This window comes from Myotis yumanensis, unplaced genomic scaffold (genome assembly GCF_028538775.1).
Source record: "Myotis yumanensis isolate MYYU_CA2020_CCGP unplaced genomic scaffold, mMyoYum1.0.hap1 SCAF_6, whole genome shotgun sequence".
NCBI lineage: Eukaryota > Metazoa > Chordata > Mammalia > Chiroptera > Vespertilionidae > Myotis > Myotis yumanensis.
In genome coordinates, this window is record NW_027223757.1 from 3,707,049 (window position 1) to 3,847,423 (window position 140,375).

Here is a 140,375-nt window from a genome sequence, read left to right on the forward strand (position 1 = left end):
CCTCCTGGGGGAGCAGCTCCGGGAGCCCAGTCCCCTCCGTGACTCAGGAGCTAAGTTCCGATCGTGAAGATTCACGTCAAGCAAAGCAGGTTACAACAGCCTGCATGGCACCCAGCATTCTCACGGGGGAGGGTGCCACGAGCAACCCCTCAAACGGTGGCCGAAAGGGTTTTTTTTGTTGTTTTTTTATCCTCATCAGAGGACATTTTTCCATTATTATTAGAGAGAGTGGAAGGGAGGGGGAAAGGCAGAGAGAGAGAAACATTGATGTGAGAGAGACACATCCATTGGTTGCCCCCTGGTCAGGCCCGGGGCCGGAGATCAAGCCTGCAACCGAGGTATGTGCCCTGGACCAGAATCAAACCCGGGACCCGCCAGTCCACGGGCCGATGCCCCATCCACTGAACCAAACCGGCCAGGGCTGGCCAGCAGTTTTGTTCGTGACCTGAAATGCTGCCGTAACGCATGGCGGCGTGGGTCCTGTGACCGACACCTGGGGGCATTGTCGATAGCAATCCTGCGCCCTGGGAAGCTCTCACACCGCCGCCGGCAGGAAGAAGACCTTCGTGAATCTACACTCAACATCTGAAAACATGTTACAGTACTGGTACATGATAGAGCCACGCGTGTGCTGCACAGAACAGAGGCGTGAGTGTCTTCTTCCCCTGAAAGCGGTGAGGGGAGGCTGACATTTATGAGCATGACCGTGAGCAGAGGCTTTGCACACCAGTCTCCCCATCTCTTCCTCTCCACAGCCCGGGGATACGGACGGTCACAGTCAAACATTTTATACCTGAGGCCGCAGGGCTGAGAGGGTAAGTCAGTGCTGAGGTCACACGGGCAGCAAATGACAGACTCCACCTCACTCCAAAACCCAGTTCTCCCCGCTCCGCCGCTCCATCCCCTCAAGTGCCAGCAAATCCTATGTTACCTTTTCCTGCACCCACCTGCACACCCCTGCACACCCCTGCACACCCCATACACACACCTACACACACCTGCACCCCCACACACACACCTCCACACACCTTCACACCCCTGCACACCCCTACACACACCTGCATACCCCTGCACACTCCTGTGCACTCCTGCACACCCCTGCACACCCCTACACACACCTGCACACCCCTGCACACCCCTACATACCCCTGCACACCCCTACACACCCCTGCACACACCTGCACACCCCTGCACACCCCTACACACCCCTGCACACACCTGCACACCCCTACACACCCCTGCACACACCTCCACACCCCTGCACACCCCTGCACACCCCTACACACCCCTACACACCCCTGCACACACCTCCACACCCCTGCACACCCCTACACACCCCTGCACACCCCTGCACACCCCTACACACCCCTGCACACACCTCCACACCCCTGCACACCCCTGCACACCCCTACACACACCTGCACACCCCTGCACACTCCTGTGCACTCCTGCACACCCCTGCACACCCCTACACACACCTGCACACCCCTGCACACCCCTACACACACCTGCACACCCCTGCACACCTCCTGCTGGAGTAACCTGCGTGGTTCTTGGGAAGAGAGGAGGAGGAACCGAAAGAGGGATTTTGATGGGGACGGAAGTGACTGAGGTTCGTGTGTAGGCGTTTCCAGAAGACACAGTCCAAGAGAACAGTCTCACGGTCAATTAGCATCTTGTGCCCGGGGGCGGGGTGTCTTCCGTATCATAGTCAGGAGCTACTTCCGTCGCACATCGAGCACAGAGACACACACCCTGCCCCCACCGCTTGGGCTCAGACGACTGTCTCGGTGGTGCTGAGATTGCCGCTGTCTCCCTGGCGCCTGGACTGCGTTTCGTCCTTGAAAGCCCTGGTCAGGACCACCTTTAAGGACTCCTTGAACCGCTTCTTCCGGCTACTGCCCACGAAGAAGTAAATGAAAGGGTTGGCGCTGCTGTTGATGGTGGAGAAGAGGAGGGAGACGTCGTGGAGGCTCCCGAACGTGGACCAGTACTCGTAGAACAGCAGGTAGAGGACTCTCATGGGCATGGCGAAGGTGAGGAAGATGGCGATGGTGACCGCGATGACCAGGTACAGCTTGGAGGAGTGGGACGCCCAGGTGTTCCTGCGGATCTTGACCACCAGGACGGCGCTGGACAGCACCATGAGGGGCGTGAAGACCAGGAAGCTCAGGATGGCGATGAAGATGATGACCGCCCTGCAGTGGCTTTGGGAGTAGCTCTGCCTCTCGCTGTCGATGCACAGGGCGTATTCCATGGCCGTCACCAGGCAGGACAGTGCCCACAGGAGCGCGCAGACGAGCGCCGACTGGTGCTTGGGGCGATGGCATCGGTACCAGATGGGGTACAGGACGGACAGGCACCGCTCCACGCTGATGGCCGTCAGCAGATAGAGGCCCGTGTTGTAGCCAAACAGGAACGTCACGGACAAGGTGACGATGGTGTAGTAGTAGCCCGACAAGAGCTCGTAACCTAAGGCGTAGTCGACGGTCAGGATGAAGATGCAGAACAGCAGGGAGATGTCCGCGATGGACAGGTGGGTGATGTAGACTGTGAAGGGGTTCCTTCGCATCCGGAAGCAGAGGAACCAGAGGAGAACCCCGTTTTCCACGAAGCCCAGCGGGGAGATGCTCATAATGACCCAGAGCACGGCGGGCAGTTCCTCCCGCACGGCCCTGGCGGAGGCGTTCCTGCCCGTCGAGGTCGAGGCATTCGTGGGGCCCTCGACAGCAAATGAGGTCACGTTGGACTCACCCATGGGGAGGCCTCACGGGGGGGCTCTTCCGGGAATTTTCTGTAAATAAGTTTAAAAAAAAGAAAAATAAAGGAAACTGATGCGTTGGGGTGAAAGGGAGAATTTCAGCACGGATCGGAGCCTTCGTGCTATAATCATACATATAACCTTCATACAAAACGTGTTGAATAGATGGTACAACTCTGTTTCTAAGGGTGATAAAATTAGACATTTCACCAGGAGGGAGAACTGATTTAGTAACTGTTTTCGAGCCCCCAATAGCCTTTACTTCTGCCTTGTTATGTGCTTGTGGCTCAGCGACAAAGGGCGCCGGCAAGCCAGAGGATGGGGCGCCTGGTGTCCACTTCCAGTCTGGCCCAAGCCTTCCAAATGGCGTTTGGAAAATTGTGTCATCTCCTGTGGCCCCATCTCCTGGCCTGGGGAACCAAGTCAATCGCATTAAAATTCGATGACAGCACACATGTTAGAGCAGTGTTGTTGTTGCCATTGTTTGAAGGCATGAAGTGCCACAAGCCATAGGCCAATGAGAGGAAACAGCTCGCTGAGTGATGGTCAGTAGTGCACCAATATGTTTAAGGTGCGAACAGTTAGAAGGCACCTGTTCATGCGGTCTCAGTTCTGTGATATAGGGGAGCACCGACTCAGGCGAGGGGAGCTGTTGCAAACCAACACTGCAGGGGTCAGGGCCCGAGGGCTCCCGGGGGTCCTCACTGCGGAGCCAGCCAGGCGCGAGTCCAGGTCCCCACTTCTCCCCGAGAGCTGATCTCATTGGACCACTGGTCTCATCGGACCCCTCACTGCACAGACCGTCAAATGGAGCCAGAGAGCCCTAACTGGTTTGGCTCAGTGGATAGAGCGTCAGCCTGCGGACTCAAAGGTCCCAGGTTCGATTCCAGTCAAGGGCATGTACCTTGGTTGCGGGCACATCCCCAGTAGGAGGTGTGCAGGAGGCAGCTGATCGATGTTTCTCTCTCATCGATGTTTCTGGCTCTCTATCCTTCTCCCTTCCTCTCTGTAAATAATCAATAAAATATATTAAAAAAAAAAAAAATGGAGCCAGAGAGCGTGTGAGAGAGGCCAGCATCCAGGACGAATGCGAGGAAGCCGCGTCGCTGGGACTCCTCGCTCCCAAGCCCTCACATTCTGTCCGGGTCCCGTTCTATTTTAAGAGCTTACCTTTTATAGCCTCTCTGTTACATGCTTTCCAATCTAGCTTCTGACGCTTCCTACTTAAGGGAGGGGGCATCATAGCCCCGATGTTATAGGGCCGTGGTCGGCAAACTGCGGCTCGCGAGCCACATGCGGCTCTTTGGCCCCTGGAGTGTGGCTCTTCCACAAAATACCACGTGCGGGCGCTCACGTACAGTGCGATTGAAACTTCGTGGCCCATGTGCAGAAGTTGGTATTTTGTGGAAGAGCCACACTCCAGGGGCCAAAGAGCCGCATGTGGCTCGCGAGCCGCAGTTTGCCGACCACTGTAATATAGGGGATTTCCCCAGCCAAAGACTTGTTTAATTTCTTTTTTTTTTTTACTATATTTTTATTGATTTCAGAGAGGAAGGGAGAGGGAGAGAGAGAGAAACATCAACGATGAGAGAGAATCAGTGATCGGCCGCCTCCTGCACGCTCCACACTGGGGATCGAGCCCACAGCCCGGGCATGTGCCCTGTCTGGGAATCGAACCGTGACCTCCTGGTTCATAGGTTGACGCTCAACCACTGAGCCATGCTGGCCGGGCACTCTCTCTCATCATTGATATTTCTCTCTCTCTCTCTCTCTCTCCCCCCGCCTCCTTTCTTCTCTGAAATCAGTAAAAATATAAGAATAAAGCGCTGGGTGTGAGAAGAGCCAGAGATGGAAAACACTTCACCAGTCGTCTCGTGGAAATGCCAAGCTGAGATACCGCACCAGCTCGCAGGCAAAGCAAGCACGGTGGTTTCTATGGGAGTGTAAGGATGTGAGCTTTGCGGAGCCCGAGTCTTGGCCAGCGTAGTGAAAAAGGCTGCTTGCTTTGACCTCTCACAAAAGTCAGAGGGACAGATGGGCCGTGGAGCTGATAGCAAAGCAAGGAGAGTGAAAGCAGGCAGGGATGGGGGAGGGGGTGGGGTTCCAGCTTTGCTGAGGTATAAAGCTTTATGCTGCTGAGTTTTCTTTTAGGGATCTAAGAAGCAGACATCTCTCTCTATGTTCCCATGCAGTTGGCCACCGTCTACGCATGGTCCTGGACTCCCAGTCCAACACATCACTCTAGGAAGAAGGAAGGAAGGATGGGAGGGAGGGAGGAGAGGAGGGAGGGTGGGAAGAAGGAAGGAAGGAAAGAAGAAATGAAGGGAGGAAAAAAAGAGAAAAGCCAACAACACTAAGTAAGGTTCCAGGTGGGCCATCTGAAACCGTCTTGTTCCTAGGCAACCAGAAAGAGAGACCTGACTAGGCTGGACCTCCAGGTGCACAGCTCCAGGGAAAGGGCAAATCCTCATGTTTGTGTGTGTGCGTGTGTGCGTGCGTGCTTGTGTGTGTGTGTGTGTGTGTGTGTGTGTAACTGAGCAAACAGAAACCCATGTGTGAGATGGAATTTCCATGGCAGGTAAGGGACCTGCCGGGAATGTGCAGGCAGGAACATCTGTCTGGTGTTGAACACCTCGCTCCCATCTTCCTTGCACTTGAGCCACCTGCATGGAGAAGTAGGGGCTTCCGCTCCCTTTCCCCCTCACAGCGCTCAGCTCACAGGCGGCTGTGATTTTGTCCCCGGGGGACGCTTGGTGCTGCTGGGGATTTGGGTTGTCACAACTGAGAAGAGGGGGCTACTGGCATCTAGTGGGGCAGGGGCCGGGGGCTGCCATGCACGGAATGGCCCCCACAAAAAGAGTGTCCGGGCAAGGCACTACCTACAGAGCCTCCGACAGCATCCTGCGCCTCCCCAACTCCCCCGCCCCCTGCCTGGGAAGTATTGCCAAGATACTCACACCAACGACCAAGACTGAGCAGATGCCTTTTCATGGCCCCGGCCCCCCGAGGGCGGCCCCCCGACTGTATAAGCCACAGAGGCTAGTGCCAACGCGGTGCCCACCACGGAGAGGAACGGAAGACAAGCCAGCTTGCCTCCCGCCGTGCCCCACTGCTTCTAAGCCAGTGGCTTCCCCAGAAAAATCAAAAAGTCCTTGCCAGCCCCAGCTTCCGTATTTATGCACGGATCCGAGTCAAAAAAAAGAAAAAGCTAACACAGAAGTTTCTACCCTGAAGTTGGAAAACTCTGTTTGGGGACAGTGAGCCCAGCAAAGAAGCACAAGTTTCCAAAACAAGGGCCGGAGGAGACCAAGGTCTCTGCCAACACACACAGACGCTAACGCGCCGGCCACGGCTCTTGGAAGAGCGAGGCTCTTACTCCGGGGGTCAGGGCCGCTGAACAACGGAAAAGTGGGGTTCGACTCACTAGCTCCATGGGCTCAGGGAGGTCAGAGGCGGCAGCCGGGGGGCTGTCCCTGGGCATCCCGGGGCACCCCTGCCCCGCCAGCCTGCAGGGTCTCCGGTCCCAGCATCTTCTCCAAGGACGGCTGCAGCCTCCCTTCGCTGAAGCATCAGAGCCGCTCCCGGCGGCTGAGATGTGCCAGGCAGATGGTCCCACGCGTACCAGCAGGAGCCGCGTTCAAATACACGCAATTGAAAGTCTTCATGCTGATCCAGAGCGGGAGCAAGCCGGCGATCACGGGAGGTGGTTGACCCCCTCGAACCACCAGGGCCAGACGGGGCCAAGGAGAGAGATGAGCCAGAGACAAGCCCTAGGGAAGGGCAGAGTCACAAAAGATCAGATTCCTGGCTCAGCCTGTGACTAGCCCTGGGATCCCTGCCAGGCTCTTTAAGCCTCAGTTTTGCCACCTGCAAAATGGAGCTAATCCTATTTACTACAGAAAGCAGCTGTGATTAAATGAGATGTATGTACACACCTGCACTGCGAGGGACACGCTGCTCAATAATTAAGCATTCGTTCCCTTTCTACAACCCATTTTCAGAGTTGTGGGTGTAAATACGAAGCAACGGAGGAGAGAGAAAGCCTGGGAGTGGGCTCCGAGGGGGAGGGACAGGGTGGGCAGCACCCGGGTGGCACGTCAGCCTGGCTGGGGGCCGTCCTGGGGGCTGCCTCTGGGAGCCGCAGCCTCTCACCCACGCCGTCCAGCTGCTCTCCCCCTGACCTGTCCCCCTTCTCCACAGGCCCCCAGCAGGAGAACCGGGATGTGTGACGGCTGAGCCGGCGGAGAGAGCCACCCGCCCTCATCCACGGCAGCACGTCCTCTTCTGCGAAAGCCTCCCTCACTGTGTCAAGGAGCGCCCGGCCCCTGGGACCCGTCAGATCCAAACAGGGTGAGAAGGCAACTTCGGATTCTGTGGGAAAGAGACTTGGGAACCCGAACATGCAGCTTTCCTCGGGCTGTTTCCTAAGCAGCGAGCCCCAGGGCCAGCAGACCGGGCCTGCGGGAGGAGGAGGGGAGGCAGGGCGTCCCCTAAAGGCCTCCCACAGGCAAGACAAGGTGAGAGTCGGGCACCTGCCCAACAGGCAGGGGCTAAGCAGCCAACCAAGAGGTCAGGTGGCCTCCGTCGGGGAAATGCAAAAGTGGTCGGTCGTTACCTGGTTCGGATGCTCCGAGGGAGGGAGAGGGAGCGGCCAGCTCCTGAGGGTTACGGCTCCCGGGAGAGAGTCAGACACGGAGCCGGAAGCCGGGACCATCTGCACACTGCAGGGCGGAGGGGAAGGAGCACGCGTGGCAAGGGGACCAGACACGCAGAAGGAAGGGTGACGAGGGAGAGGGAACGGGCTGGCAGACGGTTCCAAAGTCAGGCGGAGGGGGAGCCCCGAGGGACAGAGGAATGGAGGAGACGGGTGGGTGGCAGGCCTGCCGGGCTCCTCCGCTCACACGGGCTGCTTCTCCGCAGCCCAGGGACCGTCCAGATATTGTGAATGTTTCGCCCTGTCCTTCCGGGGGCCGTGACACCCTGAGCGGAGTGGCCGACGGGAAGCAAGACGCCAACGTCACTGTTTAAGTCAACAGGACCCGGGGCCTCACCGGTTTGCTTTTCCCAGCTCCGACCAGAACACAGAAGCCCGTGCGTCTGGCGGAGAACAAGCTGCCCTATTGGGAAACTGATAACGGCCCCCCCGCCCAGGTGAACGAGGAAGGAGCAGCGGGAGCCGGCGTGGCAGGTGGTGGGTGGTAGGGGCGTGCAGCCAGGTGGGTGGCGGTGAGGGTGAGTCGGGGCGCTCGCTCGGAAGGGACAGGCTCTCTTCCTCCAGAGAGAGCGGGTGGTAGGAGGCACCAATTGTTTTTCGACAAATTGGCACCAACTAACAAAAGCAGAAATTACTGCAGATGGAGCTGGAGCTTCATTTGTGGTCGATGATGATTTGCATTTAGAGAAAATACAGTAACTCCCTGTGAAAGTAAACCGCTTGCATTAAGCCACAAATAGGTTGTCTATTTCTGCGCCGGGCTTGTCTGTGAGCAGTGCCCTCCTTCGGGGAGGTGAGGAGGGTTGTGGGGGGAGGCACAGAGCCCGCGGAGCCTGGGGAAGTGATGTCTGTGAGCCCAAAGTCCAGTGTGGAAGGAAGCTCTAGCTTCACCTCCACAAGTCAAGTCACCCCTTTGCAGTTTCCGAGAGAAGCAGCATCCCTCTTCCTCCCCTCAAACAACAGGTGCACAGGGAGGAGGCCTGGGGAAGGACCTTACAGGGCAAGGAAGAAGGAAGTTTAGTAACCCAGAGGCCATGGCATGGGCTCATAAGTAGTACAGTCCATAGTGATGGAGCCCAACGTGATGGAGCCCACAGTGATGGAGCCCATAGTGGTAGAACCCATAGTGATGGAGCCCATCGTAGTGGAGCCCACAGTGGTAGAACCCATAGTGATGGAGCCCATAGTGGTAGAACCCATAGTGATGGAGCCCACAGTGGTGGAGCCCACAGTGGTAGAACCCATAGTGATGGAGCCCATAGTGGTGGAGCCCACAGTGGTAGAACCCACAGTGATGGAGCCCATAGTGGTAGAACCCATAGTGATGGAGCTCATAGTGATGGGCCCATAGTGGTGGAGCCCATAGTGGTAGAACCCATAGCGATGGAGCCCATAGCGGTGGAGCCCATAGTGATGGGGCCCATAGCGGTGGAGCCCATAGTGATGGGGCCCATAGCGATGGAGCCCACCGTGATGGAGCCCACAGTGATGGAGTCCACAGTGATGGAGCCCATAGTGATGGAGCCCACCGTGATGGAGCCCACAGTGATGGAGCCCATAGTGGTAGAACCCATAGTGGTGGAGCCCATAGCAGTGGAGCCCATAGTGGTGGAGCCCATAGCGGTGGAGCCCATAGTGGTGGAGCCCATAGCGGTGGAGCCCATAGTGATGGAGCTCATAGCGGTAGAGCCCATAGTGGTGGAGCTCATAGTGGTGGAGCCCATAGTGGTAGAGCCCATAGCGGTGGGGCCCATAGTGGTGGAGCCCATAGTGATGGGGCCCATAGTGATGGAGCCCATAGTGGTGGGGCCCATAGTGGTGAAGCCCATAGTGGTGGGGCCCATAGTGATGGGCCCATAGTGATGGGGGCCATAGTGATGGGCCCATAGTGATGGGGCCCATAGTGGTGGGGCCCATAGTGATGGGGCCCATAGTGATGGGGCCCATAGTGGTGGGGCCCATAGTGGTGGAGCCCACAGTGATGGGGCCCACAGTGATGGAGCCCACAGTGATGGAGCCCACAGTGATGGAGCCCACAGTGATGGGGCCCACAGTGGTGGGGCCCATAGTGGTGGGGCCCATAGTGGTGGGGCCCATAGTGGTGGAGCCCATAGTGATGGGGCCCATAGTGATGGGCCCATAGTGGTGGAGCCCATAGTGATGGGGCCCATAGTGATGGGGCCCATAGTGGTAGAGCCCATAGTGATGGGGCCCATAGTGATGGGGCCCGTAGTGATGGGGCCCATAGTGATGGGGCCCATAGTGATGGAGCCCATAGTGATGGGGCCCATAGTGATGGAGCCCATAGTGGTGGAGCCCATAGTGATGGGGCCCATAGTGGTGGGGCCCATAGTGATGGAGCCCATAGTGGTGGGGCCCATAGTGGTAGAGCCCATAGTGATGGGGCCCATAGTGATGGGGCCCATAGTGATGGAGCCCATAGTGATGGGGCCCATAGTGGTGGAGCCCATAGTGGTGGGGCCCATAGTGATGGAGCCCATAGTGATGGGGCCCATAGTGGTAGAGCCCATAGCAGTGGAGCCCATAGCGGTGGAGCCCATAGCGGTAGAGCCCATAGTGATGGAGCCCATAGTGATGGAGCCCATAGTGGTGGAGCCCATTAGTAGACTCACAAGTGGTAAAGTTTTTTCTTCCATCAAAATCTCTCTTGGGTTCCTAGTGAATTCCAGTCACAGCCTAGAATGCATTCCTAATCTTGAAGGGATTCTGCTTTCTCTACCATAGATGCTGAGCCTAAGGTTATGGGGAGAAAGCCACTGAGTGGTCCATAGAGCCCAGCCTGACCCTTGGTGTTAGAAAGTGAGAGTTAGAATAGCAAGGGGCTGGGCCACACCTACGAGAGATCAGCCTGGCCATGGGTGAGGCAGGTTGGGCCCATTTTCACAGCAAGCTGACAGGCTCCAGGTTCAGGACTGAGAAACAACAGGTTCCCACACAGGCAGACAACGGAGTGAGTACACAATGCCTTGATTCACCATTTGGAAGCAGAACAACTTCCGGCGTGCTAGAAATTTGGACTTGCAAATTTGACTGGAGTGATGAGTGATTCTTTAGCTCATCTGTTTGATTGACAGGGTCTCAGAGCAGGGCTGGCCCCGCCCTCTGCCCTCCAGTCCTGCCAGAGACTTCAGAGCTCACTGGTCAGATAAAGTCCGAGATAAAACCCTGAGAACAGAACTCTCCCAGGCTGATCGGAATCCCATCAGCCTTGGGGAGTCTTCTCCAGGCTTCTCATGCCCTGCTCGGTCCTGGGATTGCTTGGGTCTCTCCCCAGTCATGACCTTCACTTTCACTGCACTTTTCTTCAACAACAAATCTTGAAGACAAGTGGCACCCCCCCGCCCCCCCAATGTCCTTCTCCTCCAATGAGACAGGCCCACCTGGTGGGGCAGGAACCACAGCAGGTGGAGGGGGAGCGAGCCCATGAGAAAGTGAAGGGAGCAGACAGACTCCTGGATAAACCCTGGGAAGGGTCCAAGAGAGAGCGGACTGCAGATTAGAGCCAGCTGTGAGAGTCGTCCCCCACCCCCACCCCACCCCACCCAAATTTGGAATCTGTCCGAAAGGAGACTCCTCCCGGCTTTGCAGAGCGATGAGGAGATGTGAAGTGACCCCAAAAGAGGCCAGCAGTCCTCCATCAAAGCCCGCTCTCTGCGCGCGGGGCTGTGGGAGCGTGCGCGTGGCGGTCCTTACAGACACGGGTATTGGCAGGTCCCTTCATTTTAACAAATGCACGTCTCCTTGGGCTCTGAGTCAGCACCCCATCGGCTGCGCAGACACTGGCCCTCAGGTTCCTTCCCTAGACTGCAAGCACGTGTCCTCCTGTGTCCAAATGCCGTGAACACATCGGTTGTGAGAAAGAGTATTCGGAGCGCTGCCTTGGGGCGGGGAGTCTGTCCGCTCCTCCGAGTGTTCTCAGTACCACCCCGGTTCAGCCCGCGCCCTTGGCCAGCAGTGCCGGCCCTTCACAAGCTGAGCTTTCCAAAGCGTCCTTTGGAGAGAGGCATCAGCTCGAGTCAGGGGCTCTAACAAAGACATGAAAGATCAGAGCTGTGTTCCTGGGGGAACTGTCCCCCAGACTAGTACCTACAGAGCCCCTCCCGGCTCCCTGCTCAGAAGTGGGGCCGCCAGGGCGCTCCTGCGAAGGGAAGACCACAATGTGTGCGACGGTCGCTCTTGTTCTCTTTTCCTGCCCGGAAGCCTGAGACACAGATGTAACCCGCCTTTGGACATGGCCTCATGGCTGCTCACTGGGAAGAGGAGGATGTCTGCAATTACAGCGGGGGCGGGGGGCGGGGGGCGGAAGACGGCATAGCGGGGGTACATGGTGATGGAAAGAATAAAATAAAATATTTAAAAAAATGATATTATTAATTTAGTCAAAGGCCATGTATGGGCACCGTTAAACCTGTATTCACTGTCCTTTTTCTGCCAGTGACTGTGGATTTGGGGAAACAATGTTTTTTCACCTCGACATCCTCAAGGAGACTGGAAACAAGGTCATCTCCAAGTGACAGGAACTGACATGCGGGAACCACCATGACCCGCTGATGGCTCCGCCCTCCTGGGCCCCCGGTTCCCGCTCCCTCTGCCCTCCGAGAGCTCCGAGCCCTCACCCTACACCCAGCTGGTGCCTACTTCGGTCTGAGGCGCTCCGAGATGTGTTGGCGGCAACTCGTGGCAGCTCACCTGCCACTGCACTCGGTTCCTGTGTCTCGACTCTTTCTAGAGCAGTGGTTCTCAACCTGTGGGTCGCGACCCCTTTGGGGGTCAAACGACCCTTTCACAGGGGTCCCTAAGACCATCAGAAAACACATATATAATTACATATTGTTTGTGATTAATCACTATGCTTTAATTATGTTCAATTTGTAACAATGAAATTGGGGGTCACCACAACATGAGGAACTGTATTAAAGGGTCGCGGCATTAGGAAGGTTGAGAACCACTGCTCTAGAGAGATAGATGGGCAGCCTGAGTTCCTCCTCCGTCACCCGCATGACAGGTCTTGTGGCATCACTTCCAGAGCCACAGTGGACATGCGGACGCCCACGTCTCCTTTACAAGTTCAGTTAGACGTCCCCAGGTGAGGTCACCTGGGAGGGCTGGTGGATGGTTCTGGATTTCTGCTCCTCCCCAGCCCAGGTCGTGCCCTGTGCATCACCCCAACGTGAGGAGATTCTAGTGGGAGGCTCATGGGCTGAAATGCTAGAGTTCAGGCCCAGGGTGGACTCCACGTGTGTGTGTGTGTGTGTGTGTGGGCGGCCCGGGCAGGCACACCCATTGGGTGCCCCAGGCTCACCTCCTGAGCTCCTAGGACAAGGGTCCAGGCCCATGTCACGCTGCTTTGAAGAGTGGCCCCGAGTCACCCCTCCTCCGCTATATACCGCAGGCCTGCTCACACGCAGTCACCACATCCTGCCATCATGGGCCGAAAGCGTGCTCCTCAGAAGTCCACAGTCATCATACGATGCCTAGAACCACGGACACTTGTTTGCCCCCAACCTGGACGTGGCTCTGAAGAACCCGGTCAACGCCTGTTCCCTAGCTCCACAGCAAGATGGCGCGGCTCTTGGAGACAAAAGCTTTGCTCCCCTCCCTCCACACCCTCCCCCCACTGCCCCCCATTCCCTAATTCCTTCAGCTGAGACCGACTGCCTCCATCTTCCCCCATCGTCTGCCCAGTGCCCGGGTTTCTCGGTGTGGGTCCTCCTACTCCCAAAGCCTGCTTCTAAGGGCACGCCTCGCTCTCACAGACTCTGACACACAGAACCTGCTCTTTGGGGGACGTGTGTGTATAGTTTGTTTTGTTGTCAGTCCTCACCGAGGATGTTTTTCCATTCATTTTTACAGAGTGGAGGGAGGGGGAGAGACAGAGAGAGAGAAACATCCATGTGAGAGAGACACATCGATTGGTTGCCTCCCACACACAACGTGACCAGGGCCAGGGATGGAGCTGCAACTGAGGTACGTGCCCTTGACCGGAATCGAACCTGAGACCCTTCGATCCATGGGCCAATGCTCCAACTACTGAGCCAAACCAGCCAGGGCTTAAGTAATTTTTTATGTTAACACATTGCGTACCGCTCACGAGTTTTCTCGCCATCTGTTAAGACATACATGCCCTAAAATTTACAATTTTAATCATTTTTAAATGTGCAGGTCAGGGGCATTACGTGTGATCACAGTTTTGTGCAACAGCCACCACCATCCATCTCCACATTTCCATTATCCCAAATTGAACCCCCATACCCGTTCCACACCAGCTCTCTCCCCCACCCTGGGCCCCTCTACTCTGCAGTCTGCCTCTGTGAGTTGTGACTCCAGGGACCTCAGGTAAGCGAACTCGCACAAGCTGTGTCCCTCTGTCCAGCTCATTTCACTCAGCGAGGTATCTTCAGGGGTTCCCTGTGTCGCAGCAGTTGGCAGGATCCCCTTCCTTGTAAAGGCCGCATGACAGTCTATTGCAGGGAGTGGGATGTGAACGTCACACTTGGTCAGCCATGGTGGACACTGGGTTGTGAGAGGAGATCACTTGTAAGATGGGGCGCGAGGGGTCATGCTTATAGAGCGATGCCCAGAGCCCTTCCTCCCATCTAGTTTTCAGGACCGCTTTTGGTGCAAACAGTCTAATATTCTCCACCTAAGGCAGCACAGAAGGTACCTCGCACGTGTCCTCGCCCTACGTGAGCCAAGGGACCGTATCAGTTGAGGTTTTAACCGCGAACAACAGAAACATCCTGCAGCCGACGTGAGCAGAAAGGAGAGTTATTAAAAGGAAGCCAGCGAGCTCAGGACTCCCCAGGACAGAAAAATGCAGGCTACGTTAGGCTGCCAAAAACAACGGCAGATGCTAAAACTGTGCGGCAGAATTAGCTCCACCAAGATGCGGCGCCACCTCTGCCGAGCCAGGCCCCGGTGATGGAGCTGCTCCCTAGCTGCCTCCAGCCTCCAGCCCCCAGCGCCCTGCTGGGCCCTGCTGCCCTGGCGCTTGGGCTCCCTAAGCCCCACCAGAGGGCTCCAGGGGCCCCTCATCACCAGCAGCCCGGCAGAGTCAGGACCAGACAAACCTGCGTGGCTGCACCAGCGTCCGAGCCCACAGGAAGGGAGGCGGGGAGAGTGAGACTCTAAGGTGGGGAGTTCTCACCCCCACACACGTGGGAAGGTGTCCCTGAGCCCCACACTCGGAAGGTCCTCAGTGGCCCACCTCCCTCCTGTCCCAGCGCAGCCTGTGCCCTCCCCCTGGAGGTCATGCTCTGGGTGCCCAGGGCTCTGGGACTTCATGGCTATTTTGCTCTCCTGTGTCCCTGCTTTGTAGCAAGTTGCATTTTTCATCTCTTAAATTGTTATTTTAGGGGGATTTCCCCCCCCCCCCAAAAAAAAAAACAGGGAAGATTCCTTTCCTTGGCAAACCCCCAAATTAGTTGTGAAATGTCAGCGAGAAACTCAATCCCAGAGGCAGCGCTCAGAGGGATTCTCGATGAAGCCCTTAGATTTCTCCTGGAGATGACAGCCCCACCCACAGGCTCCCGCCCACAGGCCTCCCACGCCTGCCCGTGCATCCCCCCACGCCCACCCGCGCATCCACCCTGCTCCTTCAACTGTCCCAGAGGCCCACGCAGTACAGACACTGACCACCAGGGGGGGTTAAGGTGGACCCAGCCACTGCTCTTCCCCCAGGGAGCGACCTGGCTCCCTCTTTTACGCCCCAAGATGAGTGACGACAGTGACATCCAGCGACAACGTCCCTTTCTCCCTCTGGGACACAGAGAGGGCGGCTGATTCTATAGCCTCTCAGAGATCAGGCAAAAGGGGGAGCATGCTGAGGTTGTCCCGATGTAAGAAGCTCTAGACACGAAAGACCAGCTTGCACTCTTGTTCCGTGTCATCCTGTTTTGGGAGCTCCCGTGGAAGGTCTCTGGGGCAGGGCACAGCCGAGGCCTCGCTGCCCGCTCCCCGGGGGAGAGGACGACGGAGCAGGTCCTGCCCAGAGGCCCGGGAGGGCCAGCTTGCTTCCCGCAGGGTCTGCAGTACCGGGGTAACTGGACATTCAGAATGACCCTGGAGGCTGCCGGGGGTCCCAGGACTGGGGGTGCCAGCGGCAAACAAACGCTAGACAAACGCTGATTGTAATTTTCACACACACACAACCTTCTTCTGCTATCTGGACTGCGTGCAATGCATTTCTCAGGCAGAACACACAAAAGCAGGGTATCTGGTTTAAAAGTACAGCCTGACAATCCTGTGGTGGGACCACCCCCGTTTCTCCCAGGAGCGGGAGGTGGGCCTCAGAGCAAACAGGATGCTGCTGCGAGGGAGCCCAGGGCCCCTGGCTGTCCCCCTCCCTGCACCAGCTGTCCCGGACTCCCTTCTGCCCAGACCAGCAGGAATGTCAGCAGGAATAGGCAGATAGGCAGATGCAGTTGCAAGAACCATCCGCACAAGACATTTGAGATGGCGTAATGCTCAGGACACATGGCGTAGATGGAGCTACGACTTCACAGTCGGTGAGCTCACTGCATCAGACCTCAGCCCTGTGGTGGGGTCACTTCCCTGCTGTTCCTCAAGTGAATGTTAGAGGTTAGTTTAAGGCACCCGGCGCCCCGTCTCGGAGCTCTGCCGCCTCGAGGACCACTCTGACTTCCCACAAGCATCACCAGTGCGCGTGGATGTGGGCGCCACCTTCTTCCCTCAGCAGCCACTGGCCTTCATTTCTCTCCCAGAAACAGCACAGCCTCTCCCACACTTGGCGTCCGGCTCTGCACCGTCTGTGCAGGAGACGCCCGGGGACAGGAAGTTACCAGACGTGGCGGCTTCTCCCCAGTCATGGATGGAAGGAAGTTTTGGCCATAAAGGCACCAGATCCAAGAACTTCTCTTTCTTTCTCTCTTTCTCTCTCTCCCTCTCTCCCTCCCTCCCTTCCTTCCTTCCTTCGCTACATTGATGATGAAATGAATAAATGAATGCATTTATCTGACCAGCATTCTTAAATAGTACTACATCAAGATAGATCAGTATTTTAAAAAATATTTTTATTGGTTCTGAGAGAGGGAGGGAGGGGGGAGAGAGGGAGGGAGAGAGAGAGAGAGAGAGAGAGAGAGAGACATACATCAGTGTAAGAACGAAACATTGATTGGCTGCCTCCTACACGCCACCTACCGGGGATTGAACTTGCAAACCCGGCATGTGCCCTGACCAGGAATCAAACCAGCAACTTTTTTTTTATATATATTTTATTGATTTTTTACAGAGAGGAAGGGAGAGGGATAGAGAGTTAGAAACATCGATGAGAGAGAAACATCCATCAGCTGCCTCCTGCACACCCCCCACTGGATGTGCCACAACCAAGGTACATGCCCTTGACCGGAATCGAACCCGGGACCCTTGAGTCCACAGGCTGACGCTCTATCCACTGAGCCAAACCGGTCAGGGCAAACCAGCAACTTTTTGGTGCACAGGACGATGTCCAACCAACTGAGTCACCCGGCCAAGGCCCACCCCCCCTTTTTTTTAAATAAGAGAAAGCTTATTTAGAAAGTCACAGAGGTAGAAGAACTGAGCTATAGAAGAAACGGGCTGAGGAAACAAGTTACAGCAAAGAAGGCCCTGGGAGCTGAGGGGAGAGAAGGTAAAGGTGAGAGGCCTGGGAGGGGAGGGTGAGGGGAGGGGTGGGCACGCTCCCGGAGCGAGAGCCGCCCAAGGATGTCTGTATCATTGATAACATTTACAGAATTTCTCGCTCAAAACATAACGAAATCCCTCGCAATGACCAGGCAGGTCCATTGGCAAGTAGAATACGATTCACACGAACACAAACGGGCTGGCCTCCGGGAGAGGCGCGGACGGGAGCGGCAGGGCTCGGGCGGTGTCAGGGGCCAGGTCGCCCCAGGAGAAACGTGAGGAGGGCCCAGGCGGTGACTATGCCACAGACTCTACAAGACAAGGACACGCCAGGACACGGGTCAGCGGGTTAGCGGGTCCACGGCAGGGGCGAGGGCGTCTGTGTGTGGCCAGTCGGCAGGTCTGAAAGCTCTGACACAGGCTCGCCCTGTTCTCCCCGACTTTGTTGGCGAAAATGTTCTTTTTCCTCCCACCGCTGTCCACGCCCCAGCGCACTTGTCTCTGGGACACGGAGCACTCACTTTTCCTGCCGATTTACACCCGAGGCTGACACAGGAGAACGGAGCCCAGGCCCAATGTCCTGCTTCAACAGCATTTCTACAGATCTGGCTTGAACCAGCCGGCCAGAGTCCTTACAAAGCACATTAATGCATCTCCATCTCTCCAGATGCTCTAGACACAAGCTCTGGACTCGAACTTGCCTTTGCTCTGGTCTGTCCGTGCCCCACCCCCACTCGGCCACCGAGCAGTCCAAGCCACAGCCGGGTGACCGGGGTCCAGACTTCCTCCCCGGCCCGGGCCCCCAGTGTCTCCACAGACCCACGCAGCACACCTCTGCCCCAAACCCCCGCGAGCCAGTTTCTCCACAGCCCTCACCCGCGGCCCCGTGCAGTCTTGTCTCCTCACTTGTTCATTCCCAGCACTGTGGCCTCTGCCCAGCGCACCCCAGGCACGTCCCGCCAGAGGCCTCGCGCTGTGGCCCCTCTGCCCGGGGCACAGGGCCTCCATCCTCTCCTCCAACAGCACTCCCTCCACTGGCCCCCTGAACTGCTCTTGTCACTAACAGAAGGGGCAGTCCCCTCCTTTACTGATTACCTCCCGCTCAGCGTGAGCCCCATGAGAACAGGGGCCTGCGATGGTCCGCATACAGTGGACGCCCAATAAACACGCCAAAGGTTACAGAAGAGCCCTGGCCGGTTTGGTTCAGAGGATAGAGCATCAGCTTGAGGACCGAAGGGTCCTGGGTTCCATTCCGGTCAAGGGCACGTACCTCGGTTGCAGGCTTGATTCCTGGCCCTAGTCCGGGTGTGTGTGGGAGGCAACCAATCGATGTCTCTCTCCCACATCGATGTTTCTCTCTCTGTCTCTCCTTCCTTCCCCTCTCTCTAAAAATCATGGAAAACATCCTCGGGTGAGGATTAGCGAAAACAAACAAAAACAACGTTACAGAATGCCGTTCAGTTCACCACACTCGTCAGCCACGCCTTAGGACACCCCAGTACGGAGCTGTGCTCGCCCAGCCCAAGCGGGCGCACAGGACAGGCGGGCAGCGGGCAGGGGCACTTACTGCAGCAGGCAGTGGACGTCCGGGGAGTGCCTCCAGTACCGGTACAGCGACACCTGCAGCGTGGGGTGGCCCCGGTACTCCTTCAGGACGCTCCGGGCGCTGCGGGAGAGGGTGCTCGGTCAGGCAGGCCGCGCACCTGCGGCTCCGAGCGAGGAGAGGGGTGGCAGGAGGAGGAGAGGGGTGGCCGGGGAGACAGGACCAGCGCGGCCGAGACCCAGGGCACCTACTCTTTGAACTTGTTGGTCAAGAGCAGGAACTGGTTCCGCGTGAGTCGCCGGACGTCAAATTTGCAGAGACTCTGGAACTCACGATAGATCTGCTGCTCGGTGACCCCCGGCCACCTCCGGACGCTGAGGACGAGGATGGGGGGCCGGATACTGGGATAATCTGGGCCAGAGAAGTTCTGGAAGACAGGGAAAAGGACAGACGGAGACTCCCACCATCCCTCCTGACAACCCACCCAGTCTGGAAATCCTGAGAGAAACTGGGAAGGGCTCCTTCTGGGGCGGGGAGGGAGGGCGAGGACACAGCGGGTCCGACACCCGCCTCAACTCTGACTGTGGTTGTTGTCAGAGCCCCCCTCAGACGCCCAGGACCAGGCCGCCTCCCGGGGCAGCCTCTGACCAGGGAGGAGTGACGGGACCGTACTCACGATCTTGGGGACCCCGGCGCGGATCAGGTTCACCTGGTTGACGTAGGGGGCCAGCACGTCCAGGTACAGGGGGAAGGAGGGCTCCGGGGTGGGGCCGGCCCTGCATGGACAGAGCGCCCGGGCACTCAGCACCTGGCGCCATGCACATGCCTCGACCGAGGCTGCGGCTCGGGGACAACTCCCCTCTCCCCCCACAAGCCCTGGGCTCGGGTCGGTGCTCCCCCCGCCATGGCCCCCCACCAACCCCAGAAAGGTCCCTCAGGGCCCACGCCAGAGCTTCCAGGGGTCACCATCTGCTGGTGACAGTTTGCTGACGATCCCTCTGCTGACAAACATTAGCAAAAGGGCTTGGAGAATGAGAGAGAGGCCACTGGCCAGACGGTGACTTTATCATCCCTGGACGCGACATCACCCTCTACTCCACGTGGAGTCCCTCTTCCCACCACCTCATTCCGCCACCAGCCCCGCCTCTGTCCAGACCTGGCTATGCCCCCAAGCATAGGTCCCAGAGGCAGGACTGCGAAGCGGGCAGAGGGCCACTGCGGCCCTTCTCTGAGCCCCAGAGGGTTTAGGGCTTGAGGAGTAATAGGAATAAGGCTGTAAGGCCCAGGCGCCGGGCACTAGGGACGCCTCTGCAGTGGGCTGCCTCCGCCGCTGGCACACGAACCTCCCTGTGGGCACTCAGGCGCCATCAACACACAGGAAGGAGGTGGGGTGGCAGGTTTCTTGTTGAAGTTGTGAACCTCACAGCTATAGGCTGTAGACAATTTCTGTGCACAGTATCTGTTACCAAAATGGACAGACATAGGCCAAACCCAGCTGAACAGATGACTCCACAATTATTTCCAAGTCGGCCACAAAGAACATGTGACAATGGTGATTGGCTCCTTCAGTGGCTGCTGAGTCCCCATGAGCAAATGTAACACCACGGACGGACGGAGCGACGGGAAGTGAGTTTCAGGTGTGGGCTGGTGCCCGTGAGCTGGCGCCGCAGATCTCAGGGACGGTGCTGCCCAGGAAGTGCAGGCCTCCAGCCTGGGGATCAGGCATCTCCCCCTGTGCCCTTCGGTGGCCTGACTGTGTGACCCCAAGGATGTGTCCTTCACTGACCTGAACATCCGCCTCCTACCTCGCTGTGATCTGCATGGTTACGAGAAACGTAGTGACAGATACGCCAGCCCAGCCGCTGAGAGGCACGGGGGCAGGTGAGAACCTGAGCCGGACCCCACGGCCGTGGCTCCTGACACACGGGTCTTCTCAGCGCCCGACAGGAGGCCCGAGGGCCGGGACCAGCACGGGGGCGGGTGTGGCAAGGGACTGCTACCCGTCGGGGACTGCATCCGCAGTGACATTCCGTACGCGCCCTCCCTTCTTTGGGAGGTCCTGGCCCACAGCGAGGCTAACGCAGGAGGAAAGGCAGGGACACTCACCCGTGCACTCTCCACAGGAGCAAGTGCGCCACTTTCAGAAGAACTGGGGGGAAAGCAGAAATGGAAGACGTCAGGGCTCAACCTGACCACCTGGTCACACATTCGGACGCATGCCTTTTCCCCTTTATGTGCAACCACTGGGAATGCACGGGATGGCAGGGGTTAGCACGAATAAAGCATGGGTCTCCTTTACTTGTTTTTGCTAATCCTCACCAGAGCATGTTTTTTCCACTGATTGTTGAGAGACAGTGGACGGGAGGGAGGAGGAGAGAGAGAAACATTCATGTGAGGGAGACACAGTGGTTAGTTGCGTCCCACATACACCCAACCGGGGCCAGGGATTAAATCTGCAACCCAAGTACGTGCCCTGGACTGGGAATCGAACCACTGGGAATCTAACCACTGAGCCACAGCCAGGGTAACCAAGAGTAGTCTTTTATTTTTTTTAAAAATATTTGTATTGGTTTCAGAGAGAAAGGGAGAGGGAGAGAGACAGAAACATCAACAATGAGAGAGAATCACTGATCGGCCACCTCCTACACGCCCCCTACTGGGGATCAAGCCCACAACCCGAGCCTGTGCCCTGACCGGGAATGGAACCCTGACCTCCTGGTTCCTAGGCCAATGAGCCACACCAGTCAGGCCAGTCTCCCTTTAAAGGGACCTACCTGATCCGCAGAGGAAGGCGTCGTATGCTGCTTCATGGGGGTACTTTGTCTCAGCTGAGGCAAGTTCCGGAGGCAGGAGAGAGTCAAGCAACGATTAGAACCACCTGGAAGAGGAGGCTCCCCCCACCTAGCATCACACGCCCCAATTCCACACGGGCATTGGCCGTGCACACACAGCCTCCACCTCCTTCCTCCAGAGACCTGAGCACACTTCTCCCCCCACACTCACCTCCAGTCCTCACGGCGCCCCCCCCCCCCCACGGCCCATGAGCACCCACAGGAGGAGGCAGCAGAGGGCCAAGAGCCCCCCTACAGGCCACTCACCATGGCAAAGGGGAGCAGACGCCCCCACCCAGGGCCTCGGGTGCCGCCAGGATGGCTCCTTTCGAGGGAGGGGTTCTGGGGGCACAGCCCGGGACACCGTGGAGAACACCCCTGCCGCCGGGGCCCCACCTGAGCTCTAGCCCTCAGTGCTTTGCCAGCTGTGAGGAGCCCGCACCGCAGCACATACCGTATCTCTCGCACTTGCTGGCGTGAACGATCACTGGCCCAGAGTCCTTGGTGGGATTCAAGTCACTGTCAGGAGAAAAGGATAAAGACCATTCGCTAAGAACAGTCCCTCTGCTTCTCCTCTCGCCGCCCCAGGTTCATATGAATAAAACTGTCCTCAGCACCGAGACACCTCTAAGGGAACGAGAAAAAGGCAGGGGCCCAGGCCCGGGCAAATAAGGCCTTGGGAACGCGGCCACGGGACGGGTAGAGAACAGCGGGCTCAGCGGCCCCTTCACCTGAGCCCGGGCGCCCACATGAACTCCACACCGGCCCTGCCGGGGGCTGGCTGTCCCGGGGTCTTCAGGACAAACAGAGATGATCACACCTGCTTCCCGCACAGCCAGCAGCTGAGGCCTGACCAGGCACCCACAGGGGAGGCGCTGGCATCTCCCACTCATGCAGTGTTGAATGTGCACCTACTATGCCTGGCACTGCTTTAGGCCCGAGAGAAATGCCAGGTTCCCAAGAAACATCAAACCACCCTGTTCTCACACAGCTCATCACCCCGGCAACAGGACACAGATCAAAGGAGAAATGAAGCCCTGGCCCACAGGAAGCACCACATCGTCCAACAGCTGTACTGACGATGGGCCCCGGCCCCTCCCTCTAGAACAGAGTTCCTCGACCTCAGCACCAGGAACATCGGGTGGGAGGGCGCTAGGCTGGGGCCTCCTGTGCGTCCTGGCCTCGCTCCCAGGCGTCAGTGGCACCCCCAGTGGTAGGTGTCTCGGCATTGCCAACGTGTCCTGGGAGCCAAACCGCCCAGAAGCAGCTCCGGACGACGGCTCCGCACCTGTTCAGGACTTCGTACACCTCGGAGAGATTGGAAACCCTCGGGAAATTCAGGTCCTGCCGTCACGGAAAACAAACGAGGGGGAAGAAAGGGTTTGCTTTGGTTTATGATCTGCTTCAGGTGTTATCAAATGGTCATTGAAATGACCCGGAAAAAAATGTCAATTCCCATTCTTTCTCTTCAGACATCCCCTCCTTATTTCGGACGCCAGGGTTCCTATGGCCTGGGCCTGGGTCCCTCTGGGCCCCAATCACCTAAACGAGCAAAAGCTGCCACAGACACAGCTCATCCCATCTTCCTTCAAAGACAAGTGCTTAAGGGCTTCTAGAAACTCAGACTCCAAGGCATCAGACCCAGGCCAGGGCACACATGTGGGACCAGGCATGGCAAGGACCACGTCCCATGGAAAGGAGCACCGCTGGTTCCCTGAGATGAGCCCCACCCCCACCCTCTCACCCCTAGGACGACACAGTGACATGGAGACCAGCAGCATCACAGACACCGTCAGGGCTGAGATATGTGAGCTACAAAAAGCGTGCGTCTCCAGGCAAATATATATATATAAATATATATATTATATATACATATATATAAAATAATAAAAGCATAATATGCTAATTTAACCAGACGAGCTTCCAGACAAAGCCGGGACTGCCAGGGAAGCCCAGGTCCCGGGTGCCAGAGTGAAACTATTGCCAGCAGCCAGGGGAAGGAAGGCCTACTCTTGCATGAATTTCATGCATAGGGCCTCTAATATATATATATTTCCTCTATCTTTGTTACTCAGTTTAACTTTTATTTAAAAATATATTTTTAGCCCTGACCGGTTTGGCTCAGAGGACAGAGCATTGGCCTGCGGACTGAAGGGTCCCAGGTTCGATTCCAGTCAAGGGCATGTACCTTGGTTGTGGGCACATCTCCAGTGAGGGGTGTGCAGGAGGCAGCTGATCGATGTTTCTAACTCTCTATCCCCTCTCCCTTCCTCTCTGTAAAAAATCAATAAAATGTATTTAAAATATATATATATATATATTTTTTTTTATTGATTTCAGAAAGGAAGAGAGAGAGAGAGAGAGAGAGAGAGAAACATCAATGATGAGAGAGAATCATTGAGCAGCTGCCTCCTGCATGTCCCACACTGGGGATTGAGCCCGCAATCCAGGCACGTGCCCTGACCAGGAATTAAATCGTAACCTCATGGTTCATAGGTCAACACTCAACCACAGAGCCACGCCGCCTGGGCCTCAAAAAACTTAACTGCATTTAAACCAATTGGGCGCTTTCCTCCAAATGCCAACAGAAGTCACCTGAGAGCCTCAGAAATCCACCCCCCTCTCCCCCAAACAGAGGAACTGACGGTAGGGCCAGGTGTCAGGACTTAGCTCCAGGTGGTTCTAATGGGCTGTCGGGTTGAAAACCCAGGACCTTAAGGCTAAGGCTCAATAGAGATGTTTTCCTCAAGATTTTTCAAGAGGTGACCCTCCCCCTCCACAATACCCTTTCAGCATGGTGCAAATACTAGGCATGTGTCACTGCTGTTGTTGGATCTAAACAAGCACAGCAACTGGACACAAGTAAGTCAACACATGGGAGCGTGAGGGAGGGAGGCAAGGGTTACATGGAAGCTACTATGACCCAGAGGGGCTAGAGCCCGGAAGGAAAGCGATGCTGGTTGTAAACTATGAGGAAAGGGCTCAAGGAACAACTTTTGGAGAGAGGGAGAGGGCTGTGTTGCTGGGATAAAGCATCCCTTAGCCTGAGGCAGGTGCGTTCTTTACCTTCCATATGTCCTTGGTCACATTCTTGGTGTCAAGGAGGACGGGAAAGAGGCTGTGGATATTCTGCTTGAACTGGTGGTAGCTTTCTGAAGGAGAGACCCAGACGGGCAGAGGTGAGTTTGTTGGCAAAATGGGAAGGGGAGTTCTTCCACCTCGCTTGTCACCACTGGTTAATGAGTAAAACGAGAGAGACAGAGGAGACCCTCATTCCTGCTCGTGAAGGGTTTCTCAATCTCAAGCCCAGCGCCGCCACCGTTTGCAACAGCAAAAGCCAAACGGTTTCCCAGGAAGTTCTGCTCCATGGAGTTGGCAAAGTTCTAGCCACTGGAAAAAGGAGGAAGAGGTGTTGCTGGGAATCAGATAGGAAACCAGCATTTGCAAACGACTGTCCAGGGAAAAATCCACTAAAAAACATTATAATGAGGGTCGTGCCCTGATAACGATTTCTAACTTGGTATGCTCATTAAAATCACACCTGCATGGAGTTTAAACAGGTTTCCCACAAACACAAACAACACCCCCAGGCTCTCCTCCCCCCTTACATTTTCTGCTCCCCAAGGCAACTAACTGCGTTCCTTCTTTTCCTGTTGGTGCCATGCCCACCACTCTAACATCACATCTGCCTGACAGGTGGCTTTCCAGTGTTAGGCCCTTCACCACTGGCCTCCCTCCGTGAAGCCAGCGGTACCTCTCACCCACGGCAGCGCCTCATCACAGCCCCTGGTGAGGGGTTCGCGTGCGGGTGCTCCTAAGGGAGCAGGATTCTGGGCCAACGCCCCTCCAGGCGGCGAACTAGGATCAAGGGAAGGAAAGCGCCAGGCGGGCCCTACCTGGGAGGGGCCTGAAGAACTTCTCATGCAGATGCAGCAGGTCCATCATCATGTTATGTCCCACCAAGGGCTACTTGGAGGAAAGCGACAGGGAGGAAAAGGAAGCTTTACAAAGGAGAGAAACGGGCGCTGCTTGCAAAGGGTGCAGCTTCAGAACCCACTGCATCCGGACCACGTGGCCATCCCGTCGCCACCCTCCTCTCCCTCCCGGAAAAGGAGGAAAGCGGTGAGCAGGAGGGGCCTGAGGCCGGGCCACACTGGGACCCAAACTGAGAAGCAGAGCAGCACTCCTTCCCGGGAGTTTTAGGTCAATCAGAGCTGAAATGCCTACGGACAGTCTCTCCTCCAGTCTACCCACCATGCTCTGGTGCCAGTCAGATCGGCACAGCCAGTTCTCAATTCTCAACAGGGAGGAACCACTCATCTCAAGATCTCCCTACTGGAGCCCAGCAGGGCCACGGCCAGAGAGAGAGGCCGCTGCAGACCCAGAAGAGAGAGACTTTCTTTTTTTTAAAATATATTTTATTGGTCTTTTACAGAGAGGAAGGGAGAGGGATAGAGAGTCAGAAACATCGATCAGCTGCCTCCTGCACACCTCCTACTGGGGAAGTGCCCGCAACCAAGGTACATGCCCTTGACCGGAATCGAACCCGGGACCCTTCAGTCCGCAGGCCGACGCTCTATCCACTGAGCCAAACCGGCCAGGGCGAGAGAACCTTCCCTACCTTCTGGGCTTTCACCAGCATCTGGAAAAACACAGAGAAGCCCCTGGCGGAGAGCAGGATCTTCTCCTTCCAGCAGCTCTCTCGGTCGGAGGAGGTGTTCTGGAGGTACCAGCGGTGCTGCCTGCTCACTTTCTTCACTATCACCTGGGATGAAAGGAGACAGTCCCCAGTCCTGGGAGCGCTGCCAAAGACCTGGTCCTTCATCTCAAAGGGGAGGGGGAAGAGGCGGAGGGGGCGGGAGAGGGACAAAAAGAGACAGACAGACACATTTCACAGAGGCCTTTGGCCGAGGAGAGAGAGGATGGGTGGCTCAGGTGCCCACTCCAGGGGAGGACTCACCGCCTGGTCTCTCAGCACCGTCCAGATGTCCGGGAGGGCCTGCCTCAGCACCAGCTGGACCTCGAAGGCCTGGAAGCCTACAGCAAGGAGACACAGCTCACACAGAACCCCGCAGCCTGGACCAGCTCTCCGCCTCCCCTCGAGAGGGGCCGAGGGAATAGGAGCTGAGAGGCCCATCAGATGGGAAAGGGCACCCAAGCCCATGGCCCACACGCAGGGACCAGGGACAACGAGTTGCGCAGATCTTCCAAGGTTCTTTAAGAAAAAATAATATTCCATGAAAGAAAATAAAAAAGCTGCTAATTCGGCTCTCAACTCAAAACGTGCACAAGTTCTTTTCCTCGAGACAGGCCCTGCAGTGTTGTAGGCGACAGCAACATCTAATGCGTACCGACTTCTCGACATGTGCATTTGGACACACAGAATGTTTAAAAAGATGAGCAAAGATGGAGATTTAATAAAATTAAGAATTATTACTGCTTTGCCAAGGAGAGTAAGTAAAATTTGATTTTTTTAAAATCCTCACTTGAGGATATATTCATTGATTTTACAGAAAGGGAGGGAGGGAGGGGGAGGAAGAGAGAAAGAGAGAAAGAGAGAAAGAGAAAGAGAGAGAGAGAGAGAGAGAGAGAGAGAAAGAGAGAGACACATCAATCGGTTGCCTCTCGTACGCGCCCGAACTGGAGCCTGAACCCACCACCAAGGTATGTTCCCTGACCAGGACTCTAACCCGCGACCTTTCGATGTGCAGGACAACACTCCAACCAACCGAGCCACACTGGCCAGGGCAATATTGAATTTTTTAAAACTGAGGGTAGCCCTAACGGGTTTGGCTCAGTGGATAGAGCATCAGCCTGCCGACTGAAAGGTCCCAGGTTCGATTCCGGTCAAGGGCATGTACCTTGGTTGCGGGCACATCCCCAGTAGGGGGTGTTCAGGAGGCAGCTGATCGATGTTTCCAACTCTCTATCCCTCTCCCTTCCTCTCTGTAAAAAAAATCAATAAAATATATTTTTAAAAAATAAAATAATAAAACTGAGAGTAACTGGTGACAGAACCCACTGATGCCTGGCATGAGGACGGCACGCCTTCATCTGTGCCAGGTGCTGACAGGCCCACCCACCTGTGCTTCGATGCCATCAGTGCAGATGGCACCTGACGGCGGCAAGTGATAGCCGAGTGGTATTGTGACACTACTTTTGACCTCTTGGACCCCTTGGAAAGGGACTGAGACCCCTGGGGTCCACGGACCAGGGCATGTTCACTGTGATTGCACTCTCACCGTGGGGGAAACTCCCGGGTCAGAGGAAACACAGGGACACAGGACACTCAGGGCTGGGCTCCAGGGCGGAACTTCCCTTCCTCCACCTTAACATTCAGAAAGTCCAACAGCCTTCACCTTGGAACTGAGGGCAGAGCTTTCTCTCTCCACCAGGACCCGGAGCCAATGCCTGGCCGGGGAGAAGAGGGTGTGTGAGTGACCAACTGGACCGACGCCCCCTGCCTACCAGCGATCCCGGGGAGCGTCATCCAGTCGCCTTCCTCCGCCAGGTGCAGCCACCGCGTCACCTCATCGATCACCGCCTTCATTTGGTCTTTGTCCAGGGAACTGAAAATGGGCACAGGAAGGGGGGACGTTGGAGGAACCCTCCAGAACCGCGAGATGATGTGAACCAGGGAGCGGCTCCTGAGCCTCCAGTGTTAACACTGTGATCCTGGCAAGAAAATGCACCCAGAAAAGACCATTTGTTTTCCGAGCCGGCTCTGCAGCAGGACACAGGCGCTGGGCAGGCCCCGCCCACGCGTGCACAGGGGACTGCGCCATCCCTGCTGCCCGGCCCTGGGAGGAGGCCTGGCTGCCTAACTCAGCGCTCCGAGGTGAGAAAGCACCATCTGGTGGAGTGAGGAGAAGACAGGAACTGTGAGCACATCTCCTCCTGTCTTAGGGAAGAACATCATGTTATTTGAGGTACAGAAAGCCTTTTCATGAAAATAACAGAAGGCTCAAATTTCAAATGGTTTTTTTCCCCCCTTACAAAAAGCTACATTTTTATGTGAAAACCACAAAAAGAGTAAAATTTTTTAAAAAAGCAAGAAACTCCAACATCACATAAGACAATGACCTGGACCCAATGATGACTCCTCATTCTGCAGAGTTAACAGCTGTCAAAGGCATGAACCTGAAGCCCCAGGAGCTTAAACAGTTTTTTCAAAACCAGGGAACTGACACAGAGTCTGCCCGGGCCCGGGGGCTGCCCCTTCCGCCACACACGCTGCCACCCGCCCACCACGCCACCCCCAACCCCGCTCTGCAGGAGGGCAGGACCTCAAGGATGACAACTGGCACTGGGGGCCGAGGGGAAAAGGCAGAGGCCCTGCCCTCAGGGGACATGTCCATCCAAGTTGAGGCATGTGACCAGCTTGGTCAGGGTCCCCCTAAAAACTCCCAAGGTCACACTGAAGGCCAGCACACCATCCGCAGTGAGTCCCACAGAGCCGTGTCCACACAGCCCTGGGGGCAGGTCCTGCTCAGGCACCAAGTTAAGGCTCTTTGCCTTCTTCCTTCATTTGAAGCCCTGAACTCCCACTCGGGGCAGAGAGGCTGCCCCCTGGGCGTGGGGATGGGTTCAGCAGCACTAGGAGCAGTTATGTGCGACTCAGCGCAGGCCAGACGCCTCCCCAGCTTAGGGGACGCGCGGTCACCACACTCCGGAGGCCCACAAACCCAGCATCGGAGAAACCCACCAGGCACCTGAGCGTGGCTGTACCTGCGGACTCTCCAGTTCCCAGTCAGGATGTTGTGTTTGATTTGCTTCTCCTGCTCTTCGTTCATGTAGGGGATTCCATGTTTGAGAAACTAAAGACAGGAAGAGAAGCAGGAGGCTGGCCGGTGGAGCCACCCTCTGCGTGGGGAGCAGAGCGAATAAAACCCTCCCTCGTCCGGTTTCACGTGGACGTGAACGGGAAGGAAACGGGACCAGAGACCCTTCCGAACCCCGTCTCCCTCCCCCGTGGCGTCTCCCTCCCCCGTGGCGCACCTTGTTATAGTCGAAGCCATACTGATTCAGAAACTGTACGCTAGAGGCCTGGAAAGAGAATTCCGAGTCCAGAATCCCAAACGTCGTAGGGAAGAGAAAGAAGTTACAGGAATGGGCTACGTACCTACAAAAGAACGGGAGCATAAGGAGGAAAAGCCAAACCCATTTTCAAAACTCTGGCTCAGCCGAAACCGGTTTGGCTCAGTGGATAGAGTGTCGGCCTGCCGACTGAGAGGTCCCGGGTTCGATTCCGGTCAAGGGCATATACCTGGGTTGCGGGCACATCCCCAGTGGGAGATGTGCAGGAGGCAGCTGATCGATGATTCTCTCTCATCGATGTTTCTAACTCTCTATCTCTCTCCCTTCCTCTCTGTAAAAAATCAATAAAATATATTTTAAAAAAAAAAACAAAAAAAAACCTCTGGCTCAGAGCAGGCTTCCGAGTGGGCTCCTTTCCCTTGAGGAGCATCTTAATGTCGGCTGACCGCTGGTGCCTGAGCCAGCTCGCCCTCCCCTTGGGGTAACACTGTGTTCACTGCCACCCTGGAGGCCCATGTAGGACGCCATGGCAACAGGGAAAGGAGCGATGAAGGTGCAGGGCAGGTGTCAGGGAAGGCCCCCAGAAAAGGTGTTGCTTCCAGAGACCTGAAGGACAAGCCGAGTCTGCAGGGGGGAGAGCAGGTGCAGGGCACAGGAACAGGGGAGAGGATGGGGCGTCCGGGGCCAACGTGGCTGAGAGCCTGAAGCAGAATTTGGGGAGAGGAGGTGGAGACGGTCACTGGGCAAGAGCCAGGTGCCATGCAAAGGTCTTTATACGTACTTGTTCGACTCGCCTTCGACACTGGAAAACACAGACAGTCCTAGAAGAACAGCAGGGGGGTGAGTACCAAAGAGCCACCAGAAGTTAACTACCAAACAAAACGTTTGAACAGTGCTTTGAATCCAGAAATACTGCGTGGGCTGTAGAAGAGGATAAGCTCATAAAAAAAGGAGGAGGAGGAAGAGCAGGAGGAACAGGAGGAGCAGAAGGAGAGGAAGAAAAGACAGATCCAAAACACCAACCTGGTCAAACTGTAATTCACACTGAAATTACTCAAACGTAATTGTGAATGGTTCTTCAAACACAGAAGTAAAGTGAAAGCGACATTTTTATAGTTTTAAAACTAACCAGAGGGAACACCCCAAACCATGAAGATGTATGTATTTAATTGCCTTTAAATGTCTGCGTTGTTAAAAAGACCGTTCACAAAGTGAAAAGGACTGCCGAGTAGGGGGAAAACAATAGAAACCGATCTATTTCCCATACTTTTCAAGGAGGCCTTACCATCAAGTTAAACAACCACAACAGAATTAGCAAAGGACAAGGAGACAGCAACACACACACAAAGATGTTCACCATCATTCACAGGACAAGCAAAGGTCAGTAAAATCTGTCCAGGCCTGTTTTTATAAATAAAGTTTTATTGGAATACAGCCATGCTCATTCATTTATATACTGTCTGTGGTTGATTTCCATCAACAATGGCAAAACGGAGTAATGTAACAGACCACATGGCCTGTAAAAGCGAACGGATTTACTGTAGAGCCTTTACAGAAAAGTTTGCTGACCCTGTATTAGTAATGTCCATCAGAATAACGAGCACATCATTTCTCCTCCACTCGGTGAGCCACATCCATTTAAGAGCGACAACAGCCAGAGTAAGGGACGGGAGGGAGCAGGCACATTCACGTTGTCAGTGGGAGTCACTGTCATCTTGTGGATGGTTGGTAGGAGGAGGAACAGGTTGGCACCACACAAGACTTTAACACATCCTCTTTAACTCTGAAATTCCACTGCGGAAGTACCCCGCACACTTAGTATAACATATACTCACAAAAGTGATGCATAAATACTCAGCTAGTCAGTGCAACCTTGTTTTATCAGACACAAATGCTAACCAAAGCATGCATCAGTAGGCGATTGAGTCAATGGATACATTCGTAGTATGGAGTACAACTGTTAAACATGAACAAGAGGTCTGCGTGTGCTGATATAGACCGAGCTCTACACCCTTAAGTCAGTGGTTCTCAACCTTCTGGCCCTTTAAATACAGTTCCTCATGTTTTTACCCCCAACCATAAAATTATTTTCGTTGCTACTTTATAACTGTAATGTTGCTACTGTTATGAATCGTCATGTAAATATCTGATATGCAGGATGGTCTTAGGCGACCCCTGTGAAAGGGTCGTTCGACCGCCAAAGGGGTTGCGACCCACAGGTTGAGAACCGCTGCCCTAAATGAAAACAAAAAGATGCAGAACAAAATATGCCCAGTATGACCTTGTTTATGTAAGTTTTCTCTAAAGAAAAATCACACACATTTTTCCTTGAAAGAAGGTTCGGGTTCCTTAATGTTGATTTAGTTAGGCATGAAATAGTGCTGCTAAATTAACTTCCGCTTGTCCCAAAGTGTAAGGTCCGACAGGCATAACACGACCAAAACCAAACAAGCACAAAAGGTGATAGCCAGGCCCTTTGAAAGACGTCAAAGCCATCTGATCAGTAAGAACAGGAAGACAATAAAAGTAGCTCTCCTAGTAACTCATGATCACACTCACCAATCTGACAGATTGTAAATTGCTGAACACTCCGACGGGTCTTTAGGTACCACTCCGATGGCAAGTCAAAAAGACTGTGAAAAAACGGGCATCTCATTCCACAGGCTGTGAGATGGCATCAAGGCACCCAGCCTCACGCTGGGTCAGCACCTCTCAGCCACTTACGGGGAACGCTGCTAGCATTTAGTGGGCGGAGGCCAGGTCCCCAGAGCCCCACACAACACGTCATCCTGCCCGCCCAGCGCCAGTGGGTGCCAGCTGAGAAACCAGGCTGGTATGGCCAGGATGCCACCCGAGGGGCACAGGTGAGCACCTCTCTAGCTCGGCTCTAAGGCAGCTTTAGCTTTACCTGATCTGCTGGGACCCGGACAGGTTAGTGCGAAGGCCCGTGAACTCTATGTCCAGACCTGCCGGGAAGGCAAAAAAGACAAGAGTCCCATGCCCTAGCTCCGTGGTCGGCAAACTGCGGCTCGCGAGCCACATGCGGCTCTTTGGCCCCTTGAGTGTGGCTCTTCCTAAGCCTTAGGAGTACCCTAATTAAGTTAATAACAATGTACCTACCTATATAGTTTAAGTTTAAAAAATTTGGCTCTCAAAAGAAATTTCAATGGTTGTACTGTTGATATTGGGTTCTGTGGACTAATGAGTTTGCCGACCACTGAACTAGCTGGTTTGGCTCAGTGGATAGAGCATTGGCCTACGGACGGAAGGGTCCCAGGTTCGATTCCGACCAAGGGCACTATGCCTGGGTTGCGGACTCGGTCCAATGTGCAGGAGGCAGCCAATCAATGATTCCAGCTCATCATTGATGTTTCTACCTCTCTCTTCCTCTCCCTTCCTCTCTGAAATCAATAAAATATACATATATTAAAAAAAAAAGACAGGAGTCCCCAGGCGCAGACCAGTGCCACCGCTGTTCATGCTGGAAAATGACTAAATGCTGCAGGTGGCAAAGTGCTTGGCTCACCTTTGTGCTCAAGAGGCCAGGTGAGTCCAAAGGGAAAACGGAGGGAGCCGAAGCAAGGCCAGGCCAGGCCACCCGGGTCCCCGCGGCGTGGTTCCGCCCGGACCACTGTGGGCCAGGGGGTACCTGCGGCCGGACACCCCAGGCGGAGGAGGAACCTGTCCTTCGAAGGGGCCCTCCCTGAGCCTCCACGGCCTGGCCTAGCCTAGCGGCTGCCCCTGCCCAGCCTCACCTCCCCGCCCGCCCCCCCGCCCCCCCCCCACACCCCCTCCGTAGGCTCCCCAGCGGACCCGGCCCGGAACCGCCGGACCTCACCCAGGAAGTCCGCGCCCTGGACCAGCTCCTGCAGCAGAGGGAGGCTCTGCTCGAACTCATCCGCGCCCACGTCCATGGCCACGCTGCCTCGTAGCTCCGCGGGCACCCACTGCGGCCACGCGCCGCGCGCTGGCCTTAAAGGGCGCGCGCAGGGAAACGGGCCGCCCCGCGCCCGGGCGCCTCCCGATTGGGCTGAAGGCCCGCGCCTCCTGCTCGCTCTAAGGAGTTGGGTTTTAGCAACCAATGAATGGGCAGGTGCAGGTCAATGTTTCTGTCCCTAAAAACCAATTTGTTTATATAATAAATAAATAAATGTCTCCACTGGGGTATTTATTGATCAAACGGGGACTAAAGCATTGTATTCTGAAGGCCTCTCAGACTCAATTATACTTTAAAAAAATGTTGAATACATTTATCTTTAAAAAACCCAAAGAAAACAATATGCCTGTGAAAAGTAATAAACTGAAGCGCAACAACAAAAAAATAAAATAAAAAACATACTGAATACCCAGATTGACAGTAGTAATGTTTCCACTTCCAAATAAGAGTAAAATCGGCCACACATTTAATCATCCAGGGGGAAATGCTGAAGCCACCTAACTGTTCACAGGTTCTTCCTCTTCACACTCATGGTCAACACCTTGATTTAATCAACTCCTTTAGCGCTGCCACGACCCCATCTAGCCCGGCTTCAACTTCAGGTGAACTGGAAGCACGCCAAGCTCCGTCTCCCGTCTAACAATGTTCACTTCACGGCACATTCAGAATCACTGCCCCTGTCCATTTCCAGTTCCTCGTTGCAATCCTTTATCCTTTCAAATCTGGCTCTGCCCATTAGGGTCCAGGAGCCCAACTGGGGTTAGAATTTGTCCTTTATCCTCACATCACTAAGACGGCTTGTAACACACTGATACTGATGTTTCATATTTAAAAACCAACTCCACATCCTGAGCAGCAACAGCGATCATGTAGATCACCCCCCATGAGCCAGACATGATAACAAGTGCTTTGCATAAACCGCATATGTGTAGTCTTGCCAGAGTGAGCTGAAAACGTGAAGAAATTTAATATAATTAGAAATTTAAAGTTCACACTATGCCTTTATTCTTTAACTTATAAACCTTTAATTTGTCCTTCAAAAGTTAATTATAACTGGTGACAGCTTTTCTCAGATACTTCTCTCGCGTCCAAGAGGGAAGACTTTAGCCTTCCCCGCACACAAGGGGGGAAGGGGCTGTAACTGCTAACAACACTCTGCAGTTACATTACTGCGCACAGCTTCCAAGTCGGCTGTTCTTCCAGGGGCTCCCTTCTGAGGGATGTAATGGCTGACAGCTTAACACTGACAAGTTCCAAACAATGCTTGTCTCATTCATAAATTCTCCGAGGCTCCCGAAGCACCACACCACCTTCCGTCATAGCCCTCTGCAGCCGCTGCATCTGGTTTTAAGGACCAAGAAAGGGAAAAGGTTAAATCAGCACAAGTTAGCTGACAATAAACAGTCTACTTCCCAATAGAAAGAGAACAACTGATTTGCTCTTTGCTAACTTCCCACCTACGCTGGTTTTTCAGAAACTGACCTTTATAACGATCCAGATAAGAAAACAGAGACTGCAGAAACTTCAAGGATATCAAGCAGTGTTTTAAATATTATACAGACAGGGTGTTAATATATGAACAAGGAAGTAGAGTGGTCGACATCATGGCTGTAGAATTAGTCGCCGTGGGTTTGAAACCGCCCCCACCCAGACTTGCCAGTCTCCGGTGACTTATCTACAGAACCGGGAACACTAGTCCTGCCCCTTGGGCTGCTGTGAGGGTGAAACTAGGTAATGCACATCAGGATACCCACCGCAGAGTCTGACAGATGAAAAGAATTTGAAATATGGAACTATTATTATTATCTATCTAACATCAAGAATTAACACAATACTTTTAAAGTAAGTACATGAAAACCAAAATACCGATTCGGAGGCTGCCTCCCAAGGAGTTGGTTGGTAGACCATGAAGTTGATTCCTGCCTCTAGGCATCGTTCCGCCAGCACCCGTCCTATGTTCTCACAGGCCGCCACGTTTTTGGTGCTGTAAAGGTGCTTTTTAATAGCCCACTCCCGTGTGGATGCAGAAACCACAACCTGGCCGTTGCGATGCTCAACAAGTGCTTCTATATGGTGCTGAGTCCTTATAACTCGCAGCCTAAATGAGGAGAGAATAAAATCATAAAAGAATCCTAAAGATAAGTGACTTCAGGTGACTATGTGCCTAAATATTATGCTCATTTACTTCAATGTACTTCACCTCGATTTTACTTGGGAAAGGTATTTTTCCTTGCCTTTATGAGGACATCCTCAATAATAAACCAAGCACTTCCGCTCAACCTCTCATGTCAAAGAGAAACTTGGTATTTCTGAGTGGAGCTATATTTACCCATCATCTACTTTAGAAGAACCCTCTTCTAAAGTAGATAGAGCTAAGTTGCTGACTCCACACTGGGTAAAGATAAACTTATTCTATACTTGCATTTTCCAGCTCACACCAAAGTGTAAGATGGACCAAAGACCTGCAGCATAAAGCAACTAGCATAGTTCCGGGCAAATACAAAGTGTTCAGCAAATAACCATCTTTATACAAGACTCGGAACCATCTTCTCGCTTCTACCCTCGCCCCTTAAAAACGTCTTCTCCCGAAGGGAGCCAGAGTGACCTCTAACTCGGACTCCACCTGTACATCCCCTCACAGGTTCTCGCTGCAGCGGAAATACAGTCGAAAGTGCTCACTTCGCTTTACAAAGTTAACCATCGGTATCCCACCTGCTTCCCCGTCTTCATCTCGCACCCTTCACCCGTGTCCACTCCGCCGAGACCTCACACCGGGCTCCTGCTCGCCCTGCTGCTCCCTCCGCGGCAATGCTCTTCTTGGCAGATAACTGGGCGCCCCCCCGCCCCCCCCCCCCAACCAGCATCCTTTTTCAGTGTCCTCCGTGACACCTCTCGTTTGTTTCCGTGCCCCCACTTCCGCCGACCCCTGCTCTACCCACCCAGGCCCTGGCGCGTGGGAATGGCCCGGTGAGCGCCATCCGAGGCCCGTCCCTGCCGGCCGACCTACCTGTGCCAGAACTCCCGGGAGGGCCACACGGTGCCCCAGCCCCGCTCCTTCCGGGCCACGGCCAAGAGTTCCAGATTCCGGGGGTTCCGGTTGGTGAACTCGGGGGCCACAGCTTCGTTTCCCAGAGGGTCGGCTTCAGGCTGCACCTCCGGCTCGGGACGGGTGGACAGCGCCGCGGCCCCGCGCCCTGCAACAGAAACCAGCGCACGCGCCTTTAAAAGGGACCCCAGACAAGATCAGACCTTTCCCATCCGTCCCCCCACCTTCTGGCCCTGGACAGGGAACAAGAGCTGCACTTGGCCACAGGGCGCAGTGCCCTCAGACCCCCTCACGATGCTGTCGGCTCGTCCCCCTTCGATGGGGACGTGGAATATAAAACCCGACGGGCACGGGCACGTTACCCTGCAGGCCCCGGGGAGGAATCTCGGAGAAGGGGCGAGATTACCGGGGTTCCTGAGAGCCGACAACAACTCCCAGCACCTTGACCGAAGCGCCATCGTCGAGGGGACCGTGGGCAAAGCCGAAGGAACGCTTCGCCACTTTCCCTCACCCACGACCCCACGACCTGCCGGGCGCAGCCATGTTAACTCAGGGAAAAGCCTCAGAATCGCGTCGGCCGTCGACCCTCCACCCGGAACTAACAGTTTCCCGGCCGCTGAGTGGCCGAGAGGGCCACCTGTTACTTCCGCTCCTCCAATCATCGCTCACGCTGGGGTCACGCAGCCGCCGGAGCCGACCAACCACCTCACAGTAAAGCACTCGGGGGTGGGCGCGACCCCTTCGTTTCCGCGACGCCCTTTTGCAGATTTGCGCTGGAGCCCGGGAGGAAGCCGGGACTACGTGCTCCCTTATTTGGGCCCTCTGGTGGCAGAGCTCACCGACCATGACGCCACACACAGCGGTTGGGCACTGGGAGGAAGCGGGGCAGAGCAAGGCGCATAGCTTTCTCTGCAGAAACCATGTCCGGCATTTTACCGGGGAGCCCAGGAACAAAGCCTGCGACTTGCCCGCTGCTCTCCAAACACGTTCCTACGCGTAAGGAGAAGGAAGATATTTACTGTATAAACTACAATAGTTTTTAAAACACGCAATAGCTGACTCTTGTCGGGAGCACTGACCTCTTTTCTGAAGTCAAAAAAATAGCCACTACAATAGCTGTACAATGTGAATGAATCAAAATAGGCAAAAATATATTTCTTGGTGAGCTGCAGTTTTACTAGTTTGTGAAAAACAATTGCTGGTATAAACACGCGAGAGTAGCTCAGAGGCCCCGCTGTACCTTTAAGAAGTGCCCACCTTCCTCCCGTCACACTCCAGGCTCCACCCCACCGTGAACCCCCTTTTCTAGAAGGCACTAGAATGTGCAAACGCGCACGCGCACCCTGGAAATTTCCGCCCGCGGTGCAGGAGCCGGACTTCCGTTCTGCCTTCGCGCCCTTCCTATTCGCTCTCTAATTGGGCAAAAGTGATGAACCCGCCCTTCCGGCTCCTCACTTCCTACACATTCACGCTTCTCGTCCCCTCCCCTCCTCTCTTTCCCGCCCTGCCCCGCGGCGGCGCAGGGGCTGAGGGGCCGGGTGGGCGGGGGAAGAGGTGGAGCGGTGTTCCCAGCATCCCCTGCGGCATCGCCTGGGCCCGGTCCACGCCGCGCTGCCGCTGGTGCTGGTGTGGCCGCCGCTGGGCCTCGGAACCGACGCTAGCCGTCCGCGGTGTAAGTGAAGCGCGAGGTGTACCCTGCCGCGAAGATGGAGGGGCCTCTGTCCGTGTTCGGGGACCGCAGCACTGGGGAGACGATCCGCTCCCAGAACGGTAAGGACGGGCGAGGCCTCGGCTGGGTGACGCGGAGCGCTCCCCCCAGCCCTGCCCGCTGGGGCCGAAGTTCCCTTTTTTCCCCAAAATAGGGTCGGGGTGCGGTGCGTAACCTACCCCCGCGGGCCCGTGCCTTCTGGGCGGGGCGGCAGCGGCCCCTTCCCGTAGGAGAGCGCGGCCTGTTTGGAGACCCGCGCTGGACGGGAGTGACGGGCGGTGGGTCCCCGGTACCGACACGTGCCGGCCACGCCTGGCGTCCCTTCGGCACCTCTGAGCCCCTTGTGTTCCGGTTCTGACCACGCGGAGCATCCCTCAGCCTCGAGGCCTCGTTTGAGGACCCTGAGCCGGGAAAGGCCCGCGGCTGTCACCTGAGATGCGGTGCCCGGCGTCCGGAGCTCGGTCTGTCCTCGCCCGTCGCTGGCAGCTCGCTGAAATGAGAGTAGCCCGGGGACTTAGTTGGATGTTGTATAAGCGATAATCAATGAACTTATTCTAGTAAACGTTGGCCCGGACTAAAGCGCTTGTTGGTGAACCCTTTGGGGGAGCGCGTACGCTTCCAAGTCATGGATGCCTGTCCATCTTACCGTTGATTGATTACGAATTCTTGTCTTGGATGAATTTGCAGTAAAGTCAGAAGCTCTGGTTCCCACTTTTTTTTTTTAATTCGCAGATAAAGACTGTTGATTTTAATACGGTTTTTTAAAGAAAAAGTCGCTAGTTTTCCTTTTTCTATATGAGATGACAGAACCCAAATTATGACTAGTAGATGACCTTTTTATTTTAAGTGATTAGGACAGATTTGTAGATTGGGAAAATTCAGAGGCTGTTGGCTGTCATTTACTTTCTTGAGGCTGAAATTGTCCTTTGAAGCAGTGGGTTTTTCTGATTTCATTATTTCATTTCTGTAGTTATGGCTGCAGCTTCTATTGCCAATATTGTGAAGAGTTCTCTTGGACCAGTTGGCTTGGATAAAATGTTGGTGGATGATATTGGTGTAAGTACAGTTAGATATTTGTGTCTTTAAATTAATGAGATCTTAAATGTTTTGCTATGTAGATTCTTTGTTTTTAATCAGAGTGCTTGTATTGGAAGGGGTAGTAAGGGTGAAGGTATGTCATAATGTGGTTGTGTTAATGAGAGGATGTCCTGTTTCTGTACATAATTGTGGTTTTTTCCCCCTTCCCTGCAAATTCCTTAGGATATCACCATTACTAACGATGGTGCGACCATCCTGAAGTTACTGGAGGTAGAGCATCCTGCAGCTAAAGTTCTTTGTGAGCTAGCTGACCTGCAAGACAAAGAAGTGGGCGATGGAACCACCTCCGTGGTAGGTATTCCAGGGAGATGGCTAAAGACTCGCTTTCCTATGTCAGACAGTCAGAAAGTGAACCGTAGTCAGTTATTTGCTTCTGAGTTAAAAATATGTTAGTTAGGAGGGGGAAAAATGGGCAGTGATTCTGAAACTAAACTTGAAAAGGCTGATGGTTATAGCTAGTTTGTACACTCTAAGTAGAGAAGAAACTTAAGAGAGATTTCAGTGTGGTCCCCTCCTGACCTGAGACTTAGAAATTTCTAAAACCTTCCCTTTTTAATTAAATAAAATTTCACCGGTTTATAAAAACAAGATGCTTTTATATTTTACATGCTGGCGAGGCAATCTCATGAATTCAGAATGGGAGTGTGATCAGTATTATGAATGTGGAGAGCATCCAGCACATTGATATAGAAACAAGTAATTTGCTCTAAAGAAACAATGTATTATGTGGGGAAATGTTTGTATTTCTAAATTAAACTATAAGCCATGAAAGAATGGACTCTACCTCTTATAAAATAATAAAAATGGTCTTAAAATTAGAATTTTCCCCAAAAGCAGCATTTTTGAACTCTTTATTTCTTTTTATTAATATATTTTTACTGATTTTGGAGAGGGAGGGGGAGAGATAGAATGAATCGTCAATGATGAGAAAGAATCATGGATCGGCTGCCTCCTGCACACCCCACGCTGGGGATCGAGCCCCAACCCGGGCATGTTACCTGACCGGGAATCGAACCGTGACCTCCTGGTTCATAGGTCGGTCGAGGTTCAACCACGGATCCATGCCAGCTGGGCTGAAGTCTTTTTAATTAAAAAATATTTTTAGCCCTAGCTGGTTTGGCTCAATGGATAGAGTGTTGGCCTGCGGACTGAAGGGTCCCAGGTTCGATTGAGGTCAAGGGCACATGCCTGGGTTGTGGGGCTCGGTCCAACGTGCAGGAGGCAGCCAGTGATTCCCTCTCATCATGATATTTCTTTTTCTTTTTTTTTTTTTTTTAATGTCTTTTTTTTTTTAATATATATTTTATTGATTTTTTACAGAGAGGAAGGGAGAGAGATAGAGAGTTAGAAACATCGATGAGAGAGAAACATCGATCAGCTGCCTCCTGCACATCCCCCACTGGGGATGTGCCCGCAACCCAGGTACATGCCCTTGACCGGAATCGAACCCGGGACCTTTCAGTCCGCAGGCCGACGCTCTCTCCACTGAGCCAAACCAGTTTCGGCCATCATTGATATTTCTATCTCTCTCTCTTCCTCTCTGAAATAAACAAAAGAATAAAAATATTAAAAAAAATATTTTTAGTGTCCTTAAATGATTTTTATAATAAGCCAAATAATAACCTAAAATAGTAAAGGCCATTTGAGTAGTCAGACTCTTAGCATTTGTTGGACACTTAATCTTTAAAAGTAATGGATGGGCCCTAACTGGTTTGGCTCATTGGATAGAGCATCGGCCTGCGGACTAAAAGGTCCCAGGTTCGATTCCGGTCAAGGGCATGTACCTTGGTTGCGGGCACATCCCCAGTAGGGAGTGTGCAGGAGGCAGCTGATCGATGTTTCTCTCTCATGGATGTTTCTAGCTCTCTATCCCTCTCCTTTCCTCTCTGTAAAAAATCAATAAAATAGCCGAAACCGGTTTGGCTCGGTGGATGGAGTGTCGGCCTGCGGACTGAAGGGTCCCAGGTTCGATTCCAGTCAAGGGCATGTACCTGGGTTGTGGGCACATCCCCAGTAGGAGGTGTGCAGGAGGCAGCTGATCGATGTTTGTCTCTCATCGATGTTTCTGACTATCTCTCTCCCTTCCTCTCTGTAAAAAATCAATAAAATATATTTTTTTAAAAATCAATAAAATATATATTTTAAAAGTAATGGATAGGTAGTCTTTGACTATTGTACTACAGAACTAGTGTATTAGCCAGAACATTTTTCTGGCTTTTTCTTGGGTTTGGCCATTTGAATATGAAACACTGGGTAGAGTTATCTTTTTTTCAGGTTTCTGATCAGTTACTCATTTTACTGCCATCACAATTCTGGTTAATATCTGATAATTTTGCTGCTTTTACATACGCATTGCACGTAGAGTGCTAGACTAATATTACAGCCACGAATGTTTTCTCACCAGGTTATTATCGCAGCAGAACTTCTGAAAAACGCGGATGAACTAGTCAAACAGAAAATTCATCCCACGTCTGTTATTAGTGGCTATCGACTTGCTTGCAAGTAAGATTGTCTGTATTCAGAGAAAATTTTATATTATTTGATGTAATAATTGCAAACTGTGTTTAAATGTTTTCATTAATAACTACATCTTATTTTTTAAAAGTTACATTTTAGCATTTAAGTGATATTTGAAGAAGTAGGGCCAGTATCTTTTCTTCCCATTTGACTACCACATTTTCTCCTAATAGATTTTAGTGGCTATGCTTATGGGATAGATTAAAATTGCCATGATCTGAAGAGGGAGGATTTATTTGTGTCCTCCTCCTATATGAAATGGCTGAACAGAAAATTGGTGCCTACGACATTTTGACACTATGGTAAAACAGAAGTTTGAATAGTGAATTAATTTGTAATTGTTTTCTCCCCCATGCTTTAAACAGGGAAGCAGTGCGTTATATCAGTGAAAATCTAATTATTAACACAGATGAACTTGGAAGAGATTGCCTCACTAATGCTGCTAAAACATCAATGTCCTCCAAAATCATTGGAATGTATCCTTCTGGTGGTCCAATAAAGTTTGGGCTTTTTTTAAAAGAAAGAACTTGTGTTAGTTTTCATGCCAGGTGATGCCGTTTTGAAATTGCCTGTTTCCTTCCCTGCTTCTTTAGGGGGTGGTAATGTAAAGAGTAAAAGTAATATGAACTGCAGGTAGTGATAAGTAATCCTTGTTTTCTTGATGAGATTGCAAAAGGGAAGTGCCTTTGAATTACCCTTGATTTTCATGTTTCCCTGTTCTCCATTCCAAGTCTCTTGTTCCCCTTAACTATCGCCTTAGAGATGGTGATTTCTTCGCTAGTATGGTGGTGGATGCCGTACTTGCTATTAAATACACAGATGCAAGAGGCCAGCCTCGCTATCCAGTCAATTCCATTAATATTCTGAAAGCCCATGGGAGAAGTCAGATGGAGAGTGTGCTCATCAATGGCTATGCACTCAACTGTGTGGTGGGGTCTCAGGGTAAGGCGCGGGATGTGGTCACTAATGAGAGGACGAGGTTAAGATGAGCTTTCTGTGGCTGCTTCCTGTTCATCTTCAGGTGAACTATCCAAGCTGTGCACTTACTGCTCTTTAAGGAATGTACGTCACATTGTCAGTTTCTCTTTAGTAACTTAAGCACGTGACTTAGGAAAAATGCAAGTTAGAAGAAAGTACGTGTGTTTAATGCCATAAAAATGTGTAATGGTAAACAAATTGAAATTTGTGTTTACGTATGACATTAATCTCATGCTTTATGGTTGGGTGTATAAAATGTACTGTTATTAGTAGTTACTGTGAAAGGACTTAATATTTTAATATTATGTTCAATTATAGGCATGCCCAAGAGAATAGTTAATGCAAAAATTGCTTGCCTTGACTTCAGCCTGCAGAAAACAAAAATGAAGCTTGGTGTGCAGGTGCTAATTACAGACCCTGAGAACCTGGACCAGATTAGACAGAGGTATGCTGACAGAGATGTTCAAAGTAACTGCGTAACATCTCTTTCCTCCTTCCTGGCATAACTGTCCTTCCGTCAAAGGCCAGTCCCTCCCTCTACAATAAATGTTGTAGATTCTGTTGCATTCTGCCTTAGAGGGTTGCTTCATTTATAGTTCCTTCCCATCTGCATCTTTAACTACAAACTCTCCTGTTCATTCCTTTCTAGATTTCACTTGTAGCGCACACAATTTGCTCTAGTTCCTCCCTCTCCGTTCCCACTCTTTACAGCTGGACGTCTCAAGAGTGATTTACACAAAAACTGTTTTCTGGCACTTCATTTCTCATTCCTGTTACAGCTTTGTTCTCCAATCTCCGTCTTGCTAAGCTCACTGGTCACTGATACTCACTAGACATGTTCAACCTTCCTTCACTTGACCTTGATTGAGCCTTTGACTACTGCTTTCTTGAGACGGTTGGAGGGTGGAGTGGCTCTGTGCTACCGCCTCGTCCGTATTCCTGTGCCTGGCCAGCTACCGCCCCATGCTCTCTCCAGGATAACTCCTCATTCCGTGACCTGTTATTATGTAGAGACTCCCACATCTAGTTCTCTGAGCACCAAACACACATGTATTTGTCTGGTTGAATATTTTTTAAAACAACCTGTGATGATACACCTCAATCTACTCTTGATTACTGTGATGATGGGAACCCCTCTACTCAGGCAGAAAGCTAGAAAGTATCTTTACCTCTTTTTTTTTTTTAACCTAATAACTTCTCATACATTTTCACTAAGACCATTTGATTTCTATCTTCAAATTAAATCTCACATTCATCTATTTTCCATTTGCATTCTCTTGCTCAGACTATTGCAGAAACACCCACACTGGTCATCTCATTCCTTCCCTCCCAGGCTCCTTCCACATGGCAGCCAAGTCCATGTCATTACTTCCAAGACCAGAGCCTTTTTTTAAAATATATATATTTTATTTTTTTACAGAGAGGAAGGGAGAGGGATAGAGAGTTAGAAACATCGATGAGAGAGAGAGAAACATCGATCAGCTGCCTCCTGCTCACCCCCTACTGGGGATATGCCCGCAACCAAGGTACATGCCCTTGACCGGAATCGAACCTGGGACCCTTGAGTCCGCAGGCCGACGCTCTATCCACTGACCAAACCGGTTAGGGCCCAGAGCCTTTTTAATACCTTCCATATTCCTTACATTGTAGTCTAGCCACAACAGGGACTAGGATTCACAAACGTTCTCCACAGACTAGTATGCTTCTCCCTCTGCCTACTTGTTTTAATTATTTTAAATATAGTTTTATTGATTTTGGAGAAGGGAGGGAGAGAGAAACATTAAGGATGAATCATTGATCCCCCTAGTGGGGATTAAGCTCACAACCTGGGCATGTGCCCTTGGTCGGAATCGAACCTGGGACCCTTCAGTCTGTAGGCCGACGCTCTATCCACTGAGCCAGACCAGCTAGTACTGTTTTAATTTTTTACTTGCTCTTTAAGTGGTCAGTCTCTCAAAGAAGCTTCTCTTGACCCCTCAATCTAAATTACACTCTACTGTGCCTTTCTATGCCTGTCTTCCTGGGGCTTAGCACAGTTTGTGTTTGTATGACTTTGATTGTAGTTCTGAAGGTAGAGACTGAATGATTTCCTTGGCTTTGTAGCCTCCCATGTTTAGTAGTTTCTGGCATGCAGTCTTTGTTCAGTGTATACAAAGAGGTTTGTTTTGAGGTTAATATTCAATTCGTTTTACTTTAAGAATTCTTTGAATTCTCTTACCTACTATTCTTTGGGTGGTAGGTGTAATGGCTTCATTTACCTATATAGTGACTCCCAGAGCTTGATTTCCATGCATGTCTGACTGCCTCCTGGAAGCATCACCTGAATGACACAGCGACTTCAAACGCATGTTGTTGAAATCAACTCTGTCTTCTCATCTTGCCTGCAACCTGCTAGTGTGTGTCTTACTCTAGGGGTCGGAGGCTGACCCTCCGTTAGCTAAGCTATAGACTTTACTTGCTCCTCTGCTCATCTGTATCTCCAGTGATTGTCTCCTTGCCTCAGTCCTTCACCTTCCCAGTACGGTTTCCACATTGACATCAGGGGGTCCTTTTGAAAACAGATTTGATGATGCTATTCCTAATTTTAAAAGATGAAGCAGTCCAGACTCTAACACCCCTACAGGCTTCTTCATGTTCTGGTCCTACCTGCAGTTTCAGCTCTGGAACCCTCTTGACTTCAGACCTTCTTGTCCCATCTGCCAGGATGGATTACTGTCTCCCATGTGCTGGTGGTCTCCGTATTGTACTTGTGGTAGCATCGGCCACAAACTGTGGTTGACAGGCTGCCAGATCATTGAAGGCAGGGACACTTCCTAATCACAGTTCTTGGTTAGAGATGCAAATTGGGGTTGCTAAGTGGGATTTTTAATGCCTGAAACTTTCATGTGAATTGGACTGATTTAAATTCTGGTCGTAAAAGGGAAAGAGTCAAAAAAACTTAATCTGCAATTATTAGTGAAAAATACTTACGGAACTTAAAGCTTTGTTATATGAAAAACACGGAAGGTATCTTTGGCTTACTATGCAAATACTTTATCTGTAGAGAATCAGATATCAGCAAGGAACGAATCCAGAAGATCCTGGCAACTGGAGCCAACGTTATTCTCACCACTGGTGGCATTGACGACATGTGTCTGAAGTATTTTGTGGAGGCTGGCGCAATGGCAGTCAGAAGAGTTTTAAAAAAGGACCTTAAGCGCATTGCTAAAGCTTCTGGAGGTATGTCTTCTGCCAGCTCTCAGGTGTGACGTTTCATGTTCCTGTACGTGACCATGTCTCTTTACATGGGGGTGTCAGTATTAAGCAGCTTCAGAAAACAACCCTCTTTTCCTTTTACTCCTCCCTGTAATGATTGGGCCTACAAATGTATTTATAGGGCCATTTTTCATGTAATTGGAAAAGTTCTTTAGTTTGCTGAATTTCTTAACCTCAAAATGATAGTTCCATGTCTGGTGCCTAACTGTAAACCGTAAACTTGTATTTATGCATCGCTTTTTTATAAATGTTCCTGAATCTAAGACAGTGTAAAAATGTTTACAGACCTTTGTAATTACCTTAATAGCAATTGTTGTGTCAAGCCTGGCCAACTTGGAAGGTGAGGAAACCTTTGAGGCAGCAATGCTGGGGCAAGCAGAAGAGGTGGTACAGGAGAGAATTTGTGATGATGAACTGATCCTGGTCAAAAAGTAAGAGCTACTTTCTAAATTACAAAACTACATAGGTTTTATTAATGAGTAAAAAGACCCCTTCCCATTTATTTGCTGCTATAGTCTTTTCAATGGTATGAGCAGTTATACGCATGGGATAAAATAACATTAGACCATTGCCAATTGAGATGGAGTAACCATTTCATCTCTTCTGCATGCATGGTCTAGACAAATATTCTTATGGAAGCAGGATTTAATCAAAGTGCTTAAAATAAATGTCTATACAGATTTCTTTTATAAAAGTGTTGCTTTAAGAATTTCACTTCCTTTTTTCAATAGCACTAAGGCTCGCACGTCTGCATCAATTATCTTACGTGGGGCAAATGACTACATGTGTGATGAGATGGAGCGCTCTTTACATGATGCTATTTGTGTGGTGAAGAGAGTTTTGGAGTCAAAATCTGTGGTCCCGGGTGGGGGTGCTGTGGAAGCAGCCCTTTCCATATACCTCGAAAATTACGCAACCAGCATGGTAAGAACCTCTGGTGACCCGCTTTCTTTCCAAGCAGCGCTCGGGAGATTGCCTCAAGTGTTTTGTTAATCCCGCTCATGAAACTGAAACCCTAGCTGCCACTGCGTCTTTTGATTTTCTTCCTTTTTTGATGCTACCGCATTTTCTGTCTTCTAGGGATCTCGGGAACAGCTTGCTATTGCAGAATTTGCACGATCTCTTCTTGTTATTCCTAACACACTTGCAGTTAATGCTGCCCAAGACTCCACTGATCTGGTTGCAAAGTTAAGAGCTTTTCATAATGAGGCTCAAGTTAACCCAGAACGCAAGAATCTAAAATGGTAAGTATACAATTTCCCTGTCTTTTTCATTGTCATCTGTATATCAGATGTATTGGTCATGTTCTCTGGTGGTTTCATTAGCATTGATGTGTCTTGGGTTGTACTAACCCCTCCTGGCCTCTCTGGGTACTCACTTTACAGGATGATCCACTAGATAGTGGTTTTCAACCTTCCTAATGCTGCGACCCTTTAATACAGTTCCTCATGTTGTGGTGACCCCCAACCATAAAATTATTTTCATTGCTACTTTATAACTGTAATTTTGCTACTGTTATGAATCGTAATGTAAGTATCTGATATGCAGGATGTATTTTCATTGTTACAAATTGAACATAATTAAAGCATAGTGATTAATCACAAAAACAATATGTAATTATATATGTGTTTTCCGATGGTCCTAGGCGACCCCTGTAAAAGGGTCATTCAACCCCCAAAGGGTTGTGACCCACAGGTTGAGAACCACTGCACTAGAGGAACGCAGGATATTCTTTTGGGGTGATACATAACGATCTTTAAGCAACCTCTTTATGATACAGTAATGGTGTTTACAGCTTTACTACCATGTAGTGCCTTTCTACAACTCTTGTGTGCTAATTTTTGTTAATAGATTTTTCCCCCCCTAAATTGCAGGATTGGTCTTGACCTGGTTAATGGTAAACCTCGAGACAACAAACAAGCAGGGGTGTTTGAACCAACTGTAGTTAAAGTTAAAAGTTTGAAGTTTGCAACAGAAGCTGCAATTACCATTCTTCGAATTGATGATCTTATTAAATTGCATCCAGAAAGCAAAGATGATAAGCATGGAGGTTATGAAGATGCTGTTCACTCAGGAGCCCTTGATGACTGATCTGATTTCTTTTATTTATAACACTGTAAGATGCAGTTGTCTTGTACCTTGCGTATTATACATTAAAAGTACACGCGTCAAGCCCTGGGTTCTTGTGAAGTGGAAGATGGCTCCCACCCTCACATTGGTCCTGATTTCACATATTAGTGCCTTATTAGTAGAAAGAAATGACATTCGAGTTTAATTAAGCAGGTTCACCCTCTCTGAACACACATTGCTATCCCCATCCCACCCCCAATGCATAGGGCAGCAACACCACGACGCCCACCCTTTCGCTCCATTGTGTGTAACAGGGTAACGAGAATTCGACAGCCGGATGCCCCGAGAGGGTGGCCCAGGGCTATAGCCCCTCCTTGAATGTTGACCTGAAGGGAGAAAAGACTTGTCATTCTGTAGATAGAGGGCTAAAATCCTAAACTAATACCTTTTTCCTCTTAATGTTATACCAATAAGCTACCCTCTTTGATTTATACCCATATGATATCTATCCTATCTTCCCTAGTCCTTCATTTAAAAATTTTTTAGAGCCCTGTTATGTTTGAAGTCAACCAATGCAGTCTAGGGTTTTTGCCTTTGGAAGCAACAGGGTAAATGAACCTGCAGTCCCACCAATTACTACCATACGGCCAATACCTGGGACTTGATCAAACTATGCTATGTGTGTTTTGCTGTTTTGCAAGCTCTCAGGAAGGGCTGCTTACTCAAGTTTACCTTCTCCGGGTTCAATCCAAGTTCCTTAGTTATTGCAACTGAGAGGGCTGCAAAGGCTTCATTGATTTCAAATACGTCCACATCCTCCAGTGACCAGCCTGCTTTTGCAACCTAAAGGAAAGATTAATGGGAGAGGTCTATTCATTGTACATTAAAAAGAATATATACGATACTGAAGGATCTCAGAAAATGCCATTTGGGGCTGCTACATCAGCCTAGTGACTTCAGGATAAAATAGCCCTTGGAAATTCTAAACTAAAATTTTGAACCAGTAACATCTGTCATGTGTAGGAGAGGTGACAGAGCATCCGCTCCCCTTGATCCAAATGTTCTGGGCTGCCCTTTGTGTAGGGAAAATAGGAAAGGGGATGAATGGGCTCACTTAAGGCTAATTGGAAGACTCATAAAAGGGAAACAACAAATGAAACCTGATAGGAATAAACATGAAAACAAAGCTCGATCTTGACATTCTAGAGTGGAAACGTTCTGGACAAGTTAGGAAGGCAGACCTTACTATGCAATTGCAGGTTATTGGTCTAGTCTTTAGAGAAAGTAACAGCAAAGGACAGGTGGTGACATTCAGAAGTAAACTCACAGCTTGCTTTATTGCTGGAATTGGTCCTATTCCCATAATGGAAGGCTCCACTCCTGCTTGTGACCAGGAAACTATCTCTGCTAAAGGTGTCAGCCCACGGCTATCAGCCTCCGACTTCTTCATAAGAACCACGGCTGCAGCACCATCATTTATTCCTGCAAAACACAACTGTCTTGATTTCTAAAATAATGCTTATTACACAGTTGTGTACCTGTTTCTCTATTAACACATCTTGGCAAAAGCCATTTGCCATATTTTATTCAGACTTCACTGTGTAATTTGAAATGGTAAATTAGGCAATAAGACATGCAAAACATTCCAATGGGAAAGTGGAATGATTAAAACAGTGGGGAAGGGGAGGTTAATGAAAAAAATGGAAGAAATAGCCCCAACGTCACGGGAGAACACTGACAACAGATTCTGGTTTTGGAAAAGTACAATGATACTAAATAAATGGGTTCCCTAATTTACTTTTTCATTTGTGCATTTAGTTAGGATATTGGTAAAGCAAATCCATTCATTCAGTACATATAGGTTAAGCTTCTAATCAAGTATGGAAAAACTAATGACCAAATACTATACAGAACTACATTTCCCCTAAAGCTGCTAAAACAAGGTTTTAGAATAACGTGTATAAATAGATAATGAAATAAAAGGAAAAAGGTATTAATGTGGTAGAGTTACCAGAAGATGGGATTCCCCAACTGTCCTTCAGAAAATCTAACCTAGCCCTGCCTGGTAGGTCAGTTGGTTAGAGCAGCGGTCGCCAACCAGTGGTCCATGATCACTGGTGATCTGTGAGGTCCGAAAGGTTGGCAACCACTGGGTTAGAGCATCATCCCAATACATCAAGGTTTGGGGTTTGATCCCTGGTCAGGGCACATATAAGAAGCAACCAGTGAATGCATCAATAAGTGGAACAACTTGTCTTCCCCACTTCCTCTCTCTAAAATCAAGTAAAACATTTTTACCCTAACCTGAAGCATTGGCTGCAGTCACTGTTCCTGTCCCATCCGTAAGGAAGTAAGGCTTTAGTTTAGACATGGCTTCTATGTTGCTCCCATGGCGAGGAAACTCATCTGTTTTAACTTCAATAAGACCTGAAAAGGAAAACAAATCCTGAGGTCAGGTCAGCGATGGCAGTGGTGGGCTCCTCAGACCTGATTCATGAAGATTCGTATTTGAAGATGAGGTTTATTTAAAAAGAACTTTCATTCCAGTAAGAGAAAAGTACGCACACTAGTAACATTTATTGTTTGTATGTTAGGACATTTTATGAGCACTATGGTCATGAGGCATTCTGAGTGTTTTCCATGTCTGAGGAAGACAGAGTCTTCTGTGCAAGACGGCTATGGTCAGACACAGGACTTGGCTGCTTACAGAGGACTGGATCCTGGAGTGTGAAAGCCAACCTCACTAGAGCTGGACATAAGGGATGTCAGTTCATTGCTAAGAGAATTTGACTCAAGCACTCCATCTATATATATAAAAGCCTAAGGGACCACTACAACCAAACGGCCAGGACAACTGTTCGACACTCACTATGACACGCACTGACCACCGGGGGAAAAAGCTCAACCCTGGTGGTCAGTGCGCTCCCACAGCCAACCTCCCACGCCCCTCCCCCTGACCTTCCACTCCCAACCCCCTGGGGAACCTCCTACACCCCACTTCCCGCTGGTCAGCAGGCAAACCTTCCAGGGTCCCTCCCCACAGCTGCCTGGCCTCCCGATAAGCCTCGATCGCAAACAAGGCCAAGGGGCCCCACCCACGCACAAATCCGTGTACCGGGCCTCTAGTATTAGGTAAAAACAAAGGGACCCATAAAGATCCACCCAAGAAATAGGAGCTGCACACAGAAGAGGAAGTAATGGATGTTCACCTCTGAGATGAGCCTGTAACAGGCCAGCTGTGGCCTCACAACCTGTCAGTGCTCTAGTTTCTCCTGAAACTGGCCCCACCCACCTAGCAGTGTGGACACTGGGACCAGGTGTCTGGATGCTGGCCAGCTTCCCATGTTTCCTCGCTCCATAAACATTGCCCCACACCCCAAGCCTTATTTAGAGGCTTCCAGGGGATACCTCTCATAAAGAGCTATGTTGATGTTTAAATCATTATGATTTATGTACCCACCTTTTCTTTTTTAAATATTTTTACTGATTTCAGAGAGGAATGGACAAGGAGAGAGAGACAGAAACATCAATGATGAATCATTGACTGGCTGCCTCCTGCATGCCCCACGTTGGGGACTGAGCTAGCAACCCGGGCATGTGACCTGACCAGGAATTGAACTGTGACCTCCTGGTTCATAGGTTGACGCCGGCCAGGCCTGAACCCACCTTTTCTAGAAGGCACAAACACTGGTACAATCTCTTTGTCAAAGTGGCCAGCTTTCTGTGCGCTCTCCGTCCTGTTCTGGGACAGAACTGCCAACTTGTCCTGATCTTCTCTATTCACTTGCCATTTTTTGGCTACATTTTCAGCTGTGAAAAAAATAGACAAAGCAAAATATAAACATTTACAGGAACTGGTTTTTGGTAGCTCAAGTTTTTCACATTTAAATAAGCACTGAGAGCCCAACACCAGCAGGCTCGCTGGCAGGCTAAGGGATAGTGCTCTATTAGCAATCTTGCCTCCCACTGGCAATGAATATGAAAATCTTGCAGGGACCTAAGAAGCCATTTTCTTTCTTCCTTCCTTCTCTCTTTTCCATTAAATAATGTTAAACTTTCAGAAATTTCCTTTATGCAGATTTCCTAATTGTCTATTTTGCCCCAATTGCTTTATCATTTTCTTTCTGAACCATTTGAAAGTTCTAGATATCCTGCTCCTTTATCCCTAAATTTTCATTTCAATGTATATTTCCCCACAAACAAGGCCATTTTCTTATATAACCACAGCTTTCAAAATTAGGAAATATATCATCAATACAATATTATTATGTAATTCTTGGTCTATATTCACGTTTCACTTGTCCTAATTATGTCTTTTTTAAAAAAATACATTTTTATTGATTTTTAGAGGAAGGGAGAGGGAGAAACATCAATGTGAAAACGAAACACGGATTGGCTACCTCCTGCGTGCCCCCTACTCGGGATCGAGCCCCCAACCAAGCCCTGTGTCCTAACCAGGAATCAAACTATCAAGCTTTTGGTGCATGGAATAAAGCCCAACCAACTGAGCCACACCGGCAGGGCCCAGTGATGTTCCTTGTAGCTAATTTATTTGTTCAGTCCAGGATCCAGTCAGGATCATGCACTGCATTTCTCTGTCAATTTCTTCAGATCCTTTTAATTGGTAGAGTTCTTCAGACTATCTGTGTTTCTTAACCTTGATATTTTGGAGAGCAGGGGCCAGTTCTTTTGTCAAATGTCCCTGATCTGGACCTAAGTGGCCCACTTACGACATATGGTCTCATGAGGAAAGCCCCTGTGGAGTCACTCATTACATGCTTAACCTTTCTACAGTGAACGTTCTCCGCCACCCCCCGCCTTACCTGTAATGCCCATGTGGTAGTTGTGAAATGCATCTGTAAGCCCGTCATGGAGAATACTGTCAGTCAGTGGTGTTTCCCCAATCTTGACTCCTGTCCTCAAGTGAACCAGGTGAGGAGCCTGAAAACAAGAAATACCAATGAATTTAGGCTTGGTTATAACTAGTCCTCTGCCTAGGATACCACTCTTAACTATTCAGTAATCTCTAAGTCCTCATCTAGTCCCCCTGTGACCCACTCCCCAATTCCGGCCTCGTCTCCTCCTTACCCCGGATCCAGGGCCCACTCTGCCTACTCCTGGGAGCCTGTTACTTTCCTACCTACCCATTTCCATTTCCATCAAACCTCTCTCTTGGTAGAGTCTGAAGAACTCTACCAAATAAAAAGAATCTGAAGAAATTGACAGAGAAATGCAGTGCATGATCCTGACTGGATCCTGGACTGAACAAATAAATTAGCTACAAGGAACATCACTGGGCCCTGCCGGTGTGGCTCAGTTGGTTGGGCTTTATTCCATGCACCAAACCTCTCTCTTCTGTGTCCTATTTCCTTACGAACCTCATTCATTCTTTCCAGATGCAACTAGTTCTCTGTTAAATGAAGACCTCATCCAAGAGTTTAACTGATGCGAACAATGTGTTACTTATTCTGATGGGAGGCATAATGCCCGCAGTGATAATAACTAGGTTTCCTAATTAACTGAAGGGGAGGATTTCTGGGAGGGGCACCCTCTTAACTCTCACCAACTCAATAGCAGCTGTACTAGAATAGAAGAGCATGGGAGTCAGAAGATCTATATTTGAATCCTGGCTCTGGGCCTCAGTTTACTTACCTGTAAATTAACAATGACACCATCTACCCCCTAAGGGCTGCTGTGACTGCCTGTATAAAAGCACCTCGTATATGACTACACAGATATTAGTAGGGTCCCATCATAACCACTCTAATCCTATTTGCTGCCTTAGGCCTGCCTTCCCCTGGGCCTCAGCAATGGCTGTGCTGAACAGACCATATAAGGCCCCCAAAATCATTTGGTCTGGCCCTGCCAAGCATTAGAGATGAGTTAATTAAATGTTTGACCAAATATAGCAGGCTAATTTTTGTTTGTTAATCCTCACCTGAGGATATTTTTTCCATGGATTTTTTATTTATTTATTTTAAATATATTTTTTTTATTGATTTTTTTAGAGAGGAAGGGAGAGGAATAGAGAGTCAGAAACATCAATGAGAGAGAAACATCGATCAGCTGCCTCCTGCACACTCCCCACTGGGGACATGCCCCCAACCAAGGTACATGCCCTTGACTGGAATCGAACCGGGACCCTTCAGTCGGCAGGCCGACGCTCTATCCACTGAGCCAAACCGGTTGGGCTTCCATGGATTTTTTTAGAGAGTGGAAGAGAGTAGAAGGAAGGGGAAGAGATAGAGAAACAGAGATCTCAGAGAGACACACCGATTGGATACCTCATGCAGGGGGATGGAGCCCACAACCGAGGTACGTGCCCTTGACTGGGATCCTTAAGTCTGCAGGCCGATGTTCTATCCACTGAGCCAAACCAGCTAGGGCCTAGCAAGCTAGTTTTTAAGTTGATAATTTTGTATGGCCCTGCAAATCATTTGGCAGCTCCATGCTGGAATACCCAAATGGCCGTTGGTGGAAAAAACGGTTCCCCACCCCTGGCCTAGGGGCTCCTCAGATCACCTACTGACCTGCCTGTCGGAAGCAGGGGATATACTTTCTCCTTTTTCACTGCCAGTTGGAGGGATGGAACTTGGTGAAACAAATCCCTCCTGGCAAACTTCTTCGAGAAGGGCACCGCTCAGCCGTCCCCTCTCTCTGTTCTATAGCTCCCAAAGGTGAACAAAACTTGGCCCCTGGGTTCCTCTTTGTCACATGCAGGAAGGGAAGTGGCAACACTGACTTTTCCTCGTAATGAGAAAGGAATTGAAGGCCAAGGATATCTACCAACTAATGTTATAGGTTTAATTCAGAAAATATTGTTTCATTAATATTTTAGGAAAACCAATCTATTGTAATCACACTGGTTGACAAGCTTTTTCTTCAACCCCAATTTCCCATCTAATTTGAAAAGTAATTAACTTTCAGGTTGGGATCAAGGTTGAATCCATTTTTTGTTTATTTGTTTACTGCTTGGTTCCAGCTCTGGTAATGCAGCGATTTACCCTGCCGTGGCGTGGACAGGCGTTTACTGGCGAGAGGCCTGACAGCCATTTCCCCGGGGCCTTACCTTGCTCATATTTTCCATGCCTCCTGCAACCACAATGCTGGAGTCCCCTATCCGGATCGACTGGGCTGCAAGGCACACGGCCTTGAGGCCTGACCCACAGATCATTTGGCAGCTCCATGCTGGAACAGAGTAGGGGATCCCTGCTCCCACACTGGCTTGTCGAACCGGATTCTGCCCACAACCTGGAGGAAGGGAAATGGAGGCCTCTCAGCAATGAAAGAGAAAGAGAACACACTTGGGGGCGGCACTATGCAAAATCGGGAGATTGCAACTGTCTCCTGCCTGCCCAGGCAAGTGCTACCAGAGGCAACAAGGTCGGCCCTGGCTGGTTTGGCTCCGTGGATAGAGCGCCAGCCTGGAGACTGAAGGATCCCAGGTTCGATTCCCGTCAAGGGCACATGCCCAGGTTGCGGGCTCGATTCCCAGTAGTGGGTGTGCAGGAAGCAGCTGATCAATGATTCTCTCTCATCATTGATGTTTCTATCTCTCTCTCCCTCTCCCTTCCTCTCTGAAATCAATTTAAAAAATATATTAAAAGAAAAAAGACTCCTGTCCTCAAGTGATGAGAGAGAACCATTGATCAGCCACCTCCTGCACATCCTCCACTGGGGATTGAGCCCTCAGCCTGTGGGCATGTGCCTTTGACCAGAATCAAACCTGGGACCCTTCAGTCCGCAGGCCGGCGCTCTATCCACTGAGCCAAACCAGCTAGGGCTAAGATTCCTGCTTTTTAAGCAACATGAATTACAAATGCATTTAAGTAAATAACTTCTTTATAAATTTCTTATGTATTTATTTATAATCCTTATCTTCAGGTACTTAAGAGTTAAGAAATGAGTGTTGAACATAAGCAGTAGTCTGGCATTTAGCAGAAAATGAGCTCCATGAGAATGATGATTTCTATCTTATGGCAACATTTATTTTTTCTAGCTGATAGAGAACCACAGGTGCTCAGTATTTGTGATGTGATTGTGGACAGTACCTAGGCTTAGGGAGGACAGATGTGGGTAGAAGAGCTAGCTCGTCTTCAAACTGGATCCTGGAGAAGTTACTTAACCTCCCAAAATCTCACGTGCTCATTTGTAAAATGGAGATACCACGACCAATAGACTTACTTAGAGAACTAACTGAGGGGACGAAAGGAAAGCACTAACCATAGTGATTTAATGGCCCAGCAGCAAGCAGGCCCTCAATAAACACAGCTCTATTTTTATTATAACGTGTGGAGATACTGGAGGTGCGACGTGGAAAAGATAAGAAACCAGCCTGGCAGGTGTCACTCAGTGGGCTGAGCGTCAGCCCATGCACCTAGAGGTTGCTGGTTTGAGTCTGGTCAGGGCACACGCCCTAGCTGAGGGCTGGATCCCCAGTAGGGAGGCGTGCAGGAGGCAGCTGATGGATCTTTCTCATCAATGTTTCTATCTCTCTATCCTTCTCCCTTCCTCTCTCTAAAATCAATTAAAAACGTATTTAATTTAAAAAAAGAGAGATAAAGAGAAAAACCAGTAGTTGAGTACCCTATAGCAACTGAGTAAGTCTGAGTCACGAGTGTGGGAAGGAGGAAGGGGAGAGTGACTGAAGGTAGCCAGTCAGAGGCAGGGCTCAGATATTTAAAGCCTTGCAGTCATGAGAAATCAGTGTGCTTCGATCTGAAGGCCCATAGGGACAAGGGGAGAAAGGAGAATTGGGAAGAGTAACTACAAAACTACAAAGTAAATACACAGAAAAATGGATCAGGTCTAAGAAGGGGTAAGGACAAAAGTTGGTTGTTAGTGAGCATTACCAGTTATCACTATGAATAACTGGAGTTTATACTCAGCAGGAGACTATTATAGTTACTCACTAGGCCAGGGGTGGGCAAACTTTTTGACTCGAGGGCCACAATGGGTTCTTAAACTGGACCGGAGGGCCGGAACAAAAGCATGGATGGAGTGTTTGTGTGAACTAATATAAATTCAAAGTAAACATCATTACATAAAAGGGTACAGTCTTTTTTTTTTTTTCAGTTTTATTCATTTCAAACGGGCCGAATCCGCCCGCGGGCCGTAGTTTGCCCACGGCTGAGCTAGGCACTGGCAGGGATTGCTGGGTGGGAATCAGAAGAATGGAGCCCTCTGGTGACTACCTGTGCCCATCCCAGGAGTGACTCACCTGCCTGTGAGCAGTGTGAAGCCAACCTGTCCTCCCGGCTCAGCAGTGAGATCATGGGGGTGAGGACTTGCCTGCCTTGCTGGAGCCGTATCCCAGCACCCAGCACAGTGCAGCGCACCAAAGAGGAATTCGATGCATTTTTATTGAATGTGTGACACTGTAGGGAAATACGGAGGGTCGTGCATGCTCTCCCCTGTGCCAGGCTGGCCCTGCTTCTTCAGAATGAAAAGGCAGGGGAGGGTGGTGGTCTAGGCTCCTTCAGGGTTCAGGACAAATACACGCAGGAGAGAAGCTATTCCCGGGACGTGGCAGAGGGGAGGGGCGATGGAGGCCAGAACACAGGTTTGTGTGTGTGGGTGGGGTGGCTGATGGACTGCTTCTATAAGCATGACCCTCTTTGGGCGTCACCGAGAAGGTACCTGCTGCCAAAACGTGTCCAAAAACGACCTCCGACACCTCTTCGGGGGCCACAGCGGCCCGCTTCAGGACTTCCTTGATGACAGTTGAGCCCAGGTCATGGACGGGAACGGTGGACAAGGCGCCATTGAAGGAGCCTAGGACAGAAGGGAAGGCGAGGGGAGTGAAGGGGCCGCCCACGGGGGGTTTGGGGGGGGGCGCTGGCGGACCCCGGCTCTGCCCCTGCACAGGCGCCCACCGCAGCTCCTCTGGGCACAGGGCGGGGCGCGGGGGGCTCGCAGCAGCCGGGACCCGGGCAGGCGGCTCGCAGAGAGCGCGGGGGGGGGGGGGGGGGGGACCCTCAGACCCGCGGGACGCCTGCTGATCCATTCCCAGGCCAGAGGGGCCGGGCCACACTCCCCAACGAAACAGGTCGCCCTCCCGCGCGTCTAAGGCTTTGAAGCCTCCCCAGCACTAAGGAGGCCAAGGCAGCTGGCATTACCCCTCGGACACCAGCAAGAACCCTGCCCCGACCACCCAGCAGCCCCGCCCCTGAGACCACTGAGCTGAGACGGCCAATCGGGAGATCGCGAGAGAGCGCCTCTTCCTGCCAGCCAATGGGAGGGTCGGACGGCGCAGTGGCTCTACCTCGAGAGCCAATCAGAGCAGGCGGAAGGGACTCATCCTCCCCGGGCCGAGGGGGCGGGTCTGCCGGACAGGCCCGGGAGGTGTGAGGCTCCTTGTTCCGAGGGTCCCAGCGTCCCAGGGATCCCAGCGGCCCGCCGGGCCCGCATCTCCCACGCCGCGCCGGGCCTGCCAGCCACTCACCTATGCCGGTCCGCGCCGCCGAGACGATGACCACGGGGTCCGAGCCTGCACTCATCCTGCCTCTCCGCGCACAGCTGTGGACCCGATGCTGCGGCGAGCGAGGAGAAGACTCCCGGGCCGCCGGCCGATCACTCTGTGGGCGGGGCCGCAGGAAGCCCCGCCCACCGCCGCAGGCGCCGTGCGCAGGCGCGAGGTTGGGCGTCTTGGAGGGACCCCTGATCGGGAAACGCGCCGCCCACCACGCGTCAGACTCTGCATGCAGGTCTTAATGTAGCATTTCTTTTCTTTTTTAAAAAATATGAAACAAATCTTTTATCTTTTCAAGTGTTTCAAAAAAACAAGTTTATACTTAAGCCAGCCTTGAAAATACGCACAAAATTTACCAGTTTTATATTTTTTACCCACAATTCAAGCACCCACTCTGCATAGCACTATTCTAGGTGCAACAAAGGGGATGCTTCACCTTAGAAATGTGATTTCACTTTCTGAAGTTGTATGATCACCTTTCCCAGAGAGTAATAATGAATAAGATCACCATTCTTTACTACTGACCTGCCCCAAACCCACTTCTCGCTCACGGAAAAGCGAATTTCTTATGTTTCCAGGAACTCATTGCAGTTTCTGTCATGACGTTTTTGTTTGACGAGGGGTGTTGGTGTCCTTGAACTTAGTGTTTTCCGAGTCCGTGAACGGTTCTGCCGGCACTGGGATCCCTGGGCCACAGTATCAGTGGGAATCTGCAAGGACAGGCCTGCGCTGCGCTGCGTGCTTTTGCTTTCCTGGCTGCGAAAGTCCCCCCACGTTTGGCCCGAGTGCCCATAATCCTCATTCCCATAGGGGTTAACTTGGTTCTCCTCTCTGCAGGCCCCTGGGCGGACTCTGAGCCTGTGGGTTGACACCAGGTGCCTTTCTCACCCGGACCAGAGCTCCAGGTGAGGCTGGGTGTCTGAGTGTCCCACAGGTCAAGAGGGTTGCCTCGGGCTGACAGTGTGAACAACCTGGAGGAGAGGAGGTAAAACAAGTCGGGTCACTCTCCTGTCTAAAACCCTTTACAACTTTCTGTCCCCAACTGGGTGAAGTTTTAAATCTTCTAAAGCTCTATAGGAACCTGAACATCTCTGGCCCCGGCCCTCTTCCAGCCCCAGCTCTGCTGTCTTCCCCTGGACACACCTCACTGCCTAATCTCCCAGAGGCCTCGCTTTGTCTTATTCTCTCTAGCACCTAGGACAGTGTTGGATACGCAGTAGGGACTTAATTATGCTTATCGAGTCTTAATGAATTTTCATGATTATAATCTAAAAGCTTTAACAATCCCCAGCGCAGCATGAGGCCCTAGAGCAGTGGTTCTCCACCTTGGCTGCACATTGGAATCACCTGGGATTCTTTTTAAAATCCTGATTTCTGGGCCTTATCCTCCGGAAATTCTGTTTCTTTGTTATGGGGTGGGGCCACAACATTAGTAACAAAGAAACAGAATTTCCGGAGGATGAGGCCCAGAAATCAGGATTTTAAAGAGATTCCCAGGTGATTCTAATGTGCAGCGAAGGTGGAGAACCACTGCCCTAGATAGAGAGGTTGATTCAGCTAGCGATAGGGAGATTTTCAAGTACCAAATCTGACAAGCTCAGGGGAGGGCAGCAGGGCAGGCACAAACTCAGAGTCCAAAAGTAACTGCACAGGATGATCTGAGCATAAAAGTTCCCGACTAAAAGCAGGTCCTGGAGAGTTTTCACTTCTTTGACACAAGCCAGTCGTTACTGAAATGAGCTGCCTTGTTCTCATACATGTAAGATAACATACCTTGGGATATCGGAGTTAATCCTTTTCCAGGTGTCTCAAGTTACACCCACCACCCCAGGGCAGGAGGCCACACACCCCTCCTTGTTATCTCATTCCCTGCATACCATCTCTAAGTGCTGAAAACGTTGATTGTTAACTATCCTGTACCCACCAGTATAAAGGAAGTACTTGTCTGTTTTACTCTTTATTCACTCTCAGAGATTTCCCTGCTTTGCTTTCTCCTGCGTCCCTCATCTGCCAACCCCCTTTCATCTCCTTCTTTGATTGTAATGTATAAAATGAGCTGCAAAACTGCCATTCTCTGGAGCATTTTCTCAGTCCTTTGAGATTTTACTTCCTGGCAATTGTCAGTTTGGATCAAAGCAACCCTTGAAAATTCTCTACAGATCTGGACATTTCTTACCGCACAAGTATGTGAAGTTAATTAACATCAATCAGCCATCAATTGTCAATACTGGCAAGGTGTGTTTGAGTAAAGGGTAAGCACATGGGTGGGGTCATCAGGGACGGCTGGAATCTCACCTCTCCATGAATCCATATGGCGATTGATTTCCAATATCCATTTTACTCCATATAATTAGCCAATGGAAATGTGACCCAATGTTTACTCCCCAGATGGGAAGGTTGTGGAGGGTAGCTCTGGGAAAGCTATTCTCTCTTCTAAGAGATACAGAGAAGATAATCCTTTTCCCTTTGCACATTATGGTATCTGGGTGTGAGGCCTGGAAGTGCCGGACACACCTTTTGAGCATGAGTGGAGCCAGCATGACCGAGAGGCCAACAACTACAGCTTTAAGGATATCTTTGAAGCCAACCCTAGAATCCACTCAAACTCTGATCTTCCAACCATGAAACAAATTTTCCTTATTGTTTAAGCCAGCTTGAGGTCAGTAATTGAAAGCATCCTGCCTTAACTGGTTTGGCTCAGTGGCTAAAGCATCAGCATGCGGACTGAAGGGTCCCAGGTTCAATTCCAGTCAAGGGCATGTACCTTGGTGCTAGCACATCCCCAGTAGGGGGTGTGCAGGAGGCAGCTGATCAATGTTTCTTTTCTTTCTTTTTTAAAATATATTTTATTGATTTTTTACAGAGAGGAAGGGAGAGGGATAGAGAGTTAGAAACATCGATCAGCTGCCTCCTGCACATCTCCCACTGGGGATGTGCCTGCAACCAAGGTACATGCCCTTGACCGGAATCGAACCTGGGACCCTTCAGTCCGCAGGCCGACGCTCTATCCACTGAGACAAACCGGTTTCGGCCAATGTTTCTAACTCTATCCTCTCCCTTCCTCTCTGTAAAACAATCAATAAAATATATATATATTTTTTAAATTGAAAGCATTCTGATTTATCCAGGCTGACTTCTTGGTAGAAAGTTGAGATTTTTAGATGTTTGATAATTCAAGGAGAAACAACCTAATATGCTAGCAAGGAGTGTTTCCAGACACTGGAGCAAGAGACTTGTCACAAGATTATGGAGAGAAAATCTTGACAATCCTGGGGAATCCTGAAAAACTTTAGAGTGGACTGAAAATTCATTTGGTCCTGGGGACATACATCAAGACTTTAGAGATATGTGGACGGGTCAGATAACCAGAGAAGGTAACTACAGCATAAGCCTCAGGTGTGGGGTGGGGGAGGGAAAAGCTTGGCTAACAGTGTTTTCTCCAGGAGAAATGCCTTGGGTCTAATGAAGTGATGGAATCAGCAGTTCCCCCCAAGAACTCTGCAGCACACTCTGAGATTCTACTGTCTGGAATGTGTTGCCTGTGCTGAAACATGTGGGAGTCCAAGGAGTTTAGGAAACGTGTTCCGTGGTTTCATGCTCTAGTCTACGTGTCCACATACCCCTCTGGCCACTCCTATCTCCTTTGTGAGCTTTCTTTGCTCCTTACTATAGTCCCCGAGGCTCTTACTTTGCACAGTTACTCCCATGGCTTCAGTTACCACCCAATGCTGACCTCTGAATCTCTCTCTAACCTAGTTCTTTCCTGAGTAAACAGGCCTTCTCCATTAAAATTTCCCATAAGCCCATCAAACTTAACACATCTAAACATTATATCCACTTCTTTCAGTCTTTCTTACTTCTCTATTCAAAATTTCAGTGAGCACTGTACTCTTCTGTTAACCAACCTACCCTGTAGTATTCCACGTAGGAAGGCTCCCTAGAGGAAGTGATGTCTACCTTCTGCATTGGGTCTCCTTGGCATCTTAACTTTATTTCTGTTTACCATATGCTATCATTCCTATTCTATCCGTCTCCTCTACTAGACTATATAAGCTTTGCTAGACAATCTTGTAATACAGCTTTATGCACAGCTCCTAGCACATTACAGGCATTAAATATGAATGCTAATATATTCTTTATGCCTAGTACCTAACATATCTGAAAGGAAGATATTCTGGACGCACGGGAAGTATTTACTTGTTTCCTGCTTGGGGGCTCTATCCAGAACCAAATTAAGAGCAAACATTGAGAAGAAAATTGCTTGCTTTTATTGTGTGGCCACACAGCATCTGTCCTTTGGGGAGTCATCATTAGTTGCTCATCAATCATCTACATAAAACCAAGCATGGACCTGATGGGGACCAAAAGTAATGAACAGGTGCAAGAAGAAATCATTTTAAAAAGTACATCTGGATCTAGGATCACATGCCACCTGGGCTGCTGAGGGAAGCCAGTCAGCAGTGCTCCTGGGCCAGTGTTTCCTGAAGGGGCCTTGCAGCACTTGGTTGTTTCACAAACAGGGTTGCAGAAAACAATGACAACAAAAAACAAACAGGGTTGCAGGAGCCCAGACAAGATTTTAGCAGAAGGCAGAACTCACCAGCCTCCCATGCAGCAAACTCTCTTGTTGGCCTGAAGGGCGAGAGTTCGAAGTGTATTCCTTAAAACGGGTTCTCAACTCTCCCATGATGGGTCCCGATCAAAGGTAATGGCATTACCTAGGGTTGTAAGAAGTGTTAATTGTAACCATGGAACTAAATGAACTCTCAAGAAAGTGTCATCAGAGAAGAGCAGTAGGAATGACTGGGTACAGGGGACAAGCTGCTATTAATGAGAAATAAGGACCACCTGAGAGAACATTGTCAGAGAATGGTGTCCCTGATTGGTCAGTTGCTTTAAATCCAACTGAAAGGCCAAGAGAACTAACAGCTTTCTAGTGAATCTAGTGAACCCTGTGTAACAAGCTCTTTTACACTTTTGTTCTCACGAAAACCTTCCCAGAAGTAAATTGTGTCCACTAAAGCTTACGTGGAGATGGTACCTGGGACATCCTCCAATGCCAGACCTTTGAGAAATGTTCTCATTCCTCGTGCACTGACAGCGTTTCCTACAAGGACCAAGTTAAACCCTTCTAAGAGACTAACTCCTCTTACCTTAGCCAGCTTCTTGAGCTACTTAAGATCTTCAGTTTGCACTTTTGCCACCATTGTATTACCATCTCATGTGATTGTTCCCAACTAAGATGTATCTGCACTGCAACGTTCACCCTCAGCAGCTCAGGGTAACGTTCCTTTGCCCCTTTCAAGAGGATGTATTATGACACAGTGGCAAGTCTGGCCTCTTGTTATCAGACTTGATTCAGCTGCCAGCTTCCAGGTGTTGTCCAGGGAGCTTTGATGACAGTACCCAGAGGGCAGCTCCAACTTACCAACCCTTTGGCAGCTACTTAACCCTTCTAAGTCCACTTCCTATTCTGTAAATGGGGATACCAAGTGCCTATCACATCGGGTGATGATCGTCATAATGCATATAAAATACCTGTCAGTTTCCAGCACGTATGTACTCAATAGATGTCCAAAAACGCTAAGGCATTTTTATTACCTTCAACTCACTCTGGAATAAACTATAATAATAAAAGCGTAATATGCTAATTAGAGCAGACGTCCTTCTGGATGAAGCCAGGCTTCCGGGCTGTAAGGGAAGCCGGTGCCAACAGCCAGGGGAAGGCAGGCCTACTCTCGCATGAATTTCGTGCATCGGGCCTCTAGTGTTAAAGTAGAAACATTAAAACTCTTACTGTATCTTGGACTTTATCCAAGTTGGCTGTCCTTAAAAAGTAACCCTCTTTGGCAGCACTCATCAAGCTTTCGCCCAAATCTGGGTTTCTCCGTTCAAAAGAGACAGCTGAAGGATGCTGCCTGCTCGTCCTGCTGGAGAAGTAATGCACTTTTAACGAGGAAGTAAACACAGGGGCTGGCTTTCTTTTACATCAAAGGTATCAAAACCCATGTAATTAAAGCTACTATCCTCTCTTCCAGTGGAAACTAACCAAACCATAATTTGTATTTGGAACTGTTTGGCCAAGGGAAATGGTCTGTCGTCAGGCCTGCAACTTCACTTTGGTAACATCAACGGCTCACATTGACTGAGCAGCCACTCTGTGCCTGGCACTGTGACAAGCACTTTTTAACTCATTAATGCCTTTTACAGAGAAAAAGTGAGCCACAGAGAGTAAGTAGTTTGCCCAAGCCATGAAGCAGACTAAGTGGTAAAGCCAGGTTTCAAACCTATTAGCTCTAAAGGTTTCTCTTGGCACCGATTATAATTTACCACCTTTCATGCATATAAGCATAACCAATGGACACAAGACAGTGGGTGTAGGGGAGGCTGGGGGAAGGAGACATATGTAATACTCTTTATAATACTTTAAGCAATAAAACAAAATTAAAAAAAAAATTTACCACCTTTCTTATCGTAGTCATACCAACGAATAAAGCATCCAGTTCCAGAAATGAAGAATGTTGACTTTGCACAATCGTAAGTTCTCTGTGCCCACGTTAATTCATTAATGCAGATTCGACAGAAGCGTGAAAATTAGTAATCACACATAATAAGTCTATAATGAATTTAGTTATAAAATTATATTCTTTACACCATAGACCTTGATACTTAATGTTTAAAATAACCAAGCAGCCTGACTATGGTTGACATTGACCTATGAACCAGGAAGTCACAGTTCCATTCCTGGTCAGGGCACATGCCCAGGTTTTGGGCTGGATCCCCAGTGTGGAGCATGCAGGAGGCAGCTGATTGATGATTCTCTCATCATTGCATCATTGATTTTCTCTCTCCCTCTCCTTTCTTCTCTGAAATCAATAAAAATATATTAAAATAATAAAGCAAACAGTCTTTCATCTTAAAAACATTTTCTCCTTCATTCTAACACCCCATAGCCTTACTACGTAATATTAGCAAATGTGTTAATAAGTCAGTAGCATTTGGCTAATGTTTTGAAACATCACTAATTACCTGAAATCATTTCACAAAAGTCTGCTTTTCAATTAAAAATTTTAAAAAAGGCTATTTTCTTCTTTATAGTTTCTGTATTTTTGAATATTTTATAACATTTATTTTTACAAGTCAGGGGAAAAACTTAAAGTGTAGTCCCAAACTCCAAGTTTATTTTGCAAAACAAGGAATATTTTATTTTTATTTTTTTTAAGATAGAGAGGGAGAGAGAAACATTGATGTGAGAAACATGACTGGCTGCCTCCCACACACACTACAACCGGGGATTGAGCCCAAAACCTGGGCATGTGCCCTGACCCAGAACCCAACCAGCAACCCGCAGTGCATGAGACAACTGAGCCACATCAGCCAGGGCAACAAGGCACACACCCTAAAAGTATTAAGCGCACAGTCAAAACTGATGCACAGGCTTGTTTCGCCTTTGTGGTAAGATACTGAAGGATAATGAGTAAAAATTAAGCAACTCAGGAAAAATAAATAACAAGTGCTAAGCGCCCGAGTGTGCGCGCGTGCACATACACACACACACACACACACACACCAAAACGAATGCAGGAGTTACAATAAAAATCTTTATTTAGGTTTGGTCAGTACAGGGAAGATATACTGGAGTCACAGAGCAATATGCATGAACAGGGTACAACAGTTCATAAAAACTGAGTAACTATGCACACAAATTTCTTAAACATTCAGTCACCTAAAGAGAAAATGCAGATGTATGGTGGAAAAAAAACTGTATCTAACACTGAAACTACCATAGGACTCCATCAACAAGTCCAACTTTTAGTGATAAAACTACTGTACTGGGCAAACTTGGCAGTCATAAACCCACATCTACTCTAACAAGTCTGAATGGTGCATAAGCATAGTAACAGCATGAGTAAGAATGCCCTACACAGCACAGGTTCTAGAGAGACACAGATTTATACAGACATCATTGTGTTATACTTTAAGGAAAGAGTTCCATTTACAATTTCACATTAAACTCATATAAAAATAACCTGACCTTACACAAAATGTCCTTTTAGCAACAAAGTAATTAACTGTTACAATTTCCAAAGTGGCAGAGGTATTGAAGCAAAGAAAAAAAAAAACACACCCACCAAAAAAGGCAAATTGTGACAAAAGTATGCATTAATTTTCTGATAGCATCCTCTCCCAAATTAAATGACGCTGTATAAAAATTTGCTGGAAAAATATTACAAAACTGAGCCCTGTACATTTACACTTGAGTCCAAGCCATTCTGAACGTGGCGGGAACCCGCAGTTCGGTTACCTTTCCCACTCACTGTTTTCTCCTCTTGAGGGTCATGATTGGAGTCTGTGTCATTTAAGTGGTGTGTGAGAGAGTTTTCACTGCCCGTGGGAGAGTCTACACTTTCATACCCCGCACTGAGTTGGTTTACGTAACTACTACCTCCTTTGCCAGTTCTCTCCTCTGAGCTGTTGGAGGCCTTATTACCATTCCCTGGAGAAGAAGGAAAGCCATCTTCAGTGGTGTCCCCCTCCCTGTGACATCCAGACCCAGACGTCCTCGGCCGGGAGGAACTGCCGTTGCTTGGTCCGTTGGCCAGCCGACTGCAGTCTTTACCTGGGGCCTCTGCCTGTCCTACAGGCTCGGAAGATGTAGTCCTGCTGGTACCCGGGGCGGGGGCTTGAGCCTGCTGCTGTTGGTACTGAGCCAGCTGCTGGCGTGTCTCCTTCAGTTGTTGCTGAAGAACTAGAATGGTGCTCTGCATACCCTCTACTTCTTCGTCAAGTTGAATGATGAAGTCATTCAGTTCTGTGCAAAGGAGAGTCAAACCTACTTTAATATCTTCTATAGCATATTTTACAATACTTCAATTCTAAAATTGATTTTTAAAATTTTGCTTGGAATTTTAAAACAGCCATTCAAGAATGAGTTGTTTTTTTTTTCTTTTGGGGGGTGGGTGGGGGGGGGGGGGAGTAGATAGTTAAAATAAATATATTAAAGCAACCAAGTTTAAATTGACTCAACCCATCTAGCCATATACAACTGATTACAGCCCATAACATCTGCTTCGGGCTTATTTCCAGGATTGGGGAACATCCGGCCCACGGGCCATGTAAGGCCCAGGAAATCATTTGGTCTGACCCTGTCAAGGCATTAGGGGAGAGTTAATTAACTGTTTGACCAAATATAGCAGACTAATTTTTAAGTTGAGAATTTTGGCCCACAAATGATGTTATAAATACTCAAATAGCCATTGGCAGAAAAAAGGTTCCCCACCCTTGGTTTTAACCAGTGGGCCCACATGCCTGGTCCTCTTATTCATCCTCTTAGCAAGTGATTATTTTCAGCTCCACAGCTGGGTTAGCCCCTAGGGAACAATGTGGTCCTCGACTCTAACACTCCAAAGAGGCCTAGGCTGTAACCAAGGGACCATTCCACATAAAAAAAAGTAACAACCCAACAGAGAAAACAACTCTTGAAAATTTATGAATACAAATGTCCATTAAGATCTAAAAGCTTTTGGGGGAAGAAGTCCTCACTACTATATAAAATCTCAGATTTACTGTGTTTACGAAGAGTAAGAGCTAAGAACTCACTTTGAAAAGGTAGTTTTAAAGATATTTGACTACTAATCTTTGCAATTAACTATCAGATATAGTAATTAATAATTTAATTTTCAGAGTTTAGATATTTTCCTTACTATTAATCTTCCTCATAAAGAGGAGGAAACAGCTATATACTTGCCCGAAAAAAGGATGGTGGCCGACAAGGATGGTGGTTTGTCTTAGCAAACTTAAATATGATTTCTTATTCATTAAATAGAACCTCAACAGGAACAATCCATGATATACTTTTAGACCACTGGAAGTATCCAAATACTTACAAGATTTACAATTAGAGAAATTGGTTAAATAAAAATATTCTCCTTTGAAAGCACTGATTATAAATTTGTAGATCTGTGTAATGCCTTAGTAATGTAATAGCCTTTCTCTTTTACCAAATTCCACCCTGAAAAACAAAAACTTATGAAATGTACAATCAGGAGAGTGGGGAGAAAACCACTACAATTAAATGGCTTTGTCTGCTAACTAACTAGTTATGTTTCATTCATAATTTTACAGAACCATTGGCTAGAGATTACCATGTAGAGAACCTAATCTGAAATATTCATGCCTGGCAGTTTTTTAAAGCCAGTGCAACATTAACCAAACTTTTCAAAAACCCCCTTACCATCCTGACTGCTTTTAAGCTCCTCACTATATTTCTTCTGTAAAGCCAACTCTGCTTCAAGTTGTGCAATACGTCCCTGGGACAGCTGCCTTCCAAGCTCTTGATTCTCCTGGATAAGCATTCGACACTTCGCCATTAACTTTTTGCCTGTTTGGCTGCAAAGGAAAGAGCCATCCATCACAAAATGAAGACAAAACGGTCTACAACCTTCTTTGCTTGCAATTAGTACGCGATTCAGGTAACAGGTAAAGAACCTAACTATGTCACAACATATGCCTCCCTGTGATTACCATCTTCTTCTCTGGAACACAGCCATCTTCTGCATTTCAGTATTCTGCCAATACAGCAGCAAAAATAAACCCTAAGCCAAAAGTACCGAAATGGTCACTTTTTATTGCTATTACTTGCCAGTGAATTAACACACCTCAGATATGCCAAAATATTAATAAAACAATAAGGTACTTAGCTTTATGGAACAGGAAAGTCCTTGAAAAAATAAATGCACCACCACAAATGTGCAATTCTTTAAAATAACCAATATATGGAAATCAGTACCTATAAATGTAAATGCGAGTATATTTATTCTTGCCAGAACAGCATTTAATAAGGATGCCTCTTAATAGGCAATTCTCATAGGAATGTTTATTGCATTAATGGAGGTGTGTTCAGTAATTGTTTTTAAAGCTTTTAAAAATAGAGGCTTGAGACTATTCATATTCATCAATCCCTCATTTAACTTCTTTATAGGACATGCTTTTGAGTTATCTTACAATATGACATTAAGGTTTAAAAAAATTATTATCGATACGTAGTTAAGATTTTATTGATGTTATAAAAGATTATCCTTAGGACACAAAAATAAGATAATAAATAATGCAAATATTTGCCAAATTAGGAATGTATACTTTCATAAATTAGTTACCTAGTGCTAGTACAACATATAGAGCCTACATGCATATATACAGCAATTATAAAAAATGCAATCAAAAGTCCTGTCTCAATAAAATTTTACTGCTTTGCTTTAGCAATCACAATAGAAATAATGACTTTTCAAGGGATCTGATTTAAATATATAATCATATATATTACCTTTGAGACATAGATATGAAGTTTGATATCCTTGTAATGGCATTAAGTTCAGAATGACCTTACTGGCTATAAAACTTTTTTTGCTGACAATTTGTATTTCTTTATTCTTTTAGTGGGTTCCCCCCTTGCCCAATATATTTAAGAATGCATCTGATGTTACTAAGCCTTGGGACTGTTAAATGGGAGCGCTCTGTAAGTAATGCTCATTCTTTGACTCTTGCAAGGTTCTTTTACTGAGAGCACTTGTTCTAACCTATTATCCTTAAGCAAACTGTGGTGAAGTACAACCTTGGGTTACTACTGGCTCAAAGAAGCCTCAGGTGAAAGCAGCGAGTCAGCAGTAGTAAAAGATTATTAGCTACCTTTCCTGTTTTTGGCTACTGTTGCTACAGATCGCTCCCATTTCCCCTGAGCAGACTTGAGCAGCCACTGAACAAGAGTTTAGAAATCAAATGAGGAATTAAGAAACAGGCAGCACTGTCAATCATGCTGATGCTCCTTCCTCCCACTTTATTGCTATGCTCCCATGGCTTTTTCTTGCTAAGTAACATCAGTGTTTTCCAACTAACCTGAAAAATCTTTTATATAAACTGAACAAAGATCAGAAAAAAACTAAAATCAATAATTTGTGAGATGACTTAATCTCACAAAGTAGCACAAATTCTAATGCAAAAATGTTTCATTTATGAAAGTATACCATTTCATTTATGAAGTCATACCATTATACAAACAAATGCCTGCTCTAAGATAATCCTATCATTTCTAAAATTAATGATTACTAAAATAAATCTTAACAAAACTGTTCTTCTTTAAACATTCTATAACTTTATGTCATTTAAAATTTGTGCTGTGTTCATTATATCACAAAAACATAAAAATTTAATTATAAGTAACTATTTCTGGAAGAATATATTTTTTTTAACTACAAAAAAACCCCAACCCATTCCTAAAATCAAATAATTCACAAAGAAAACATAATAGGAATTGGTTTCATAGAAAATACTTATACAAAAGAATGGACACTGTACATTGCTTTGTTATCAAGGAGCCAGGATAACTTGGGAGAGTTGTACACACAATTACCTAAATGGTTAACTGAAAACTGAGCACTGCCAAAATACTGAAACATATCCTCTAAATACTGTAAAACATATGATTATCACATGCATAAAATATCTTAACTACCATGGACAAAGTAATTCAGGGAAGCTCTCTCAAAATGAAAACAGAATAGGAAAAAAAAATACCGAAAGCAAAATCACAACCCATTCTATTTGAATTATTCCAGATATAGTATTGATTATATACTATTTGTTTTAAGCTAATGATGTATTTACATGTAGTATCTAGAATACCCTGGTTTACAGCCTATTTTTTCAGAGACTAAAAATCTATTTATAGGTGATTAAAATACACTAATACAATGGAAATATTATGTAGCCATTAAATATGAAACTAAATGAACTAAAAAAAAAGTAAAATGTCCAAGAGATAAAGTGGAAAACAAAAGCCAAAGCAGCCAACCATCTGTAGCACATTCACATTTGTTTAAAACCAATATATGAGATGACTTTATATGCACAGCAATTATCTTGATGATACCCAAGAAGTGTTAACAGTGGTTACTGATCCTGGAGAACAGAATGGGAAAGCGCAAGGCCACATCCAGGAGTGACTCTCACTTTTCGTCTTCACTTTTCTTCATTCTTTTTCAACTTTATTCATGAGCATGTATTATCTTATCAATTAAAAAAAAATTTAACAGTAAGAAGAAAAAAACCCACAAACCCCAAACTGACTGTTATCTAAATGCAAAGAAAGATGCTGGCTACATTTAAGTACATGCTATTAATACATTTTATAAATTATTTCTTGACCTACTAAAAATATTTAGGCCATTTCTACTATGATCTTAAAAGGCATAAAATATATACAAAAGCCTTAATGCGGGCACCATAAGCTAATTTCAAACAGATTTGGTTACTTACTCTCCAACCCCCATTAAAAATGAGAATCTTAGAAGCGGATTTCTTGCTATAAAGTCATACAACAAACCACTTCTTAAACCCACCCTCTGCCCCACAATCAGTTCCCTAAAGCAGAAACATACATGATACTTACAATTGATTTGAATGATTAAGAGAGAACTTAAGTCACCCTTGTTAAAATTAAACGTTGGGACAATCTGGAACATTTATCTTCACTCATCTTAGACTCCATTATCACCAAGAGAAAATTCGAATTGGTGACTTATAGAATGATCTGAAGAAAAAAAATTCACCTCCAGGACTGGATGGAAGCATGAAGAAAATGCCTCATTTATCTAAATGATCAAATGAATTTGCTGGATATGATCACTATACCTTTTTTTTCAATTCACAAAATGTCTCACTTAGGCCAGCCCACGGTTCCCAGACATTATTTCCCAATCTTCTGACAGGCACCCTGTGAAGCTGTCCCACAGGAATTTCTACTTCAATATCCTGGGACAAGGCGTCAAAAAGTACCAAGTGTCAAGTCTCCTTGTCTTTTATGATACCAGCTGGAAAACAGAGGCATGGCCTTTCCTTTCCTTTGAAGAGCACAGCAACAATTTTCCCAAAATCAATCTGCTCTCCACAGCCCCCAAAATCAAAATGTTAAAATTACAACAAAATCATCATAGTATTCCTTGAACTTAAAAAAAAACAACTATTAAAGGCACATTTAATTTAATATCAAAAGTGCAATACAAAAGGCTCAAAATACAATGAAGGAACACATTCCCCCATTAACACCAATGACAATGCTCTTTCAACTTGTGCCTGTTGAATGAAATGGGGATTTAATAAATTTCACTACTAAAAAATAACGCAGCGAGTCTCATCACAGCCAATATCCTTATACAATCTAGTCGTGAAATGAGTTTATAATGCTTCACAGTTTAAACCTGAAGTTTGATACCACACCTTCATGTTTGTACAGTCCTCAGTAAGATTATCTACAGTATTAGCAACCATTCAAAGAACAAACCATTGATTCAAACCACATTGATTTAAGGCTCAATCAAGTAATAGAGAGCCCCAAACGAAATGGTTAAATATATGAACTACTTGTACTGATATCTATTAAGTAGTTTCTTATCAAATAAACCCTTGAAATGCAAAATTCACCTCATTTAAGTTTTGATCAAGAAGTTCAACAACAATCATGAAGTCCACAGTCTTATAGGCAAAACTGATATACAGTGTCTCTAAGTCACTATGCTCAAGGTTAAGAGCGATGCATATTCCATTTTTACATTTTACTGGAATTTTACATGTTCAATTCATTATTTTAAATCCCTAGGTTTTCATTCCTCCAAACTGTCTGAAGACACAGTGTGCCACAGACTTAAGACTTCTGTTTCTCCCTCTATTTTCTTCAAACAGAAACATTTCTCAAGTGTCTACATGTCCTAGAAGGGGAATTTTTCGGAGGTGGCCACTTCTTCGGAATAGTCCGACGCCATCAGGCCTCTGAAGCAAGGGGAGGGGAAGAGAAAAAAGCTGAAACAAAGGTTCATCTGGTCAGTGTTACATTAACCATTACACGCTGGATAGTATAAGAATGTGGCTTTTTTGGCTCAAAAAGTCTGAGTCTTGGTGTGGAAACGAGTACTTGGCTGTCCCACCACAGCTTTCTCGTAGTGGGACTGTCAGGGAAGTCTTGACTGGGGAGTATGATTTGTTTACCTATCAGGCGTAAACTTCCAGGCACTCAGTTCATTTTGGGCTTGTTCCAGTTTGTCTTTAGTCTGTTCCAGTTCACCTTTCATTTTTAGGAAAAACAAGTTGATCGCGGGGTCCACCATTGTTGATCTCAGTTGGGCGACACTGGGCTGCTGGACTTGCTTGAGGTACTGGATTTGAGTCTGTGCAAAGCAAAAGAAACAATTACTGCCAAATCAAAGGAAACATACATAAGAAGGTGAGCTAAAATCGATTTTCATTTGCTGTATTTGCCAACTTGTTTATGAAAACTCTCCCTCTTTGATCTTAAAATCCTCTAAAGTAAAAATTAAAAACAACTATTTAAAGTTACCCTTAAATTAAGGATATTTAAGGAATTATGGCCATTTGGTTGCATTTCCATATTTGAAACCTTTAAATAAAGAGGCTACATCTTACTTTGCAACCAAAACAGTACCCAAAAAATCGGTTATATTTATTAAAAATGCTAGCAATCACTGGGAAAAAGCCAAGTTTAAAATATTAATTATATAACACTACAGTACTTTACACATTCAAATTTGTGCCCATGGAAGTTATTTTAAGTACAATACAAATCCCTTAAAAATATACCAGGTACAAGGTTATAATTTAAAACACACACTTGCATTTCTAGATTTAAAAATATGTAGTATTTATATTTACATGAGCTGGCATTACTTTATAAACAGCATCTTATAAATAGCTTTATAAATAGCATCTTAAGCCAAAAGAAATTCTATGTTTATTTTTTTCCCTTCAGAGTAGATTTGAATCATAGAATTGTAAAGTTGGAAGGTGACTGACCTAGTCCAAACTTATTTTTGAGAAATTAAATAAACCAAGTGTCCACGAATACAGTTAGTTCAGTGCCAGAACTGGGACTAGAATTGTAGCTCTCAAGCCTTCTGACTCCGATCTAGGGCTTTCCCCACCATACCAGAACTTCCCTACTTACACACAAAACCTTCCATTTCTCTCAGCTGTACTATTTACTATCACCTTAAAAATACCTTTCTAAAATATGAAATACAGTTTATTGGCTTTAAATGTATCACTTGCTTCACACCCAAAGAAGATATGGTTCAAGATCTTGCTCCACACTAAGGCTTAAATAGGATTTAGGTTAACATTTCATAAGTAGCTAATCTCTATCATACATTTAGTAAAAGCCAAAAATATACTGAATAGATTTAGGATACATTTAATTACTATTTCATTGAGCAAAGAGAACTAATTTTTACTTAACTCAGGGAGATTTATTTTAAGTAACTCATTTTAAAAAAATATTTGTATTAATTTTGGAAAGGAAGGGAGAGGGGGAGAGAGAGAAATATAAATGATGCGAGAATCATTGTCTGGCTGCCTCCTGCATACCCCCTACTGGGCATCAAACCTGCAACCCGGGCATGTGCCCTTGACCGAAATCGAACCCGGGTCCCTTCAGTCCGCAGGCCGAAGCTCTTATCCACTGAGCCAAACTGTCTAGGGCAGGGGTGGGCAAACATTTTGACTCGAGGGCCACAATGGGTTCTTAAACTGGACCGGAGGGCCGGAACAAAAGCATGGATGGAGTGTTTGTGTGAACTAACATAAATTCAAAGTAAACATCATTACATAAAAGGGTACGGTCTTTTTTTTTTAGTTTTATTCATTTCAAACAGGCCGGATCCGGCCCGCAGGCCGTAATTTTCCCACAGCTGGTCTAGGGCTTAAGTAACTCATTTTAAATAAGAAAATACAACTGTTTATTCAATGTAAGGCCAGTTGCTAAGACAACTTAATAGGAATAAAGCATGTCATATAGTACATAGCACATACTACTACCAATAAAGAAAACACTGCCTCTCCAACACCAACATAGTTGCTATTTAGATTTACACAGGGAACTGCATCTGCCACATTAACCTTGACCTTTCCCTGTTTTTGTGCCTGCTGCCCTTTCTGCAAAACTTCCCTCTGTATTCTAACGGAAACAATGCAGTTGTGAGTTGTTGAGCAGGCCTGTGCAGGGGAGAGCTATAAAAATGTGGCTGGGAAGGTTAGGCTCTAGTTGAGATAACCTTGAAATCTAGGTTGAAAAAGACAAAAGAGTGATGGGGCACCCACAAAGGCTTGATCAGGCATGAATGTTCAAACTGCCAGTGTATATACGATAGCTGACGAATCATGAAGGAACCAGCAGCACATATTGTTTGTCTAAAGCAGCAGTCGCCAACCGGTGGTCTGCGGACCACTGGGGGTCTGTGAGGTCCCAAAGGGTGGTGACTGCTGGTCTAAAGCAAATGGTGAGATATACCTGAACTAGGATAACAAGAGGCCTCAAGAAGAGAGGGTTCAAAACACACAGGTGTTATGAGGTATTACCACAACTACCCATTCTTACTCTAGCTACGCTATCTATCCAGGTGTTAGCACTGGAAAAGTAAGATTTAGCCTTTGCATGGGTAAGCATCTTAACACAATGCCATGCAAACAGGGAGAACTAAAATTATTAAATGAGTAAATGGTAGAATCTAGAATCCTAACTATCAGAAAAAGCAAAGAATTAAATGATTTTGAGACTGGGCAACTGAGATGCACTGCCCACTTCATTAGACATGAAAATCATAAGAGAGAAAAAAATTTTTGTTGGAGGAGTGTGTGTTACATAGGAAGAAAACAATAATATTCAAACTACTGATGAGACTTCTTGAAACCAATGGCCAAAGGTGAGGATGGTTTAATAGTTGAAAATACAGAAAGTGAAGGCATGAGTACTGAGAAAAAGAGAAATTTAATGCATTAGTTAGTGACTTTAAAGGGGGGAAAAATTAGTGGTAGTGAAGATGGAAACAAAAGGAGAAAAAGTGATGAGTAGGTAGAGAAAATGACAAAGGCTACTGTTTTCTTAAGCAAAGTGACAGGTGAAGAGTCGTTTTGAAAAAGTGAAGAGGGCCCTAACTGGTTTGGCTCAGTGGATGGAGCATCGGCCTGCGGACTCAAGGGTCCCAGGTTCGATTCCAGTCAAGGGCATGTACCTTGGTTGCGGGCACATCCCCAGTGGGGAGTGTGCAGGAGGCAGCTGATCAATGTTTCTCTCTTGTTGATGTTTCTAACTCTCTATCCCTCTCCCTTCCTCTCTGTAAAAAAATCAATAAAATATATTTAAAAAAAAAAAAAAAAAGAAAAAGTGAAGAGGGACAAGAGACTTTTGTGGAAATGTAGACACTCTCTGCAGAGTAAGTAAAAGAATGAGAGAAGAAATAGGAATAGGACTGTGCCCAACATTAGTCCCCAGTGACCAGAATATTGCCTTATATATTAGATTTTTATAAATGTGTCGGAGATTACATAAAACTCAAGAAAAGTTCAGATTTTAAAATTAGAAACAGTGACAGAGCTTCCTCTACTTAGTATAACTTACATATACCAACACTAAATTTAAAAAAAGGCTAACACTGTTTAAGACAGCATAAAATTGAATCTAAATTCAACCACAGCTAAACCATCAAATATGTCACTACATTTTAGATCTATGTAGACATGATTCAAATGAAAGCTGCAATAATGAAAAAGAAAATGTGGCAGAAGTTGCTGACACATCGAGGGGTAAAGAGAAGAAACTAATCAGATGGTTGATTCTTTTTAAAAATATACATATTTTTATTGATTTCAGAGAGGAAGGGAGAAACATCAATGATGGAAAATAATCATCGATTGGTTGCCTTCTGCATGCCCCCTACTGGGGAACGAGCCTGTAACCTGGGCATGTGTCCTGACTGGGAATAGAAGAATCGTGACCCCCTGATTCACAGGTCAATGCTCAACCACTGAGCCACTACAACTGGGCCACTGATTGATTCTTGTATGTGCCGAGCGGGGGATGAAATCCATGTATTGGGACGATGCTCTAACCAACATCGACGAGCTACCCAGCCAGAGCACAAACCTATTTTAAATCCAATGATGACAGTCTATCTATTGAAAATTTACATTTTGCTATTTATATCTCAAAGAATATCTACCTAGCAAAATGTGAATTTATAATTATTAAGTATATAGAATTAGCTAAGTACTAATTAACACATGTGATGTGGACTAAAAACCAATTCCTCAGAGAGTTAAAGCATTTGAAATACTTACAGTACACTCTTGCATCTCTTGCTCCTTGGTTGCTAGTCGCATTACAAGGATGTTTTCCCTTCGTGCAGACTCTTGTTGTTGTTGCTTTAGTTTTTCTTCCGACTCCCTTAAGCCAGTTACATCATTAGCTGTGATTAAAAAAAAATTTTTTTTTTCAAAACATTATGAAATACAATTTCAAAACCAAATGGAACTAATGAAATGAAAGTTCTGATTGTCTTTGTCAGGATAATAAAAACCAGGGTAAAAAATTCATTAAGTCTTTAGTTTCTCTCTTAACTACGGTTAGAACAAGGAAGCTTGTTCCCAAGCACAGTGCTCTTTTAGGAGATAATGGTGCTATCGTGGTCCAAAGCCACCTAATATTAGATGGAATTATGTTGTTACAGTCTCATCTGTTTCAACTTCACACAGGAAACTTTTGTATTTGCTTATATTATACAGTATTCAGAGTCCTGGTTAGGACTGATTTTAACCTATTCAATATAATAAGCATGTCTATAACTGTACAATTATTAGATCAAGTTTTCATGATGTTCATAACATCTATGGATTATAATATAGTTTAATAACTGAAATTTCAGGGTACTAAGCTTTCTGGGCTTGGAAAACAATATTGGTTTTGATTTATTTTTAATATGTTTTTATTGATTTTTGAGAGAGAGGAAGCGAGGAGAGAGAGAAACATCAATGATGAGAAAGAAGCATTGATTGGCTGCCTCCTACAAGCCTCCTACTGGGGATCAAGCCTGAAACCCGAGTATGTGCCCAGACAGTGATATCTTGGTTCATGGGTTGAAACTCAACCACTGAGCCACACTGGTTGGGCATAATATTGGTTTTTATATTCACAAATAATGTTACTCTCAATGAAAAGTGACAGACTAAAAAGGTTGATATTATAAACTTTGTTGGTATTTTTAGCAGATTTTGAAAAATCTGTAAAAAATATAGCCATATCTTATTTTTATGATTTAAGTAATAATTAAGTTACAATTTAAATAAATTTATTACTAGTTCTTTGTGCATACCTAGACTAATAACTTGTGCTTTAATTCAAATTCCTCTGTGGAAGGTGTTAGGGACAGATTTAGGAAAGTGTAAAGTAGTTGTGAGTTTCCCTATCCATATTCTCTCAGAATTTTGTACATAATTCTGCTAAAATAGTCATGCTATTATATTATTGCATGTCAGTCTTCCCCAATGACTGGGAACTCCCCAAGAAGAGAGATCATGTGTCATTCACCTATTTCCTAGCACCCAATATAGTGCCCATAGTTCTTTAATGTTTGAATAAAAATTACATTTGCTTAGCAAAACCAATTATCCTGAATGTCTATTACAATCTAAAAAGAGATATTTGCATGGTCTTTAGGAAGCTACAACGCAAACTTACAGTTCAGATCTGTGTACTTGCCCTCCAAAGCTTGCACATATGCTTCATACTGTTTCCATCTAGTACAAAAATAAATTCGTTATTAGTTGTTAAATTGAAATTGTTTTATTAAGAAACTAAAAAAAGTCACATCTGTAAACTTATAAATTTAACACCAAGAATTCCACTGCATGTTTTAAGGTCTCTTCCATTTTGATAATTATAAATCTAGTTTAACCAATAATAAATAAGTCACTTCATTATTCCTTCTCAACTTAATGGAACTATGTAAAAGAAAACACAGATAGAAGTGTTTTCTCCTGAAAACTTACCAAGTGTGTATCTCTGGGTCAGATCACACACCATATAAGACTTTGTATCACTTATGTTCAGTTCAATGCCTGGATAATGGAAGCTGAGTAAAAAAACCTACTACGACATTCATATATGCTTTCCACCACAAACAAAAGGCATCTGATATAATAAAAGTCTAATATGCCAAGGATGCTCAACCACTCGATGATGTGCACTGACCACCAGGGGGCAGACGCTCTGACCAGTAGGCTAGCTTGCTGCTGGGGACCCGCTGATTGGGACTGAGCAGGACTGAGCAAGATGGGCCAGAAACGCCCTGGTACCCTCCCGTGTCCCTCCCAGGCACCAACTGCACCAGTGGGGTCCCTTGGCCTGGCCTGTGCCCTGTTGCAATCCGGGACCCCTCGGGGGATGTCAGAGAGCCGGTTTCGGCCCGATCCCACAGGCCAGGCCGAGGGATCCCACTGGAGCACGAATTCGTGCACTGGGCCTCTAGTATAAAATATGCCTAATTATAAGAGGCTGCAGGTTATCTTGGCTCTTTTGTGAAAATACCATGTGACTCTCTCTAAAATAATATTTATTTTTACTTGTAAAAAAAAGGGGGAGAGAAAATACTACTTTTCCAGTCTATTTGTAAAGCTGTATCAACTTGCATAAATGCTATATACTGTCAGAATATAAGAAGTCCTTTCTTCCTCATTATATTCCCCTACCCACAAAACATAGGCTATATTAGCTGCTCTTGCAATGATTGTACATAAACAACAAAGCTTTCCCCAGTCATATGTTTAAGCAACTGCTAATGCAAGCATAACTGCCCTGACTGTCGCTGTCCTGCTTACTGAAGAGCTATGTTTTCAAGCCACTCTTTAGTTGCAGCTAATCAAAATTTAATTTTAGAAAATCTTTTTATAATCTTAAAAACTTTGACAGGTCAGCTATAAGATTTACTATTACATCACAATGACCAAAAAATACCAAGCTAATCTACCTTCCATATAGAGACTACTGTTCAGCCAAGAGCATGTTATTTTTATAGCCAAGGCAACCTAGGGTACAAATCAAGTGCATTCAATATTTGGGGATCAATAAAGGTCTCTTGTGGAGGCAATATAAGAACTATTTGTTTTAGAAGAATGGAAAAATATAAAAAAGTCAACAAAAACATCCTTATCAAGAAGCCAAAAAGTACAGACTAGTTAAATAAGTAGCAGTTGATTTAAAATCACCAAGAGAATTAATGAGGGAAAAACTCATGAGAATTCCCTAAAGAAAGAAGTTAATCTGACCTCAAGAATATTCACCACCCACACACACAATCAAGAAAAAGACTGCACATACTAACCAGAGGAATTATCTAAGAAAGGATAAAAGGCAAGGACTGTCTCATATCAGAGGTACAAAGAGAACAAAAGGTGAGTGGCAGTATATCATAAGCAAGTGCCTACCGCAGCAGGGAAGGACAAGAGTGTTTTGGAATACTAAGGATTCAAAATTTATGTGGAGGAAAATAAAGGGTATGCAATGGAAAAAGTGTCCTATGCATAAGATTATGCAAAGGAAGATAAAGAGAAGTCCACAACAAAGTAAGTAGAACGAGTGGGAAATTATCAGACTCTAGGAAACAATAGAACGAGTAACCTGTGTCTATCTTACAAAACACCTCTTCTCTCTACTCTAGCCGATTAAATTTATTTAGTCCTTCAAGTAAAAATTCTGTGAAATTTCTAGAGAAAGTTCAATGACCCTGAAAAATATTCATTTATTTTTACCTAAAAATGTCACGTAAAAACTTATCAACCATAGTAATAAAATGCAGAAAGAATATATTTAAGTTATAAAACACAAAACATGCGATTCTTTTTCTGATTTCTTGCATTTAAAAGAATGAATACCATAATGCTGCATTTCTCAATCTATTTTTGCAAGACAATTATAAGATAACCCCAGAAAATCAGAGCTGGAAATAACTGTTAAAAGTAATTTAATCCAACTCCTTTAACGCCAAGATGAGAAAATGAAGGATATAAAGAGTTAAATGAGCCAACTAAGGTTCCTTAGAAGAAAGAGTAACTTGCCTTCATCAGTAAATAATGTATTTCTTCCATAACTGAAAACATATCCTTTAGGACTATAACTTTTTCACATATTAAACAGGAAAGGAATAACTACATTAAACTAATTTTTGCAAGAAAAAAATTCAGGTTACCTATTAGTCTAGAAGTTACCCAACCTAGTGCTTTAGATCTTTAAAGTGTTATGCTTTCCTCAATGATTATATAATAAAGAAACAGGCCATAAAAAACACATTTCAAAAGTACATTAAATGATTTGAAGATGTATGCACATTAAAAATAAAATACCTAACAGACAAAAACTTTATAGTATAGAATTACAATATAATGCTCTATAAAAATATTTTTATAATTTGAAACATAAAAGAACATTTTACCTTAAAATTAACTCATCTCGTGCCATAACTTTGAAGTCTGTCTCACTCAGTCGAACCTATAAATAGAATTGAAATATGAACTGGGTGCTTTTCCTAAACATTTTAAATGTACATACCACTGTTGCTTACACTTTTCATATTTTATGAAGATAGGATAACTTCTAATGCCTCAAGCGCTGGTTTCTAATAGGAATCCCTTTATCACTAAGACAGTAGTTCTCAACCTTCTGGCCCTTTAAATACAGTTCCTCATGTTGTGACCCAACCATAAAATTATTTTCCCTGCTACTTCATAAAGGTAATGTTGCTACTGTTATGAATCGTAATGTAAATATCTGATATGCAGGATGGTCTTAGGCGACGCCTGTGAAAGGGTCATTCAACCGCCAAAGGGGTCGCGACCCACAGGTTGAGAACCGCTGCACTAAGACATTCAAAGCCCTTCCAAAAGGAGCACTATACTGAGACACATGAAACATCTCCAAGCCTGAGACTTAGAAATGGTTATTAAAAGGCTAATATGAAAATTGTCCCCTTCACGGGAAGTTTGACCAGGGGGCAGGGCTGCCAGCCGACCTCCTGTGTCCCCTCCACCTGGCCGGCCCTCTCTGATCGGCCCCAATTGGGGGGCTAGCCGGACCCCACCAGTGCACGAATTCGTGCACCAGGTCTCTAGTATACTATACTTAAAAAACACACACATAACTCTTATTTTATTGTAAAGTAGTTTTAAAAAAGTAAACCTTTTATCTTTAAAACGAGAGGCCCAGTGCACAAAATTCATGCATGGGTAGGGTCCCTAGGCCTGGCCAGCAATCAGGGCCTTCCAGCTGCCAGCCAGGGCCTTCCTTTGTTCCTCGCTGCCCCCGGTGGTCAGCACAAATCATAATGAGCTATTGAACTCCTAGTCTCCAGTTGAATTCCCGAGGGAACACTTTGCATATTAACTTTTTATATATATAGATGCGCATCATTATTAGGGACATGCAAATTAAAACCCCAATGAGCTATCATTACACACCTATTAAAATGGCTAAATAAAAGACTGTGGTAACAACTCCAAATGGTAGGTAAAGATGCAGAATAAGATTGCTGGTGAGAATGTAAAATGGTATGGCTGCTCTGAAAAACAGTTTGGTGGTTCCTTTTAAAACTAAAAATAGATGTGCTCGACAACCCAGCATTTGAACTCTTAAGCACATATCCCAAAGAAATGAAAATGTATTTTCACACAGAAACTTGTACAGCTTTATTTGCAACAGCCAAAACTTGGAAACTACCCATACTTCAACAGGTGAATAATTAAATTACAATACATCCACACCATGGGATACTAAAAAGAAACAGACATAAGCAATTTGGATAAGCCTCAAAGAAAATTATACTGGGGGGAAAAAATCTCAAAAGGACACATATACTGCATGATTTCATTTATATACATTTGTAAAGTAGCATAATTATAGAAAACTGCTTAATGTTTGCCAGGTGTTGGGGATTGAGAAGGAGGGAATGGATATGGCTATCAAGAAATGACACAAGGGAAGCTTGAGGTGATGAGTTAGTTAACTAATCTGGTTGTAGTGTTGGTAACACTAAGTTATGTGAGATAAAACTACATAGACACACATATGCACTCTCTGCATATATAACCTGTGAAATCTGAATAAGCTCTGTATTGAGTTCCTGGTTTTGATGTTATGCAAGATGTCAACCTTGAAGGAGGCTGGAGGAAGAGTGTATAGAACATCTCAGCACATTTCTCTGCAACTTTTTGTGAATCAATAATTATTTCAAAACTAGAGGCCCAGTGCACAAAATTCATGCACAGGTAGGGTCCCTAGGCCTGGCCAGCAATCAGGGCCCATCAGAGCCTTCTGGAGGATGGCCAGGGCCTTCCTTCATTCTGCACCACCCCCTGGTGGTCAGTGCACATCATAATGAGCGATCAAACTCTCAGTTCAACTCCCAAGGGGACACTTTGCAATACTAGCCTTTTATATATACATATAGATACAAGATAAAGTTTTAAAAAATGGGCATAATAGTCTACCTCAGTGGCTTGAGTGTGGCTCTTCCACAAAATGCCATGTGCAGGTGCGCACGTACAGTGTGATTGAAACTTCGTGGCCACACTCAAGGGGCCAAAGAGCCGCATGTGGCTTGTGAACCGCAGTTTGCCAACCACTGGTCTAGCTAGATGAAATTACTTCGTAAATTGAGGAATATTGTTTTTTCTATACCAAATGATTAGGAAGGTGAGGTACCTCTTCTACTCTAGTATAAAATTATGGCTATAGTCCTAGCCAGTTTGGCTCAGAGGATAGAGCATCAGACTATGGACTGAAGGGTCCTCGGTTCGATTCTCAGTCAGGGCACATGCCAAGGTGCAGGCTCAATCCCCAGTAGGGGGCATGCAGGAGGCAACTAATCAATGAGTCTCTCACATCACTGATGTTTCTTTCTCTCTCTCCATTCCTCTTTGAAATCAATAAAAACATATTTTAAAAAAATTATGGCTAGATTACAGTTTCCCTTATAACATACACTTATATCCTGCTTTCCCAATTGAATTTTAAATTCCTCTTAGAAATGTTACTTTTTTAAATAAAACAAAGTACGATTTAATGCTTTGGCACACATTTGACTTTGTGCTCTGTACCAAGGCAAGCTAACAACTAGAATATGAAGTCCCATCTCCACTATTTCTTTTTTCCTCCTTTCAGCTGAATGTAATGATGGGCACTGGTTAACAAAATCATACGGGTTTCAGGTGCACATTGCCACACACCATCTGTACACTGTACTGTGTTCACCATGCCAAGTCAAGTCTCCTTCCATCACCATTTATCACCCCATATACCCTTCACCTCCGCCACCAATCACTATACTGTTGTCTGTATCCATGAGTTTTTTCCCCCTCAATCATTCCACCTGCCCATACCACCCTCAACAACTGTCAGCCTCCTCTCTGAGTCTGTCTTTATTTTGCTTAATTCATTCTGTTGATTAGATTCCACAAGAATGCAATCATCCGATACTTGTCTTTCTCTGAATGGCCTATTTCACTTAGCATAATGCTCTCCAGGTCCATCCATGCTGTCACAAAAGGTAAGATTTCCTTCTTTTTTTAAGGCCTAGTAGTATTCCACTGTGTAAATGTACCACAGCTTTTTTATCCACTCATCTACGGACACTTGGGCTGCTTCCAAATCTTGGCTATTGTAAATAATGCTGCAATGAACATAGGGGTGCATATAGTCTTTCAAATTAGTGTTTCGGGTTTCTTCGGATAAATTCCCAGAGGTAGAATCTCTGGGTCATAAGGCAGTTCCATTTTTAATTTTTCAGGTAACTCCATACTGCTTCTCACAGTAGCTGCACCAATTTGCATATCCACCAACAGTGCATGAGAGTTCCCTTTTCTCCACATCCTAGCCAAGACTTGTTGCTTGTGATTTATTGATAGCCATTCTGACAGGTGTGAAGTGATATCTCGTGGTTTTAATTTGCATCTCTCTGATTAGTAACATTGAGCATCTTTTCATTTGTCTACTAACATCTGAATGTTCTATTTAAGGACACGTCTATTCAGGACTTCTGCTCATTAAAAAAAAATTTTTTGGGGGTTGAGTTTTATAAGTTCTTTATAAATTTTGGATATTAACCCCTTATCAGATGTATTGTTGAATAAGTTTTCCCATTCAGTGGGTTGTTTTCTCACTTTGCTGATGGTTTCCTTTGCTGTGTAAAATCTTTTTAGTTTGATGTAGTCCCATTTGTTTATTTTTTTCTTTTGTCTCCCTTGCCTGAGGAGATATATCAGAAAAAAATATTGCTACGAGAAATGTCCGAAATTTTATTATTACTTCTTTGTAACTGTGTGCGTGTGTGTGTGTGTGTGTGTGTGTGTGTATAAAATATTGACTATTCTGAACTAACAGGAATACAGAACAGGGGGATAATGAGACCAGAGGAAAAGGTAGAACCTAAGAACTAAAGAGTTGTAACCTTTTTTTGAAACATATAAAAATAAATTTACATTACAATCAAAGGAATTTAAATTAGGAAAAAAGAAGTTAACTTATAGAAACCTGTGGAAAAATATCTCCTTTTCTGACATTATTTGTATAATGTTCACATAATAAAGGCTAAGAGTAGAGCAAGGGAAAAACATTACAAGAGTTTTCCAAAATTTGAAAATATTCTAAAAATACACTGCATATGAGACACAATGTATAGTACATTATATACCCATGATGCTATTATTATCATAGGCAAAGGAGTGAACATTAAACAAACACTCGAGATAGTGTGTGTGTGTGTGTGTGTTTGTATAAATAAAATGCTTAAAAACTGCTGGAAAAACACACCTTTTTGGGAAGAGGTTCCTCGTTGGTCATCTTGAATCCTAGAAAAAGGGAGAGAGAGATGAGGTTCAATTGATTTTTTTCCATTGAAAGTAGGACAAAAAATACTGGCCTTTTCAAACCAATTTATTAGTGAACTCAATTATGACCAAATCATTAAGGGTTCCTTTGAATTTAAATAAATCTTTTGTTTTAGATTTACAGAACAGTTGCAAAGATATTACAGGGTTCCTGAAATTGCCATACCCAGTCTCTCAAGTTAACATCTTTTTTTTTTTTAAATGTATTTTATTGATTTTTTACAGAGAGAAAGGGAGAAGGATAGAGAGTTAGAAACATCGATGAGAGAGAAACATCGACCAGCTGCCTCCTGCACACTCCCTACTGGGGATGTGCCCGCAACCAAGGTACATGCCCTTGACCGGAATCGAACCTGGGATCCTTGAGTCCACAGGCCGACGCTCTATCCGCTGAGCTAAACCAGTCAGGGTTCAAGTTAACATCTTACATTAGCATTACTATTACATTATATTGCAACTATTAGGTTATTTAAAAAATTCTTTTATAAAAAAGTTGTTCTTTTTGATGTTGCCATAAAGGATTGAGAGATAATTTTTCAATGCATTCTTACAACTGCCCTATAAAAGACAAATCTTGCAGAAGTGACAACTTTGTGCTGAAGTCAGATATTGACCTCAGGCAGTATCCCAGGCATCTTGCTGAATTGATATAGAAGAGTAGGACCAGTTGCTAAGCCTTTTCTTTTACAGCATTATGGTTAAGGTAGAAGCTATCATTGCCATAATTCACTACTGTACAATGCTTACATATAATATATACACCTTAATAAAAATATTCCTACACTATTTAATCACGTCACAATAATTTGTATCTCAAAATGTTTTATATAAATTTATACAAAATTCACTTACTCTTGTTGCAAAAGATAAATTGAAGAACTATTCTCATAAGCTTTATATGCTTACTGAAAATACTTCTGGTTATGTCCCAATATTCAAATTTAACAAGGAGGCAAGCTAATTTAAACTTATTGCTAGGTATCATTTATAATAGTACTAGAGGCCCGGTTCATTACATTCATGCACTGGGTGGTGGTGAGGGGTGGGGAGGAGAATGAATGTCCCTCAGCCCAGCCTGCACCCTCTCACAGGCCAGGACCCCTCTGGGGATGTCCGCTTGCCACAGAAGTGGAAGAGGCTCCTGCCACTCACCAGCTGTGAGCCTGGCTTCTGGCTGAGCAGTGCTCCCCCTGTGGGAGCGTAATGACCACCAGGGGCAGCTCCTGCGTTGAGCATCTGCCCCCTGGTGGTCAATGCGCATCATAGCAACCAGTAGTTCCACTGTTCAGTTGATTTGCATATTAGTCTTTTATTATAAAGGACAGTAATGAATGTCCCTTATAAACTTTCCCTATAGTTTATTTTACCTGCCCATATTCCAAATTATTAAAAATTTAACTAAATAGAAGTTATGGTAATGTACAGCATAGTAAATATTTGAGAATGGTATTCTATTTTTCATATCACATACAATCCCAACTCTGTTAAGTCAAATACTCTAAACCAGCGGTTCTCAACCTGTGGGTCGTGACCCCTTTGGTGGTTGAACGACCCTTTCACAGGGGTCACCTAAGACCATCCTGCATATCAGATATTTACATTACGATTCATAACAGTAGCAACATTACAGTTATGAAGTAGCAACGAAAATAATTTTATGGTTGGGTCACAACATGAGGAACTGTATTTAAAGGGCCAGAAGGTTGAGAACCACTGTCTAAACCAGGGGTGGGCAAACTTTTTGACTCGAGGGCCACAATGGATTCTTAAACTGGACCGGGAGGGCAGGAACAAAAGCATGGATGGAGTGTTTGTGTGAACTAATATAAATTCAAAGTAAACATCATTATATAAAAGGGTGCGGTCTTTTTTTTTTTTAGTTTTATTCATTTCAAACGGCCCGTATTTTGCCCACGGCTGGTCGAAACCCTGACTTTCAGATTAGGTACATTGTGAAGGAATTGGGACATGTTAGAAATAATCGTAAATTGATCACATCATAAATTACTGGCTTAATTCTTCCCTCTTTAATAAGCTTATCATTGGATGTCACTAGGAAAAACCTGAGTATATTACCCTCTCCAAGTTCATCTCCACAGAGGCTTGACTATTTCTATTTTAGCTTTAACGTGCATTCACTTCACTAGGCTGTTTACCTTTCAGAACCCAGAAAGTTTGGCATTTACTTGCAATTGTCCATTTGTCCAGAGCTAAATATAATAGGTAAATATCAATAATCTATTGAACAAAAAAAACAAACCTATAAGACAACTATAGCCATTTGAAGTTTTAGCCATATTTAACTAATATATAAATGTGTACCAATGTATGTCACTATTCTAGGTAAATCTTTCTAAAGGCTTTTCATCTTACTCAAAACAGTACATGCCAATTCCTTGCCCTTTTATTGAGAGTTATTTTCTTCATTGCTCTTAGCACGATCTGGTATTTTATATACTTACTAGAGGCCCAGTGCACGAATTCATGCACCAGTGGGGTCCCTCGGCCTGGCCTGCGGGATTGGGCCAAAACTGGCTCTCTGACATCTGCTGAGGGGTCCCGGATTGCGAGAGGGTGCAGGCCAGGCCAAGGGACCCCACTGCTGCACGATCAGGGCCAAGGAAGGACCATGGGAGGGCTCCAGGGCATGTCTGGTCCATCTCACTCAGTCCCAACTGGCCAGACCCCAGCAGCAAGCTAACCTACCAGTTGGAGCATCTTCCCCCTAGTGGTCAGTGCACATCATAGTGACTGGTCAACTGGTTGACTGTCTGCACCCTGGTGGTCAGTGCATGTCATAGCGAGCGGTTGAGCGGCATTAGCATATTACACTTTGATTGGTTGAAAGGCCGACCAGTTGACCAGACAACTTAGCCTATTAGGCTTTTATTATATAGGATGTTTCTCCCAGTTATGAAATAAGCTCCATGAGAAAACTTCCATTCACTGCTGATGCCTCAGTACATGGTAGGCACTCAAACATATGCTAAACAAGTGAATTTGCTTGTTACTATTAAATCATAAAAGGTGAGCTACATACTAGCATGCATATAAGCATAACCAATGGACACAGTAAGGGGATGAGGGCATGTGCTGGGGGGTAGGAGCGGCCAGGGAGAGGTTAATGGGGGGAAAAGTGAGACATATGTAATACTTTCAACAATAAAGAATTTAAATTTTAAAAAGTGAGCTAAATAAACAAATCTAGTTTTCCCCCCAAATAAACCAAGATGACAATCCTGTAAAATTCTGAGTATATATGTGGAACTTAATATTAACAGGTATTGTGAGAGAGCTCTATTAGTGACAGTTTGAAAATAGCTAAATTTACCACTGTGGATAGGGAGTCTACCTGTTACCTAGTTACTGGGCACCAGAGCCACTCAAAATAAAATCTTAGTTATAAAACTTAAGTATTATGGATGCTATTTAATATAGATTAAACATTAAATTCCAGTTATAAATGAGTATAAGTTTCTACAACCTGACACTTTGCCCAGGTTTATTTGTTCATTCTTTTCTTAATAGTTACTCAGCTTTTTATTCTATTAAAATAAAGTTAATTGCAAACTTAACTAGCAATAAATATGCTAAAGTGTTTTTTAAAGGGCATTTACATGATGGAGAAGTTCTACTAGCCTTACTTTTCCAGAACAGAGTGACAAACTTTGGAAAAAAGAAAAAAAAAGGCAGCGTAACTTGAGCCTCAGTTTCCCCATTTAAAAATGATTACCACCACGAAGGCTCAAAATTATTGTGCTATTTTTAAAGATAAACATTAGACTTTAGCATGGAGACTGGCACAAAATAAGCATTTAATTACTAGTTTACTCCTCATTAAAAAAAACCCCACGAAGACCCTCAATCACTATTTCTCGAAAAGCCCAAGGGAGAATCAACAGGTTGACAATAACAATATTTGTTTCTAAGCCTCACTGTAGAATTTTTGGTGATCTCTAATTTTTAGAATTATAAACAGCGAGTTATTTTAATTTCTAACATTGGCTTACATCCTCTTATAAAAAGTTTGATGCTGGGTAGATTTTAAAAACAAACTGCTTAGAGGATATTTATATTTTTTCTTTTTTAAAAATATATTTTCATTGATATCAGAGATAAAGGGAGAGAAAAAGATAGAAACATCAATGATGAGAATCACGTATTGGCTGCCTCTTACATGCCCTCTACTGGAGATCCAGCCCTCAATCCAGGCATGTGCCCTGACCTGGAAATCGAACCATGACCACCTGGTTCATAGATCAATGCTCAACCACTGTCCCACACCGGCCAGGCTGTATTTTCTTTACGTACAAAAATAAATTTCAAAATTTGTAATATAAGTCAAGGATAAATACAGGCCTGGTATAAATCTTTGCATTTCACATGTCGATTATCAGTCACAGGTCATTCCACATATTATGGGATATGTAAGCTGGGAATTCAAAGCATAAGCATTTAGAAACTCCTCCCTTATCTTTAACTGATGACAAGTCAATCTTTCCTTGAGAGTCCATGGATATTGCACAATAGTTAAATGGGCAGTCTGGCAAAAGGCAAATTAAAACAAGTTTAAAATTTAAAAGCATCAACATCCAACTAATTAATCAAAATAGAACCTGGTTTTGACTTTCACATTGCACAAATGTGCTAAGGAATTTATTTCCCAATACAATTTTTTTTGGCACAACTGACAGCACACAATAACCATCTAAAGTCAATTCCAGAGCCATAAAGACAATGGACATTCCAGGTTCTTAGTACAATCAATCTATTCTTGTATCGGAAAAATGGAATGACTGAAGTATCATTCGGAGTTGAACCTTGAAGGAAAAAAATGAATATATGTTCAGTGCTATGAGCCATTCATTTAATAATTCTAACTTTTCAAAGTAAGTCCCCATTTTCCAGATAATGAAATGACAAAAGTTAGTAACTAATGAAGGTGGGCAATTGTCCCCTCTCTCATCCTAAATAGTGATCAAGCAGCTTATAGCTAGGAAATGCAGAAAAGCAAAATAAGTAAAATTCAAAATTGGCCAATTTGGTTACCTTTTAGTACATTTAAGAAAACTAGTTAAACATGATTTTAAAATTATGTAACGGTTTCAGTTATTCATGTGGATAATTAAAAAAGATAATATAGCTCAAGTTTAGAATGTCAGAACCACCAACCACTCTTGATGCCTTAATATTGAATAACAGATGATGATCTAGATTAGAGGCTCAGTTTGAGTTGAATGGGTGGCTAGCAGCCCAAATCCCAGTACTTCCCTGACTCTCAGCATTATGATCCTAAGTTATGCAACTCAGGTCTCTGTAAACGGAGAGGCAAGCACCAGCCAACACAACTTCAGTAAGAAAGCATGTGCCTAGCTGAAACTCACAACTAAACACAACGAATTAATAATACAACATGGTACTAGCCTGGGCGCTGTAACAGGAAGGGTACTAGTTAGGAATCGGAAGGCCACCCATCCTGACTCTTGTACCTTCTTAGCCCTGTGACCCTGAGCAGGTCACTTAACTCTCTGGGCTACAGTCTCCAAAACAGCAAAAAGGGGACACCAATTTTCACTGCCTCACCAAGTGCTGCACACCTCAATGCTTTAGGTGCCATACCCCGCCCCCCAAAAGGGGGGGAAATCTTTCAAACAAAACACTCACACTAACGTAGAAGATAGTTTTAACGTGTATTTGGGGGAGAACATTTATTTATAACATTTATTTATAACTCTAGCCTGATGCACCACTTTCATAACCAATATACTATTATGGGCCTATTAAAAAGTTTTTCTCTGATAAGTCTAGTGATAGAAAAGTATGTAGAGGCAAAAAAAAAAAAAAAAAGTGGGAGATAATCTAAAACTACCGAGGTCATGTTTTGCTACATGACCTACCAACATGCTATTTTAAGGGCAGGAAAACACTTTTTTTCAAGAGCAACATCCCCTACAATTAATGACCAAGACTGCTACTAAGTATACGGAGCGGAAGACAGCGGGTTCACAGCGGGGAGGCCGGCAGGTGCTCATTCTTGTTACTGTTCTCCGCACCGACAACTGTAGCCCCGCTGTGTCCGTCCCGCCGTGTCCCGGGGGCCCGGACCGGTACCGGCGGACACGTGGGCAGCTACTCCCACTCCCACGTCCACGTGCACCTCGGGGCTCCCCGCTCCCAGCGATGCCATCACCCACCCCTCGGGGTGGGGAACGAGTGCCATTCCGGGCCGCAGGGTGCGGTGCGCAGGGAATATTACTCCACCCTGGGGAAGAGACTCTTTTTTTACCATATAAACACGGTTACTTAGGGTTTTTAACGGGGTCCTTTGGGAGCAAACACCCAATTAAGTGTCACCAAAACAAGAACCTGGACTCGCGCTCCCCGCTGGCAAGACAGGACTCGGGGAAACTCCACGAGCGGCCCGACCAGGCCCCGCGGCGAGGCCTGGGCGCCGCGCGGAGTCGGCTCGGAGCCGCGGGGCCGCCTGCGCTCGGGACGCGCCGCCCGTGCGAACATGGAAGCCGCCGGGGACGCAGCTGCGGCGCCACCGGTCGCGAGCGCCGCGCTCCTGCCCGTGCGGACTCGCCCGGGGCCGCCGGCCGGACCTGCCGGGGGCGGGAGGGGGCGCCGCCGGGGCGCGCACCGAGGGGGCGGACTCCGGTCCCGCCGGCCGGCCGCGGGAGCGCCCGCCTCACCCCGGGCCCCGGGGACGGGAAAGGAGGTAAAATGGCCTCGAGGCGGCGGAAGTGCCCCTCGGGCGGGAAGGCGGCGCGGCTACCGGAGGCCGGCAGGCCCCGCGAGCCCAGTCGCCCCCAGGGCTCTCGGCACCGCTGCCCGGGCGAGCGCGGCCGCGCCTCAGCCCTCGGGACCCGGAGCCCCTCGCGGCCGCGCCCGCCGCCCGCCCGCACCTACCTCTCCAGCCGGAGGCCGCGCCGGCGCCGCCCAGTCACATAGGCCGAGGCCGCGCTGCCGGATCGCCGCCCAGGCCGCCCGATCGCGCTCCCGAAGCCCCCCGCGCTCCCCTTTATTTGCGGGTCTCGCCGCCACAAAATGGCGCTGAGGGAGGAAGTGAGGCCCCGCCGCCCCACCCCCTTCCCGCCCCGCCCCGCCCGCCGCCCCGCCCCGCCCGCTGCCGGCCAGGCCCCGGCCCGTGCGAGCCGCCGCCCGCCCACTCCCGCCACGCGCCCCGCCCCCTCACCGACTGGTCGCCTCCCGTCACGGCCGTAACCGCACGGCCGCCGCCGGGCCCGCCGCGGGGAGGGAAGGCGAAGGGACGGCGCGCGCCCCGGGCTCGAGGCGCTGAGGGAGGCCTGCGCTCAGGTGGCACCCCCGGAGCGCCGCGAGCTCGGCGGGGGCGGGCAGAGAGGCGGACCGCGGGGAGCGTGGGCCGCGAGGTCGGAGGTCAGCCGCAAGGCACCACGGGAAGGGCGGCGGGGTCGCGGGCGGCGGCGGGGGCTGGACGCGCTCGCCGGCCACCTGCGGCTGCGGCGCGGCCCCGGCGGAGGGATCTGGGCAAAGGCGGCGCGTGATTGGACAGCCGACCGCACGCTCTGCCGCGCCGGGATGCCTCCGCGCGCCGCGGCCAGGTGCGAGCGGGAGCGGGGCCGGGGCCGGGGCCGGGGCCGGGGCGGTGTGGGCGGCCCTTAGCCCCCCGGGTGCCGCTCGGAGAGCTGGGAGCCGACGCTTTGTCTTCCGGCGAGAAGTGCAGCCTCCTGGCCGCTCGGTTCATCCTGACTCGGCATGGCGGGGCGCTGCGGAGGCGCTCTGAGCAGGTGGAGGTGGTGCCTGGGTCGGCAGCTCTCGGGGCACCTTGCTGGCCCAGCAGCGAGAGGGAGGCGCCCTGGTGGCTTCCGTGAACCCGATGGAAGCGGTTCTGCAGTTCCCTCACGCGGGACTGTGCCTGCCGCCCACTGCCTACGGGCGGCGGCGTCCCCCGGGGGAGGAGGAGCAGCCCTGACGCTCACCACGGGGCTCGGGTCCTCCCTCTGACCCGGCTTTACCCAAACTAGAATCCCCAGGTGCCCTGGGATGAGGTGGCTTATGGGGATAAGGTGAACGGAAGCTCCAGATGGGCAAAGGGGTCATGGGTGTCCCCGGTAAGTCAGATTGCATGGAGGAAATATTTGCAACTTACATGCCAGGACTCTTCAAAACTGAAAAGGACCAAAACCCAAAGAGAAAAATGGGCAAGAGCCCTGACCGGTGTGGCTCAGTGGATAGAGCGTCGGCCTGCAGACTGAAGGGTCCCGGGTTCGATTCCGGTCAAGGGCATGTACCTGGGTTGCGGGCACATCCCCAGTAGGGAGTGTGCAGGAGGCAGCTGATCGATGTTTCTCTCTCATCGATGTTTCTAACTCTCTATCCCTCTCCCTTCCTCTCTGTAAAAAATCAATAAAAAACATTTAAAAAGAAAAATGGGCAAGAACAGGAACAGACGTCACACAGGAAAGCATCGCAATGGTCCCTAAACTTACTAGTAAAAGGCTGTGCGTGCTCCCTGGCAGCGGAGTGCACATTGTCAGGACGACAGTTTTGTTGCGTGGGAATGAGCCCCAGGTAAAGCTGGAAGGACGTCCTAGGAACAACGAAAATGGTTACCTGCAGGGAGGCGGGGAGGGCGGGGGTGGGGATGGGGTGGAGAGGAACAGAAACAAGACTTATCCGTCTCTGAACTAAAGTGTTTACATAGCCAAAGAGTAACTGACAAAAGCAAGTCAACCCGAAGTGGAAAGCAAATTGAAATCAGTGGACTTAACTCTGGGCCAAATTGGTAACTATGTCATTAAACAGAGAAGAATTATTCCCCAGGTATTTTTTTTTTGTTATCCTCACCCAAGGATATGTTCTTACTGACTTGAGAGAGAGAGAGAGAGACATCAATCTATTGCCTCCCATATGCACCCCGACCAGGGATTGAACTTGCAACCTAGGTATGTGCCCTGACCAAATCAAATTTACACCCTTTTTGGTGTCTGGGTGGATGCTCCAACGAACTGAAGCTACCCAGCTAGGGCTTCCGCAGATATTTTTTAACATAGTACTCAGAGAGTATATAACCTAAGGATGAAAAAAGAACTGCAAAGGAATCTTTAGCCTCACTCCGTGGTTTATAATAATGGTAATAAGGCCTGGCTGGTGTGGCTCAGTGGTTGAGCGTCGACCCATGCACCAAGACGTCACCGGTTCAATTCCCAGTCAGGGCACGTGCCTGGGTTGCAGGCTTGATCCCCAGTATGGGGCATGCAAGAGGCAGCCAGTTGATGTTTCCATCTCTTCTTTCCTCTCAAATAAATAAAAACATTTAAACAGCAACAACAAAATGGTAATATTGTTGCTATGGTTTTGAAACTATATTGTAGGGTATACAAATGTTTTAATGTTATAACATACAAGACTTTCAGTGTAAGAGAAAATGAGATACAAATGTAAGATCAAGGAAGTTCAAGAAAAAAGCTGTAATATGTTAAATTGGAAATAGCATTTCGAGCACATAATTTTTAAAATAAATTTCCTAGTTCTGTGCACTGGAAGGACCTCGGAGCAGTAGGTTGACTAGTTGTTCCAGTTTGCCAGGGACTGGGGATTTCCCTGGATGTTGGACTTTCAGTGTTAATACTAGAATCTCCCAGGCAAACCATGTTGGTTGGTCACCTACAGTAATAACACCCTTGCCAATCAGATCACGGTTTCTAAATTCCATTTCCCACTAAATAAATCCAGAGCATCTTGGATTTACTTATACTTCAAATTAAACTTTATTTATTTTTTTTATTTTTTTTATTTTTTTTTTTTTAAATATATTTTATTGATTTTTTACAGAGAGGAAAGGAGAGAGATAGAGAGTTAGAAACATCGATGAGAGAGAGACATCGATCAGCTGCCTCCTGCACATCTCCTACTGGGGATGTGCCCGCAACCCAGGCACATGCCCCCGACCGGAATCGAACCTGGGACCCTTCAGTCCGCAGGCCGACGCTCTATCCACTGAGCCAAACCGGTTTCGGCTTAAACTTTAAATTATACTTCAGTGAAGTGTGGAAACAAAGACCAACCAAGCAAGGACAAGCAAAGGCTACTTACCCAGAACCTGCTGCCGCAAAAGGGTCAGCCGCCATCACATGTGTTTGGCAGAGACTCCAAGGCAGGCAGGAGAGGGAGCGCTTAGAGGAGGAGAGGCCCGGCCCAGGTGTGCCCTGAGGGGCTGTGGGCAGGGGCGCTGGAGGCAGATGGTCAGCGGTGGGCCTCCCTGTGGTCAGTTAGGGCGTCTGTTTGGCTTTCTTCCATTGGTTCTCAGTTGCAAGGGGGGACAAATATTAGGGAAGCTGTCAGTTTGTAATCATGTTCTGGTCATTTGAGCTGATTATTATAGAGCAGCGGTTCTCAACCTGTGGGTCGCGACCCCTTTGGGGGTCGAACGACCCTTTCACAGGGGTCGCCTAAGACCATTGGAAAACATATAATAATTACATATTGTTTTGTGATTAATCACTATGCTTTAATTATGTTCAATTTGTAACAATGAAATTGGGTTCACCACAACATGAGGAACTGTATTAAAGGGTCTCGGCATTAGGAAGGTTGCGAACCACTGTTATAGAGGGTTGGTTTAGCTTTCTGGATTCTTATAGAGATAGACTGACTTCCTCCAAGTCTGATGCATAGCAGGCTGGTTTCCTGGGCTAGTTACTGGAGGTAAGGGGGCTGGTTTCCTAGGCACTTGGTTGCAGGTTGTGGGTCAAAATTCTATTTTTATATATGGTCTGGCCATGCCCATTTGTATATTTGGTTTTTAAAAGTAAGTTTTAAAAAGACAAGGCAGCTTGAAAGATCTCCCAGAGGCCAAATTTAGGGCAATTGTAGCAAATAACTAAATGGAATAGATAAAAAAATCTATACTTGCCAAAACCGGTTTGGCTCAGTGGATAGAGCGTCGGCCTGCGGACTGAAGGGTCCCAGGTTCGATTCCGGTCAGGGGCATGTACCTGGGTTGCGGACACATCCCCAGTGGGAGATGTGCAGGAGGCAGCTGATCGATGTTTCTCTCTCATCGATGTTTCTAACTCTCTATCCCTCTCCCTTCCTCTCTGTAAGAAATCAATAAAATATTTTAAAAAAAAAAATCTATACTCTATAGTTATACCTGATGAGAGGAGGGGGGGAAGGAGACTATTTTTATATAATTGAAAATGACTACAACACCAACTTTTCGCTCTGAACATTGTTAAAGGGAAATACAGTATTTGCCCTGCCTTTACAATAGGGTGCTAGCAAATAAATGTAGACTAAATGATGTAGTTAGAACATGACTGTTACATAAATATTAAAGAAATAATTAATTTAAGCAAGAATTATCCATGGACTTAAAAGCCTTTAGATGACAGATTGCTGAGAAATGGCAGTATTCATGTGGCGCCAAAACACCGCTACACAGGGAATTGATCTAATTGCAGAGAGCACGCTTGTGTAGTGGAGCCATCTGGTGGTCAAAGTTAGAATCTGCAATAGACAACCTCCAATTTGCAGAAAATACAGGAGAAAGAGTAGTAGTGCAAATCTAAAATTACTAGTAAAATTAACTATTACCCCCCAGAAAAAACTTTATGAAACGATCAACAATAAATACTGAGCACCTGCGTTAGGCCCAGCATAGTCCTCAATATCCATGCCACTTCAATCTGCAGTTTCAAATGAGATATCAAAGTATAATGAAATTGTTTAGATATGATTGCTCTCAATAGCACTATTGAGTTAGATTGATGTTAAGTAAATTGGCCCCTTCTTTCCCACCTGCCTCCTACTTAGCCTATAACCTTTATTCCTACTACTTTGATTTCAGAACTATCTAATAAAATGTTCATAGGGAGACCAGAGGGAAGAAAGAAAACGGCATCTACAATAAGCCTGGCCTGGGTCATTGATGTCCAAAAAGTCCAGGGACCCGTGACATGGGCAGAACGGTGGTTGAAGAAATTGACAGTGATTCATGGACGCTTTCCTGAGCCTCAGAGCTGGTGTGACCATGACCCTGAGCATGAACGGATCATGCTCTCCCATGAGCCAGTACCTTTGCTCGGTTCATTCTTTCTGTCTGCAGTGTTTTTCCCATGCTTCCTCGCCAGGTTATCTTCCGTTCCCCTCATCAGCAATTAGCTTCAGAAACGTTACTTATTCAGCTTATTGTGTCAAACATAGAGATTTGTGGTTTTATAAATGTGGAGCTAAACCAAGCTTTCTAGACTAATTTTCTAAGCTAGTGTGTGTATGTTTTGTTGTTGTTGTAAATACTTACCAGAGGATATTTTTCCCATCGATTTTTTTAGAGAATGGAAGGGAGGGGGAGAGACGGAGAGAAAGAAACATCAATGTGAGAGGGACACATGGATTGGTTGCTTCCCATACACGCCCCGACCAGGGCTGGGGATGGAGTCTGCAACCCAGGTACATGCCCTTGACCAGAACCTGAGACCCTCCAGTCCCCACAAAGAGCTCCACTGGCACTCTTGAAAAATGTATTTTTAAAATAATATATTTCTATCACAATTTTTACTACTTTTTAAAAAAATGTCTTTATTGATTTCAGAGAGAGGAAAGGAGATGGGAGGGAGAGATAGAAACATCAATTTTGAGAGAGAATCATTGATTGGCTGCCTCCTGAACACCCACTACTGGAGGTCAAGCCTGCAACCTGGGCATTTGCCCTGACTGGGAATTGAACTGGTGCCCTCCTGGTTCATGGGTCAACACTCAACCACTGAGCCACCCCGGCCAGGCTACTACTATTTTTAAAATTATATTTCATTGTACCTATATCCTTGAACCTAATGCTGAACAATTTTCCAGGCTTTGTTTCCTTGTATTGTTTTGAGTTAGTGTATTTGTCGTATACCCAAGACACATTTACTGAATACCTGCCACATTGTACTAAGTACAGGATCTACAAAGATCCCCCCCCCCAAAAAAAATAACAACAATGTGGCTATACAGTTGGGTTCTAATCATTCTGAACCCATGGTGGGGGCAGGGAGCAGAGATAATAGAGGGATGGAGAACTCAGAGTCACTTCTTGGAAACAAGCGTGTGCAAGTACTGGGAAATCCCTCCATCAGAAAAAATAAAGTCAGCCCTTGCAGGCAGTCTTGACTTCTGTAGTTTTTTCCTTGTCACCCATTCCATGCAAATAACACCACTTTCTGAAAAAGATTCCACGTGCCAGCATGACTAAGCATCGCCGTTCTCCTTCCAACTTCCACCAGGGTCCATGGCACAGGCTCCTGGAGCCACGCTGTTCTTGCTGATGGTCCCATGATTGTGTTTGAGTCATAATATCTTCAGCCCAGGGGATGAATTATGGCTGGTCTAAGCCAATGTTTCCTAACAGGAATGGCATTGGTATTTGGGATAGAATGAATCTTTTTTTTTTGGCCATGAGAGGCTTGGCAATTTTTTATTGAGTTCACCTCATTCTAAGGTGTGTTTTCAGGATGCTCTTGCCATACTTACTGCATAAAAAGGTATGTTTAAAAAACATTCAGTGTTTTCAAAACATGGCTGTCGCCCTAACCGGTTTGGCTCAGTGGATAGAGCATTGGCCTGCGGACTGACAGGTCCCAGGTGCGATTCCGGTCAAGGGCATGTACCTTGGTTGCGGGCACATCCCCAGTAGGGGGTGTGCAGGAGGCAGCTGATCGATGTTTCTCCCTCTTCGATGTTTCTATTCCTCTCCCTTCCTCTCTGTAAAAAATCAATAAAATATATTAAACAAACAAAAAACCCCATGGCTTTCAAATACAATATACATATGAAATAATCCACGTATTTCCCGTTGAACAGCTGAAGCCCTTCATTCGCCAAATCCCCCCGCCAATGCCTGGGACGCGGCTCAGACGGTGTACCGCGTCTCCCCCGTGTGTTCCTTAGACGGGGTACCGCCTAGGACAGCGGTTCTCAACCTATGGGTCGCGACCCCTTTGGCAGTCGAACGACCCTTTCACAGGGGTCGCCTAAGACCATCCTGCATATCAGATATTTACATGACGATTCATCACAGTAGCAACATTACAGTCATGAAGTAGCCACGAAAATAATTTTATGGTTGGGTCACAACATGAGGAACTGTATTTAAAGGGCCAGAAGGTTGAGAACCACTGGCCCTAGGATGAATCTTTTTCTGTGTGCAAATGTGTTCTGTGCATTTTAGGACCCTGGGCCAACCCACTAAATATCAACAGCACCTCTATTTGTGTGACAACTGTAACTGCTCCTGTATTTCCAACACCTCTCGAAGGACAGGATACCTGGTGAGAGCCCCGATCAGTTGTGTGTACCTTGGTCTTCTTTACCAGATTGTGACGACCAGTCTTCTTCCAGACAGACTTGGCCAGTTGACCAGTTCTGGCCAGGCCCAGAGGAAATCCGGGTTTCTGAGGAAGATTGTCTTCTCCAGTAAGAGATGTGCAGGAGGCAAAGTGCTTTGTCCGCCCTCCCTTCCTCCTTGTCTCTTAGCAGGTGGGAGAGGCTGTGATACTTGCATCAGTAGAAACCGTCATGACCATGAGCACCCAGTGGGAGAACAGAAGCCAGCCTGCTGAGAAGGCAGAGTGGAGGGTGGACATCCCTAGATCCCGGATGACATGGTTGAGCTTCCAAAGTAACCCAGGGGCTGCCAGTTGTTGGGCGTTGTAAAATATAAAGACCTTCATGTTTTACTGTCCACTCTCTGGACAACACCCCCATCCATCCACGCCAGCACAGGTTCTGGTCGAAGCACCAGTGATCTGGGATGTGGTGAATTGGGGTGACACCAGAGCAGAATTGTCTCACAACCGGGGTACCCCGAATCCAAGTCATTTACAGGCAGTGCTTTATGGAACTCTGGGAAAGAGCACCACCTAGCGAGGGAACAGAGCAAAAAATCTAAATGCTGTGCTTCCAAGCCCTGGGTTAAAGCCAAGTCAATGAGGGCTCTTAGAACACTGGGAGGGAGGGGGGCTGTACAGTCAGGAGAAGGGACTGCTATGGGCAGAGAAGGGGAGCCAGTCCCTAGAAGAAGGGACGAGTGAGGGCCAGGAAGTGTTCCAGGGCCTCAGACTTTGAAAACAAGGAATGATCAAAGTATACAGGATAAATGCCGGCAGATGAACGTGCTTGTTCTGTACAGGATTCTTACTAGAAGGCATTAAAAAATTAATGAGTAGTAAGTTTTTTAAAGGATAAACCATGTTATGGCTTTGACCTTGGTATTTTCCAAAATTCACTATGTGTGTGGCTTTAGCCTTGGCCTTTGGAAAAGGTGGAGTGACATCATGGGGTTCAGCGATGACCTCAGTAATAATCTAACAGCTGACGTGCTGGGAAATTATTGTAATATGTTTAAAAGTAATTTAAATTTGAACTACTACTTCTACATATTTTAATAAAAGAATAATTTTATTTTGAATACAGCTTCAGATTTATTCTTGAATTTCTGAAGTTCCTTCTGTGATGGTGCTATTTGTCCTTGACCAAATATTGGTCATAACAATTGGTAATTAGGCATTCAGCTAAATGTGTGCACTTACTGCATTTCTAAATGCTTTAGAAAGTGGATGAAGGAGAACAGAATATGCCACCCCAAAATGTGCCACTTTGGCATGGAGATTGTTTAGAGCTGAAGTCAATCAAGACCCAGCAGACTCAAGAAAAATGTTTACCTTTCCCTGTTTACCTAAAAGAATTTACGTAGGGGGCTAGGCCCAGAATGAGTACTTTTAATACTTTTAAGTTATCTCTAATAAGTTATTATCATAGATAACATCTTTTTTTAGAAATACAAACTCAATTCATTAAAATTCAATCTCGTCCAGACACTGGTCACAAACCCTATTGAGGTGCCTGTGAGCACCAAGTCAGGGAGAGGGGCAAAGAGTGAGGCCAAGAGAAAGAGTGGGAAAGGGGCCTTCATAGGCCTCCTAGTGATCACCCTCACAGTGTTACCTCCACCCCTTCCCGGTGACAGTGAAGACCTACCAGGCCCTGTCCTTTTGACCCCCACCCCACCCCTGGCCAGGGCTTCGAAGGCCAGTCCCAAATGGTTCTATCCTTTCTTGCTCCATCCTCACTTGTCCAGGCTTCTAGCCTTGCTCTTCTCCTTCTCCTCCACATTCTTCTCTGTGATTAGTAGCAGGTCAGGGTACTGTATAAGCCAGTGATGGCGAACCTATGACACGCGTGTCAGAGGTGACACGCGAACTCATTTTTTTGGTTGATTTTTCTTTGTTAAATGGCATTAAATATATAAAATAAATATAAAAAATACAAGTCTTTGTTTTACTATGGTTGCACATATCAAAAAATTTCTATATGTGACACGGCACCAGAGTTAAGTTAGGGTTTTTCAAAATGCTGACACACCGAGCTCAAAAGGTTCGCCATCACTGGCATAAGCCATAGTGAGGCGGGGGCCAGGGGAGGCGGGGTGAAGAGAGGAGAAGAGCTGTCCAAGCACCGCTGTCTTCATGGGATCCCAAACTGTACAACCAGCTCCTCTCTCGCATCCACACGAATCTGAGAAAGTGCACTGTGGGCAGAAGCAGCTATTCTGGAGACCTGCTGCAGGTCGGAGAAGGGGACGGGTTCGCTGGCCAGCACTTGGTGGGGCTGACTGGTGAGAGATGGCAGTGGCGGCAGCTTCTTCCAATGGGTCAGGCTGCTGCTCAGCACGGCCAAGCGGGTGCTGTACTGCCTTGCCCGGTCCATGTACTCATGCCGCTCCATGCCCTGGGAGTCTGCAGCAGACACGTCAATGACGTTGCTGGCTGTCTTGGCAAGAATGGAGGAGAGCAGGGCCTGCTCATCTGTGCGAGCAGAAGGCAGGCTGTGGGGATTGGGCTCGGCTCCACTGAGGGCTTTGGTGGGGAGCTGCTAGGGTCCAGCAGCAGCTTCCGCTCCTCTCGGTCCTGGTCCGAGTCCTCGTTCTCGCTGCTATAGCAGCACCCCATGGCCGGGGTCGGGCCGGGCGCTCAGGCCACGAGGAGCCAGAGATAACTTTTTATCTATAAAACTGATCTATATGGCAGGACAGACATCTAATTACCAAACATTTCTTATTGTCCTGTAAATTGCCCTCCTCTCCTTTGAAGACCCAGTCTCCGACCACCATTCCTGAGCTCAGGATGCCACATGAGCCTCAACTGCTTGCCTTGCCCTTGAGTCTCATATCTTTGGGGCTCCTGTACATACGAAATTAAATTTGTTTTTCTTTTTTCCAGCTAATCTATGTCAACTTAATTATTAGACCAGTCAAAAGAACCTAGAAGGGGAGAGAAAAAAATTTCCCTCCCTACCTAATAGAATGATGTCATCATACTTCTTTGTATCCTGTGAATATTAATTTATATCTTAACATTTACCAGTTATAGAATCCTTAATATATATTAGTGACTGGACTTGTTAAGTGCTCACCAAGCTCATTTCCTCTTCTTCCTGGTCATAGAGATGAGCGACATGGTCCCTCTTCTCTGCAGTCAGATGTGGCCGTGTGATTGAGTTCCAGATAAGGGTATGTGGCCAGAGGGGTATACGGCATTTCAAGGCTGGGCCTAAAACCACCTTTCTCATTCTCTTTCCCATTCTCCAGCTGTTGGAGAGAAAGGCAGGGAACATGCATACTGGACTGTGATAGGGATATAAATCCCGAAGAGGTAGGAGTTTATCATCTGCCAGAGCAGGTAATGCTTGATACCCTTAACACACTTCTAAAATAATTTCCAGAGATGTTTGGAAACAGCCAAGGAAGCCATAAACTGGGAGAACCTAAGTTGTAAATATGTGTACCACTTTCTAAACTTAAAGGTCACATGTGTTTGGGGGTGGGTGCTCCTAGGCAAGATGGTGGTGTAAGCTCTAAAATCCCCACCTACATGACTCATGGGGGGAAAAAACCCACATTACTGCTAGAACACTGGAGTTACATTCAAGTGCCAGAAATAAGGGAGAATTTCTGGTAGGCAATTTGTTGATGTTGTGTTACTAGCACATTGAGTGACAGTGACATTGAGCAACAGTGACTCATGGGATGTGATCATAACGTGACTTCCCTTTTGTCACCTGTTAGGGTTTGGCCAGTGACATAGGCTGTGAAAGAATCGACAAGTAAAAGAAGAGATGCAGGGAGGAAGTGTATTTTTCCTTTCCAAGAGAGGAAAGGGCTGGTGCATTGCTAATCAATACAGGGCAAGCCGAAACCGGTTTGGCTCAGTGGATAGAGCGTCGGCCTGCCGACTGAAAGGTCCCAGGTTCGATTCCGGTCAAGGGCATGTACCTGGGTTGCGGGCACATCCCCAGTAGGAGATGTGCAGGAGGCAGCTGGTCGATGTTTCTCTCTCATCGATGTTTCTAACTCCCTATCTCTCTCCCTTCCTCTCTGTAAAAAATCAATAAAATATATTTTTTAAAAAAAATTATTTTAATCTGTGAGGAAGGGAGAGGGAAAGAGAGATAGAATCATCAATGATGAGAGAATCATTGATCGGCTACTTCCTGCCCGCCCCCCACTGGGGATTGAGCCCCGAACCCGGGCATGTGCCCTTGACCAGAGTCAAACCCAGGACCTTTCAGTCTGCAGGCCAATGCTCTATCCACTGAGCCAAACTGGCTAGGGCTACTTCTCTATCATCACTTTCTCTTATAGCCTGGATCACTGATTTTTAAAAATATATATTTTTATTGATTTCAGAGAGGAAGGTAGATGGAGAGAGAGAAACATCAATGATGAGAGAGAATCATTGATCAGCTGCCTCCTGCACGCCCTACCCTGGGGATGGAGCCTGCAACCGGGGCATGTGCCCTGATGGAATTGAACCGTAACCTCCTGGTTCATAGGTCGATGCTCAACCACTGAGCCACACCAGCCGGGCTGGATCACTGATTTTATTTTAGCAATTTAAGTACTACTGTCGGTCCTATTAACAACCCCAGTTATACAAAGGGAAAGTTGGTATTTTCACTTAGATTCCTACCTGGGTAAGATTTGTGATACAAAAGTCGAAAAGGAGGAGAGAGAGAGAGAGAGAGAGAGAAAGAGAAAGGGAGGCGCTAAGATCATTCCATGAATGGTCAGAGTTCATATCCAAGTATGTAGAAATACTGCCTTGTAGGAGGATATGTGGCAGAGACTGTATTTTCCAATCCATTACTTCATTTCCCTTAAGTTACAGAATTCCACTTTTTTTCAGACTGGAAATGGGCATAGCTAAGTGACTATGTTTTCCAGCATCCTCTGTAGCTAGGTGTAGCCTGGTACCTAAATTCTGAGTGGAATTTGTTGGGTGAATCTACCACAAACGATCCCTAAAAGGGAGACAGCTGGGGCCCCACCTCTGCCCTTCCCTGTTCATGGAAAGGAGGCGAGATGGCTGGCACTGTAGGAGCTATCATGGATCATGGGGCAACTCTGAGGCCAGAGGAGCCTGAGTCCCCGATGACGCTGTCATCCCAGCCCTGGACTGCCGACTCCGGGTCTCTTTTACACGAGGGAACACACTCTTCTGTGTTTGATATTCTGTGGCTGGATCTCTGTTATTAGCATATGAATGCAATTAACAACTGGCTCAACACGATTTTACCTGAACCCACATTTTGCCTCGTCCTACCAATATGTTGGTCTAGTTTGTGGTAGGTCTGAGGATGGCTGTGAAGTAGCCTTCAGAAGTTTATTCAAGGGAAACCCACAGTCATGGGGCCCTGATGTGGCAGGTGACATCCTGAGCTGGCTAGAGGAATTTGGGACAGACCCCGGTCAACTGTAGTCTATCTAGATCCCTGGGCTAACTGAAAGAGAGCTGCTTACAGTGGCCGCATAAAAAGGAAAGGTACTTCAGCTGTGGTAGACAGAGGATGTAAGAAACTTTCTTCTCATTACCTCCCATGCCCCTCAGGCCCTTGGTCTCAACCTCAGATATTCCTATAGTTGGGGTGTCTTCTGGAAGGATGATGTCAGATATTATGTTGGGGACACTCCTGCTTGATGGTTATTGTCACTTCCCCACTCCCCAATCTTTGTTGCTTGTTCTAAAGGGCATGTCCTTTGTAATAACTATGTATGGTGCCAGGTGGGTACTAGACCTATTGGGGATCACTTCTTAAATTATACAATTCTGGTCTCATCATATCTCCTCTGATACCTGAGTAAATAAGATTATCCAGTTTGTATATTCCTCCTCTCTTGCAAATGAAATGACTGAATAAAAATTCGAAAGGGGTAGGGGAATATAGTCACTAATATTGGGATAGTTTATATGGTGACAGATGATTACTAGAATTAGTGGGGTGGTCACATTGTAAGGTATAAAAATGTCACATCATTATATTGTACACCTGAAACTAATATGACCAATATAAGCTTGTATACCAACTGCCTGGCTCGTGTACTTAGTGGTTGGGCGTCAACCCATGAACCAAGAGGTTACTGGTTCAATTCCCTGTCAGGGCACATGTCCGGGTTTCGGGCTTGTAGTGGGTGCAGGAGGCAGCTGATCTATGTTTCTCTCTCATCATTGATGTTTCTCTCTCTCTCTCTCTCTCTCTCCACCCCCTCTCTTCCTCTCTTTCTAAAAATCAATAAAAACATATTAAACACACACACACATACACACACAAAATTGCGTACAAACGATACTTAAATAAAAAAATTTAAAAAGGCATGTCCTGGGGGTCAATTTAGTCTCAAAGTATCATCATCTGAGCAAACAAGAAGCACCTGGATGCAGTCTGCCTGGCTGTCTCAGTGATACTCTGTTCTCACGAGATCAAGCCCTCTTATTAGTGACTGAGCTGCCCCTGAATCCTGTTGTTGCCTCCCTCAAAATCACTTTTTCTTCCAGTTCTCATAGCTGATACCTAACCTGGCTCTTGGTGCTGCATACAAGGATTCATGCAACAGCTTCTTAACTAGCCTGCCCCTTGTGATGTCAATGCCAGACTACCTTGCCTAAAAACTGCTCCCCCCCACCCCCCATTGATTTTTAGAGAGAATGGAAGGGAGGGAGAAACATCAGTGTGAGAGAGAGACACTGATGGTTTGCCTCCTGCACTTGCCCAGATTGGGTTGGGGATCCAACCTCCCACCCAAGTATGTGCCCTTGACTGGGAACAGAATCTAACCACTGAGCAACACTGTCCAGGGCCTGAAAAAGTACTTTTGTTGTGTTTCACTTCAGCTAAAATGCTTCTTAATTTCCTGTAACCAACCTTGTGTTTGTTTTCAGGACATCCATCATCTGCTTCCAACCTGAGTTCCCTCCTCACCCAACCACACCCTTGGTTACATTCTCCTGGCTGCCAGCAAGCCCGGCTTCTTGCTGGGAAGTCATTCCGGGTGCTTCCCCTTGTCATTCCCCTAATCCAAAGCCTAGTCATCCCTGGGGGCGGGGAGAGACGGGGGTGGGAGGGTGGGGTTGGGGGAGAGGGGACACAGGGTTGTGAAGGAGGTGAAAGAAAATAACTGAAATTCTTTTTTTTCATGCTTTAAAGGATAATTTTATTTGAATCTACTAATTTCTTTTCACTCAAAATTGCGAAGATAAAGAAACATAAAATATGAGGCAAAGGGAAGATGGTCTAAGAATTTGTGTCTTCAGGTTTTTACTGGCATAACAACCCTTTCAAGCCTGGAGCTACTCCAAACTGAAGGATGAAAATGAGAAGAAAAACGTTATTGCAAACAGGTCCTGTGGTACGTGTGCTCCAGCAGGAGCTGGTTGTAGCAAATCCTTTCACTTCAAACCTGCATGGATATGTTAGACCTTATTTGGAAGTAATTAATTTCTGGTCGATTCAACCCAACATTATGCCAACTTTTGCATTTATTGTAGACACTATTTTAAGTACTAGAGATTAAATTTTCATCACCAAAACATGAAAATAGCAGCTACTGCCCTAACCAGTTTGGCTCAGTGGATAGAGTGTCGGCCTGTGGACTGAAGGGTCCCAGGTTCGATTCCCATCAAGGGCACGTACCTTGGTTGCAGGCACATCCCCAGTAGGGAGTGTGCAGGAGGCAGTTGATCAATGTTTCTCTCTCATCAATGTTTCTAACTCTCTATCCCTCTCCTTTCCTCTCTGTAAAAAGTCAATAAAATATATTTTAAAAAAGGAAAAGAAAATGACAGTTACTATTAAGGTAATGAGCTGTGTAAGTCATTCCCCAGCATTGCTTTGAAAATATACCCTGGTTAAGAGAAAATCTGACTTTATTCAAAATTTTCAGCCATCATCTACTGTTGGCTTGATCATCACTCTTCTTTTTTTTAAATTTATTTTTATTGATTTCAGAGAGGAAGGGAGAGGGAGAGGGAAACATCAATGACGAGAAAGAATCATTGATTGGCTGCCTCCTGCTCGCCCCCTACTGGGGACCAAGCCCGAAACCCAGGCATGTGCCCTTGGCGGGAATCAAACCCATGACCCTTCAGTCCGCAGGCCGATGCTCTATCCACTGAACCAAGCCGGCTAGGCCCTAGCCCAGCTGTGGGCAAACTACGGCCCGCGGGCCGGATCCAGCCCGTTTGAAACGAATAAAACTAAAAAAAAAAAAAAAAAAAGACCGTACCCTTTTATGTAATGATGATTACTTTGAATTTATATTAGTTCACACAAACACTCCATCCATGCTTTTGTTCCGGCCTCCGGTCCAGTTTAAGAACCCATTGTGGCCCTCGAGTCAAAAAGTTTGCCCGCCCCTGCTAGCCACTAGGGCGATCATCACTCTTCTTATTTGACCCCATCCAATCAAACACCAGTCTTTCTCAACTCTTCAGCGAAGGGCAATTTTTTCTCTGACTTCTGTGGACACAGGATTAAGTCTAAACGATTTTACCCAAAATCGGCCTTGACTGCATTAACTTCTCCTCCATTCGAAGGGACCCTGTTCACCGTGAGCACTTCATTCTTAGACAACTTTGGCACCACTGGTGCTTTTTTGTCTCCTTCAGTGCGTACACCTGGGAGCCGTCTAAACAGGAAACAGATTTCTAATTCTGTGAAGGTCCCAGGTGAAGCTCCAACTGCACCAACCACCTGCCCGACCTGTTAGCCCGCACACAGTGGGGTCGATTTTTGTTCCAATTCCCATAAGAGCTTCTGGAGCAGCATAGTGAAGATCGTTATGTTCTGCAAACAGAGACACAATTTTGGGAAAAAATTGGTTTACACATGAGTTTTCCTTCACTATCTATGGAAACAATACCAGGTCTGACTTCTATCTCCCCGCCCACCTTTCATACTGCTTTTAGAACACTACCACCAGCTACACCCCCTTCAGGTCATCAACTGTATAGCCATGTTTGTTGACATCAAAGGAGCTGATAACAATAAGTATTTCAAGCTGAGCAGAAATTGGAATAATAGGAGCTCCTTCTTCTACAGCAGTGGTTCTCAACCTTGGCTGCACATTAGAATCACCTGGGAATCTTTTTAAAATCCTGATTTCTGGGCCTCATCCTCGGGAAATTCTTTCTTTGTTACTAATGTTGTGGCCCCACCATAACAAAGAAACAGAATTTCCAGAGGATGAGGCCCAGAAATCAGGATTTTAAAAAGATTCCCAGGTGATTCTAATGTACAGCCAAGGTTGAGAACCACTGTTCTATGGTACTTTGTACAAACGTAAGGATCTGTCCATACTGTTCTTTAGGCAGGCTTTCTTTTACCAAATCAATTTTATTTTGTAGAATCCAAATATGCTTTCGTTTCATGATTTCTATAGCAGCCCAGAGTTCAGAAGTCTGAGGCTGAGGACAAGACTCATGACCAGCTACCAACAGAAGAGCTACCTCCATCACTGCTGCATGGTTCAGCATTCAAATTATCGTGGCCAAGCCCAGCTCAGCTAGTGTGGCTCAGTGGTTGAGCAGCGACCTATGAACCAGGAGGTCACAGTTGGATTCCTGGTCAGGGCACATGCCTGGGTTGCAGGCTTGATCCTCAGTAGGGGGTGTGCAGAGGCAACAGATCAATGATTCTCTCTCTCCCTCTCCCTTCATCTCCGAAATTAATAAAAATATATTTAAAAAATATATCGAGGCCAGGACATCGACAAAGGAAACATGTCCGGCTAATGTGAAGTTGCCTTTGGTCCCTGGAGTGTCTAGGACACTCATCGGGTGTATTACATCCATAGGATCTGTCACATTCTGGAGGAGGACAACCGAGTCATCAAGTTTATAACCTTAGCATTGGTTATCCAAGCTTGACTAAAATATTTCTTTCTAGTGCATTTTTGAACCCGACAGTGTGAACTCCAGAAACAGCTTTACAACTGGATTTCCCATGAGCTACTTGACCAATTGTATTGATATTAACTGTCGATATTAATTGTGGCTCATCTGCTGGTAACTTCCTGTGAAAGTGGCATCAATGTGGTAACATCCCAAGCTGCAAGATCCTGGGAAGATGCAGCAGCCGGAGTCCTTCTAGCTCCCCCTCACCACGCACCCCCACCTCTGCCATCCTGCCCGGAGGGCTGAAATTCTGTATTAAGCACCTATCTGCTTCCTTTTATATTATTCTGTTCAGTAAGGGCCCTACTCAGGCCAAAAACAGTGTATAGCTGTCCTAACTTCTATAGTCACACAACTCAGGATTTTTTTTTAATTGTTAAGAAAGCATTTGATACTTAGAGCTTATTAGACTACTAGACACTGTAGGAAAGAATCCTCTGCTGTATTTTTTTTGTTTTGTTTTGTTAATGTATCTTTATTGTTGAAAGTATTATAGATGTCCCCATTTCCCCCCATTAATCCCCTCTACCTGGCTCCTGCTCTTATTTATTTATTTATTTATTTATTTATTTATTTATTTACATTTTTATTGATTTCAGAGAGGACTGGAGAGGGAGAACCATGGAGCGGCTGCCTCCTGCAGGCCCCACACTGGGGATGGAGCCCGCAGCCCCGGCAGGTGCCCTGACTAGGAATGGAACCGAGACCTCCGGGTTCATAGGTCGAGGCTCACCCACTGAGCCACCGGCTCCCACTTTCATGTTCTCCTGGCGGTTAGGGCTGGTCCATGGCAGTCACTCCTAACACATACTCAAGACTTGCCGGATGGGACCTAGTGCTGGAGCATGAACTTTGAGTTCTAATCTTGACTCTCTCACTAATTAACCGGGACGGGGACAACCTGCTCAACTTGAGTTAACTAACTGTAGCCTGGAGTCCAGGACGCCATCCCGGGAGAAATAAAGGTAAATGTATGCGAACCCCGCAGCGCAGGCCCCAGCCCGCGCTTGCGGCTCAGCAACCGGCCTTGGCCGGGCTCAGGCCTGGGGAGGCCCCAAGGTCAGTGGTTTCGGAAAGAAAGGCCCGCGGGGCAGTGTGCGGGGCGGGGACCTGGCCCTACGGCTTCCAGCGCCCAGGACCCGCCTTCCCCGCGGACGCGCTGGGGCGGCGCCAAGGCCGTTCAGGGAAACGCGAGTCTCTCCTCCCGTAAAGCCGTCCGACCAGGAGAGGCCCCGACACGGCCGCCAGGAAAGGGCGGGGCGCACTCCAGACCCCGCGACCCCGCTCCTCCACCCGGACCCGCGGGGCGGCGCCGGCGCGGGCGGAGCGCGGACCGCACCATCTGACGCGGGGGGGGACAGGGGCGGCCTTCCCCTGGGCGACAGGGCGGACAGCACGGCAGGGTGCCCCGGCCCCGCTATCTACTGGGGAGGGACTCTGCGGTCGCCGTCCCCGCGTTTCCCGGGCCCAGGGCGCGGGCGGGGTGCGGGCGGGGCGTGTCCGGGGGCCGCGCACCCCCCGGGGTAGGTGGGAGCGGCGCGCAGGGGGCGGAGCCTGGTGCGTAGGGGGCGGGGCCTGGCCGGCGGCGGTGTCCTTGCGGCGCGGCCCGGTCACCGGTTCACTGTTTGTCCCGAGCGGTCAGCGCGGCGCGGCGAGGACTGCGGCGGCGTCACCATGTTGTGCCGGGCGGCGTGCAGGTGAGGCGCCCGGGCCGCGGCGCAGGGGACGCGGTCCCGGCCCCGGGGAGGGGCGGCACGGACGGCGGGCGGATGCGGGGCCGTGGCGGGCGGAGGGCACCTTCGGGCGCGGGTGGCACGGAACGCGGCGGGCGGCCCTGCCTCCGGACAGGTGTGCGTGGAGCGAGTCCAGGTGGGGCCGAGGCGCCGGGCCGGTGCGTGAGTTTGTGCTTCAGGGAAAGTGGCGGCGGGCGGGCGGCCGGCCGGCGGAGAGGCCCGCGGCGCCGCCTGCCTGCAGCCTCGTCTGCGCGGACAGACGCGTGGAAGCGACTGCCCGCGGGAGCCGACCGGTCGGTGGGGGTTGTCTCTCCAGCGCGAGCCGGGAGCTGGTGCCAGCTCTGGGGACCCTGGGCTCCCGGCGGAAGCACACCCTCCCCGACCTGCCGTACGACTATGGCGCCCTGGAGCCTCACATCAGCGGCCAGATCATGCAGCTGCACCACAGCAAGCACCACGCGGCCTATGTGAACAACCTGAACGCCACGGAGGAGAAGTACCAAGAGGCGCTGGCCAAGGGTGGGTGCGGGTGCAGGGCGGGTGCGGGTGCAGGGCAGGTGCGGATGCAGGGCAGGTGCGGGCCAAGGGCAGGTGCGGACCAAGAGTAGGTGCGGATGCAGGGCAGGTGCGGGCCAAGGGCAGGTGCGGACCAAGGGTGGGTGCGGGCCAAGGGCAGGTGCGGACCAAGGGTAGGTGCGGGCGTAGGGTAGGTGCGGACCAAGGGTAGGTACGGTCGGCCTACCCTGGACCCGGAGAAACTGGCTCATGGAAACAGGACGCATCTCCGTAAGATGCTCCTCTGCTCGCTAGGTCACTCCGCGTGTTCTTGAATTGCACAAGGAGAATACCCATTTGTGGGAAACTGGAAAGGCGTGTATTTGTTTACTAACATTTAGAATTCCGTTAAAGTATAACATTGGAGTTACTGTATTTTTGAAAGAGTCCGGTTGACAAAACCAGTAGCATGTGGACTCTGTTTTGTGTCTGGGGGTGTGTGTGGGAATACTACGTTTTAGTGTTTCTATACAAAAAGCGATTACATTTTTCAACCTCTGAGTTTAAGCAGTGGTTTGCAGAGGAAGTAATTGACAGTCGTGTTTCCAGACTACAGATATGGCTTCATGAGCTACACAGTTAAAAAAATGTGTGTTTTTTCTTAAATATATGCATTTTTATTGAATTTCAGCGCGATGAAATTGGTGGGGTAAATTTTAGACAGCGACACGTTGTTGACTGGGGGCATCTAGTGGGAAAATGTAGTATTTCAGCCTGATTGTGTACAAGGTAAATGGCTAAGCAAAAACCAGAGGAAGTTGCCACATTCTGGAATGTTTACTTCTGACCGTCAGAGAAACCTCAAGTATGGCTAAAGGTTCTAAATACGAGAAAAGTTTTGGCGATTTAGGACATAACAAATTCGGGAAGAGGTGGTACGTGAGGCTGGGGATATTCCAGTTGTGAAACTATTTCCTACATGACCACATCCTGACACCCCTGAACCTGTCTTCAATATTTTAAAAACAGCTCACTTTCCCTCCTTTTCTTGTGCACTCGATGCTTTCCTTTTTCAATGAAAGCCACTGGGAAAAAAGCTTTACATTATATTCTATGTTGATCATAAATTAATAAGTAGCCACAGACCTTTCTTTTATTTAAAAAGTTATATTTTAAAAATTGTTAAAGATCTAAATTTTCATGTTTGCAATTTGGGATTAAAGGCATACAGTAAAATTACATCATCAGCCTCATCACATGTAAGTAACGTATTTTTCAAAGAAACATTTAATTTTTACTGTGTTTAACAGAAGAAAACTGAAGTGAAGCCAAAGAAAATGTTGAACTTCAGAAAAGTGTTCTTAAAAGCAGATACTAAGCCCCCCAATTTCTATTAAAATTTAAAAAGGATGAACTAAACTTTAAGAGATTGAAATTATTAAACTAATTTTCTTTTTTTTTAAATTTAATTTTCAATATGTTTCTTTCCCATTAGAAATATGTAGTTACTGTTGACTTAATAAAACATAATTTAATAACTTACATTTATTTTTAGGGTGATTTTCCAAGAAAAATTAATAGAGACACTGATCTGTGAGAAAATCATTTTATAAATATAACAGCAAAATGTCGGCATCTTAAAAAAACTCTCAAAGATCAACTGTGTATTTAGATATCAGGTGGTCCTCTCCTTTCTGAATTGCTAAGCAAGTGGAGATTTGGCTTTGTTTAAGGAAACAATAGTATTTCTTACATATGTTCGAATGTGCCCTAGAACAGAAGTAGAGAACTTTTTCTATTATGTAATCTCTGAGCAGTGCTCAGTGGTTTTTCTGTCCTTCATTTTGCCTCTTGGTATCTTGTGAATCAGTGTTTATTTAGTAAGGAAATTCCCATTTTTCCTGAGAGTTCAGTTCATCTGTAGCTTCTGGAAGGCATAGGAAAAGTATTTTATTTTGCCTCCTTACTAAGCAAGGTAGAAAAAAAATGTTCAAATATGACTTTTTTTTAGAAGGATATGTTTCTTTTTTTATTTTAGAGATGGAGAGAGAGAAACTGCCTCTGACGTGTACCCCGACTGGGGATTGAACCCAAAACCTGGGTATGTGCCCCGACCAGGAATCAAAACCATGACCCTTTGGTGTATGGGACGACCCTCCAACCAACTGAGACACACCGGTCAGGGCCATTCTTTTTTATTAAGTGCTATAGATATCAGAGAATTTTTTACCTTAGAAACTACATTCAATGTATTCAATTATTTAGTCAATCAACAAACATTGATTGAGCGGCTGCTATGTATGAGGCAATATAATGGGCTCTGGGACACAGCAGTGCATGAAAGTCCTTTCATTCTATTGGGGAGACAGATGAACAAGTCAATATGTAGGATGGAAGGGGTTGTAAATCTCACGCAGGAAAACCAAGCAGGAGAGTTGCCCAGTTTTCACTGTGGTGAGAGAAGGCTTCACTTATAGAGTTGTTGGTTCGGTAGAAACTTGAAGGAGAAAGGGGGGAACGAAGCATGAGGCTGGAAGTGGTGGAAGCCCTGAGCCGGGAGCGCTGAGCTGATCATGTAAGTGCAAGGAGGCCAGTGTGGCTGGAGCTGGGCCCGCCAGGAGCTGCACAGGTCACATGGTGGGCATTTCTGTAGCCGGTTGTAAGGACCTGGGGTTCGCTCTGAGAAGAGCAGCCTGGGGAGGGTTTGGCTAGAGGAGTGCCGTGATGGATGCGGGGTCTAGAGGAGGCTCTGGCCACGGCGGTGAGAACAGACTGTCGGGCAGATGTGGAAGCAGGAGATCAGCCCGAGGGTGGCAGGGCGCTGGTGGGAGATGGATGCCGCTGGTCCGCATGTGTGTTAAGGGCGAGCTGGCCTTGCTGGGGATACGCTGGCGGGTGAGATGTGTGTGAGAGGGAGGCTCCAAGAGGACCAGGTTACCAGAATGTCCTGAAGAGACAGCAGCGTGTGGGTTGGAAGCCCACAGCAGGGGTAAGCTTGGGGTCGACAGCCAGGAGTTCAGTGTTGTGTTTCTTGTTCTGTAACACTGAGAGATTTCCCAGTGAATAGTTGTCTACTTAGGAAACGAGGTGGAAAATTTTCATATGGTCAGTATATGGAACCAGAAATTTTAGCATTCCATTTTCTATCTTTGTTCTTTATTATTTCATTTGCTAAAATCTTTTCTATCCAGGAAAACTGAGTTCTTTGAAGCTCAGAGTGGATTTTCTGCTAGCTTTGCCAACCCTGCTGCCACACTAGTTGTTCAGCATGTTACGAATCATCTGAAAATCCACTGGGACAAATAATTTTGGGAAGTTCTTTTTTGGTAGAATCCTGAAATTGTAGAATTTTAGGATTATAGGATGTTACAGAGAAGCTGATCCAATTACCTGACATTTTACAAAGAAGAAAATAGAATGGCTGAAAAAGTAAGCATTTAAAAAATGTATTTGCATTTTAACATTTCAGGTGACGTCACAACTCAGGTAGCTCTTCAGCCTGCGCTGAAGTTCAACGGTGGAGGCCATATCAATCATAGCATTTTCTGGACAAACCTGAGCCCTAATGGTGGCGGAGAACCCAAAGGTTGGTATATATTGGTACTAGCTTAGCTACATTTTGTGCATGATAGGAATGACTATTTTTTTTTAATGCTACCCTAGTTTTCTCTGAGGTATCATAATGGCATATTTTTCAAAGCAAGGAGTGCAATCAAGTTGTAGTAACTTTCAAAGGGACACATGGAAGAATGGAGAGTGCATTCAGGGAGTTGTGTCCTCAGATTATATATACATGCACGCAGTGTCACATGTGGTATTGACTTTTGGTTGAAATGTATTGCGCTGTTCGTTAGGGAAAGACTGAGAAATGGTTTTTAGAAAGACAAGCTTCACTCACTAGCTCTCGGATCTGGGCTGAGAGACTTAACCGTTCTGAACCTTACTTTCTTCTTCAGTATGATACGGGGACAATAATAGGACTGTTTTGAGAATTAAATGAGTTATTATATGTAAAGAACTTAGAATAGTGCTTTTTGCTATTATTTTACTATTCTTCCTAAGTGAGGAGAAGTCATTTGTCCCCAAAAACCTAGGTAATGAAGGAGGACAGAGCTGATGGCTGGGCCACTCCCCTTGTTCACTGGAGGTTGTGTGCAGTGTGCGGAGACTTTAATCATCCCCCACACCCCAGGGAAGTTGGGGGCATGAACATAGCTCCCTCCCTCGTTTCTGGGCTTCTGGGATGTACCTTAAATTTATATATGTGTGTGTGTGTGTGTGTGTGTTTTAATTGTGTTCTAGAAGACATCTTAGGCACTTGAAATAAGCAATTTTATTAGGAAGCATTAATAAATGAGAAGCTGGACAATTTATTTGTTGTGACTTAGGTCTTCAGACTATGACTTAATAGTGTTGAGTTTTTGTGAGTTACCAGAGTATCAGATACAACTCTATTCAATCAACAGGTGTTGGTACTGTCTGCCACTTTGTGTTGTCTGTGTCACTTTATTCCTCATTCGCGCGTATGACAGATGATTCCTTTTGACAGAGAGGCGAAGTTTTTGGCCTAGTTGATTTGGTTGATGTGCTCAGTCTAGAATTACATTCTGTATTGCTACAGAATAAAGGGGCTATAGCTCTTTAAGCGAATCCTTAGTTCAGTAACAGAAGGGAGAAAATAACTCTTTCTAAAATGATATCATTGAGATAGGAAAGATCTAGGCTGCCTTGGGGAAGAAACATAACAGCCATAACGTTTTAGTCCCAAATTAAGACAGAATAAGTAGGGTAGAGGTCAAAGTAAAATTTTCTGCTGAGTGGACAAAAAGAAGGCTAATGGAAACTGTTCTTTCTCTCCTGATGGCAATAGCACCGTGAGGGGAGGAATCCCTCTGCAATGCTTCAGTGGCAAACACGTGAATTAACATTGTGAGACCTGGGAGGTTGCCCCAGGGCCGAGTAATGCCGTGTTGTGGAGGCTCACGGGGCTTTGTTGTGTCTTCTACCTGGTGTTGTCTAGTTGTATCTTGGGCCATAGGACAAGAATATTTTCATATATGTAACAAAATATTGTAGTTATTGCCATCTGTTCATTTGTGAGTGTTCTTTGGATTTTTTTTAAATAGGGGAACTGCTGGAAGCCATCAAACGTGACTTTGGTTCCTTCGCCACGTTTAAGGAGAAGTTGACCACTGTGTCTGCTGGCGTTCAAGGCTCAGGTTGGGGTTGGCTTGGTTTCAATAAGGAACAAGGACGCTTACAGATTGCTGCTTGTTCTAACCAGGATCCCCTTCAAGGAACAACAGGTTAGATTGGAAAATTGTTACCCATCCATTCAGGGCAGAGGGTTCAAATACAGAAAACTAGCAGGGCTCATGCCTATCATAAGTCTGTAGACTTATTTGAGCAAATCTTAACCCATGATACCCAGAGTCTAAGCAAAAGTGCTTTAAAAGTTCTTGATATTTTGAAATCTTAAGTCTTATAAAAAATAAGCACACGTGCCTGGTCGGGTGTGGCTCAGTGGTTGAATGTTGACCTATAAACCAGGAGGTCACAGTTTAACTCCCTGTCAGGGCATGTGCCCGGGTTGTGGGCTCTGTCCCCAAGAGGGGGCGTGTAGCAGCCAATCGATGAGTCTCATCATTGATGTTTCTGTCTCTCTCCCTCTCCCTCCCTCTCTGAAATCAATAAAAATATCTATATGTATAAAAGTCTAAGCCACCGTCAGACCGGTAGCTATGATCTGCAATGACCACCAGGGGGCAGAGCTCCGACTCGTAGCTATGACGTGCACTGGCCACCAGGGGCAGACGCTCAACGCAGGAGTTGCCGAGCTGCAGTGACTTGGCAGCTACGGTTCTTGGGTGACACACCCAGAACCAGAGAGGAGGGAGCCCGATTCCGGGGTGCATCACCCAAGAACCGCCCTCTTGCAATCTGGGACCCCTTGGGGGATGTCGGAGAGCTAGTTTTGGCCTGATCCCCTCACTGGGCCTCTAGTATATGAATAAAAAGCACATGTAATTTAATAGATACATTAACAAAAAATGTCTTAAACATAAACTGCTTCATTTGATAGTTCATATCAGCTTACATAATTATATGCACTAAAATTAGATAAACAACAAGAACGAGGAAAAGATGTCTGATTTCAGACCTTGGACCACTCTTTACTGAGCGCTTGTGGTCAGACTGGGAGGAGCGCGCCGATTTCCAGACAGCTGCCTCTCCAGGGGTTTTGGTATACGACAATATTTGGCTTGGAGGCGCCAGGCTGGGCTCACCCAGTCCTTTTTCATGTTGAGCCAGATTGCATTAGAAGCCCTTTAGGATAAGGAATCCCACGCCGTCCAGCCTCTGATGTAAAGAAGGCAAAGCTGCCTTTATGACCTGTGCACCCATCCGAAGACGTGGTTGCGTGACGCTTCCCTGGACATGCTCAGATTTTCCTGAACCTATACCGCTCTTCTGGGAAAGTGAGATGCTACAGAATTTGTAAAAGCAGCAGCAGGTCTGTGAGCGTGGCATGCTTAGGGAGTCAGGCCTACCACCGAAGGGACCACCTGGAGAGGCTTGACTTCCAGGTGGATCCTGGCCGCACTCCTGTGTCTCTAGTTTTCCTTGTTAACTTGTTCTATTAGCGCCTCATAAAGGCTTTTATTCTCCAAGCCTAACAGCCTTGGGGCAGGGCAGGTTTCTCATCACTCCCTGAGTACTCAGGACCTTTGGAGGGTCCTCAGTCACCCCACAAACAACATCCTCTTACTGAGTGAGATCCCCAGTAAGGGCGCCGAAGAACTGGCTCTTGTATCTGTTGGCATTTTAAGAACAGCTATTAAAATACTGTAGTTAATTTATTTTTCTCAGCTATTTTAATTATTTCTAATATTAATCACATTTTCCTTCCAAAGAGTAAAGTTGAAAATCTCTTTATAGGGCTATTTATTCTTACCACATTTTCTGTTTATATAAGAAACTGCGAAATGGGTGAGAATGTTGTAAAGGGTAATAGTGGATGCATAGGATAAAGGTTACATTGAGAAGATGCAGTGTTTAAATTGAAATTGATAGTTTTTGTTTTTTCTCCTTCTTTCCGATAGGTCTTATTCCACTGCTGGGGATTGACGTGTGGGAGCATGCGTATTACCTCCAGTATAAAAACGTCAGGCCTGACTACCTGAAAGCTATTTGGAATATAATCAACTGGCAGAATGTCAGTGAGAGATACATGACTTGCAAAAAGTAAACCGTCAGCTTTATCTCGAGCACATAAAGCTCTTTGTGGCTGCTTTTGTGGTAGTGCAGAGTACCTCCGTGTACCTGTAAGCTGCTCTGTCGTTTCTGAATGTAGCTTATTCAAGTATTTGATAAACACAATTTATTGCTATGACTCACTTCTTGTTACAAAGTTTTGTTATTAGGCATCCATTTGAAGATATTAAGTGCTTTGTATGATTTAGTCTTTTGAATGAACATTTTCTTCAGAGAGCTAAAATACCCAGGAGGTTATAAATGTCATCATAAAGCCATCCAAAGAATCACATCCCTCCACTATGGGGCCCCCTGTGGAAGCCTTTCTGATCTGTTCTGCACTTACAGAAAATCTAGACTTTTGCCTGAGTTGTTTAATAATAAAATATTACATTTTTTCCCAAGGGAAATATTTAGTTTTCTATTGAAAATTGCTTGTTTTGTGAGTAATCCTATGTCTAATATTACTTCTGGTAGATATCACCCAACGGTCTTTAATTATTTTTGACCACAAGTTGCACAAAGTTAACACCATTTTGTCATTAAAAATTAATATAATGTGATTGCTAATTGAGCATTGCTTTATTGTGAGAAGGAACTAGCTGTGCATCTGAGTTTTTCTATAGGGGCAAATAAAAGGCTTGTGTGTGAAATGTTGTCCTCAGACATAGAAATGTGTATTGTCTCAGTGCCCAAAAGGGGTGAATTCAGGCCCGGTGCTGTCTTCCCAGAAAGATTGGCAAAGACGCTCAGTGGTGTGCCTCCTGCAGGAACATTTGTGCTCAAAGACTTGTTTTTGAGTCATTGCATCCATTTTGATGTTTTTCTCTTTGGATAGTGTACAGTCACTGTAGAAGCTTTATATTGCTGAGTGTTTTCAATGAAGGGGAAACTGCACATCGTATAGCAACACAGCGTATCAGATCGTGTTCTGTTTGGTGTGGCAGAAGGAGCTGTTTCGATGTGGCACGTAGCCATGGTGTATTTGGCTCAACATTGTTGTCCATCCTGTTTCAGCATCTTCCTCGTTGTCTTTTTAAAAAATGTTTTTATTGATATTAGAGAGACAGAGAGAAATAGATCAACTCGGTGCCCCCTGCAGGCACCCCGACCAGGATCAAACCCGCAACCTTGGTATGTTCCCTGACTGGGAATCAAACCCTTGATCTTTTGGTGCACAGGATGATACCCAACCAACTGAGCCACACCGGCTAGGCCCTCGTCTTTTAATGGCTGTAGAATATTTTATCAATTGGACATTTCCTAATTGGTTTTTACAGTTCTGTTACTGAACAATTCATTTTTTTCCTAATTGTTTTATTACAAATAATTCTGTGTTGAGCAGCCCTCATAGGTTTTACCTTCTATTGGAATATTTTCTCTACAGAGGTTTTATTCTTAAACCTATTTAGTAGCAGGATGTTTTCCCAAGTTTATTTTTTTGCCCCTCCCCACACTTTATTTTCCTATTTTTTAAAAAAATAGGTAGCTCCAATTTTATTTTATTTTTTAAAATATTTTATTGATTTTTTTACAGAGAGGAAGGAGAGGGATAGAGAGTTAGAAACATCGATGAGAGAGAAACATCGATCAGCTGCCTCCTGCACATCTCCCACTAGAGATGTGCTCGCAGCCAAGGTACATGCCCCTGACCAGAATCGAACCCGGGACCTTTCAGTCCGCTGAGCCAAACCAGTCAGGGCAGCTTCAATTTAAAAAAATATATATATTTTATTGATTTTTTACAGAGAGGAAGGGAGAAGGATAGAGAGTTAGAAACATCGATGAGAGAGAAACATTGATAAGCTGCCTCTTGCACACTCCACACTGAGGATATGCCCGCAACCAAGGTACATGCCCTTGACTGGAGTCAAACCCGGGAACCTTCAGTCCGCAGGCTGACGCTCTATCCACTGAGCCAAACTAGTTAGGGCAATTTTCCTATTTTTTAAATAAAAAATGGAATAACTTAGCAGTTTCAATATTGAAGACTGAAGTTTTTTTTTGTTTGTTTTTTTAAAAAATATATTTTATTGATTTTTTACAGAGAAGAAGGGAAAGGGATAGAGAGCTAGAAACATAGATGAGAGAGAAACATCGATCAGCTGCCTCCTGCACACCCCCTACTGGGGATGCGCCCGCAACCAAGGTACATGCCCTTGACCGGAATCGAACCTGGGACCTTTCAGTCCGCAGGCTGACGCTCTATCCACTGAGCCAAACCGGTTACGGCGAAGACTGAAGTTTTTTAAAAAACAATTAAATTCAAGGCACTTTTTCAGAATTCACAGAAAAGCATGTAGGCTTTCTGAATTGTCAGGTGTTGATGCGTTGATGGTAACTGCGTGTGCATGTGTGGGGCCTGAAAATACTTCAGAGACTGTTCTCTGCACACCACAGTAAAATGACTTGCGTGGAGAACCGGGGAGTCATGTGGTCACTGCTTACATATGTAACCTATGTGCCTGCATATCTGTACACGGGCAGTGAACTCCGCAGGCCATCTGGGAGAGGCAGGGCCTTTTGGAAAGATGAGCTTTTGAATAGAAGTATTCTGCTAGGTCATGTTATGTATTGAACTAACAAAGACATGCAGAGACTACTGTTGTATTTAAAGCCTTTTAGCTGTTACTGCGCTTTAAGAGCTCAACAATATCCAGTGCTCACATTTCTGCAGGGCTCCCTTTTCGCTTTGCCTTCATGTTGAGGGAAAGCACACTTACTGAGATTTGCCTTTTCCTCCTGTCAGATAGATATTAAGAGGCTAAGATAATTTACAGAGTGACGATTTCAGTCCTCCAGTGGAAAATGAGAGCAGGATGCTCTTCAGCCCTGTTATTTTTAAAACATATTTTTGTTGCTTTCAGAGAGGAAGGGAGCAGGAAAGAGAGACAAACGTCAATGATGAGAGAGAATCATCGATTGGCGGCCTCCTGCAGGCCCCACGGGGGGATCGAGCCCCCAACCCGGGCCTGTGCCCTGACTGGGAATTGATGTTCAACTACTGAGCCGCTCCACTGGGCTTTGTTGAGCACCTTTAAAAAGTAACAGCAAAGTCATAAAAGTCAGATGGGCGTGCATGGTGAATCCTCTCTAAAACTTCATCTCCTGGTTTAATTTCAGGGGAACTACTGTTTGGGAAAGCTATTAGGTAACTTAAAATACTGTCTCATTTCAGTCATACCCTATGATCCAGCAAGCTGATGTTCTGTCTTCTAAGATACTCATAGCACATATCAAAAAGCCTATAAGATCCTGGTAGTTTTCACTTCATTCTTCATTTGTGAAACATTTACTTTCCTGTTGTCTGAAGTTTTTAGGTTGTTAGTAAAAGTCTGTCAACTATCAAAAGAGGTGTGTTATGCATGTGTGTCAAAACATTAACACTCGCCCTAACCGGTTTGGCTCAGTGGATAGAGCGTCGGCCTGTGGACTGAAGGGTCCCAGGTTCGATTCCGGTCAAGGGCATGTACCTTGGTTGTGGGCACATCCCCAATAGGGAGTGTGCAGGAGGCAGCTGATCGATGTTTCTCTCTCATCGATCTTTCTAACTCTCTATCCCTCTCCCTTCCTCTCTGTAAAAAATCAATAAAAAATATATTTAAAAACAAAACAAAACACTAACACTCTACAGTGCTTTACTTTTACTGTGGGAAAGGAATACTAAATGGTAGGAAGTTGAAATTTTACTCTTAAAACACAGAAGGCATATGAACTCTATCTCCCTATCTGCAGTAACATCATCTGATAATGTAATAGCACAGTATTTTATCTACTAAGTTATAAAGTTACCGTAACATCTTAGAACATTAATCACACATGGAATATTGCCTAAACTCTGGAAAAAAGTAGAATTATCACAAGGTGCATTTTAGCTAAAGTTCTGGACTTAAGTAAAAGGTGATCTTTTATTCCTGCTGGTGTTGGTGAGTATGAGCTTACCTAGTGCCCCTTTCCCTGGACTGCCAGGGTAATGTTTTGGGAAAGCAAGGTGAAGTTCACCTGTGTTTCGTGAAGCCGCGCTGTTTGCTGGGCGCGTGTGCTTACAGTAGTAGTACTTCTGCTCTCAGGTGCTTTAAGAACACGTTCTGAGAAACATGTGATGTCTCAGTTTGACAGGGAAAGAATGAATGCTCTGGAGTTCCTGCTTCCTGCTAGTCGTACTTTCGGTTGAGTCCATATGAAAAACCTGATAAGGTCCTTAATTGTTCATTAGAAAAACATTTATTTTCCCATTGTAATGCACAACTTAGTGGTAATTCCACGTGAGCTTCTGACGCCCCCGCCAGAAGGTTCTTGTTCATGTGTGTGTCTTTGGTATTGCGCACAAAATTCTGGACCCATATTCACATATTTTTATTAAGTGATGTGATTTAGTAGCGTCATCGTAATGTAAATAATGGTACACCCACGGCTCATGAACAAACCCCACAGTCTGTGTGACGGCCTTGCTTCTGGGACTGCGAGGGCCCTCGGCTCACTCCTCTCCTGCTGCTTGACTTTGCACACGGCACAGAAAGAGCTAGGAATTAGGTCCTGGGAGGCCTGGGTCCTGGTGCCTTTACTCAGCACCGGTGTGATACTGTCAGCTTGATTTGGGCCTTATTCCTCTCATGTAAAATGATGGGTTTGGACAGAGGATGTTAGGTGCCAACTCTAGCACGTTAGGGATTTATCTGTTTATTAACTAAAATGATGGTGGATAAATGCAGGCCAATGCTCTAACCATTGAGTAAAACCATCCAGGGCGGCATGGGTATATTTTAAAAGATTCCCAGGTGACCCTACTGTGCATCCAGGGCCGAGGGCCATGAACAGAGCCCTGTAGCAACGGAGAGGGACCAGCCAGAGGAGCTGGAGTGCCCTGTCGCCTCTGTGCAGGGCTGCTTGGGTGGGTGACAAGCACACAGTGGCGTGCATCCACCGTTAGGGTATCAGACGGATGGATTCACTGCCCTAAGAATCCTCTATGCGCCACCTATTCATCCCTGGAAACCAGATCCTTTTATTGTCTCCATGGTTTTGTCTTTTTCTGGAATGTCATATAGTTGGAATCATAGCGTATGTCAGATTAGCTTCTCTCATGTAGGAACATGCATTGGAGGCTTCTCCGTGTCTTTTCATGGCTCATTTCCTTAGCACTGAAGAGTATTCTGTTGTCCGGATGCAGCCTCAAGGCTCAACGACCTGTTTCCCTTTTTCTGCAATGGCCTTCATTCAAAAGTTAATCCCCATGAAAAGCTCTATTCCCTCATCCAGAAAACCTCTGGTTTGCCTCCATTACCATAAGTAAACAGGGTGGGGGAGAAAGCAGTTTTACAGTTATTAGGAAAATAATACAATAAGCCCTAGCCAGTTTGGCTTACTGGATAGAGCGTCGGGCTGGGGACTTAAGGGTCCCAGGTTCGATTCCGGTCAAGGGCATGTACCTTGGTTGCAGGCACATCCCCAGTAGGGTGTGTGCAGGAGGCAGCTGATCGATGCTTCTCTCTCATCGATGTTTCTAACTATCCCTCTCCTTTCCTCTCTGCAAAAAAAATCAATAAAATATATTTAAAAAATACAATAATTAATAATACAAGAAACTTGTGTACTCAAGACTGTAATCCTATATTTGCCATACCCTGTATTTTCTCTAAAGCCACTAGGTGGCAGTATTTATATGCTTTTCTCCCTCCCGGCACTGCTAAAAACAAGATGGAAGTAAAAGAATGGTTCAGAGTAGGGGAAGGACTTAAAGGAGCCCCCTCTCCTCCCCCAACCCCACCCCCGCCCCCGCCCCACTGCACACACACATTACTAGTACTGAACCTTTTTTTTGTTCATTTGACAAAGGACGTTCTTTTTTAAAATTTTAAACGTTTCTTTTTATTTTGAAACAATCTCAAATTTATATAAAAGCAATTATAAAAAACAGGAACCTTGTTTTTTCAGACTTTTTTGGGGGCCCTTAGCCCATAGGATGCCCCATCACCGCCAAGTACTTTGTATTTCCTGCAAAAAGGGTTTTCTAGTACGTATGTCCTAGGCAGCCTTCAGAACCAGGAACCTAACAATTACATATTCTATCCTGTAATTCTCAGATACCATTCAATAACTGTCCCAGTAATGCCCTTTGTAGCAAAAGGATCCCAGTCCAGAATCACCACTGTGTTTAGTTATCATGTCTCCTGCCGTCGATGCTGCCGTGTGTGGTTAGAAGGTCCCCACATCACAGACGCTGTGTGAACGGTGGTACGGGGGGGGGGGGGGGGGGAAATACTCTTTTCTTTGTTTTGTGCCTCCGATATATTTGGCCTGGGTAGTTAGCCTACATGCACAGTCTTGTAAAGGCTCCAAGCAGAAAGCTCTAAATCTGCCAGAGGTGAGTCTGTGGTATGCCGATTTCCATTCGCCCTCACTAGTTCTCTTTCTTAGTCATCTGAAAAATAATTCCCTTCAGGCCAGAGCTCATTTTTCATGTTCTTTTTTCAAATTCTTTGTTCTGACTTATTTAGGTTATGGGGATGGCATCCTCAGTTTTCAGAGGTTTTAGAGAAAAGCCCGTGTGGGTGTCAACCAGGATGTTGTAGATGAATTTTGTTTTTTCCCCTTCCTGCCCACGAGTTTCTTCCCACAAGCAGGTCATCAGATATGTGTAGGTTGTAATTCTTATTTCTTTAAATATTTCATTTGCTCCTTTCATCTCTTTCTTTTCCTGGGAAAAGTCACTGCTCTCTAAGCTTTAGTGTGAGGCTGTCTAGTTTAGACACCCGGGTCAGACTGGCCATTCCTCTGTGCTCTGTCTGCCCCTCTGTCCTGGTCCTTATAAGTTTGCTTTTAGATCTATTCTCTCCATGAAGCTTTGAGTTTCTTCAGAGGAGGAACCAGGTCTTGATTCATTTTGTTGCCCTTACAGCTTATCTCAGGGCTTGGATTTAGCCCATGGTCAGTTTAAAAAGGGAAACACTGGCCCGGCCGGCATGGCTCAGTGGCTGAGCATTGACCCAAGAACCAAGAGGTCCCAGATTAGATTCTCGGTCAGGGCACTTGCCTGGGTTGCTGGCTCGATCCCCAGTAAGAGGCGTGCAAGAGGCAGCTGATCCATGATTCTCTCTCATTGATGTTTCTATCTTTCCCTCTCCACTCCTCTCTCTGAAATCAATACAAATCTATTAAAAAATAAATAAAAACACTGGTGAGCATTATCGCAGGTATCCTTAATGGCCTACAACTTGCACTTCAAGGGTCCACCTGTCTTTGTGTTGAAGTGGACCTAAAATTGTCCTCTGGAGAAGAGGGTGGCCCTGCCTCCTGCTGTCCCTTGGGCCACCTCCCTGCGGATCGAGCGGCCTTCTGCTCATGCGCATTGTGATTGATTGACCTCAACCCAGCTGCTGAGGAAGGTGTGTGGACCTGCCTGTAACTTGCAGAATAGAATTTGCACTTCAGATGGTTGTCAAAGTAAAACCTCAAACTCTCTGCTGACCAATGTTCATAAAGATCAAGAAAAAGTCTTTGTAGAAGTCTGTCCGAAGCAGACCTGCTTGGTACATGGCAGGGTCCTTCCTCGGGGTGGATTCTGCTCTCTCACCCTCATTCTCCTCGTGTTGAGAATGATGACGACAAAGGTGGTGCCGTCCACCTGTTCTCTGAAATTTGCGAGGTCCTCTTCCTCTTCTTCCCCTCCTCCTTCTGGTACATCAACAGGAATATTTCCCCTCAAATTATAGCATCAGTTCAGCTATGTCCTGAGCAGCTGGTTGGTTCTCAGATAAGATTACAAAAAGTCTGACTTGTGTGACTTCCAAGTTTGTATTTTTTTGTGTGTGTTGACCCCCAGAAAGCTAGTCTCTGCCAGCTCCCAGGCACATACAAGTTTGGTCATTACTCCGTTGCCTGCATAACTGTTGGGATACTGGTCATTTCCTCCACTAGACCATCAGGCAGAGCCCATGGCGCGCATTGTATCCGCAGGACCCACTGCACTGCCCTTGTGCTTGATAAATATGGGTTGAATAATTGAATACGTCGAATCAGTGTGATACTTTCTATTTTCTTTACTGCCATAATGTGAGAGCCTCACATTATAAAACCTCTGTTCAGAGAGCCACAGGCAATTGTATTATTGTGTAAAAACCTATCCATGTAAAAATACATTGCAAGACTAAATTTCATGCCTGCAGGATGTGGGCCAGGGGGACCAGCTTTTGTCATGATTTAGCAATGATCTGAAATGTTCCTGCTCTGCCAATTTGTCGGAAAATCAGACAAGAAGATTTCAGAGAAATGGTAAGATTAGATAAGGAAACCCATTGTGTGTGTGTGTGTGTGTGTGTGTAAGTGAAAGAGTTTAGGAGACTCAGTTGAGTGTGTTTTTTTAAACAAATGATTTATTATATTTAATGTAAATATGTAGAAACTCAAACCTATATAAAAACAATTTTTACAGATCTTATACAACTATAAAATAAAAAAATGTATCATTTAATGCAAACAAAATTTGAAGACATAATTCAAATGAACCGCATCCGTGAAACTAAATCGCATCTCCCTTGTGAACACTGGTACCTCGCCTGCACCCCCCCCTCCCGCCCCCGTGTTCTCCTTGGCAGGCTTCGGCACTATTCCCTGAGGCCATCCAACTCTCCTAACTCTCTCCTTTACTCAAATATTGCAAAATAGACATTCCTCTGCCATCTGCAATGCAGTATACCTCTTACCATTGTGGGGTTAAAAATGCCTCATCGATCTAGTCAGCTCATTTCTGGCTTAGCCACCAACTTAAAGTGGTACTGACTGGTGGCTGTGTCATCAGTAAGCGCACTGCTAAGGAAATTGTTCTGTTCTCCTCAGACGTAAGGCAGGCTTCCACATCGCCCAGGAAGCGAAGTTTCCATTAAAATGTTTATATTACTACTGAAGTAAAATTTTACTAATTTGTGTAGAAAAACTTGAGAGTATTCAAAAATATATCAGAGGACTGTAGTTAAAAACATTTGGAGAAACAGCCCTGGCTGGGTGGCTCAGTTGGTTGGAGCATCGTCCAGTACAGCAAATGGTGTCGGGTTCGACTCCTGGTCAGGGCATATACCTAGGTCTTGGGTTCCATCTCTGGTTGGGGTGGGTATGGGCGGCAACCAACTGACATTTCTCTTGCACATCTATGTTTCTCTCTCTCTCTCTCTCTCTCTCTCTCTCTCTCTCTCCCTCCCTCCCCTCCTCTAAAACCAATAAAAACATATGCTTGGGTGAGGATTAAAAAATATTAGGAGAAATAGTTACTTATTGCCTATTCATTCAGACCCAAATAATCCAATTGGTATTATTTCTTTGTGAGTGTGTGCATGTGGTGTGTGTGTGTGTGTGTGTGTGTGTGCGCGTGTGTGTGTGTGTTGGCGGGGGAGAAAGGAGGAGGAGAGAAGAGAGGAGTTATTTTTTAAATATAATTGTTTACTTTAAGCTGGCCCTTAATTAAAAAAATATGTTTCTATTAATTTCAGAGAGAGAAAGGGAGAGGGATAGATAGAAACATCAATGATGAGAATCATTAATTGGCTGCCTCCTGCACACCCTCCACTGGGGATCGAACTGTGACCTCCTGGTTCATGGGTTGATGCTCAACCACTGAGCCACACTGGCCAGGCTGGTCCTTAAATTTTGATGGCGACATAATCTCTTTTGGGATCTTTGAGGAGGATCAGACTGTATGCTTGCCTCTGACTGTTTTTAAGATTTTTTAACATGAAGTTGGACTTCTTGAGATGAAAGGTACAATGTAGTTCTGGTAAGTAAATATAAGAATTTGAGAATGCATGTCTTGGGCAAATCCCAAGACTATTGCTTTTTATTTTCCACTTAAGTCAAATATTTTAAAATTTTCTTTGGAGATGGTGCTTACCATTTTGTTATATTCTAGACTATTCGTTAGATATTTTACCTAAAACTTATTGATGTTTGTTTAGATGATAATAGATTTATTATCTGTTTCCAGTGTTTAGTAATTGTCATGAAGCAAACCTCAGTTAAAATGTTTTATTTTCCTGATTTTACACAAATGTTTTCTGAAGTATTCTGTGGATTCTTCAAAAATACAGTATATACTTTACTACTGCCAAAGAATGTATTTGTCTTAAATTTGAGATTTTGAACTCTAACATCTGTGAACACTTGAAATGGAATTATGTTTCAAAATCTAATTATGAAATTAATGTAGAATCTACATCTTGAAAATGTATGAGAGCCTCAATATTTAGATGGCCGTATTAAATTCAATTTCATGTTTTATTTTCTGGTTTTATTTATAGAGAAGTTCTCGTGGTTTACGAATAAAACATGTTAGATATTAATTAGCAAAATGCACAGATGTTAAAATTTAGTTTTTAAATTTAATTCTGTCTTCGAGAAACAGCAAAAGTATTAAAGTCAGACCATCATATAAAACTTTTATATGTGAACATGAATTTCTACTTCATATTCCACATCTGTGACGATTTGGGACACACATTATTATTTGACTAGAGGCTCAGTGCACAAAATTCGTGCATGGATGCCATCCCTAGACCTGGCTGGTGATCAAAGCACGAGCGCCTGGCATGGAAGGGCAGGTCCCAACTGGCCTCTGGACCCTGGGCAGCACCTGGGCCCCTGGCCCCTGCACGCACCCCTCCTCCTGAATCACGGCGTCTGAGTCCTCACATGGAGCGCAGCCGGACACCGCAGGCCGGGGCGCAGCGTGGGCCTCTGGGCCGCCCAGCGGCGCTGCATGGAAGCCAGGTGGGCAGCATGCTCTCTCCTGGCTAGCCTTACAGACCAACTCCTGCCCAGGGCCCCTGTGGTCCCGGCAGCTGTGGCCCAGCTCACCCAGAAGGCGCTTCGAGGGTGTGGGGTGGGCTCCTCGCAGGCGCCGGCACCTGAGCACGGTGGCTTCCCTGGCGCATGGGAAGGGTAGCAGGGGGAGTGAGAGTGAGCTTGGCGGACACCTGGCATTCTCACTTCACCTCCTTCCCTGTAACCCCCGCCCCCAGGTAGCCAGTGAGAGGTCGCAGTGCATTGCTAACACTCGCCATGTTCCACGCTGCCCCCTGGTGGTCAGCACATGTCATAGTGAGCCGTCAGACTCCTGGTTGAACTCCCAGTTGAGGGGACAATTTGCATATTAGGCTTTTATTATATAGGATTATTTTTAGTTTTCAACCAGATGTTTGGCATTGTGTAGGCCTGGCCCTAGCATCACATGGCTAATGGACATTGACTCTGCCATTGTGCTGAGCGCAGTGTCATTCCTGTTTACTTCAGTTTTGCTCACTAGTTTTATTGGGGCTTTTAAAATTCCACCCTAAAACTTTCCCCCAAAGCATTTGAGTTTTACTGCCACAGGGAGAGACTGTTAATATAATTTTGGTTAAGTGTCATCCCCTCAAACACTGATTTTTTTTCCCTCCTAGTTAAGATTATGTTAATAGGCTGTATTTGCATGCATGCGTACTTGCCATTATACAATGTTTATTGTCCATATCACTACTTAATTTGTTGACACATTTTATAGTATGCAAATACAAACTTAAAAATCATGTTGGAAGTTTCAATTTGCATTTTACATTTCTCAAGGTGTTTATTTGGGCATGTAAACAAACAGGTACACTCAGTTAAGCGTTCAGTGACAAACATCTTGTTGAGCCATGAGGCTGAAGCTTGGTCCCAATTGAGGGTGAATCATGGTGTTTTAGTTGCAAAAAAAAAAAAAAAATTCCAACTCACACTGGCTTAACTAAGGAGGATATTGAATGGCTCATGTTACATAAATCCGAGGACGTGGTGGGCTGGTCCAGCCACCCAGTGTGGACTTCAAGGATTTTCTATCTGTAGTCTCTGACATCCGCAATATCAACTTCATGCAAAGGCTCATTTTCTGAGTAGTTGTGGTTTGGCTGCTACCCAGACAGGGCTCCATGCCCTCCAAAGGGTCTCAGTCCACGGACAGATGGACAGATGTCTGTGGGATTACAGTTTTTGTTTTTTTTTTTTTTTAGCATTTTAATTAAATCTTTATTGTTCAGATTATTACATTTGTTCCTCTTTTTTCCCCCCATAACTCCCCTCCTTCCAGCTCCCACCCCACCCTCCACCCTCACTCCCCACCCACTGTGTTCATCCATAGGTGCATGATTTTTGTCCAGTCACTTCCCGCATCTCCCACACCCCTTTTCCCCCCAAGAATAGTCATTCTATTCCCTTTCTATGTCCCTGATTCTATTATAATCACCAGTTCATTCTGTACATCAGGTTATTTATTCACTTGATTCTTAGATTCATTTGTTGATAGATGCATGTTTGTTGTTCATAATTTGTATCTTTACCTTTTTCTTCTTCTTCCTCTTCTTAAAGGATACCTTTCAGCATTTCATATAATACTGGTTTGGCGGTGATGAACTCCTTTAGCTTTTCCTTATCTGTGAAGCTCTTTATCTGACCTTCAATTCTGAATGATAGCTTTGCTGGATAAAGTAATCTTGGTTGTAGGTTCTTGGTATTCAGCACTTTGAATATTTCTTGCCATTCCCTTCTGGCCTGCAAAGTTTCTGTTGAGAAATCAGCTGACAGTCGTATGGGTATTCCCTTGTAGGTAATTGAGCCTCTTTCTCTTGCTGCTTTTAAGATTTTCTCTTTGTCTTTTGCTCTTGGCATTTTAATGATGATGTGTCTTGGTGTGGTCCTCTTTGGATTCCTTTTGTTTGGGGTTCTCTGCGCTTCTTGGACCTGTAAGTCCATTTCTTTCTCCAGATGGGGGAAGTTTTCTGCCATTATTTCTTGAAATAGGTTTTCAATATCTTGCTGTCTCTCATCTTCTGGCACTCCAATAATTCTGATATTAGACCGCTTAAAGCTGTCCCAGAGGCTCCTTACACTATCTTCACACTTTCGGATTCTTTTTTCATTTTGCTTTTCCAATTGGGTGTTTTTTGTCGAATCTTTGGTTTGATTATTGTGCTCCTCTGGTCTGCTATTGGGTATAATATTCTTTATTTCAGTCCGTGTATGCTTACTTTCTAATTTCTTTATCATAGCATCGAGGGTCTCATTAGTTTTCGTGAGGCTCTGCACAAATTTATGGCAAGCCCTCAAAATTGCGATTCTTAGCTCCATATCCTCCATTTCTGTCATGTTTTTTTGTCTCCGCATCTTTTATGCTTTCTTGGTGCACCCCCTTGTGGTCTCTGTGCACAGTCTTGTTCTAGCCAAGCCTTAATTGTTGTAGTTAACACTAGAGGGCTTTGACCACCAGGCCGACTGGCTATAGGAATCAGCTGTATGGAAAACGTCTGCCTTCTGGGGAGGCGCTAATCCAGCCTTTGCCTGAGGCGATCCGGCAAATGGCTGCGCGCAGGGTTTGGGCGGGGCGGGATCAACAGGGCGGGCGGAGGGAGCAGTTATGGCCGTGCTCAGTCCCGTTCCCAGAGGCTCTGCTTCTCAGAACCCCGGCAGCCGCTGCAAACCTCGGAGAGAAAGCTGCCCTCAGGTTCCAACTGATGCCGGATAATCCCGCTTCTCCCGTTTGAGTCTGGGTCCCTAGAGACTCGCCCGGATCCGGAGCCCAGAGTCTGAGACTCACTCCCGACAGAAAACGACAACCGCGCCCTCAGCCACCAGCCCGCTTTGCGCGTGCACCTCGGTACCTTTGTATTTTCCACACTGCGCCGCCTCTGAGCCTCGATTTGCTGTTCTCTTTCCTTCTAGTTGTAGAGTCTCTCTTCAGCCAGCCTTCCTGTGGTTCTGGGTGATGTCTGTTCCGTCTTTTAGTTGTATTTTTGAAATGGTTGTTTGCGGCAGCGGTCTCCGGTGCTTACCTACGCCGCCATCTTGGTCTCCCCGGGATTACAGTTTTATGGGAGAAGCAATTAGGAAAAGAACGTTCTAAAAAGGCTTCTTGTGGGAAGGGTGGTAATGGAGGGAAGGTGGATAAAAATAGGTAATCTCAAAGCTGAGGAAGAGGGGTTTTGGCCAGAGATACCTGGAAAGTGGTGACATTCCTGTATGGCCCAAAGGTTCCCAGTTGAGGGGTGAACGGGGCAGATCAGCTGCTCTGTGGCTCAGCCCTGAGACTTGCCCACCATGGCAGGACCCTCTTCACTTTGCCCACGGCAACCCAGAGACTCCTGGAGCCCCTCGTCCTGGCAGCCCTGCCTGCTCCTGCTGGGGTCTGAGCTGGCATGTAGACGGGTTAGGACTAAGGTAAGAGTTGAATTATGGGCAGGTCCGCCTGGCAGAAATCTGTTTACTCCATCGAGGGAGTAAGTCAGGAATATGGGTCATTCTATGGACATGGGAGTTTCGGCCCTAGGTAGAAAGTACCCTGGAACAAGGTGTTGGTGGTACCAACCTTGACTGTGCTTTGTGATATGGGGATGTTCTAGAGGTTATCAGGTGAAAGTAAGGCCAGTGGAAACTGATGCACATGTTATTCTATTTACTTGGAATCAGTTATATTATCCTTAATCAAAACTCTTGTGTTTGCTTTTTGGAACCATCTATTCCTGAAAATCCCAAAGGAAAACTGAAGAGAGAAAAAGAACTGCAGATAAGTGGGAAACTTGCTAATTCCGCCCCCCCCCCCCCGCCCCCCACCAAAACATTGACTCTGTGTTGGCCTGTGGAAATGAATTGGTAATGAACCTGTTTATATATAGTCATGTGTTGCTTAAGGATGTGGATATATTCATCCTTAGGTGATTTTGTCAGTGTGAGAACATCATAGGGTACACATCCACACACCTAAGTGGTGTAGCATACTGCACACCTAGGCTGCCTGGTATAGGCTATTGCTCTTAGCAAGTTACTGTACTGAATACTGTTGGCAATTATAACATAACTAGAGGCCTGGTACATGAATTCATGCATGGGTGGGGTCCAGCTGCCCGCCCTGTTGAGGGCCATCAGGGGCGGTGCTGGGCAGGTTAACTTCCTGCATCCCCTTTCCCCTGCCGACCCGGCCCTGCCCCTGATGGGGGGGGATAATTGGGAGTGGGGCTGACCAGGGGGAGGGTCCATGGGCGGTTGGCCAACTGGCCCCACCCCCGATTGGGGTAAGGGGGCCGATCGAGGGTGGGGCAGGCCAGGGGGAGGGGTTGCAGGAAGTTGGGGCGCTGATCGGGGCCCCCATTGGGCCGGTTGGCCACTGCAGTGCACGTCATACTGACTGGTCGTTCTGGTCGTTCCACCATTTCTGTTGCTTGGCTTTTATATATATATAGATGCTATTTGTGTATCTAAACCTTTTACAGAAGTGTGTGTGTGTGTGTGTGTGTGTGTGTGTGTGCATGCAGGGGCAGGCAGGGATAGATGCCTGGGTTCCCCTCTTGCTCAGCCTGTCCCTCTTGCTCCCTCACCAACTCCAGGGCATGGCCGAGAGCGGCACAGAGCAAGTGGACAGCACATGGAGCTTCGTCTAAACCACCCAGAGCTAGCAGTACATTCAGCATCATAGTCGGGTCCAGCCTTTTCTTTCAACATCGAAAACAAACTTTAAAAAATATATATATATTTTATTGATTTTTTACAGATAGGAAGGGAGAGGGATAGAGAGTTAGAAACATCGATGAGAGAGAAACATCGACCAGCTGCCTCCTGCACACCCCTCACTGGGGATGTGCCCGCAACCAAGGTACATGCCCTTGACCGGAATCGAACCCGGGGCCCTTCAGTCCGCAGGCCAACGCTCTAGCCACTGAGCCGAACATGTCAGGGCAAAAACAAACTTTTTGATTATAATCCCTTACAATATTATGGGATCATTGTGCTATATATGGTCAGTCTTTGACCAAAATTTATGTGGCACATGACTTTCAGTGATAGAAAACCAATCAGTAAATATTGGCCTCAATAAATAAATATCAAAAGAATATTTGAAGACAATCTGTTTGGCTGATTGGTTGCCCACGGACATCTGTAATTTTCTGTTGCAAATAGTAGGATGATGAAAGTGTTGAGGTCTCTCTCCTTGAAATAGCGGCTGCCTGTGTCTGGCGAGCTCTGGGGGCCATGGAAGGTCTTGGTGAGGTCAGGGCTGTGGGCTCCACCTCTGTTGGCTGTGGGCTCGCTCCATCCCACACCCCCATCAAGCCACACCAAGGGCTGTTGAGCGATGAGTGTGGGTTTGCTGGCACCAGCCCATCTCCCTGACTAGGGAACATCTCCAACTTCCAGCTGTAATGAGGGGGGGTCAGTGAGGTCATTTTCGCGTGAGACCAGCAAGCTTGATGCCCCAACTGACAGAATTGTCTTTGCTGTTTTCTGCAAATGGAAAAAGTTGTTTATGTTCTTGTGGGAAGGCTGTTTAGTTCTGCTGGTGAGGATGAAAACTCTCTCCCCCAGTTTTGCCCGATCAGACACGATGCCAGGGCCTGTGGTTAATATCTTGTGCTCAGATTCATTACTGTCTGACAGGGCTAAGTAGTGTGGTGGCCACAGTCACAAATGTGGGAGGAAGCAGGCCTGGTCACACAGGAGGGCAGAGTGTGGCAGGAAAGAAAAGCATCTGGGTCAGTGCAGATAAGCAAACGGTAGAGTGAGAGCAATAACAGATGGCCTTTCCCTTTTCTCCCGTGTCACCTCATTCTGCCCATTTCCTTTCTTAGCCGGTGGGAAGAGTTACTTATAATGTGGAACATGGGTGGTGCAAGCTTACTGGACTGTCATCACTCTCTCCCTTTCCCCACCACCAAATAAAACCACTCGGTTGGAAGATAAATGTATTTTCAATGTTATTAGATCGTGCCAACCTGCTCTCCAATGAATTGTTCAACATTGCCCCTCAGGATTGTATGGGAACTCTCATTTCTCCATATCCTTCTCAACTCTTGATATTTTCACATCTTACATTTTGCTAGTCTTATGAGTGTTAAGTGCTATTTCCTAGTTTTGATGGGCACTTCCCTAATTACCAGTGGAGTTGAATTTTTCCCATTTGTTTGTTCACTGCTTGGACTCCTTCCTCTGAGGATTGTGTAGTCATTGCCTTTGCATGTCTAATTAGGTGTTGGCCTTTTTCTTATTGATTTGTAAGTTTCAAAGAAGTACATATTTGGATATTAACCCTTGGTTTGTTTTAAGGGCAAAGGCTTTTTCTCAGTCTGTGACTTCTTTTTTAATTCTGTTTATAGTATCTTTTGAAAAATTAAAGTTTATATTTGATGAAGTCAAACAGATATTCTCCTTTATTATTTATGCTTTTTGTGTCTTGTTTAAGGGATCCTTAGCTCTGGCTGTTATGCTCAGTGGTTAGAGCATCGGCCGGAGCATGGAAGGGTCCAGGGTTCAATTCCCAGTCAAGGGCACGTAGCTGAGTTGCAGGTTTGATTCCTGGCTCCGGTCCAGGCGTGTGTGGAAGTCAACAAATCGATGCGTCTCTCTCACATTGATGTTTCTCTCTCTCTCTCTCCCCCTCCCACCCTCCTTTCCACTCTCTCTAAAAATCAATGCAAAAAATATTGTTGGGTAAGGATTAAAAAAAACAACAACAGATCCTTACCTACTTTGAAGTCATAACTATATTCTCCTATACTTTATGCTAATACTTTTAAGCCATTTTTCTTCTTTCAATATTTGAATATTAGAGCAATCTGGTATTGATTTGGGGTATGCATCTAATTTAATTTTTCAATTTGAAAAGTCATTTGCTATAATACTATTTATTGGATGGCTCATCAGTTCTCCACTGGTTGGTAATGCCATCTTTATCATATGTCAAGTTTCCATATATATACAGGTCAATTTCTAGGTTCTCTATTCTTACTCATTGATCTTTTTATCAATTCTGCACAGATATCAAACTATTTTCTAAACAGGTTTATTGAGGTCTAATTAACATATAGCACATTGAATATATTTACTTTTTAATTTCATAAATTTGACTTATACATTCATGAAACCATCACTGCACTTAAGACAATGACCATCCCATCCCCCACAACGTTTTATGATGAGACTTCTTGGCAATCCCTTATCTTTGTTCCTCTCTGACTCCTCATCCACAGGTATCCAATGATCTGCTTTCCATCGCTATAGATCAGAAATTTTCAAGTTTTTTTCATCTCATGCATACATAAACTAATTACTAAAATTTTGCAGCACAACAAAAAATATATTGTACTTTTTGCCGATCTGACAAAAAAAGGTATAATTTTGATTCATTCACACTCAAAGGCTATTGTAGTGTTGACTGTTGTCAATTTTTTATTTGACAATCTAAGGGAAAAGAGGTTAGTGCCCTGACTAAAAACTCAGGCATTGCATGTTTTTTTTTTTTTTTAAATATTTTTTTTATTGATTTCAGAGGGGAAGAAAGAGGGGGAGAGAGAAACATCCATGATGAGAGGAAATCATGGATTGGCTGCCTCCTGCAAGTCCCCCAGTGGGGATCAAGCCCACAACCCGGGCATGTGACTTTGACCGGAATCGAACCTGGGACCTTTCAGTTTGCAGGCCGACACTCTTTCCACTGAGCCAAACCAGCTAGGCCAGGCATTGCATGTTTTAAAAATTCTTGTGGCACACTGGTTGAAAGTCACTGCTATAGATTAGTTTGCATTTTCTAGGACTTTATATTAATGGAATCATACAATATATACTCTTTTTTAAATAATTAATTTAATTTCGCACAATCGTGGTGAGATTCCTCTATGTTGTTGTGCACATCAAGAATTCATCCCTCCCCAAAAAAGGAATTCATTCCCCAAACAAATAAACAAGGATTTCATTCCCTTTAATATTTTTGTTGATTTCAGAGATGGAGAGGGAGAGAGAGATAGAAACATCAATGATGAGAGAGAATCATTGATAGCTGCCTGCTGCCTCCTGCATGCCCCACACTTCTCAGCATGACGATGACTTTAGAATGCTTTAACGTCCTTTTGAATTTGCTTATCATCTTCCATTATTATCTATTATTTTAGTCTCCCCCTTGTAATCTTAAAATTAGACTAATTTTTAAAAAATATTTTAAAATGTATTTTTGGAGACAGAGTAAGAGAGAGGGAGGGAGAGTGAGAGAAACATCAATGTGAGGGAGAAACATCAATTGGCTGCCTCCTGCACGCCCCCAAACTGGGGATCAAACCTACACCCTGGGTATGTGACCTGACCAGGAACCCAACCAGCAACCTTTCAGTGCACGGAGGACTGTCTAACTGACCCATGAGCCACACAGGCAAGGGCTTGTTATCTTTATTTTTGAGATGAATTACTGTTTAGTTTCTTCAAGTCTTCTATTGTTTGTTTTAGGATCATCATTGCTTCAAGCACTCTTCTCCCTTCTGGGCTAAATCTTCTTCCTGCTAAAGTAGTATCAGTAATTACTGTTGACTTTAAACAAATAAACGGCTAGAAATGCCTCCAGCAAATGGCTTTATTTGGGAACAACAAACAATTGCAGGTTGGTGACTTGCAGTCTAATGGCGAACCCGCAGGCCGGTCCAGAGAAAGGACGGATGCCCTTTCATGAACCTGGGAGGCTGTTGCAAAGGAAGATCCCATTGTAGGAAACGAAAGTTCCAAGTGTAGTGACTTCCCATTGGCTGGGCTACGGCAGCCTCCCATTGGCTGGGCTACGGCAGCCTCCCTTTGGCTGGGCTACGGCAGCCTCCCATTGGCTGGGCTTGGGCAGCCTCCCATTGGCTGGGCTAGGGCAGCCTCCCATTGGCTGGGCTACAGCAGCCTCCCATTGGCTGGGCTAGGGCAGCCTCCCATTGGCGGGGCTGTTACTGGGCAGGAGGAACGCTCCTTCCTCTAGCGAGGCAGTGAAACAGTATCACTTCCTGTTGGGGATGCAGGTGCCTCCTTCGCTGTGGGGTCAGACCGGTGCTTGAGTGAAGGGCGTCGAGTTCTCACTTCCAGCCTCCCGGCTCCATTTTAGACGGGGCTCCGGTTTCTCCGTTTCCACGTGGCCCCGCGCAGGCCCTGCTGTCAGTGCCCTCACAGGTGGGTCCTTGCCACCCCGGAGCTGCAGAGCTGGCGCTGGCCATGGGCGTCCCACCTGTGCCGGCTCCTCAGGGGTCTTCTGCCCTCCGTCTCTCCGCGGGTTCCGTTTCCGTCTTTCTCCCAGTACTTGCCCGTGCTTGCTTTCGAGCATGGCCTTCGATTGGCAAATATGTCCATCACCAGGGTCCCGAGGCTCCAGCGTCCCGAGGCTCCCGGGCCCCGAGGCTCCCGGGTCCCGACGCCCCCAGGTCTCGAGGCCCCAGGGTCCCAAGGCTCCGGGCAGGAAGGGTGAAGGGGTGTTCGGCAGACC

The 140,375-nt window shown here is 46.7% G+C and overlaps 7 protein-coding genes, 1 long non-coding RNA gene, 2 other non-coding genes and 2 pseudogenes across 14 annotated transcripts; 5 read left to right on the plus strand and 7 right to left on the minus strand.

The window, feature by feature from the left end:
- Positions 1 to 1,413: 1,413 nt before the first annotated feature.
- MAS1 (MAS1 proto-oncogene, G protein-coupled receptor) lies at positions 1,414 to 7,449 on the minus strand. Of its 3 annotated transcripts, none has more exons than XM_070419172.1 (2): positions 7,377 to 7,449; positions 1,414 to 2,794 (listed from the first exon to the last, which is right to left on the minus strand). In XM_070419172.1, exon 2 carries the CDS (start codon positions 2,756 to 2,758, stop codon positions 1,775 to 1,777), a length of 984 nt encoding a protein of 327 aa, XP_070275273.1. In that variant the 5' UTR covers positions 2,759 to 2,794; positions 7,377 to 7,449; the 3' UTR covers positions 1,414 to 1,774. The 3 variants fall into 3 exon arrangements, 2 of the variants coding, with proteins under 2 accessions (XP_070275273.1, XP_070275272.1); XM_070419171.1 differs by lacking the exon at positions 7,377 to 7,449 and adding an exon at positions 6,186 to 6,419; XR_011471912.1 differs by lacking the exon at positions 1,414 to 2,794 and adding an exon at positions 6,421 to 6,531 and having other exon boundaries at positions 7,377 to 7,401.
- Positions 6,398 to 8,186, plus strand: LOC139012995 (uncharacterized). Its single transcript, XR_011471913.1, has 3 exons — positions 6,398 to 6,464; positions 6,962 to 7,111; positions 7,682 to 8,186. It is a non-coding gene; the product is annotated as an uncharacterized lncRNA (long non-coding RNA).
- An 8,366-nt stretch (positions 8,187 to 16,552) lies between these two features.
- On the minus strand, positions 16,553 to 33,584 carry PNLDC1 (PARN like ribonuclease domain containing exonuclease 1). Its single transcript, XM_070417387.1, has 19 exons — positions 33,367 to 33,584; positions 32,437 to 32,494; positions 32,088 to 32,161; positions 30,310 to 30,349; positions 29,490 to 29,613; positions 29,220 to 29,308; positions 27,960 to 28,060; positions 26,452 to 26,528; positions 26,113 to 26,256; positions 25,388 to 25,457; positions 24,558 to 24,643; positions 22,780 to 22,835; positions 21,946 to 22,010; positions 21,435 to 21,488; positions 20,767 to 20,809; positions 19,337 to 19,436; positions 18,912 to 19,087; positions 18,685 to 18,783; positions 16,553 to 17,428 (listed from the first exon to the last, which is right to left on the minus strand). The coding sequence occupies exons 1-19, from the start codon at positions 33,440 to 33,442 to the stop codon at positions 17,365 to 17,367; spliced, it is 1,596 nt and encodes a 531-aa protein (XP_070273488.1). The 5' UTR covers positions 33,443 to 33,584; the 3' UTR covers positions 16,553 to 17,364.
- Positions 33,585 to 33,679: 95 nt separating this feature from the next.
- On the minus strand, positions 33,680 to 37,085 carry MRPL18 (mitochondrial ribosomal protein L18). Its single transcript, XM_070417386.1, has 4 exons — positions 36,918 to 37,085; positions 36,473 to 36,659; positions 35,332 to 35,563; positions 33,680 to 34,806 (listed from the first exon to the last, which is right to left on the minus strand). Exons 1-4 carry the CDS (start codon positions 36,967 to 36,969, stop codon positions 34,735 to 34,737), a joined length of 543 nt encoding a protein of 180 aa, XP_070273487.1. The 5' UTR covers positions 36,970 to 37,085; the 3' UTR covers positions 33,680 to 34,734.
- A 1,003-nt stretch (positions 37,086 to 38,088) lies between these two features.
- Positions 38,089 to 48,239, plus strand: TCP1 (t-complex 1). Its single transcript, XM_070417388.1, has 12 exons — positions 38,089 to 38,281; positions 39,190 to 39,275; positions 39,480 to 39,608; positions 41,722 to 41,819; positions 42,200 to 42,310; positions 42,595 to 42,776; positions 43,131 to 43,257; positions 45,856 to 46,031; positions 46,375 to 46,498; positions 46,799 to 46,991; positions 47,148 to 47,311; positions 47,942 to 48,239. The coding sequence occupies exons 1-12, from the start codon at positions 38,218 to 38,220 to the stop codon at positions 48,156 to 48,158; spliced, it is 1,671 nt and encodes a 556-aa protein (XP_070273489.1). The 5' UTR covers positions 38,089 to 38,217; the 3' UTR covers positions 48,159 to 48,239.
- LOC139013374 (small nucleolar RNA SNORA29) lies at positions 41,974 to 42,110 on the plus strand. The gene has a single exon (XR_011472023.1). It is a non-coding gene; the product is annotated as a small nucleolar RNA SNORA29 (small nucleolar RNA).
- Positions 46,559 to 46,693, plus strand: LOC139013361 (small nucleolar RNA SNORA20). Its single transcript, XR_011472012.1, has one exon. It is a non-coding gene; the product is annotated as a small nucleolar RNA SNORA20 (small nucleolar RNA).
- ACAT2 (acetyl-CoA acetyltransferase 2) lies at positions 48,152 to 58,712 on the minus strand. The gene is made up of 9 exons (XM_070417389.1): positions 58,582 to 58,712; positions 57,777 to 57,911; positions 55,207 to 55,388; positions 52,961 to 53,078; positions 51,804 to 51,947; positions 50,442 to 50,564; positions 49,465 to 49,619; positions 48,870 to 48,980; positions 48,152 to 48,523 (listed from the first exon to the last, which is right to left on the minus strand). Exons 1-9 carry the CDS (start codon positions 58,634 to 58,636, stop codon positions 48,353 to 48,355), a joined length of 1,194 nt encoding a protein of 397 aa, XP_070273490.1. The 5' UTR covers positions 58,637 to 58,712; the 3' UTR covers positions 48,152 to 48,352.
- Positions 58,713 to 66,187: 7,475 nt separating this feature from the next.
- On the minus strand, positions 66,188 to 93,630 carry WTAP (WT1 associated protein). 3 transcript variants are annotated; one of them, XM_070417391.1, is made up of 8 exons: positions 93,575 to 93,630; positions 86,300 to 86,337; positions 81,930 to 81,985; positions 79,181 to 79,239; positions 77,785 to 77,912; positions 73,645 to 73,823; positions 68,843 to 68,997; positions 66,188 to 67,420 (listed from the first exon to the last, which is right to left on the minus strand). In XM_070417391.1, the coding sequence occupies exons 2-8, from the start codon at positions 86,327 to 86,329 to the stop codon at positions 66,837 to 66,839; spliced, it is 1,191 nt and encodes a 396-aa protein (XP_070273492.1). In that variant the 5' UTR covers positions 86,330 to 86,337; positions 93,575 to 93,630; the 3' UTR covers positions 66,188 to 66,836. The 3 variants fall into 3 exon arrangements, 2 of the variants coding, with proteins under 2 accessions (XP_070273492.1, XP_070273491.1); XM_070417390.1 differs by lacking the exon at positions 93,575 to 93,630 and adding an exon at positions 93,289 to 93,437; XR_011471796.1 differs by lacking the exons at positions 66,188 to 67,420; positions 93,575 to 93,630 and adding exons at positions 72,053 to 73,428; positions 93,289 to 93,437 and having other exon boundaries at positions 68,908 to 68,997.
- Positions 93,631 to 102,867: 9,237 nt separating this feature from the next.
- LOC139012996 (ragulator complex protein LAMTOR1 pseudogene) lies at positions 102,868 to 103,352 on the minus strand (annotated as a pseudogene).
- A 5,263-nt stretch (positions 103,353 to 108,615) lies between these two features.
- LOC139012806 (eukaryotic translation initiation factor 2 subunit 3 pseudogene) lies at positions 108,616 to 112,306 on the minus strand (annotated as a pseudogene).
- SOD2 (superoxide dismutase 2) lies at positions 112,219 to 120,682 on the plus strand. The gene is made up of 5 exons (XM_070417392.1): positions 112,219 to 112,327; positions 112,680 to 112,882; positions 116,328 to 116,444; positions 117,985 to 118,164; positions 119,962 to 120,682. Exons 1-5 carry the CDS (start codon positions 112,305 to 112,307, stop codon positions 120,105 to 120,107), a joined length of 669 nt encoding a protein of 222 aa, XP_070273493.1. The 5' UTR covers positions 112,219 to 112,304; the 3' UTR covers positions 120,108 to 120,682.
- The last annotated feature ends 19,693 nt before the right edge of the window (positions 120,683 to 140,375 follow it).

Coding starts and splice junctions, on each gene's coding strand:
- ACAT2 (XM_070417389.1), bottom strand. CDS start 58,636: ATGAGTGCAGGCTCGGACCCCGTGGTCATCGTCTCGGCGGCGCGGACC. Junction 51,948..52,960: donor CTACCACATGGGCATTACAG/GTAAGGCGGGGG, acceptor TTTTTTTCACAG/CTGAAAATGTAGCCAAAAAA. Junction 48,981..49,464: donor TTCCAGCAATAAAGCAAGCT/GTGAGTTTACTT, acceptor TCTTTCCTTTAG/GTTGCAAAAGCAGGCTGGTC.
- PNLDC1 (XM_070417387.1), bottom strand. CDS start 33,442: ATGGACGTGGGCGCGGATGAGTTCGAGCAGAGCCTCCCTCTGCTGCAG. Junction 25,458..26,112: donor TGCTGGTGAAAGCCCAGAAG/GTAGGGAAGGTT, acceptor TCCTCCAAGTAG/CCCTTGGTGGGACATAACAT. Junction 19,437..20,766: donor CTCCTGTGGAGAGTGCACGG/GTGAGTGTCCCT, acceptor CTGTCCATGCAG/GGCCGGCCCCACCCCGGAGC.
- TCP1 (XM_070417388.1), top strand. CDS start 38,218: ATGGAGGGGCCTCTGTCCGTGTTCGGGGACCGCAGCACTGGGGAGACG. Junction 39,276..39,479: donor TGTTGGTGGATGATATTGGT/GTAAGTACAGTT, acceptor CAAATTCCTTAG/GATATCACCATTACTAACGA. Junction 39,609..41,721: donor GCGATGGAACCACCTCCGTG/GTAGGTATTCCA, acceptor TTTTCTCACCAG/GTTATTATCGCAGCAGAACT.
- SOD2 (XM_070417392.1), top strand. CDS start 112,305: ATGTTGTGCCGGGCGGCGTGCAG. Junction 112,883..116,327: donor CCAAGAGGCGCTGGCCAAGG/GTGGGTGCGGGT, acceptor TTAACATTTCAG/GTGACGTCACAACTCAGGTA. Junction 118,165..119,961: donor TCCCCTTCAAGGAACAACAG/GTTAGATTGGAA, acceptor TCTTTCCGATAG/GTCTTATTCCACTGCTGGGG.
- WTAP (XM_070417391.1), bottom strand. CDS start 86,329: ATGACCAACGAGGAACCTCTTCCCAAAAAG. Junction 73,824..77,784: donor AAGAGATGCAAGAGTGTACT/GTAAGTATTTCA, acceptor TGCTTTGCACAG/ACTCAAATCCAGTACCTCAA. Junction 67,421..68,842: donor GCTTAAAAGCAGTCAGGATG/GTAAGGGGGTTT, acceptor TCCTTTGCACAG/AACTGAATGACTTCATCATT.
- MRPL18 (XM_070417386.1), bottom strand. CDS start 36,969: ATGGCGCTTCGGTCAAGGTGCTGGGAGTTGTTGTCGGCTCTCAGGAAC. Junction 36,660..36,917: donor GTCGGCTCTCAGGAACCCCG/GTAATCTCGCCC, acceptor TTTCTGTTGCAG/GGCGCGGGGCCGCGGCGCTG. Junction 34,807..35,331: donor GGGAGGCAGCCTCCGAATCG/GTATTTTGGTTT, acceptor CCTTAAAACCAG/ATGCAGCGGCTGCAGAGGGC.
- MAS1 (XM_070419172.1), bottom strand. CDS start 2,758: ATGGGTGAGTCCAACGTGACCTCATTTGCTGTCGAGGGCCCCACGAAT.